This window comes from Leguminivora glycinivorella, chromosome 11 (assembly GCF_023078275.1).
Source record: "Leguminivora glycinivorella isolate SPB_JAAS2020 chromosome 11, LegGlyc_1.1, whole genome shotgun sequence".
NCBI classification, from domain to species: Eukaryota; Metazoa; Arthropoda; class Insecta; order Lepidoptera; family Tortricidae; genus Leguminivora; species Leguminivora glycinivorella.
Window position 1 is genome coordinate 996,042 of NC_062981.1, and position 144,179 is coordinate 1,140,220.

At 39.3% G+C, this 144,179-nt stretch overlaps 8 protein-coding genes and 1 long non-coding RNA gene across 13 annotated transcripts; 4 read left to right on the forward strand and 5 right to left on the reverse strand.

Annotated features, from left to right (window-relative positions):
* Positions 1–12,598: 12,598 nt before the first annotated feature.
* LOC125231241 lies at positions 12,599–27,712 on the reverse strand. The gene is made up of 7 exons (XM_048136631.1): positions 27,587–27,712; positions 20,700–20,931; positions 20,140–20,209; positions 19,631–19,723; positions 18,865–19,022; positions 14,593–14,688; positions 12,599–12,677 (listed from the first exon to the last, which is right to left on the reverse strand). Exons 2-7 carry the CDS (start codon positions 20,840–20,842, stop codon positions 12,605–12,607), a joined length of 633 nt encoding a protein of 210 aa, XP_047992588.1. The 5' UTR covers positions 20,843–20,931; positions 27,587–27,712; the 3' UTR covers positions 12,599–12,604.
* Positions 27,713–28,596: 884 nt separating this feature from the next.
* Positions 28,597–32,757, forward strand: LOC125231260. Of its 2 annotated transcripts, none has more exons than XM_048136652.1 (4): positions 28,597–28,803; positions 29,025–29,657; positions 30,640–30,828; positions 32,450–32,757. In XM_048136652.1, the coding sequence occupies exons 1-4, from the start codon at positions 28,770–28,772 to the stop codon at positions 32,608–32,610; spliced, it is 1,017 nt and encodes a 338-aa protein (XP_047992609.1). In that variant the 5' UTR covers positions 28,597–28,769; the 3' UTR covers positions 32,611–32,757. The 2 variants fall into 2 exon arrangements, with proteins under 2 accessions (XP_047992609.1, XP_047992610.1); XM_048136653.1 differs by having other exon boundaries at positions 29,043–29,657.
* Positions 32,758–38,133: 5,376 nt separating this feature from the next.
* Positions 38,134–41,084, reverse strand: LOC125231062 (nucleoside diphosphate kinase 6-like). Its single transcript, XM_048136404.1, has 3 exons — positions 40,796–41,084; positions 40,082–40,242; positions 38,134–38,352 (listed from the first exon to the last, which is right to left on the reverse strand). The coding sequence occupies exons 1-3, from the start codon at positions 41,002–41,004 to the stop codon at positions 38,207–38,209; spliced, it is 516 nt and encodes a 171-aa protein (XP_047992361.1). The 5' UTR covers positions 41,005–41,084; the 3' UTR covers positions 38,134–38,206.
* Positions 41,085–41,251: 167 nt separating this feature from the next.
* On the forward strand, positions 41,252–52,569 carry LOC125231009 (U5 small nuclear ribonucleoprotein 40 kDa protein). Its single transcript, XM_048136340.1, has 6 exons — positions 41,252–41,433; positions 41,589–41,715; positions 44,033–44,236; positions 46,311–46,553; positions 46,996–47,174; positions 51,621–52,569. Exons 1-6 carry the CDS (start codon positions 41,320–41,322, stop codon positions 51,798–51,800), a joined length of 1,047 nt encoding a protein of 348 aa, XP_047992297.1. The 5' UTR covers positions 41,252–41,319; the 3' UTR covers positions 51,801–52,569.
* A 1,571-nt stretch (positions 52,570–54,140) lies between these two features.
* On the reverse strand, positions 54,141–56,234 carry LOC125231163 (nucleoporin NUP42-like). The gene is made up of 3 exons (XM_048136524.1): positions 56,016–56,234; positions 55,514–55,749; positions 54,141–55,156 (listed from the first exon to the last, which is right to left on the reverse strand). The coding sequence occupies exons 1-3, from the start codon at positions 56,107–56,109 to the stop codon at positions 54,347–54,349; spliced, it is 1,140 nt and encodes a 379-aa protein (XP_047992481.1). The 5' UTR covers positions 56,110–56,234; the 3' UTR covers positions 54,141–54,346.
* Positions 56,235–57,049: 815 nt separating this feature from the next.
* Positions 57,050–86,765, forward strand: LOC125230996 (stimulator of interferon genes protein-like). 2 transcript variants are annotated; one of them, XM_048136320.1, is made up of 9 exons: positions 57,050–57,222; positions 59,425–59,475; positions 60,093–60,328; positions 68,908–69,002; positions 70,024–70,189; positions 71,252–71,320; positions 73,334–73,439; positions 79,670–79,783; positions 85,090–86,765. In XM_048136320.1, exons 1-9 carry the CDS (start codon positions 57,159–57,161, stop codon positions 85,179–85,181), a joined length of 993 nt encoding a protein of 330 aa, XP_047992277.1. In that variant the 5' UTR covers positions 57,050–57,158; the 3' UTR covers positions 85,182–86,765. The 2 variants fall into 2 exon arrangements, with proteins under 2 accessions (XP_047992277.1, XP_047992276.1); XM_048136319.1 differs by lacking the exon at positions 57,050–57,222 and adding an exon at positions 57,299–57,452.
* A 5,172-nt stretch (positions 86,766–91,937) lies between these two features.
* Positions 91,938–101,006, reverse strand: LOC125230921. 2 transcript variants are annotated; one of them, XM_048136202.1, is made up of 3 exons: positions 100,672–101,006; positions 100,360–100,533; positions 91,938–92,204 (listed from the first exon to the last, which is right to left on the reverse strand). In XM_048136202.1, the coding sequence occupies exons 1-3, from the start codon at positions 100,850–100,852 to the stop codon at positions 92,014–92,016; spliced, it is 546 nt and encodes a 181-aa protein (XP_047992159.1). In that variant the 5' UTR covers positions 100,853–101,006; the 3' UTR covers positions 91,938–92,013. The 2 variants fall into 2 exon arrangements, with proteins under 2 accessions (XP_047992159.1, XP_047992158.1); XM_048136201.1 differs by having other exon boundaries at positions 100,360–101,006.
* An 18,485-nt stretch (positions 101,007–119,491) lies between these two features.
* On the reverse strand, positions 119,492–126,114 carry LOC125230814 (trypsin alpha-3-like). Its single transcript, XM_048136041.1, has 5 exons — positions 125,886–126,114; positions 125,096–125,363; positions 122,507–122,596; positions 121,781–121,971; positions 119,492–119,739 (listed from the first exon to the last, which is right to left on the reverse strand). The coding sequence occupies exons 1-5, from the start codon at positions 126,093–126,095 to the stop codon at positions 119,635–119,637; spliced, it is 864 nt and encodes a 287-aa protein (XP_047991998.1). The 5' UTR covers positions 126,096–126,114; the 3' UTR covers positions 119,492–119,634.
* Positions 126,115–135,246: 9,132 nt separating this feature from the next.
* LOC125230815 lies at positions 135,247–138,923 on the forward strand. Of its 2 annotated transcripts, XR_007177558.1 has the most exons (6): positions 135,277–135,337; positions 135,620–135,736; positions 136,080–136,201; positions 136,447–136,516; positions 136,980–137,054; positions 138,743–138,923. It is a non-coding gene; the product is annotated as an uncharacterized LOC125230815 (long non-coding RNA). The 2 variants fall into 2 exon arrangements; XR_007177557.1 differs by having other exon boundaries at positions 135,247–135,736.
* Positions 138,924–144,179: the final 5,256 nt, after the last annotated feature.

The following is a 144,179-nucleotide window of genomic DNA, read 5'->3' on the forward strand; positions in this document are numbered from 1 at the left end:
TTTTAAGTTTTATTTTTTTATGACGAATCTTCTACGAGTGCCCGCAAATGACCTGTGTATCTTGATTTAGCAACGTCTTGTGAAGGTATTCACAAAGTGGCATCGTAAGGACCCGATCCCAAGTATTTTTTTCGGCCTTCGACATAGGACCATAAGTAGAATTTTTAAAATTTTCATGTTTTATTTTTTTTCGGTGAATCTGTTTCGAGTGCCCGCAAATGGCTTAACTATCTGCAATCAGCAAGGTCTTGTGAAGGTATCCACGAAGTGGCATCGTTAGAACCCGATTCCAAGCAAAGTTTTCGGCCTTCGACGTAGGACCATAAGTTGAGTTTTTCAAATTTTAATTTTTTTTTTTTTCGGCGAATCTGTTTCGAATGCCCGCAAATGGCTTAACTATCTGCAATCAGCAAGGTCCTATGAAGGTATTCACAAAGTGGCATCGTTAGGACCCGATTCTAAGCAATTTTTTCGGCCTTCGACGTCGGACCATAAGTTGAGTTTTTAATATTTTCAAGTTTTTTTTTTTTTTTTTTTTTTTTTGGCGAATCGGTTTTGAGTGCCCGCAAATGGCTTAACTATCTGCAATTAGCAAGGTCTTATGAAGGTATCCACAAAGTGGCATCGTTAGGACCCGATTCCAAGCAATGTTTTCGGCCTTCGACGTAGGACCATAAGTTGAGTTTTTCAAATTTTCAATTTTTTTTTTCGGCGAATGTGGTTCGAGTACCCGCAAATGGCTTAACTATCTGCAATCAGCAAGGTCTTATGAAGGTATCCACGAAGTGGCATCGTTAGGACCCGATTCCAAGCAATGTTTTCGGCCTTCGACGTAGGACCATAAGTTGAGTTTTTCAAATTTTAAAATTTTATTTTTTTTCGGCGAATCTGTTGCGAGTGCCCGCAAATGGCTTAACTATCTGCAATCAGCAAGGTCTTATGAAGGTATCCACAAAGTGGCATCGTTAGGACCCGATTCCAAGCAATTTTTTCGGCCTTCGACGTAGGACCATAAGTTGAGTTTTTCAAATTTTCAAGTTTTATTTTTTATCGGCGAATCTAGTTCGAGTGCCCGCAAATGGCTTAACTGTCTGCAATCAGCAAGGTCTTATGAAGTTATGCACAAAGTGGCATCGTTAGGACCCGATTGTGTTATGAAGGTATGCATAAAATAGCATCATAAGGTCATCATGCAGGAGCGTAAGTTGAATTTTTCAAATTTTCATTTTTTTTTTTGGAAAATCTAAGGAGGTCCTAACGATTCTAATATGTGAACAAACGTCAACTTATGATTATCTGTCGATTGAGATCAAAAAAACTTGCAATAGGTGGTTTGGGGTGGCTAGCGTGAAGACAGCCACCCCACTTTAAAAAAAATAAAAAAATAAGGAATAGGGTCCTAACGATTCTAATATGTGAACAAACGTCAACTTATGAATATCTATCGATAGAGACCAAAAAACTCGCAAAAAGTGGTTTGGGGTGGTTAGCGTGAAGACAGCCACCCCACTTTGAAAAAAAAAATGAGGAATAGGGTCCTAACGATTTTAATATGTGAACAAACGTCAACTAATGAATATCTATCGATAGAAATCAAAAAAACTTGGAAAAAGTGGTTTGGGGTGGCTAGCGTGAAGACAGCCACCCCATTTTGATTTTTAAAAAAAATGATGTTAGGATCGGGTCCTAACGATTTTACCTACTGAACAAACGTGAACTAACGATGAACTAACGATTCCGATATGCCATTTGCGGGCAAAAAAAATGGGGTGGTCAACTTCACGAGCATTTGTATGGGACAATGATAGTCGAAGCTGACATCCCGGTGTTGATAAATTTCGTTTTGAAAACACGTTTGTCTTACAATGCAAAACTGCGGTTAACAGGTACCTATACCACAGTAGCGAGTTTAATTGCAGATATGAAACTTCATCTGCTAACTCGGAGGTCGGATACCGCTTTGCAGAAACAGTTGCAGACGGCTAGGCAGGCGGGAAAGAGTATAGAGCAGTTCGGTAGAGATTTGGAGGATATTTTTGTCAAGCTGACAATTTCACAAGCCAATGGTGATTCGAGTGCTTACAGTGTTCTAAAACCCCTTAATGAAAGGCAGGCTATTCACAGGTTTACCAGTGGTTTGCGAAATGACCGGTTAAGTACGGTAATATCGGCTCGCAATTACACGTCTCTTAAAGACGCAATACAGGGTGCTAAGGATGAAGAGATTGCGATGACACCAACACCCTCAGAGCAGGTGTTCGCGGTGCGCGGTAGGGGTGCAAGAGCCCAAATAGCTTCGGGTCGTGGAAATGTATATTTCAACAGTAGGGTAGGTGCAGCGAGACACCCGCAGTACGAGTACAGGAAAACCGAAGGACGCGCTTCCTACTTGCCCAGAGGCAGAGGCGGTGGCGCTTTCAGGGGTGGTTTACGCGGCCATGGATATCGTAAGAGCTACGGGCATAATGGTAACGGTTTCGGACCCCGTAAGCCCCATAATAAGCAGTACGTAAACACGGCTCGTGAGTGCAATGACACGAACGAGTCACCAGCCAGATCGTCTGATCTTCAGTTTTTTCGTAACTAACACCTTACCTTATATTATGGCCTTCGGTAACGTGAATTCAGTTCAGCTTCACGTAAATGGAAAGTCGTTGACATGGCTATTGGACACCGGAGCGTCATTGAGTGCAGTCAAATATGGTTCGATAAGACCAACAGCTCCGATGATTCACCCACACACAACAAACGTAAATGGGCTAGGCGGTGTAATTACATCTGTTGGTTACAGCTATCTCGATTTATTTTATGAGACAAATGAATCATTTAGTCACAAATTTCATGTTTTTGAAAATTTACCGGTTGACGCGGACGGGATCCTGGGTCAGGATTTCTTAAAAAAATATAGAGGCAATATAGATTTTGAAACGGACGTTTTGAAATTGAAAAACGGTAACCGCACATCCTTTATACCGGTACGCGTTTACTCTACACATAGCAGTAACGAACAATCATTCATTGAGTTACCTTCGCGAAGTGAAATTTTTGTAAAAGTTCCCATTAATGTCGCGGGAGATTTTGTTGTTTATGCCAGCGAAGTATGCGAGGGTATTTTCATAGCAAATTCTTTGTCTAGAAGTACGGATGGTAATTTGACTGTTAAACTATTGAACACGCGAGAGCAGGTTGTGAGGATTAAGTGTGTTACTCCCGAAATTAGGCGACTGGAGGAATTTGACGTTCTTAATTTTGATGAATGTCCAAATAACGCCGAAAGAGTGAAACTGTTGCTTTCTTTGTTAAAATTGAATTATTTAAATTCGGAAGAAAACGCCAGCATCTCAAGTATTTGCGCTAAGTTTGCCGATATTTTTCACCTACCAGGTGATAAGCTGAATACCATGAACCTCTACGAACAAAAAATCCATTTAAAGCCTAATGAATCTCCAGTTTACAGTAAGCCATACAGATTGCCTCACTCTCAAAAAGCGGAAATTAAAAAACAAATCGATCAAATGTTACGAGATGACATAATCGAAGAGTCCTATTCGGAATGGGCTAGTCCTTTGTTAATAGTACCTAAAAAAGCAGATTCCAGCGGGGAAAAGAAATGGAGGGTCGTAATTGACTACAGAAAAGTTAACGAGCGTATAGAGAATGACAAATTTCCATTACCGAATATTACCGAGATATTGGATTCACTGTCTGGTGCAATTTATTTCAGCACCTTGGACCTTAATCAAGGATACTATCAAGTAAAACTCGACCCTAAGAGTAGGCAATACACGGCATTTTTGGCTGATAAGCACTACCAAATGAAGCGCCTCCCAATGGGTCTAAAAACGAGTGCTAGTGCGTTTAGCAGAGCGATGACAGTTGCAATGACGGGTTTGAATTACTTACAATGTATCGTTTACCTTGACGATATTATCGTCATGGGACGAAATCTTCAGGAGCATAGCAAAAATTTAATAGACGTATTTTCGAGGCTGAGGAAAGTCAACTTTAAACTTAACCCACTAAAATGTACGTTTCTAAAAAAGGAAATTTTATATTTAGGCCATTTAGTTACGTCAGATGGAATCAAACCAGATCCAAGCAAAATTTTAGCGATTAAAAATTATCCAACTCCAAAAAATGAAGATGAAGCTAGAAGGTTCGTAGCGTTTGCGAACTATTACAGAAAATTTATTCCGAAGTTTGCCGAAATAGCTCAGCCAATAAATAATTTATTTAAAAAAAACGTAGACTTTGTATGGACTAATGAATGTTCAGATGCATTTAATACCCTAAAAACAGCAATGAGTAACCCACCATTGCTACAATATCCTAACTTTTCAGAAGATAACGAGTTTAGAATACACACCGATGCGTCAGGGATAGCGATAGGCTGCGTTTTATCAAACGGAGATGGTTTACCTGTTGCTTACGCCAGTAGACCCCTGAACAAAGCGGAGAAAAATTATCCCACCATTGAGAAAGAGCTTTTAGCTATTTTGTGGGGAATAAAATATTTCAGACCTTATTTATTTGGACGACGTTTCAGAGTAATTACGGATCATAGGCCGTTAGTCTATTTATTTAACATGAAGGATCCCTCCAGCCGCCTAACCAAGTTCAAATTGTATTTACAGGAGTACGATTTTGTGGTAGAGTATTTGAAAGGTAAAGATAATGTGGCTGCAGACGCATTATCAAGGGTTGAGATAACTAGTGAACAGCTGAAAGACATGAGTGAAAGAGTTATGTTCGTAACAACACGTGGGCAAAAGAAGCGAATGGAAGAGAAAGAAAGGCAAAAAAATGCCGGCACTACGGATTTCCAAAACGGTTGGATTGATCACCCAAACGTGGCCGAAATTCTAAAAAAACCTAACAATTCAACACAATTAAGTTTTAATTCAGAAGAGTATCGCAAGTGTGCGAAAATGAATGATTGTATTTATAGCAGAAACAATACGTTTGTATATACACCCTCATTGTCACTTATTAGCGTTGCACCAGTATCCCTATCATGTATGAAACGAGCTTTCTTCATGAGGGAATTGGAAGCTTTCTGCAATATTATAAACATTAACGAAATATGCGTTATTAAAAACAAAGACAATGAAAAGATTATCAAAGAGCTAGCTCAACATATAAAAAATATAAGTAAGTGGTCCGGGCCACGACTATGTATTATAAAGGGTGCAAAAGAAGTAAAGAATAAAGATGACAGGCGAGTCATCATGAATGATTTTCATATCTTACCCACTAGCGGACACGCGGGTATGCGTAGGATGACGAATAATATAAAACGTCACTACTACTGGCCAAGCATGGAAAATGACATAAAAGCTTTTGTAAAAAAATGCGATAAATGCCAAAAGCAAAAATTCCATAAACACATAAAAGAACCGATGTCTATTACTACCACAGCCACATCGGCATGTGAAAAAGTGTATCTAGATCTAGTTGGCCCTTTAACTAAAGATAACAACGGGTATAGTTACATATTGACGATACAGTGCGAGCTCACTAAGTACGTATGGGCTTACCCATTACCCAATAAAGAGACCGAAACGGTCGCGCGAGCATTCGTTGAAGGTTTTATTTTACATTACGGCATCCCGCGCGAGATAGCAACAGACCGAGGTTCTGAATTTATTTCTTCAACTATGCGAAATACGTGTAAATTGTTAAAAATAAATCAGATACAATCCACGGCATATCACCATGAGAGTCTCGGTTCTTTGGAGAACTCTCATAAGGCCCTGGGAGCTTTCCTCAGAATCCAGACGGATAACCAGGCTCACGAATGGAGCAACTGGCTTCAATTCTGGTGCTTCAGTTATAACACGACTATGCATTCTGAAACTAAGTATACTCCTTCGAATTAGTATTCGGAAAACTTTGTAATTTACCAACTAATATAACTAATAATAATATAGATCCTGTGTATAACTTCGATGATTATCCGATAGCTTTAAGGTATAGATTGCAAAAGGCTCAGGAAGACGCCAGAAATAATTTAATTATGTCAAAGCAGTTAAGAAAAGAAAGATATGATAAAACATGTAATCCAATTAAGTATAAAATAGGCGATTTATTATTAGTGAAAAAAGAAGGACGTGAAAAAATGGACCCAGTGTATTTAGGTCCATACTCTGTTATTGAAGACATGGATGTTAATGTAAAAGTTTCTATAGGAAATAAACAAAATGTAATCCATAAAAATAGAACTATTCCTTATTTTATGTAACGAGTTATGCTAGTAATAAGTTAGTCATAATCATTGACTCATCGGTGCACCAGGTGTGCGTCACATTTCATTATATTATTGTTATCGTAACCTAAGAGAGTAATCACCTCACCATAATTATGAGCGTGTCGTATTATACAATAACACATAAAAGTGATTGACCTGTATTTTTATTGTAGGTTAATTTGAAAGTTTGTTAAACATGATTTTTTTTGTGTAATATTTTTTTCTTTTCTAAAAAAAAAAAAAAAAAAATAGGGGGAAGGTGTGATGTGTAAGCATACCTAATTAGATTAAGTAGGCTAGATGCTTTATATATGGAAACTGTATTACTCATAATGATCAGCTTATTCTATCTGTATTCTAATCGACATTACATATTGATGCCTTGGAGAGTCAACATGTGTTTCATTTATTAAACTCTACTACATCCCTACCGAATAGAACATGCACCAATAGCTTCGACCAATACAATTTGACTATTACTATATTGCTTTCCTATTTTTTATTTTCATACAAAAATACAATACAATCCTTTATTATGCCTTTGTTGATAAAATAAAATATTACACGTCTGGTATAATACATTATACATAGGTCATAGTGTGGGCATAGTATTAGTAAAGTATTGCATTTACTGAGCTGGTTGACCTATGTTATTGTTGTGTGAATGTTTCTCTTCAACAACTAAATGGTTATATACAAGAATATGGGTAGCTTTTGCACATTGTAATTTTTCCTCAGTCACCCGTTGACCACGAACGCTGTAAAGTGTTTGAAACATTGGGATGAATTTTAAACTCATTATACGCGATTTAATCCGTTTTCATAGTTTTTATTTCATGAGTAACTATCGCGGTAACTGAAGACAATATTAACTAAATGGTTACAAATAATAATTATCATCAATATAATCTGGTCCAGGCAGGCAATTATGGTCGCGCGATAAATGATAAAACATCTGGCCGTCCCTATAATCGCACTTACTAATAGTGCGACAGGGACGGCCTGATATTTTATCGTCTATCGCGCGACCATGCTATCCGTGCTGTACTAGCTTTTGCCCGCGGCTTCGCTTGCGTTAGAAAGAGACAAAAGTAGCATATGTCACTCTCCATCCCTTCAACTATCTCCACTTAAAAAACATGTCAATCCGTCGCTCCGTTTGGCCGTGAAAGACGGACAAACAAACAAACACACATTATCTTTGGTGAAACAACGAATTCTTCCACTTCAGATTATAGAGTAACCAGCTTTATACCGCTTTATACAGCTTTATACCGCTTTTGATAAACTAGCTTTTGACCGCGGCTTCGCTCACGTAAGAAAGAGACAAAAAGTAGCCTATGTCACTCTCCATCCCTTCAACTAAATCCCCTTAAATAATCACGTCAATTCGTCGCTCCGGTTTTGCCGTGAAAGACGGACAAACAAACAGACACACACCATTTCCCATTTGTAATATTAGTATGGATTTGACATTATTATTTATATTTAATTAATTATATATGTATAGCCCAATTTCGTCGGGAACAGCGTGTTATGTAATGGCGTCGTTGGTGTACAGTCGTCTGTCACGCCGTGAAGGTGCGTTCGATTCCCAGGATTCTATTAACTTTTTGTATTTTTTGGATATAAATTTCGTATTTTTTATTGACCGAGCAAGAATGGAGAGCCGAAGGTATCAATTTTATCTTAGAGAACCTATTGATATTTTTAATGTCATTTTGATTTTCTATTTATTAAGTTGAGATATAAAACACAACTTTTAATACCCTCGCTAAATATAATATTTTATCGAAATTACTCCTTAGATAAAAAAAGTCCACTTGAGTTTTTAAAGCATTACGTTACTCAGTTAACTATTGCATTTTCATTTACTAATTTAAGATTTCAAAAGCGATTTGAATACCCTTGCTCCATCGAAAATAAACATATAGAAAAAAAAAAATCATTCGAATCGTAGTTTAGAAACTAAAATTTATCTATACTTTTTTGGAATTTTTAAATATATCAGATTAGGATAATTATGTTAGAAATTCTGAGTTCGACGAACCCAAAAATTATTACCATGTAAGAGAATAGGTTTTTAATTTTTTTGTGGTTAACGCTCAGTAACTACTGTACGAGTACATATACATTTATGTATAATAATAAAACAAAAAATAGTGTCTCATAGTGTTGTGTTCCTGCCGGTGAGTAAGGCTGCCAGAGCTCAACGAGGGTGTGGGGTGCTGACGACGGGAGGACTTACGGAACTAATTTGTTCCGTCTATTGTCCTTTGAGTCGTCGACAACCCAAACCCTCCTTTGAACTTGTACACTCCTTTTTGCTGTGCACACGCAGCAAAGGGGAGTGTACAAGTTTCTAATGGGGCGGCAACGCGCATGCGACACTCTTTGAGTTGCAGGCGTCCATAGGTTACGGTGACCGCTTTCCATTAGGCGGACCGTATGCTTATTTGCCACCGACGTAGTATTAAAAAAAAAAAGAGAAAAAGTCCTGGATTCGAACCCAGTACTTCCATGCAAATCATGCGATGGCACGTATTTACCGCAAGGCTATTTAAACAAGCTGTCGCCGCGTGAAATTATCGACTAGAAGGAATACAAAAACACTGTTTGTATGTGTGAGTGGTACTTAGAAATAGTGTAAAATAGTAAATTTATCTACATTAAGGGGATTAATGTTACAATGAGAAGTTGAATGTTTGTTGTAATACGTCAATTTTAATATTAAATGTTCGCGAAGCATAATTGAAAGTATATAAATGCCTGTACGACTCCACAAAAAAAATAAGACTGGTAATTTGAAGATTAACGCCATCTAACGCAGCCTGAGCTTCGGGTAACCTAAGCGAGCCACCTTAAGGGAGAAAACTTACATAAATCGAGTTAATCTGACGTAGATAAGAGGTGACATCTGATAAATTTAATTTTTCATAACATTTTTTTTTTTATACTACGTCGGTGGCAAACAAGCATACGGCCCGCCTGATGTAAAGCGGTCACCGTAACCTATGGACGCCTGCAAGTCAAACAGTGTCACAAGCGCGTTGCCACCCTATTAGAAACTTGTACACTCCCTTTTGCTGTGTTAAGTACACAGCAAAAAGGAATGTACAAGTTCTAAGGAGGGTTCGGGTTGCCGACGACTTAAAGGACAATAGACGGAACAAGTTAGTTCCGTAAGTCCTCCCGTCATCAGCACACCGCACCCTCGTTGAGCTCTGGCAGCCTTACTCACCGGCAGGAACACAACATTCACGATATCGAGTAATGTAGGTACTAAAAGTGATGAAGTAGCGACATTAATTAGGTTACAATTTGGTACATAAATATATCGATGAGTACTCGTTGTCTATAACTAACCTAACCACAAAATTAAAATTTTGAAAAACCCCCGACCGCGACATAGTGGACCGATTTTCATGAAACATGGCTAATAAGAACACTCCCGACTAACTCAGCTTTCAGACAAAAAAAAACACAGACAGACACACACACAGACAGAGAGACAAACAGACAGACAGACAGACAGACGGACGGACAGACAGACACACAGGACAGACAGACCAACAAACTGTTATACAGTTTGGCGATTATTTGTAACTTTAGACTTTAAGGTTTTTCTTTTTTCAACAAATTAAAAAAAAAAAGAACACCCCGTCGTTTTTGCGTCGGGAGTTGTTAAAAAAGAATAGTAGTAGAACATCACGGATCTTTTGATTAAAAAAAATCATGAATCTTTATTGGATATAACCATAAATTAAATATAACAAGATCATACCATCCCATACATTAAAATGCGACCGCCTAAGACCGCGCTTACACTCCACCACACATAGATGGCGCCACAAAAAAAATGTCTTGTAGGTTTCGATTATACTTGTAGATGGCGTTAAGTGTCACTTTTGACATAGATTCACGGCTCGGAATTGACACTTAATGCCAATCTACAAATAATCGGTGGCAACAAGGCACTTTTTGTGGCGCCATCTATGTGTGGTGGAGTGTAAGCGCGTTCGTAGGCGGTCGCATTTTAATGTATGGGATGGTATGATCTTGTTATATTTAATTTATGATATAACCTAAAAACAAAAAAACTCCCGCGTCCATTACAATTTTTTAACCTCTCCGCGAAACTAAACTCGAGTGCGTTTAATATTTAAGCAGGCGAAGATTCCGGGCCATCGGGTTCGATTCCGGACATCGCTCAAAACATTCCCTAATGGCCGACCCCTGTCAGTAACGCTGTATCTGGAGCAGAGGGTAGTCAATAAAAAGACTGACAACCTTTCCACTCCCCAACCAATGGGTAACGGCCCGGTCATTAAATTGGTCTAAGGTACACGTATTTTTCCCCGTGTACCATATGCGAGATTGTATCGAATTTCGGGAACACGATACGTAGCCAAATAGCACAAATGCTCACGAGACGAAACGCTCGTAGATATCTATCTCTATCGCTCTTGCGTATTGGCGCGACAGAGCCAGACTACCTTTCGCGGCGTTTCGTTTTCGATAGCGATAGATATCTACGAGCGTTTCGTTTCGTGAGCGTTTGTGCCATTCGGCTACGTACCCTGATATCGATATGTTTGGAGAACCCTTAGACCAATGGCGTAGCCAGCTGCCTGGCATGGTACCACGTTGGTCACAAAGTAGCACTTATGGTTTACCTAGCCTCGTAGCCGAATGGCATTTCTGCGACGCGAAACGAAAACGAAACGCCGCGAAAGGTAGTCTGGCTCTGTCGCGCCAATACGCAAGAGCGATAGAGATATATTATCGTGAGCGTTTGTGCATTCGGCTACGCACACGGATGTTAATCAGTCAACATCGTAAAGTATGGTCGCCAGAAACACAAGAGTATACGCCCCGCTTTGCCATCCATTTAAAAAGTCTGAGTCTGATAAAATCTGGATGCCCAAATGCCTTACAGGACCCTATTTCTTTCTAGGCAAATAAAATGGGGTTTTAGTCTCATTTGCGAGATAAAGCAAAAAAAAGCTCATAAAAAAATTAGGTTTAAAATAAAATTGCTTCTCTTTCGAAGTCCATCAAATGCTGACGATTTTCATGGAGTTTTTTATACAACACAGTCTTTTGCCCGTGGCTTCGCTCGCGTTAGAAAGGTAGCCTATGTCACTCTCCATCTCCGCGTATCTCCACTTAAAAAGGTCGATAATTTTGCAGTGCAAAGTGACACACACTTTCCCATTTGTAATTTTAGTACGGATACAGGTTGTCAGTCTTAGTTATTGACTAGCCTTTGATCCGGAGGTTGTCGGATGAGCGTTAAAAATGAATGCGCGTAAATAAAGTATCAGTAGTAATGTTTTATTTCGGTCCCTAAGCCCCGGAGGTTGACTGAAATACGCTGTTTTTTTCCTTCCGTCCAAAAGTGGAGCATTTCAATTTAAAGCCAAAAAATACGTGTAATTCTCTCGCTCTCACTTAAGCTCAGTGAGAGTGAGAGAATTTGTACTCTGATATCATGTAAATAATAGTTACTTATTTGTTGTACAATGGTGGAAAGTTGTATTTTAACGCCGAGTGTGGAATTGAAAAACGAGCAAGCAAAAGGATTTTATAGTTGAACCACGAGCGAAGCGAGTCCTGAGCTTGATGAGTTTTTCAACACACGAGAAGTAAAATACATTTGCACCCTTCTATAACACAAAACTTTAACCCTCACTATAGCGAGAAAATTACAACGCAAAAAACGCGTTTATCACTGCTTCCAGCAGCTTTACAGGTGGTAAATCATCTTAATCACTAGATTCACCCACTTTTATCAATTTTTAAACAGAAAATTTGACTATATTCAAGGGTAAATTAGTTTACCCACTAGTGGATAAAGTGCGTTTTTACCCGCTGGTATTAAAGGATAAAACAAGTGTATCCTAGCTAGTCAGGGAAAATAAATGATCATTTAAGCGTACCTAACATTTAAATCAGTACCGACATAAATAACGGACAATATTTTTTTTGTACAATTTTATTTTAAATTGAAACAAAACTCAATCTCGTAACTCTTACTTTTTTATGAGATAGGAGGCAAATGAGCAGACAGGTAGACGGATTGTAACTATTGTAAGCGATCACTGCCGCCCATGGTTATCCCCGTGTTTTGAACGTGAATTTAAAAGTCAAAAAGCGGGTAAGTAGTATTGTAGAATAATATATTACTTGATTTGACGGGGACACTTCCGTTCCGTGTCCCCAGATACTAGTTTGATAACATAAATATATCATTATTCATTAATTTATTTGGATTTAGATAAAATATCACAGATATACCTAAATAGGTATTATATTATAAGTATAAATAAGATATGAACCATACCCAACGGGTTTTCACTTTCTTTTGACGTTGACCTTCGGCGCCGAATCTATTTTCTCTGAAGATAACTCGTACTGAGTGTCCAATCTAAAACAAACGTAAGTCACTTATAATTCACTAGCTTTTGCCCGCGGCTTCACTCGCGCTAGAAAGAGACAAAAAGTTGCCTATGTCACTCTCCATAAAAATCACGTCAATTCGTCGCTCCGTTTTGCCGTGAAAGATGGACAAACAAATAGAAACACACACTTTCCCATTTATAATATTCAGGGAGCGTACTTTTCATGCCGATGACATTAATCTGACGTCACGCTCCGTATGGGGTGATCTCAAATAGTGTTATTGTAAATTATTAATCATTAGTCGTCAATCATTTTAATCGTATACCTACAAATTACTTCAAATACAGTAGTCCATTTACATGTGGCATAAATAATACCTACTTGAAATGTGAAACGTGAATAAAATTATTTGATTTGTTTTTATAAATAAATTTAATTAAATAGTATTGTTAACAACACCTTACAATAAATACGTAGAAAAGAGCATTTCTCTCTAACGTAAAGCACACCATCCTTCTTGCATTCATTACCATGCAAAGAAATTCATAACTTAAAATGATTGATGACTAATGATTAATAATTAACAATAAAACAATTTGTGATCACCCTATATGGAGCGTGACATCAAATTGATGTCATCGGCACGAAAAGTACGCTCCCTGATAATATTAGTATGGATTATCACAAGAATTATTAATTGCAACAAAGAATGTACAGTCACCGCCGTCACCGGCAATAACATCGCACAAAAATAAGGCCGCACAAATATTTGACATATGAAATCCTTTTGTGCGATGTTATTGCCGGCGACTGTAACTAGTACAATATGTGGGAGTCTCTAGTTTTTCAAGATTTAGATCTTATTTTGTAACTCGAAAATGCGTCTTAAAAAAACTGTGTCCGGTATGTTTAGGGTCCCCCCACATCTAGCGTCTCGCGAACGTCGTCGCCTCTCCAACGCCCGCGCGGCGTCGACGCCGCGCTTCCGCAGCGCCAACGCGACGTTACGGCGCCTCTCGAACGTCGACGTCGCAGTGACGTCCGCGCGGCGTCGACGCCGCGTTAGCGCCGCGCCTCCTCGACGTCAGTGGCAGTAAATCAAAAGTAGCTTATACGTTAGTTCGTATGCCTTAACCGATTTTTTGAAAAGTTATTTCTATAATGTAGGTGCATCAACTTGTTTACAGAGGGTCTGTGGCCTGTGTTGTATCAACTACGTTTGACGTATTGCTTCCTCTTCATCGGAAAAACTGTCATTTCATAGAAATATTGTAAAAACACTAAACAGAGAATGTGTCGAAGAAACGAGAGCAAAAAGCAATATTTACGCGTCTAGCGACCGTCATGATTCATGATGCAGAAATTTAAGGTTTTTGATTAGTAGTTTACGTTTATTTGCCATAATTTGTTAGTTACTAAAAATACCGGAATTCCGATTACAAAATTAAATATCGGTTTTGAAATCTACCCCAAAAATCCCGAGATACTGGGATCCCGGTATTGGAAGCCCTAGCTGGACGTTGGTAGCCGCTGGCATCGCGGCGGCGCTGCGCGGGCGCGGCGTTGGCGCGGCGTTGGCGCGGCGTCGACGCCGCGCGGACGCCACTGCGACGTCGACGTTCGAGAGGCGCCGCAACGTCGCGTCGGCGCTGCGGGAGCGCGGCGTCGTCGCCGCGCGGGCGTTGGAGAGGCGACGACGTTCCCGAGACGCTAGATGTGGGGGGACCCTTACCAGCAGCGGCTAGTCCATACAAGCCAATTCCCACCGGCTTGCCTAAATTGCCTAGCAGAAATTTTCACCAGCCGCCACTGATGTCTACCCATGATTCTTAGCCCAAAACGTTTCGAAAAACCGAAAACTTAAGAAAGAGATGCTTTGGATGCTGTGGAGAAAATGCCCATAACCTTAATTTTTAAACAAGTGGCTTTTAAAACATTACCTGAGGCTTCTCAGCCGACAGTCTGAGATGACAGATCCTTTGGATCGCGAGTCCGAATGGAGAGGAGGCAGAGAGTTTCTCGATCTGCCTAGCATGCTGAAACATAGGAAGAAAGTTAGCATAGGCAGAGAAAAGAGACTAACAAAGAATGGGAACTCCGTAGTCCAATTTATATGTTTGACTCGTAAAACAATAGATGGCATTACTATACTCTCGCGACAAATGGTATTGTTCAATTCACGAAATAATTTCATTTAAATGACCCAAGTCGTAATATTTAAAAATTTGGAACTTGATCATACAACATTATCATTATAGGGTCGTTCTATCTTTTCGTGCCGATTTGGCGTTTTTTGTGATATTTTTTTTTTTAAGGTATGGTCGTTATTTTGATATTGCGAATGTATATACACATAGTAACTATGTTTTAGTGAAAGGCACCTTTATACTAGTTTTACTTTCTAAGAAAAAGTAAGGATTGTAATGAAGGCGAAGATGGAAATGAAAATCCATGGGAAGGTAATGTCCACGTAAGGATGGAAATGAAATTGATTATATTTTAAAAGATGGAGGCTCAAAATAAAACGATTTAATACCTGTTTTATAATATAATAATCAACTGTTTGATATTTTCCAAATTTTCGTGAGTCAAGTTTAGGTACATACTGGACTTGTCCTCGGCTTTCACGAGATTCTCATCATGGGGGATGGTGATGTCAACGAGCACGGCCCGGCGTTGTGGTCGATCTATTACCACAATGTCAGGCTTATTGGCTACATATACAATAGTCCTGTCAGTGATAATAGATCGATCCCAATAGAGCGAGCGTGGCATAACCGATTTCGATAACTGGCGCAGTTACTAAGGACGGCAGTGTAGTATGGTACTTCGCGGTCCACAAGACCGTATTGAAGAGCAAACTGCTGGTGAATAATCCTGGCTACAAGATTATGACTGTACAAGTACTCACCGTTAGCAAGATGAGAACAACCCGAGATGATAGATGATATGCCTGAGTGACTCTCCGCTCCGGGACGGCAGCATGCCCGACAAATGTCGACCGTACCGTCCTTCAGGATATATTTCCGGTAGTCGTTCGTCATCATAACTTCATCCGCAATTGCACAGGCAAAACCCTCGGTTTCTCCATAGAGGTCCCCGAATCTTAACTAGTTCAATGATGCGAGCAGGTCTACATCTGGTCCCGTGAGGGCCTTGTAGAACCACCCTTGTAGCGGCTTGCTCTCCTATACCGCCTTGCGGTCCGCAGTACTTAGTACCACAGGTTTGCGCCAGTTTTCTTTCGCCAAGGAGAGCGGCGTGAGGTTTCTGTCTACTGCCACCACATCACGCTGCATCCCACACTCGTTGTTAAGTAAGTAATTCCTGGCGTTTAGGAAGCCTCAACTTCCGCACTTCCATGGGATGTACAATCTCATGAGTGTAACATACGATGTGTGGTGAGCAGTAGGCGGACCCTTCGATCCAGGGCGTCCAGCTCGGTCTGGGTCCACTTTAGTATGCCAAAAGAGTATAATTATGAGTAGGGGCATTACCCAGGCATTAAAGACGCGCACTTTGTTGCCTCCTGACAAAATACTGTTAAGGACTTTTGTGAGCCGACTGAAAAAGCGCTCCTTCACCGACCATTTAATGTCATCATCCTCAATACCCAACGACTGTGGCATACCAAGGTAGGTACTTATAGGTTTCTGATTTAGAGATAGATCTGAACGACACATTGTCTCAGAAAAGAGTAAATTTTCTGAATTTACTACCTTCCCCCGCTATACATGCATATCCGCACACTTATCGACACCAAATTCCATTTGGATGGCGGTGCTGAAAACTTCTGTGGTTTTCAATAGCACCATCAGATCTTGGGTGTGCGGTGAAAATAGTTTGAGATCCTCCAAGTACAGAAGGTGAGAAATTACTTCACCCTCTCTCTGAAGCTGGCAACCTAGCCCAGAATCCTTCAGCAGAGTGCCGAGAGGATTCAGAGCTTGGCAGAACCACTATGGACTCAAATGTCACCCTGGAATCCGGCGGCATTATGAAGTCCGGCGGGCCAAGAGGGTCATCCCTGTCTCCTGTCTGACGAAGGGCTGTGGTCCACTCCCTCATACCTACATGCGGCCAGGACGGATATTAAAACTGCATCAAGTTTATACAGCTCCAATATCCGTCTCAGCCATAAGTGAGGCACCGAATCTGTGCCTTCTTATAGTCAATCCAAGCGGCCGAGATGGCCTTTTGTTCCGCTGAACTTGTTGGCAGATGGTCATGTCTAATAGGAGCTCTTTAGTACCGAGGGACCCAACCCTACCAAAGACATTTTGAGCGGAAGCCAAAATATTGTTAGAGGTAATGTTCGCGTTAACGTTTGCTCTCAAAATAGATGGAAAGAGCTTGTATAGTGCAGGCATTAGGCAAGCACGTAATGGGTCTATAGTTTTTTGCTTCCGTGTTACTACCGGACTTATACAGCAGGAAAGTAACACCAGTTGGATCCAAGATCTTGCGCTTGGCTTGTTGAAATTGCGTTGCCAGCCAGAAGTTCCGCGGAGAAGGAGAAGCGGAGTCCGCGCGAGCAGCGAGAGCCACCTAGCGAAGCCAATCAAGTGTGGCGTCATCCAGCCGCTTTGACTGCTGAATGACGCGCACCTGATCCGATAACCGTTGGTCCGACACGGTGGTGGATGGCTCAAGTGCCTGAAACAGACGTAGCATCTGAAACGGTACGCGGATAGCCAGGTCCCGCCCTCTGCAGCACCATTATTATCATTTCCTTCCAAACTGATTCATTCCCTTCCACGCCAAAATTGGAAGGAAATGGACGGAAATGAATTGGAGCGGAATGAAGTTTTAACGTTTATTTCAAATATCTTCGCCGTCTCTCGGACTTCAAGGCCACCAAGCAAGCCAAATGAAGACATACCTAAATGATAATAAATTAACTTGACAAGCAATTTCTTTAACTACATAATGTCAAAATAATAACCAGATGGTAATGAGTACTTACCCAGGACGAAACTGGATTTTGATGAGGAGAATCGAAATTGTTGGTAAACCATTAACGTGCGTCCTTCCCCATTGACAAATCGTGGCAGGCTGAGGCGGCAGAGACACGCGGGGATCACGGGTGTTTGTAAATAAATGCGCGTTCAAACTGGACAAGTCTGACAATTTTTTCGACTGGAAATGAAATTGCGCGCGTGACAAAATTAAAAAGTGCGTTCTCTCTATCAAAGATGCACGCTAGCTAAGCTGAATATGCACTTATATAGTATTAGTTATATACTTACTTATAATCAATAAAGAAAACTGGGATTTGTCTGTAAATTATGGGAGTTTTGTAATTTTGAACTTCGTGGTACGCCATTTTTGGTAAGAGGGAAATGAAGATTTCGCATGTTTTTTATTTTTATAAAAAAAACTATAAGAGCTAGCAAATTTCCAACATGCTCGCCTTATGTTTAAAACTTAAAATACAACTTTTAAAAATAACCACTTGTACATGAGAGTCATCTTAACGCTTGATCCGAGCTCAAACACCAAATCGGCACGAAAAGATAGAACGACCCTTATACGTCTCAAATATTTATTTACGAACAGTAGGTAGTAGACTCGATACAGTCACCGGCATAAATCAGTGATGATTTCTGTACCTTGTCATATTAACGTTTAGTTTGAAATTTCATACGAAATTGTCAAACTATTAAAAGCGACAAGGTACAGAAATCATCACATTTATGCCGGTGACTGTACACCAGTGGCGTAGCGTCGATACAACTCGATTCCTCTAGAGTTCCCTAATATTGTCCAGTTTCTTTAGAAGTCTATACAAAATAGTTCCCGAAAACCCCTCCGGCTTTACCTACGAAAATGTTCACGCCGCGCCACTGCTGTACACGTCACTAATCTAAGCATTTTGGAAGGCCTTAAGTGGGCCCATTTAGTGCTAAAAGTCGGCGTATGGATATGTATGGTATGGTTTGGCCTTGGCTGAATCCCCCATCCTTCCCCCTCCGTGCAGAGAGCTTAAGACGTCGGTGGTACCTGTTGATCTATGTCGAGTGGGACTGTATATTGCTGCGTGGCTGAACCACCAAGAGGGAGCGTTGATGCCTCTGTGTTGTCTATAGTTAACCGAGTACCTTGATCGGTTGAAGATCTTGCTCTTAGTGGAGTGGGACCGTATCTTGGATTGCTGGATCGCTGAATCATCAAGAGAGGCATATGGGGTGTCTGTGTATGTTTGTATGTACCTTGATCGATTGAAGATCTTGCTCTTAGTCGAGTGGGACCGTATCCTGGATTGCTGGGTGGCTGAATCACCCCCTCCGTGGAGGGAGCTTAGGTTTATGTCTGTTGTGTTCGTGGCAGTGCCCTTTTGGGAGCCGAATGTCATCATGGTCATTGATTCCTACAAGAAAATGAGTATTAGGTAATGAGAAAACTTTTATGGATCCCATTGGCGATCCGAAAGATTAAAATGAAGCATTTTTTACAGCTGAATGCTGAATACCTTGTCTAAATAACCTTGATATCTCATAAGAACAAAATTAGTCCAACCATGCGAAATAACATGACAGTAAATATATTGGAAATAATAAGGTTCCTTATTTTCATCAGGTCCACCTATCCGAATATGTATAATCAATGGAACAGAACAGCTGTTTTTCTTAGGTACGGGTATGTCTTTGATTTTAAAACCAAACTTCAACTCTTTTACTTCTAGATTTTGAATGTTTCTTGTACGGTGGGTCGCTAAAGGATTATTTTTTACTTTTCAAAATAGGTAGGTATTCATCTAATACATCTACCACAATAAGATGTAGGGAGAACAAGGAAGTCAAGCAAGTTGAGGTTAATCTGAAGAAAAGGAGAACCAGGCAAACAGGGGCTTTATCAGCTTTTATTAAGTTTCTCTGTTTATTCGTGACCAGTACCGAAGACAAAACATAAAATTATGAATCGCATTATGAATTTACAATACATTCCGACGTCTTTAGAGAAACATTTTGAGCAAACCTTGTCCTTGATGGAAGTCTCAGCTGGAGTGTAGTTGGTGACCTTCTGCAGCAGCTCACTCTCCGTCGCCATGTCTGAAGACATGCTCTCGTCCTGTGGAGAAAACTGGGACACATCAACTTGGAGACGGGACAAGAGTAACGTAATGCTAGGATAAGGCTGGTAGCACACTATCATAAATATAATTATGGTCTGTATGCCTCCCTTTTTCTTCAGCGTAAAGAATAAGGACGGCATATTGTCTATAATCAAACTTCTATGATACTGTAATATTGGCCTAAGGTTTAAGAAAAGAGCGTACTCCCATTTTAAAGGCTGTCAACGCACATTTCCAACAACTCGGGTGTCTGGCGACGATGATGATTGATCACTTATTACCGGTGCTGATTTTTATTTTGATGTCGAAATCTTTATACTTCTTCCACTTCGAATCATGAGCTCTTTCGATCCTAATAAGAAAAATGCACATACTATAGACATTTTATTTGCTGTGTTTAAGTATTACTTACGAAAGTAATGGAGTCATAATCGTAACTTTCATCGTCCATGTATCCCGGCAGCATCACTTTACCCGGAAACCTGGTGAGACATAAAAATACTACCTTAAGTAAGTTTACACAGTGTGGCAGTACCATTTTAGAAGGACGAAGTGAGTTAGTATCATTTTAGAACAACGAAGTGTGGCAGTACCATTTTAGAATGGTGGAAAAAGAATTAATGGGAGAGGAAAACCGAGGATTTGAAAGCTGTGTGTCCAAAACGCGATTCTTACGAATGGATAAGAGCACTCGTTTCGTCCAACAAGCTTTGCGTCTAACACGCTGTCCAACACGCTTTTCGTCAGAGTCGCTTTTCACCAACACGATTTTTGTCCAAAACGTTTTTCGTCCAGCACGCTTTTATCTCAAACTTGAAAGAAACGAAAGCAAGTTAACGACCAGACGACGGGTGATAGAGATGTATGGAAGATGAAGACATTATGCGCCGATCACAAGTGACTGAAGGGCAAGACAAGAGAATGATGAAGAGTGACAGTGAAAAAGTACAACGACATCATTTCGAGTCATACCGACACTCCGGCGGAATTTCCTCCACTACAGGCAAGTCTATAGACTGTGAGCTCGGCCATTTAGTCAACGTCTCTTCTACGACCTCTTCAACCACGTTCAGGTTCTGCCGGCCCCACGCGTCCTTGGGCGAGGGGGAGGGCATCTCGTCGGGCGTCCAGGATTCCAAGCGTTTGGGGATGAAGCAGGGGGTGGGCGGAGGGGTCTTCACCTGGGTCGTGCTTGTAGAAATGCCTGGGAAGATTTTGTTATTAATTTTAATGGCTTATATCGTGTGGCTTTACGCCTAACGCGTCTCAGAGAGACGTTACGAGTCAGTCTAAGGGAGATAGACGATTGCCAAATAGGACCAACAGAGGTAGACCCCCGGCTCGCTTCCTAATAACGGACTAAGCCGCGGGTCAACCTTAGCTGGCTACCGTGTATAACTTATTTTGTCAAATCACGTAGCGGCTGGCAGCGCTGCGCATTTGTAGAGACAGTGGCCGGTACTTTACTAGAGAACGCACGCCTTTGCGCATGTCAGACCCTACGACCCTTTGTCTCTTTAATTGTATTTAAACTGTTACGTTTTAACTAATACAGCTTGGATTCGTTTGTGTAGTAACCAAACCTTGTGTACTATGTTGATATATATGTTCGATACAAAATAAACTTTGTTCTAACGTCAGTGCCGATGTTGTTATTCCAAATCGTCCCGCTATAATTAAGATTTAAATTGTGGAAAAGAAAATTCTGCCTGAAACCGACATTAATAGGATTAAATTATGGACACATTGCAGTAGTTCAAAGTCGTTATTATCAGTATTATCATTGTGTTACTAGCTGTAATGTGTAATGTATATGGGTCGTTCTATCTTTTCGTGCCGATTTGGTGTTTGAGCTCGGATCAAGCGTTAAGATGACTCTCATGTACAAGTGGTTATTTTTAAAAGTTGTATTTTAAGTTTTAAACATAAGGCGAGCATGTTGGAAATTTGCTAGCTCTTATAGTTTTTTTTATAAAAATAAAAAACATGCGAAATCTTCATTTCCCTCTTACCAAAAATGGCGTACCACGAAGTTCAAAATTACAAAACTCCCATAATTTACAGACAAATCCCAGTTTTCTTTATTGATTATAAGTAAGTATATAACTAATACTATATAAGTGCATATTCAGCTTAGCTAGCGTGCATCTTTGATAGAGAGAACGCACTTTTTAATTTTGTCACGCGCGCAATTTCATTTCCAGTCGAAAAAATTGTCAGACTTGTCCAGTTTGAACGCGCATTTATTTACAAACACCCGTGATCCCCGCGTGTCTCTGCCGCCTCAGCCTGCCACGATTTGTCAATGGGGAAGGACGCACGTTAATGGTTTACCAACAATTTCGATTCTCCTCATCAAAATCCAGTTTCGTCCTGGGTAAGTACTCATTACCATCTGGTTATTATTTTGACATTATGTAGTTAAAGAAATTGCTTGTCAAGTTAATTTATTATCATTTAGGTATGTCTTCATTTGGCTTGCTTGGTGGCCTTGAAGTCCGAGAGACGGCGAAGATATTTGAAATAAACGTTAAAACTTCATTCCGCTCCAATTCATTTCCGTCCATTTCCTTCCAATTTTGGCGTGGAAGGGAATGAATCAGTTTGGAAGGAAATGATAATAATGGTGCTGCAGAGGGCGGGACCTGGCTATCCGCGTACCGTTTCAGATGCTACGTCTGTTTCAGGCACTTGAGCCATCCACCACCGTGTCGGACCAACGGTTATCGGATCAGGTGCGCGTCATTCAGCAGTCAAAGCGGCTGGATGACGCCACACTTGATTGGCTTCGCTAGGTGGCTCTCGCTGCTCGCGCGGACTCCGCTTCTCCTTCTCCGCGGAACTTCTGGCTGGCAACGCAATTTCAACAAGCCAAGCGCAAGATCTTGGATCTAGGGTTGCCAACTTTTTTTTAGGGAAATATAGTATTTTAGAAATTTCCATCTAAAAAATATAGTACACCGAAATAAAATATAGTACGGTACACATAATCGATAACCAAGTCGTAGAGATCGTTCTTTCTGTCCACTCTAAGGGGCTCCATCGGTTTTCATCGATTTTTGACAAGTTTTGTGTTGCATTGGTTCTCTTATTTAAGTATCGTCGAAAGGTGTATGGCCGAATATCACTTCCCAACTCACGTTTCGCGCAATTTTATTCCGCCGAATGCTCATTTCCCAACTTATTGTTTTATTTGCCAAGCTCACATTTACCAACTTAACATTTGGCCTTTTTTAAAAAAGCAAACTTTCATGTCGTCGAATGTTTTACTTAGCGTAATATATAACTAGTTGTTTATTGTATGTAATGTACCAAATGTTTTATTGAACACCAACAATATATATGGCGTATTTCGAAAAATATGCAACATTGAGTCTTCTATCACTTTCTAAATTTATTTACCGGTATGAAATTTTTACTTACGTACCTATTCATATTCTTTTAATTTCAATAGTTACCTACTTACTTTTTTTACAAGACCCATATTTAAAAAAAAATACCCATATTATAAGTACTTATATTTTTTATGAAATTTGACATTATTTTAAAAACATTTTTACTTCAATGAAATCTAGACTTTTAAAAAAATGCAAAAGCGATTTTAAGTTTAAAATAATTAAGGCAAAAATTTTGACCAAAGAACCAGTTTCGGTCCTAAAATAGTTCAACTTTGATGCTAAATATCACAGAATCAATAAGCTGTGAAGTAGGTACCTAATTATGGGATGCTAGTTTGCTTAAAGACGATTCTGTTAATATGATATTCTTTAGAAACTGTCGTAATATTCATAATACCAATGGATTCAAATCGAAGCTCATCGGAGTAGAGAATCCCCTTAAGAAATGTCGTTATTTAATATATCATGGAAAAAATACAAATTAAAACCGAAATAAATTACACATATGAAAGAAAAAGTGACCAAGTCCTCTGGTGCCTGAGGCTGGAAACGAACCAGCGTACTTTCCAATCGCGGGAAATGCCTCTTTATTGGTCACTTTTTCTTTCATATGTGTAATTTATTTCGGTTTTAATTTAAATACATAGTAGTGTGACTACTTTAAGACAGCACAAGTTGAAATATTTTCAATAGATTATAATTTAACTTGTGTTCATTAGAAAAAATACAAATGTTTGCAAACAACTGTGGCTTTATACGTAACTGCAATATTTGCAGGTCAGAACGAAGTAATGAAATGCACAGTGAAGGATAAATATGAATAAAAGCGAATTTTTTTTCATTATCAAAACGCCGCTCCTGGCGGTTTGACCCTAGTGTAAATTCGCCACTGGCATGGACCCCAAAAATATAGTACTTTTGCGTACTATATATGCTTCATATAGAATATAGTACGCTGGGCCAAAATATAGTACAGTACTATATTATATAGTACGGTTGGCAACCCTACTTGGATCCAACTGGTGTTACTTTCCTGCTGTATAAGTCCGGTAGTAACACGGAAGCAAAAAACTATAGACCCATTACGTGCTTGCCTAATGCCTGCACTATACAAGCTCTTTCCATCTATTTTGAGAGCAAACGTTAACGCGAACATTACCTCTAACAATATTTTGGCTTCCGCTCAAAATGTCTTTGGTAGGGTTGGGTCCCTCGGTACTAAAGAGCTCCTATTAGACATGACCATCTGCCAACAAGTTCAGCGGAACAAAAGGCCATCTCGGCCGCTTGGATTGACTATAAGAAGGCACAGATTCGGTGCCTCACTTATGGCTGAGACGGATATTGGAGCTGTATAAACTTGATGCAGTTTTAATATCCGTCCTGGCCGCATGTAGGTATGAGGGAGTGGACCACAGCCCTTCGTCAGACAGGAGACAGGGATGACCCTCTTGGCCCGCCGGACTTCATAATGCCGCCGGATTCCAGGGTGACATTTGAGTCCATAGTGGTTCTGCCAAGCTCTGAATCCTCTCGGCACTCTGCTGAAGGATTCTGGGCTAGGTTGCCAGCTTCAGAGAGAGGGTGAAGTAATTTCTCACCTTCTGTACTTGGAGGATCTCAAACTATTTTCACCGCACACCCAAGATCTGATGGTGCTATTGAAAACCACAGAAGTTTTCAGCACCGCCATCCAAATGGAATTTGGTGTCGATAAGTGTGCGGATATGCATGTATAGCGGGGAAGGTAGTAAATTCAGAAAATTTACTCTTTTCTGAGACAATGTGTCGTTCAGATCTATCTCTAAATCAGAAACCTATAAGTACCTACCTTGGTATGCCACAGTCGTTGGGTATTGAGGATGATGACATTAAATGGTCGGTGAAGGAGCGCTTTTTCAGTCGGCTCACAAAAGTCCTTAACAGTATTTTGTCAGGAGGCAACAAAGTGCGCGTCTTTAATGCCTGGGTAATGCCCCTACTCATAATTATACTCTTTTGGCATACTAAAGTGGACCCAGACCGAGCTGGACGCCCTGGATCGAAGGGTCCGCCTACTGCTCACCACACATCGTATGTTACACTCATGAGATTGTACATCCCATGGAAGTGCGGAAGTTGAGGCTTCCTAAACGCCAGGAATTACTTACTTAACAACGAGTGTGGGATGCAGCGTGATGTGGTGGCAGTAGACAGAAACCTCACGCCGCTCTCCTTGGCGAAAGAAAACTGGCGCAAACCTGTGGTACTAAGTACTGCGGACCGCAAGGCGGTATAGGAGAGCAAGCCGCTACAAGGGTGGTTCTACAAGGCCCTCACGGGACCAGATGTAGACCTGCTCGCATCATTGAACTAGTTAAGATTCGGGGACCTCTATGGAGAAACCGAGGGTTTTGCCTGTGCAATTGCGGATGAAGTTATGATGACGAACGACTACCGGAAATATATCCTGAAGGACGGTACGGTCGACATTTGTCGGGCATGCTGCCGTCCCGGAGCGGAGAGTCACTCAGGCATATCATCTATCATCTCGGGTTGTTCTCATCTTGCTAACGGTGAGTACTTGTACAGTCATAATCTTGTAGCCAGGATTATTCACCAGCAGTTTGCTCTTCAATACGGTCTTGTGGACCGCGAAGTACCATACTACACTGCCGTCCTTAGTAACTGCGCCAGTTATCGAAATCGGTTATGCCACGCTCGCTCTATTGGGATCGATCTATTATCACTGACAGGACTATTGTATATGTAGCCAATAAGCCTGACATTGTGGTAATAGATCGACCACAACGCCGGGCCGTGCTCGTTGACATCACCATCCCCCATGATGAGAATCTCGTGAAAGCCGAGGACAAGTCCAGTATGTACCTAAACTTGACTCACGAAAATTTGGAAAATATCAAACAGTTGATTATTATATTATAAAACAGGTATTAAATCGTTTTATTTTGAGCCTCCATCTTTTAAAATATAATCAATTTCATTTCCATCCTTACGTGGACATTACCTTCCCATGGATTTTCATTTCCATCTTCGCCTTCATTACAATCCTTACTTTTTCTTAGAAAGTAAAACTAGTATAAAGGTGCCTTTCACTAAAACATAGTTACTATGTGTATATACATTCGCAATATCAAAATAACGACCATACCTTAAAAAAAAAAAATATCACAAAAAACGCCAAATCGGCACGAAAAGATAGAACGACCCATATTGCTTTATCAATCTATCTTAACGTCTAGCACCTATTTTGCGTGAGAGCGTGGGACATCTTTTTGTATACCTAACTTTTGCAAGTAGACCCATATTTTTACACTTGCTGCTTGAAGGTGCCTAAGCATTGTGTGATACCCCAACTCCATATTTCAAGAAAGGACTTACCTACGCAGGTAAAAGTCAAAACAAACTTTTTGAGACGAACTTCAAATCGCAAATAACGGGTAGCTAATACCTTTCCTAGGTCGTAGTTTACCTATGGCACATCTCGGACACTGGCGATCAAATATATGAAAGAGGCGCGTTCCTAGCACACATTCTAAGCTCGTGTAGGTGAACGCGTACCATGCTTGTATGAGTGAGATAATTATGACAAGTCGACTGTTCGCGTTTTTGACAGGCGGTAACTGTCAGGTAACCTAGAGGGGGTGGGTGGCACTTTCAGCGGGGAGCGGGAGTGGCCATACTGTATGATAGTACTCTTTATTATACCTACTGTGCCTAATGTCAAATGTGCCTATGGACAAAATTAGTAGGTCTGCTAATGCGAGGTGACCACTACTCGTGGCTCCAAAGTTTAAAAATATAGGTACCGTCAATTTAAAAAAAAGTTGCAGCTATATAAGTATACGTAATCAATCTACAAGTCCTTCAAATCTTTTATACAAAGTAGATTGACATTTTGTGAAAACAGCGATCGGTACCTACTCGCCATAAAATCAATTAATTTGGCAGGTATTCGTCGGCACGGAGCATGAATAGGCACGACCTCTCGACTGAGTCGCTTTAGGCGACTATTCAGATGTAAAACAGGCCCTTGGCCCTTTTAAAGGGACTAAATTTGTAGCAATGTTGGCGTTTTTGGAAATAAATTTGTTGGAAAATAAAGGTAGCTTACTCTAGGGAACTTTTAATAATGCAATATGCATATCCTCGACAATATTACCGGCAACATTATATTGGGGTGAAACCTACCTGAAAATCAATGCTTGGTGTTTGCTTCAGAGCTCTAAATACCTTAACACAATACGCATGCGATATCGCTGTTATCAAAGGAGCCCTAGTCGGCAAATATCTATAATCGCTTTTGGGGAGATGTGAGGGGCTGCAGAAAAGATAATCGCTGAAGCTCCGTGTCGTATCGTTGTATCTCTCTCTATCGCTCTTCCCTATTAGTGCGACAGAGCCAGTTGCGCATCATTCAGCGTCAATGATTGGCAACAAGCCCTGGTTTGTGGTACCTACCAGTCTATAAGTTTAAGCCAGGCTTGCGCAGCGCAGTGGGCGGTGAACGGCGCTATCTGGCGCTCCATATATCTCTCGTAACAAATCTTTATTGCTTCTTCCACTATCTCCTCTCGCATTTCGAGCACCACCAGTTCTGTGTCCTCTTTCTGTAGGACTTCGGCCCTGGATAATGTAACAACTTTTTTAATCCGGCATGTAAATTGATATCATCGAGTCCATTGAAACTTATATATCAAGGGTGGAACTGGAACGCCTAACAAAAAAATTTTTAAGTAAGAATTACTAGACCGCAACATTGCTCAGACATTTTATTCAGGCACTCCCCAATGAGCAGTTGCTGCAGTAGGTATTACACTGTTTTAAAATATGACTATTATATTTAACCCATAAACAGTTTTTTATTAGTATAAAATAAATAAACAGCAAACATTAGTAGGTACCAAGTCCGTTCAGGGATAAGATCTCTTGGCAGTGCAACGAGCAGTTTCTGGTCATCAACATTCACCTTCCGGCCGAGACGAGACACGGTGTAGTTGTTGAACATAAGAGGCATGGCTCCGCTGAATGGCATTTTGGAAATAAACAATTATCGAGTAGTATTTAAAATATTTCACGTTATTTAACGAATTTTTGAAGCCAACTCGAAACTTGACACTTAATATTGACAAATAAATAAAAACTTTTATTTGGCAAACTAACGAAAAGTTTTTTAAGTGACCCTTATACATGACCTTATTTTTATTTGAAAGGCTGGTTCAAGGTTAAATAACTAGAACTGATAACTTTATTTAGGTAGGCTTATTCACCTAGGCGATATTATTATCTCAATAACTAAGCACTTCAACTGATAATAATTATAAACCATGAATATTCGCAATGCGCATCGTGTGAAGCGCCTTTAAACCATAAAGTAAAATTAAAAATTTAAAAACCTCAAAAACAGCGCAGGTGGCCAGACACTCTTGGAGTCATAAACAAACGGCTGACAGCTGTTTGAATAAGTTTGAAGGTGACAAAAACCAAGCGTAAAATTTTCACAAAACCCATTGAATATTCATAAAATAATATCGGAAAGTGTAGAATATGGACGTTTACAATCATTAGAAAGTGTACTCAGTACAGTGTACGTTAAATAATGAGTGTGTATTTTGTTTCTGAGCGTTTGTTGTAATTGTTCAAAATGTATACTCTCAAGGGTATATTTCCAGAACCAAGTAAGTATAATTTATAATACATGTCTTATTTCGTTTTCACCTGTTTTACACAAAAGGAAAAATACATAATATATCGTATCTATTTGTTAAATATCAGTAACACGTACTAGGCATGTCTTCACTGCCATAGACTTTAATCAACTGTATTTTTTTTAACATTTACATGTCGTCTGACTCTAAATAGTGTGATGTTTCAACTGTTTTTTCACTCTTTCACAAAGCAGAACTACCACTTTCAGAAAAGGAGCAGAAAAAAAACTTCATAAGGGAAAACATGAAACAGCTTAAATATATTCAAGGCAAGTCGCCCAAAGAGTCACAACAGGGTCTGACGAGCGTCCCCCCGCGGGTCTCTAGACAGCCAGCCGTCGCCCTCAACAAGGTAAAGTCCTCGCCCTCCAGCAAGAGTGGTAAAGCTACCCTCTCTATCGGGAAATCCATAGGCAACTCACGGAAGAAACTCACCGATGTTCGGTTAAAGAAAGGTGATATGGCTGAGTTCTTAGAAAGGAAAGAGAGACGTGCCAAGCAAGTTAAGGAAGAAGAGACGGAGGAAGAGGATGTTAAATCTACAGATTCATCTGGATGCTTGAAAGATATAGGCTGTCAGACTATTGAGTCAAATCTAGCACAACAACTAACTGAATGCACTAAACTTACAATGATATACCCTAAAAAAGAGGATGAGGAAGCTAAGTTGAGAGCGAGCGGGGACTCCGGCCTTCAAAATCAAGTGACAACTTCTAAGGGACGTAAGGGAAGTGATGAAATTGAGTCGGAGAGGAATCGCAGTCGGCTAAATGCTATCTTGGAACGGAAAGACAGAGACAATAAAGATCCTTATTTACCATCAGGTAACTATTTTAAGTTAAATCTATAGAAAGTTAGTTACTAAAATAACTGTTTAGTTGACAAAGCACTTGGCTTGAAAAATGTTTGAAACTAGTTTATGTCGCTTTGATATCTAGTTTATTAACCGACTTCAAAAAAGGAGGAGGTTCTCAATTCGACTGAATGTTTTTTTATGTTTTAAATGTAAATTAAAACATATCAAACATAAAGTTTAACCATCTTCTTCTTCTTCTTCTCAGCATATTTGCGTCCACTGCTGAACATATGCCTCTTTCATGGATTTCTATTCTACCAAGTTTAACCATACTTAATCCTTACTCACCAATACATCCAAACGAACCACAGTCGACTCATGTGTGATCACGTCTACCTATTCAAATGAAATAAAAATGGATATTCACAGAATCAGTTTAGCTTTTTGTACAATTGATAGAAGTGTAAGAAGTAAATGAAATAAAATTAGCCTTTATTATTTTGAAATTTTAGTTTCTAAGGATATAATTTATTAATTACATTGACAACTCCAACTCATCCCTTGTCTTAGGCCTCTTTTAAGTCTTCCATTCTTGCCTGTCGCTGCACTCATCTATGCCTTTCCTCTGCTTTCTTAGATCATTGGACCGTCTGCACTTTTGTGGGCCCGCTTTCGGTGTTTTGTTGACGAGTACATAAAAAAATGCATGGCATTCTGTTTAGTCCGTCAGTTAGATCATCAAAAATACTGAACACATATTTTTCGCTTTTTCTAATGAATGAAAAAATACAAAGATATGGAGCATCAAAATTCCCGAGTGGGGCTTGTGATGTCACTTCTAAGTAAAAATTGTACGTAGACGTGACGTCACGCGAAACTTCAACGCACTGTACCGTCGTAATTTTTCGTTTACGAGAAAAAGAATTACGTGTCTAAAATTCTTTGATAATCTGACGGACTAATTAGTATTTTTTAATCGTCTCGCCTATTGACCGACCCTTTTCCTGTAGGCTACCAGCGCGGCGTGGTGCCCGCGTACCTGCGCGCGCGCCGGGACGGCGGCGGGGCGGGCGCGGGCGCGGGGGCGCGGGCGCGGGCGCGGGCGCGGCGGGCGCCGAGCCGGGCGACGAGTGCCCGCCGGGGCAACGTGGCGCTGCCCGACCAGGAGCGCAAGGAGACGCTGAGGATGCTTAGGAATAGTGAGTACATAGCATAGTTATCATTGCATTAGCAGTAACAGTGTAGTGTCAGTATACTAGCGCGAGTCAGGAAATTGGAGAGCCGGGCCTCGAGTGCCCGTCTGGACACGTGGCGCTCCCCGACCAGTAGGCCTAACACATGATTGCCGCGGGAGTATGTCGCCGCGAGATAGATCACACGTCTTCTTCTAACTGTATTAATGACATAAGAACGGGTAGTCTATCTCGCGGCGACATACTCTCGCGGCGATCATGTGCTTACCCTGCAGGAGCGCAAGGAGATGCTGAGGATGCTTAGGAATAGTGAGTACATGCAACACGCATGTCACCAGCTACCCGGCTACTAGCGTCGTGCCGATCTACTAGCAATTAGCAAAAGGCAATACAACGGTGGAACTTCCGGATCGACTGGGCGGATGTAACTTAGTGATGTGCAAGTTGCGGAAACTTTCCAAAAAAATCTTAAATTTAAAAATCGAAATAAGATGTCATATATTAAAGAAAAAATGACGAGCACCACCAGTGGTGAAGGCCAGATTCGAACCGGCGTCTTTTAGCAATCCGGGCCAAACGCCATCACTCCTAGGCCACCTCGCCACAATAATTATTTTAATTTATATATAGTAGTGTGACTACATAAAAAACACAATTCAGAATATTTGTTAAAATAATTTGATTTGTTCCCATAGTTGCGTATAGAGGGCAGCACCAGTCTCTCTAGCTATATCGCAAACCTGTAAAGGTTTCGTATAGGAGGTGCAAGCACCTACTGCTTGCCCTTAGAGTTGGTCAAAGACGCCTAGTCTTACAAAGATGACATATAGAAGAGAAATTTCGACGGCTTCCGCTGTGGCGAGGTGGCCTAGGGGTGATGGCGTTTGGCCCAGATTGCTAAAAGACGCCGGTTCGAATCCGGCCTTCACCACTGGTGGTGCTCGTCATTTTTTCTTTAATATATGACATCTTATTTCGATTTTTAATTTATATATAGTAGTGTGACTACATAAAAAACACAAATCAGAATATTTGTTAAAATAATTTGATTTGTTCCCATAGTTGCGTAAATCTTAAATTTCTTGAAAAATAAAGTGAATTTAAATTTATTAAATGGAAAGTTTCCATCCATGCAAAGTATGGAAAGTTTCTGAAGTTTTCCTGTGAAAATTTCTGAATTTTGGAAACTTTCCGTCGGCACATGAGTAGATGTAACACTACAAAAGTACAAACCTTTACTAAAGAAGCCCTACAACCCAGCAGAGGGTAACAGGATGTAAAAAAGAAGAAGAAGTATCTCTGAGGATTAAACCGTGACCACGCTCATGCATGCACGTTTCCCTCGTCCGAGCAAGATTTGCTTGGTAAGTTGGTGGCCCTCGGTCAGCTGTTCAAAAACTGGCGTGCGACCCGGCTTTTGTTGAAAAGACAGATAATAAAGCTACTGAAGACCTCTCAAATGGTTGTAATTAGAAATATTTATTGACTTAAAAAACATATACCTACAGTAGGTAAACATGACTTTGGGTTCTGAGCTAAGATAATCCTGTGTTACAGAATCAAATTATTGCCTTCTAAATTATTGAAATTTTATCAACCGTCATTGAATTCACAATTTATATTCCAGGTTTTGCGGAACTAGTAAGCGAACTGAACAAGATGCCCGTGAAGACCGACACGCTGCGCATGCGCAACCGCAAGATGGAGCTCGAGAAGCAACTGGCCAAGCTCGAGGAGGGCATCAAAGTCTTCTCGAGGCCCAAGGTCTTTGTTAAGATCGGCGAATAGTTACAGTGCTTGCCTGCGTAGGGGTTTCCGTTCGTGGTGCCCTAAAACTCATGAGCGGAGTTTATCAAGTTTAAATTTGGAACTCTATGGTCAAGTGTCCACTTTTTTTTAATCTATGGGAGCGGGATTGAGTACCGTAAAATGGGGTAAATATAGCCTGTCAACCAAATTTTGGCAGTAGCAATGTACATCAAACTAAAGTATGGTATCCCTATGAAACGAACAAAAAACAGCAATGTACGTCGAACAGCCACAGATATTTTTTTTTTCAAGGGGCTCGCTCCTTCCTTACGAATTAGATAATGTATTAAAAAGGGACGGATATGTGCTAGTTATTTCTCTTTTTGGTAGGACGGAGATTTCCACAGATAAGATACAAATGATCCACGCGAACTTCCACCGATTTTCAAAACTAGTGTTGCTAGCCCGCGATTTTTCAAATTTGCCGCCTTTTTCTAGTGACAAGATTTGGTTGACGGTCTATAGGCAGGAAACTTAAAATGTGATTTTACACCAAATTTCTTTACAAAATGGTACATAAATTCTATCGCCTGATTGAAACGGTACCTTTGTTATGGTACACATTTTGTTATTAGATATTCAGTAAATGAAGAGTGTTTTTTCAAAGGGGCTTATTTCCACTTTGAACTTTTTTTGGGAAATTGAGAAAAACATAATTCCATGGTATTGATTTTGAAATTAATATTTAATTTGCAAAATTGTAATATTGTAAGTTGACGTTAATGCTATGATTACATCAAACACACAGACCAACCCCTATAGACATCTATTACAAGACGACTCGCCGTGGCCAGCCTTCCTAGTATTTGCACTGATATAAGCGCGGGCGCTCGCCGTGCCCGATCAGTAGCGACCAAGTAACAGACCCGAAAGCAGCGCGTGTTTTTCGCAGTAAAAAATTGAAAAAGGGTATTTTGATGTCTTGAAGATGTCCACCTGTAGTGTGAAGTGGTGTGGAAAGGTAACAAGAAGCTCAAATTTAAAAACAGACGTCATTACATTCCACATAAAAGTCATATTTATAATTTATTCAGAGCCGGCATAGGTCAACTTACATTGGCCACTTACGCGTCAGTAGAGGGACAGTCATACTTCTGTCCCTTTTCATCTGGCGCGACTGCCCGCCGTCCTTGAAACGGCCAATCACAGCGCGCTTAACACATTCCCCGCCCGCTCCTCGCACCACTGGCACTGGTGACTTGTATCGCGAACATAATTTCCTAGAATGCTACTCTATAGGAGGTTCTCTGTGATCAAACATAACATGTGTACCTAAATAAATATTTAATTACCATATTTTTTTGAGAATTAAGCACTTTTGATGCGAACTTTTGGGAATTAAGCCTTTTTGTTGTGGCCTTGTAGCGTAAATGTTATTATTTTAAAATAGTTTTATTTTGTTTTTGGATTTTTTTTTAACGTTAGTTGATTTGAATGTTGTAATACATGACATTGGTTTATCCACATGAATAATCATTATACATTTTTCAAAATGTGTTCTAAACTTTGATGTTCATCTTTTTTTTAAAGATCAAGGCGAAACTTTTTGAACTTTTATCTCAAAACAACGCGTAATTTTCTATACTAAGAAAAACTGCATTGATAGTTTAAAAAAAAGAAAAAATGGAAATAAGCCCTTTTGAAAAGACACTCCTCAAATGTAAGGTAAATCACGTTTTAAATTTCGTGCCTACTCCCGTTGTGTTTACCCTTCTTACCCCATTTTACGGTAGTTTATTTTCAAAAGAGCTAGTTTTCCTAAGTACTTAGAAAAATAAGGTCTTTTGAAAAGATACTTCAACTGAGGATCTAAGTACCCTAAAAGTAGGGTAAACTGCTAGTTAGTAATAACTGGTTATATAATAACTGGCCAAGCTATATTAAAAATCCGGTTGGGACGCCATCATAGCGGTTTCGTGTCGTGAATAATTTATTTTTCTTTTACTCATTAATGTTGTTTAAAGTGTAATATTGATAGCGTATTATGCAGTAAACTAATGGTGTAGTGAGAAGCTGATGAAGAATTGTTCTCGAAACGCGTTTAGCCTCTTTTTTGTCGTAAACGGCCGGTAGTCCACGTGCTCTTGTAAAATCTAGCTATCAATTTACAAGTGCTAAGTCACCGTACAATGTCGTACTTACCGTACAAAAATTACTAATATTAACTCATATCACCTTGACACTGGCGAAATAGTCCCAATGGACTGAAGCCATTTAATTTTAAAAACTGAACTATATTAAAAATAAATTCTACTTGTTAACGGAGTTCATTTTTACATAAAAGTCCTATTACTGGCCACCTCTCAGTAACTGGCCACGTTATGCTAAAATGAATTCAGATTACCATTTTACTGGGTTAATTTTTAGTACAGGGTATCCAGTTATTGGAAGGGCGGCAGCTACTGGCAATTTACCCTACAAGAGTTATCTACCGTGTGGTCCATTGATATATTCTGCTCATGTGTGTAATCAAGTCCGTCCTAATGCGTCTTCGAACTGCATATATGATACTGAGTTAAGTATTCCGAAATAGAACTGCGAGCGAAACGAGGGGTTGAAAAATTGGAATAACTCAGTGTCATAAGACGCTAAATAACTTTAGCCAAGATAAACTTACCTACATGTAAAATAGTATATAAATACAATACATTTGAAGATATAGGAAGAAACATCATATTTCCAAATACATCATATATTATAAACATTTTTTATATTTTCCTTGGGAATGCCCAGGGGCACTTTTTCCTAGCTACGCCACTGAACAGCAAAATTAGCTCAGCTCACCTTCTAACGAATGTCATATAAATTAAAAGAACCCGGTTTAGTTTCTGTTTTAAATTCTTGTAACTAAGTTACTTGATGTATGTATGCTTGTATGTGTTGTTACGTTATATTGTTTCTTGTAATTAATATAAATGAGGTTTGTTTCTATGTTTTACAGTGTTTCTATAACAGTTTTGGTTTAAATACATTATACATACTTTGTTTTGTGTTTCCTTATATATTTGTTTACACAGCTAAACTGTGGAATGAATTGTCGCCAGCGGTATTTCCGGACCGATACGACCTTCAAACCTTTAAGAAAAGAGCGTACACCCATCTTAAAGGCCGGCAACGCACTTCCAACACTTCTGGTGTTTCGGGTGTCCATGGGCGGCAGCGATCGCTTACCATCAGGCGACCTGTCTGCTCGTTTGACTCCTATCCCATTAAAAAAAAAACTATTTCAGTACCAGACCAACTGGCCCTAAGGCCGATAGTCCACTATCATATGTTTGTAATAGAAATATGATCATACAAAAGGGAGGCATACAGATCTATGATCATATTTCTATGATAAACATATGATAGTGGACTATCGACCTAAGTCAGAAAGTGGTCGTAATTTGTAACCGCTCGCTTGTATTGGCGAGAACCCGCACAGCGGGTTTTCCGGCATCTGAGCAAAGTTCACGAGTGCCCACCAGGCGGGTACTTCGTTGCCAAAGTTGCATAGACACATCTGTGTATAGGTTGCTTTAACCCATAAATGCATGACCTCGACAAAGATTTATTCCATACTAGCTTTTACCCTTCGCACGCGTTAGAAAGAGACAAAAAGTAGCCTATGTCACTCTCCATCCCTTCAACTATCTCCACTTAAAAAATGACGTCAATTCGTCGCTCCGTTTGGCCGTGAGACGGACAAACAAACAGACACACACACTTTCCCATTTATAATATTAGTATGGATTTATTCAAATTTGAATTTTGACATGCTGTCAATACAGTCAAAAATGCATGATGCATCACTATGCATTTGTGTCGCTCAACTTCAAACCTTAGTAAATCAATTCTGCTTTAAGGTTGAAACTTGAATATATAAAAAATATAATATGATCTGAAAGATAATCAACTTTATAGCAGAATGGATTTACCCAGTTTTTATTAAGCGACACATTGGGTTAAACGCCATCATTGAAGCCCTCTTACAGAGAGGAAAAGCACTTCCCTGCAAGGAGGGAGAAAATTAGCACATAATATATCTGTTCTAGACCGTGATTATCTATTTTTAGATGCAATTTTTATAAAGAGATCAAAAACAATTTGTGTGACCTGAAAATCAATACCGCATGGTACCCTCGCTACGCTCAGGATTCAAAATGCACTTTCCGCAAATATACCTACAATTTTGCTTCCGTGTGACGCTATTTTATTTAAACTTTATTGCACAGTAAAAAAATGTACAAAAGGCGAACTTAATGCCAGACGGCATTCTCTACCAGCTAACCTTTGGGCCAAACAGAGATCTATAAGAGCTTAATAGGTGCAGGATATATCGCAATGACGAGAAATGGAATACCTACTAAATAACCATAAATGATTATACAGGGTGTCCCAAGACTATGGGACATGAACGGAAAGTACTTTAAATATCGTGGATAGGGTATTTTGCTAAAAGAAGACTTTATTTTATTTTTAAAACTAAGTAAAACTGCATTCATAGATTTTTAAATAATTACATGGTTAAACCGGGAATCAAACCCGCTACACGAGAAAAAAAAATCATTCTGTAATTTTGTCATACCGATCGATACGTTTCATCATAAGGATTATTTTTTTCTAAATAACATAGTGTCGGACATAAAAGGAAGACCATGAATTTTAACATTTTACATAGCATACTCCTTAGCCTTAAATTTTGTCCATGCAATTTTTCAAAAAAAAAAAAAATCTTTAAATGCAGTTTTACTAAGTTTTAAAAATAAAATAAAGTCTTCTTTCAGCAATATATCCTATCTGTGATATTTTAGGTACTTTCCCTTCATGTCCCATATTCTTGGGACACCCTGTATATATTATACAGCATTTTATAAAATAAGTAAGTAGTTTTTTAATATAAGTAAGTACACTTTTTTGCAACATAATTTATTGAATCTGTTGACTAGCTTACTGAAATAGAGCGTGTAAGCGTAATACGGGCGATAAATTAAACCAGAGATAGAATTCATTAGTGATATCATTACCTGAGAGAGGTGTTTCTGAGTTACTCTTAATTTTCTATATGCACCTCATTTTTGAAAATGTTCTCAGCGGCAATGTACTGTATTAAAAAAAGAAGTAAACATGGTTACAATGACAGGCAATGACAAACTTTCAACGAGCGTTAAACGCGAGTGAAATTGCGGGCCGAATTATTTTGTATGCATATATTTTTTAATTAAATTTTAAGTAAAAGTTATCTAATTACATTTCTGTCCTATACTCACCACCGTTAAGAGATTCACCCGTATTAGCTTTACACGCTATATAATTATATTTATAATCATGAACACTAAACAGGTACTTTGGTATAGCAGCTGTTTATGACAAAAATAAAACAGATATTACATTTTGTACTATAGGATTATTCCCTACAAAATAGCATACTTTACCAGTTAGTGGTATCGTTTTTGATAACCTAATTATGCCTAAGGGTTACGGTGTCATCGTATTCGCTCCACAAGAAGTAGTCACTCTCACTCATCATTATTTTAGTATTATTGGCATATCATTTCCTAGAGCTCATGCGATTGGCATCTTGGCTAAACACCCGTTACAGTTTTCTGACATGTTCGAACAGATGATCGTTGAAGATGATGGGTCCTTTTCTGTACAGCATCTCGTGGCCGTTGTGCCATTGGTAGAACGAGAACTCCGGGAAGAAGAACTTGATCTCTCGCTCTGCTGATGGTGGCGAATCTGGAAATACATATTGCGCATTTTGTAATTTTTATGGCACAATAATTTTAGATGCAAAAGTGTTGACGACCGGTTTGGCTCAGTCGGTAGTGACCCTGCCTGCTGAGCCGCGGTCCTGGGTTTGAATCCCGGTTAGGGCATTTATTTGTGATGAGCACAGATATTTGTTCCTGAGTCATGGACATTTTCTATGTATTTTATGTATATTTGTATATTATGTATATTATGTATATCGCTGTCTGAGCACACCATACAAGCGTTCTTGAGCTTACCATGTGGCTCAGTCAATCTGTGTAAGAATGTCCTATAATAATATTTAATATATAATAGTTATTTGTTGCCTTGCCTTACCTATGGCTGTCAAACTTGGACCCTAAACCAGTCAACCAAAAATAAAATACAGACCACGCAAAGAGCAATGGAAAGAAGCTGTTTAGGCATCAAGTTAAAGGACAGAATAAGATGCTCAGATATTAGACAGAAGACGCAAGTAACTGATGCCTTACGCTTTGCTCAAAGCATGAAATGGAGATGGGCGGGTCACGTGGCAAGGCTAAACGATGACAGGTGGAAAGGTTACAAAGTGGAAAGGACCACAGGGATCAATAAAGAGAGGACATCCACTATCCAGGTGGCAGGATGACATTGTGGCTACTGCAGGCAAGGAATGGCAAAGCATGGCAAAAGATAAAATAAAATGGAAACAGCTGGAGGAGGCTTTTACCCAGAAGGGGTCTACAGAATACAATCAATAATAAAAACTAAATTGAAAGAAAAGAAAATCTTTCTGTAGAATAATAAAGCTTAAATAAATAAATAAAATAAATAGTTATTTGTTATACAAACGAGCAAGTGAAAGGATTATATAGTTGAACCACGAGCGAAGCGAGTGGTTCGAGAATAGAATCCTGAACTTGTGAGTTTTTTAATACACGAGAAGTAAAATACATTTGCACCCGAGTGTAACACAAAACTTTTCCCCTCACTATAGCGAGGAAACTACAACGCAAAAAATGCGTTTATCACTGCTTCCAGTAGTTCCACAGGTGGTAAATCATCTTTATTACTAGATTCACCTACTTTTATCAACTTTTAAGCAGTTAATTTGACTTTATTCAAGGTCAAATTACTTTACCCACTAGTGGATAAAATGCGTTTTTACCCGCTGGTATTAAAGGCCAAAACACGTGTTTCCGAGCTAGTGAGGGGAAAAGTATTGTGTTTTGGATATATAAAAATTCTCTTACCAAAGGATTGGATATTTATAAAGCATAAGTTCTTGGTAGTACTTACAGCCTGTCCCATTCAGTTTACCATCGTCCTGCCCATGCCCAATGTGATTACTACTACTTTCTTGATATTTTACCTAAATCGTGATACAAAGGAAATTCTGCCCTATTAATTCATTTATTTGGTTTAAATTTCAATGGCTCAGACTGTATATGGTGGGTAGGCCGAGGTTGCACAGAAAATTTTACTAATTATTAAAAATTATAAATAGTACAACAATAATCAGTTTTATTGCTAAAAAGCTCTTATTTCTTTCAGGCAACCAGTGGGTAGCTCTATAAAGAGAACATCTACATGTTCCATCAATACCTACATATTGCAGCATAAATGACACTGTCAAGTCTATATTTATTAATTAGACTTCTTATCTCCAACCAGACATATGTATTAGAAAAAATGTCTGATGATAGAAACATGTTAATCAGATGTAAAATCTTACCAGAGCCATGAGCAACATTCCTCGTGTCGGAGATACCGAACATGCCCCGGAGACAGTAGGGCTGCTGGTACTGACCCTTGTACACGCTGGTGGGGCCCAGCATGCGACGCCACAGCTCTATGGCATTGGAGTGCCCCATTATATGAAGGTCTACGCTGCCACTGGAATAATAAGAATAAAAATATGTTTATTATCAAGATAGAACACAACAGGATATAACAGGAATTTCCACACTAGGCGACACTGTATCACGGGGATCCAGTTACAGTTAAGGTTATGGAGCTAGTTACACAATCCAGTCTAAATATTAATATTACAAATATTTAAGTTACTAAAAACAAGGCATGGCACATTCTTTTTAGTTGTGTGTGTCATTCATTAAATGTAGAATAGATCTTATGTATTTGTTATACAAGTTCAAAAATATGCAGGGGTAGGACAAATAAGGAATATAAATAGGTATTCCAATATGTTTAGTTTATTGCATTTTATGGTGAAATAGGAACCTCATTTAATGGTCAACATGTTCACAAACATTTTAGATATTTATCACTCATTGGGGGAAAAGACGATCATTCCATCATTACGTTAAAATATTGTCCTGGCATCTACTCAAGTAAATGTGCCAATTTTTAAAGCCCAAATAGGTGTTAGAGGTCAGATGAGATGGGTGTAAAGGTTATATCATATTTACACTATTTTTTAGATTCCTACCTCGTCATGAACGTCACCAGCCTATTGTAGAAGAATTTGCCGACATGTTCGCTATAGAATTTACCAGCAGCTTCTTTATCCAAAGATACCCGTTTAGTTTTTATGACTACAAACTTATTTTTTATAACGTTCCTAATGAATGATAGAGCCACGGGATTCTTCACAGCGTGTGGCTTGATTATGGCCAGGGTTAGTTGTAGTTTCTGCATGGTGGAATGTTATCTGGGTTTGATCTTCTTCATTTTCCTCTTTATTTTGAAAATAAAGAAATTTGAAAACTTGGTATGGATTGGCAGATGTCAAAAAATATTACGTCAAAACTACTGGGTTGCCGATTCAAAAAAAAGTAAGGAACGGAATCGATTATGATTTTATTCGATTATTTTAAAACGATTTCGCGTTTATAACCATGACTGAAATGGCTTTGTCTGTCAACTGTCAAGTCACTAAACAAAAACGACGCTCGCTAGGTTAGGTTTTGCGTTGGCGAAATTATTTTATTTTAAATTGCATAGTTCATAAAAATGCCTGAATTGGAGAAACGTAAAGCAGACGACTATTCTGTCGTCCCATCCAAAAAGACCCGACATGAAATATCAGTGGTTGGAACTAGAGAAAAAGCCGTGGTTACTTCTTCGGTATGTTTCACTTCAATTTATGAAGCTACAATTGTGTACATTCATGTTTTATCTTACATATAAGCCATACAGTGCCAAAAACAATTTATATTTCTTAAGATTAGTCAGTTTTTGGACTTATTTTTAAGGATTTATTATGTTTACTCTCTCACTAGGTACCACGCACATCAAACCTCTATGCGCCTATTATGCTGCTGGAAGGCCACCAGGGAGAGATATTTACAACCAGATTCCATCCTGAGGGAAAACATTTAGCATCTGCTGGCTTTGACAGACAAATTTGTAAGTAACTTTTATTATAAACTTGTCTTTTGTATTACTTAGCTGGTTTATTGTTATAACCTCCTGAGGCGATAATTTTGCTTAATATTTATAGGGTCCTCAGATAAACCCTATGAATATTCGCATTTGTATGTTATCTGGGTAAAGGGACTTTATTGTCAATGGCGCTTACGGCGTTATGAGCGATGTCCGTATACGAGTGCAAGTGCTAGTCCTAGTGCAAGATAAACATGATATAGTGTTATTTGCTGACGACACTTCTCTTATATTCAAAGTTGACAGAAAGGAAAGCAGCTTCGATAACATCAACGATGCACTGTCTAGCATAACAGACTGGTTTACGGCGAATAACTTACTTCTAAACGCCAAGAAAACCAAGTGCATCAGATTTGCGCTTCCGAACGTTAAGCAGGTAAATAACAGTAAGATCCAAATGAAAGGTGAAACGCTGGAATTTGAAGATCGAACGGTTTTCCTTGGAGTCACTTTGGATTCAAAACTGCAATGGCATGCACATATAGCCACTTTAGCTGGCAAACTTAGTTCTGCAGCTTACGCAGTAAGGCGAATCAGACAACTAACAAACGTAGAGACGGCCAGGCTGGTATACTTTAGCTACTTCCACAGTGTTATGTCATATGGGATCCTGTTATGGGGAAAAGCTGCAGACATTCAGGCTATTTTTGTGCTGCAAAAACGAGCAGTCCGTTCAATCTACGGATTGGGCGGTCGAGCATCTTTAAGAGAAAAATTCAAAGAGGTGAACATACTTACCGTTGCCTCTCAATACATATACGAAAATATTATGTATGTTCGGAAAAATATCCACGAATTCAAGCTTAACAGTGACATCCATAACTATAACACAAGGAACAAACATAAACTTGCTGTGACCGCCCACCGTCTCCGTAAGGTTGGTACGTCTTTCGTCGGGAACTGTACACGTTTTTATAACAAAGTACCAACCGATATAGTGGATTTGCCATTTGACAAATTTAAGGCACGCATTAAGCGTTTGTTGTTATGTAAGGCGTACTACACTGTGAAGGATTTTATAGATGATAGGGATGCCTTTAAGGTGGTTGCTTGTCAATAGATGAATGAAGTCGTATATATTTTTTCATTTTCTCGACTGCATTGTGTAATTAAGCATACTAGTGTTCAATTGACGTATGAGAACATATTCTCGTCTGATTATATTGTTTTTATTTAAGTTTAGTTGTGGACACTTGGAGACCTTATACATCTCCAAGATTATGTGTTTAATGTTTAATGTTTATCTTACTTTAATTTTATTGTATAAATCTATATTTCCTTCCTTTGTAACATACGAGCACAGAATATAGTGTCTTACAGCTATGTTTTATTATTTGAATATTTAATTTAGCCTGGCAGCTTGAACATGTCATGCACACTTAAAAGTCTTTGCTGCGGTGGCGTCGTTGATCGGGTCGCCACCTTCCCGAATAAAGGTTGAGGGAGGCGATGGCTGAGATACGCGTCATACTCGTGAACGGGTGCCGTCTGTGAAGACTGGTCTGTTTAAGCTTACTGGGGCTGTTATAACTTAGTAACTTTAATTCTAATTTTTATTAAATTAGGACACTTTGTTCGGTTGTCGTTTGTTTCCTTTCTTTTAGTGAATATTTTAAATATATGATTTTGACTCATGGAGACCATATACATCTCTAAGGAGAATTAGATTAAGTAGATATACATTTTATTTTTAGTTGTGACATTTAGAGTCATTTGCACCTCTAAAGTAATTTTAGACTTTTTTTTTTTGTATTTGTACTTTTTATATTAAAATTTAGTGTAGTTCTTGGTTGTAATTCGACATTTAGAGACCTTCTACATCTCTAATTAATTGTATAGAGTTAACTTTAGTTAGAACTTAGAATTAGTATATAATAGTATCAATTGTAATTTCAACTCAATTTTAAATATTTTTTTAAATACCTATGTACATGTGACGTGTAAAAGTGCCCCTGTGGCCTATTTGCTGAATAAATTATTTTGATTTTGATTTGAATACGACACCGCGGGACGTAAGCGCCATCAACAATAAGGTACCTTTATTACCCAGATAACGTCGCATTTTCTCTACTCTAAACTCCTTACATCATTTTCTACCTTAAAAAGGGTTTTTCTTTTAGTAACATTGAGAGTTCTTTATTTATGATAATCTAGTATAGTTATATCCTACTATTTTGAATTAAATCAGTACCATATAATCTACATATTCCATATAATTTATTTTTGATAACTTTACAGCTATTTTATAGCAAAAATCATAAAATAAACTTCACTCTTTCAGTTGTATGGAACGTCTACGGACAATGTGAGAACATAATGGTGATGAAAGGCCACACGGGTGCCATTATGGAGATAAATTTCTCCCCAGATGGCTCCCACTTATACTCGTGTGCTACGGACAACACGGTGGCTGTGTGGGACGTCCCAACTGGGACTAGGATTAAGAAGCTGAAGGGACATGCTAATTTTGTAAACTCTTGTTCAGGTGAGTAGTTTTTGTAATGTTGATATTGGATTGTTATTTATTTAAAAGGTGACAAATTGATGGATAGATTTTCTATTCTGTAAAATATAGGTGCAATTTCACCATTATCTTTTTTTTATATATATATATTTTTTTTTTTTGTTATTGGGGAAAAAACAGATACAGACCAATAATATTTACAGACAAGTTATAAAATCTTACTTATAGCCTACATCCTTACACAATTCCCACTAGGAGATCTTCCATAAAGTTACTCATAAATAGTTCATAACTTCATATTTTTTTAATCTCACAAATAAGTGAAACAAAATTTGTACCTATTCATATTCAAACTCTTCAAATTAGCTCTTCAAATATAAAAAAGAAATTAAACTAAAAAAAACCCATTTTGCATACAAATATTATGTGCAGACCCTGATATCTGGTTAACCTTATTTCCTGACCCACACAGCTTATATTAAGCACTCTACTCTGATCTTGGCCAATAATCCATTGGTGCTCAATCAATCGCGTGCGTTCGCACTTACGAAAATAAGGGTCTCCCCAAACCAATTGACGCGGAATGGGCTTTCGCCAACCAAGAATCGCTCGTTAGCATCGCTGCATTCAGCTTTCATACTAACGTGCGATTTTTGGTCGGCGAGAGCCGATTTCTCGTCGATAGGTTTGTGGAAACCCTTACCCATACCTTGCGCCTTCTGCTTTACCTTTAAAGCTGGACTTCGAGCAAAGCTGCTCCGGCGTCACTGACGCGGCGACAGAGTGATAGTACTATGCAGTATGGAAATGTATGAACTTACTTCCGAGCGCAGCGTCACTAACGCAGCGACCGTGACGCGGCGTCAGCATCGCCCGGTGATAGCGGCCGTAGTATGCCTGGCATAGCACTGTCGCTCTGTCGCAGCAATAGCACGTAGTTTCTTGATGTTTTTGGCGCAAGATTTTCAAATAATAAAATAATATCAAACTGTTTTTCTAATTAACCAGCACAAGTTTCTGAAATATCCATGCATCGTTCACGTCAAAATGTTTCATTTTTCAAGATTTTAATTATTGTTAAGAGTCTAAATATTATATCCGTAAATACGTAAAGGAGCAAAAGTTCATCATCCTAGATTACTTCATGGCTATATGCCTGGACCTGAATTCTATGGAAAAACAATGGCGTACTGTCGCCAGAGTCGCGCCGCTCGGAAGCGAACCTGCGTCTGTTACCGCTGCGACACTGAAGCAGCGGCTCTAACGCTGCGGCCATTGCGATAGAGCCGCTTGCTCGGAAGTCCACCTTAAGAGGGCTTTCGTGTGAAAAACAGTGAAATCGCAACCGAGCGCTTGATCATACCGTGTGTGGTATCAAATCAAGGGCTTTGCGAGTAATTTACAAATATATATCACATTATAGGACTTTTTCTACTTGGTCTAACAAAATACGAGAAAATGTCCAAAAGTGGTAATAAATAATGGTACCGCCGAAGGCTCGTTTTAAAAAAATTGCCAAAAATGAACAATAGCAATTTATAATCACTAAGGCATAACAGCAATTTAAGTAAAGGTTGCAGATTAATTAAGTACAAAAATTACTTCAATGTGATGTAGATTTTCAAAGAAATTGTCACTTAATTTTGGGTAATTTCTGAAAAAAACTGAATTCGTCTTAACCTCGTTTACTCTTTTTCAAAACCTTATAATAAAAATGTAGTCTGAGAAGATTGTAGTACAGGATATACGAATTATAAATTAACCTATTTCAGTACACAAAATTGTCCAAATTTTAAAAATAAGATCGACTAATTCAGAACACTGTACGTGAGTTTTTCTAAACATGCATTAGACAAAAATTCATAATTAATTTAATGAGTTAGTTTTCAAAAATCCAGTCTTATAAAAATCAAGATAATAAGATGCTCTAACCGAAACTTGAATTAAATAAATCTATTGGATAGCGGAAAGTGTAGTATTTCACCGACTAAAACTTCAATTTTACATTCTTTTGACGTTTTTTTTAAAGCACCCTTAAGAATAATTTTAATTTAAAAGCAGACATCTTATTGTGCATTCTCCGTTTAAATTACAGGAGCCCGTCGCGGCCCCGAGCTCCTAGTCTCAGCCTCAGACGACAACACCATCAAACTGTGGGACGCCAGAAAAAGGAACCCCATTGCCTCCTTCGACAGCGAGTACCCGGTCACAGCGGTCCTCTTCAATGATACTGCGGAGAAGATCATATCGGGAGGCATAGACAATGTGGTTAAAGTCTGGGATATTAGGACTAACAAGATCTCGTATAAGATTAAAGGACATACTGATACAATTACAGGTGTGTATGACATTACGAACACCACGAATTCAGACTTTCATAAGGCGTAAGGCATACACAGAAGGGACGCACGTCGTAATACACGGAACGGGCGCCGCGCCGCCGAGTGTAATTTAAAGAACGTAAGACGCCCGCGTCGCGTCACTTGAGGCAATTGTAACAGGCCTCATAATATTATGTGTCGTTGAACTTCAAACTAACTCGGGTAAATATGATTATGTATAAAGAAATATATAATCTGAAAAATAATCAACCTATATAGCAGAATGGATTTTCCCGAGTTTGAAGTTAAGTGTCACATCATATGTATTTTGCTCCAGTAATAAAATGTATACTCTATCATTTTGAATCGTTTAATCAATCTTAGACTTTATAGTTTAAATGTTTGTTAGTTGTTCATTGCCAATGCCAGTCTGTTCAAGCATTTTTTTTTCTTATTCAGGTCTAGCGCTCTCCTACGACGGTTCCTACCTCCTATCGAACGCGATGGACAGTACGCTCCGCATCTGGGACGTGCGCGCCTTCGCGCCCACCGAACGCTGCGTCAAGCTGCTGGCCGGACACCATCACAACTTCGAGAGGAACCTGCTGCGGTGCGCGTGGTCTCCTGACGGCTCCAAGGTAACTGTTCTAAATGTCCCGCTAGATGGCGCTGCGTCAAGCTGCTGGCCGGACACCATCACAACTTCGAGAGGAACCTGCTGCGGTGCGCGTGGTCTCCTGACGGCTCCAAGGTAACTGTTCTAAATGTCCCGCTAGATGGCGCTGCGTCAAGCTGCTGGCCGGACACCATCACAACTTCGAGAGGAACCTGCTGCGGTGCGCGTGGTCTCCTGACGGCTCCAAGGTAACTGTTCTAAATGTCCCGCTAGATGGCGCTGCGTCAAGCTGCTGGCCGGACACCATCACAACTTCGAGAGGAACCTGCTGCGGTGCGCGTGGTCTCCTGACGGCTCCAAGGTAACTGTTCTAAATGTCCCGCTAGATGGCGCTGCGTCAAGCTGCTGGCCGGACACCATCACAACTTCGAGAGGAACCTGCTGCGGTGCGCGTGGTCTCCTGACGGCTCCAAGGTAACTGTTCTAAATGTCCCGCTAGATGGCGCTGCGTCAAGCTGCTGGCCGGACACCATCACAACTTCGAGAGGAACCTGCTGCGGTGCGCGTGGTCTCCTGACGGCTCCAAGGTAACTGTTCTAAATGTCCCGCTAGATGGCGCTGCGTCAAGCTGCTGGCCGGACACCATCACAACTTCGAGAGGAACCTGCTGCGGTGCGCGTGGTCTCCTGACGGCTCCAAGGTAACTGTTCTAAATGTCCCGCTAGATGGCGCTGCGTCAAGCTGCTGGCCGGACACCATCACAACTTCGAGAGGAACCTGCTGCGGTGCGCGTGGTCTCCTGACGGCTCCAAGGTAACTGTTCTAAATGTCCCGCTAGATGGCGCTGCGTCAAGCTGCTGGCCGGACACCATCACAACTTCGAGAGGAACCTGCTGCGGTGCGCGTGGTCTCCTGACGGCTCCAAGGTAACTGTTCTAAATGTCCCGCTAGATGGCGCTGCGTCAAGCTGCTGGCCGGACACCATCACAACTTCGAGAGGAACCTGCTGCGGTGCGCGTGGTCTCCTGACGGCTCCAAGGTAACTGTTCTAAATGTCCCGCTAGATGGCGCTGCGTCAAGCTGCTGGCCGGACACCATCACAACTTCGAGAGGAACCTGCTGCGGTGCGCGTGGTCTCCTGACGGCTCCAAGGTAACTGTTCTAAATGTCCCGCTAGATGGCGCTGCGTCAAGCTGCTGGCCGGACACCATCACAACTTCGAGAGGAACCTGCTGCGGTGCGCGTGGTCTCCTGACGGCTCCAAGGTAACTGTTCTAAATGTCCCGCTAGATGGCGCTGCGTCAAGCTGCTGGCCGGACACCATCACAACTTCGAGAGGAACCTGCTGCGGTGCGCGTGGTCTCCTGACGGCTCCAAGGTAACTGTTCTAAATGTCCCGCTAGATGGCGCTGCGTCAAGCTGCTGGCCGGACACCATCACAACTTCGAGAGGAACCTGCTGCGGTGCGCGTGGTCTCCTGACGGCTCCAAGGTAACTGTTCTAAATGTCCCGCTAGATGGCGCTGCGTCAAGCTGCTGGCCGGACACCATCACAACTTCGAGAGGAACCTGCTGCGGTGCGCGTGGTCTCCTGACGGCTCCAAGGTAACTGTTCTAAATGTCCCGCTAGATGGCGCTGCGTCAAGCTGCTGGCCGGACACCATCACAACTTCGAGAGGAACCTGCTGCGGTGCGCGTGGTCTCCTGACGGCTCCAAGGTAACTGTTCTAAATGTCCCGCTAGATGGCGCTGCACCGAGCGCTGCGTCAAGCTGCTGGCCGGTCACCATCACAACTTCGAGAGGAACCTGCTGCGGTGCGCGTGGTCTCCTGATGGCTCCAAGGTATACTTATGTCATATAGTTTAGTAATTGTTACGCTAGATGGCGCTGACATTCCTTTAGTGCATTACTAAATATCACTATAGAGTGCGCTGACATTCCTTCGTCAAGCTGTTGGCCGGACACAATCACAACTTCGAGAGGAACCTGCTGCCACACCACGGACACTGGCGATCAAATATGTATATGAAAGAGGCGCGTTCCTATCACACATTCTAAGCTCGTGTAGGTGAACGCATACTATGCTTGTATGAGTGAAATATGGCAGGTCGACTGTTCGCGTTTTAGACAGGCGGTAACTGTGAGGTAACCGAGAGGGGGTGGGCGGCACATTCAGCGGGGAGTGGGAGTGGCCATACTGTACGATAGTACTCTTTATTATACTGTGGCAGAGTATAGTATCATCCAGTTGTGACCCGCAATTTTCAGAATGTTGTCCACACAACTGACTGACATCATAAATTAAATATAACAAGATCATACCATCCCATACATTAAAATGCGACCGCCTACGAACGCGCTTACACTACACCACACATAGATGGCGCCACAAAAAATGCCTTGTTGCCACCGATTATTTGTAGATTGGCATTAAGTGTCAATTCCGAGCCGTAAATCTATGTCAAAAGTGACACTTAACGCCATCTACAAGTATAATCGAAAGCTACAAGACATTTGTTTTGTGGCGCCATCTATGTGTGGTGGAGTGTAAGCGCGGTCTTAGGCGGTCGCATTTTAATGTATGGGATGGTATGATCTTGTTATATTTAATCTATGACCATACAGAAAAAGGTACGGTGGCCTAGATGGCATTAAATAAATTGAATTAAATTTATTTGTGTGACTAGCACAGATATTTGTTCCTGATATTTTATTAAACCTTTGGGGTACGCTCAGCTAGATGGCGCTAATATTAATATTTGACATTTTACATTTTTATTTGACATTTTAAAACATATACTGAGGTTCAAAAGTTTTAAGCCTGTGTCGAGAGATGGCAGTCTATGTCTATGCACTGCAACGAAGTAAGATAAACATGGAAGCCGCTTTTAAGAACATTACCGTTCAAATTCTCGGCACCGTTTAGCACACATACACAATTACGCCTACATTTACACAAGACAATACGTTTACAGGCCCTGTAATCAAAACTGATAAACAAAATAATAGTCATCTCTTTTATACTAATGCACACAGATAAGTGTAGCTGAAATGCATATAATGTCACTAACTACCAATCAGCGATTTTATTCGGCTAATAACCTTCTTGCTGTACGTACTGGCAGCTAAGAATTCGCGGTTAATATTTGACTAAACTTTGACACGAAAAGGGATGGGTTTATGTCATACATTAAAGAACCAAGCAGAAATAATTTTAATTTTATGCATATTAAAAAATAACTACATAATTAATTTGTTGTTATGAAGTAACAACCTGCATATGAAAATAATAATTATGTCGTACACGTATGCCGCTATAATAAGTATTTTTATTGCTAGATAAATTCAATTTATATCTGTATATCAATGTACAGTCACGTTCAGGTTGTTGTTAGTTGCCATCTATTGTTAACAGGTGTAAAACGTTGGCTTTCATTTTATAAATTTTACCCTTTCAGGGCTGGTCAGGTTTTTCAATCGCCAGATAAATAATATCTGTCAGATAAATGTCAGCTGTCACTGTAATTTATACGTGTGATGAAAAGGATAGTGATAACTTTATCTGGTAGATATATTTATCTGGCGACTGAAAAACCGGCCCTTAAATATGTAATTACTTAGATGTCGCCACCGAAAGATAATAACATAGAACACTACTTTAAAACAAAATGCCAGCCGAAAAGTGGTTCCAAGATCATAATACGCCGTACTGACAGCGGACGTCACGTCTATTTCTATTCTACAACTTTCTAAATTAACTCGTTTAGGGACGCTTAGTGACGTCATCTGTCATAGACCAAAGGAAACAAATGACTATGCGTATGCTATACCATACGTCTCCACGAATGTGTTCAGATTGGCCATTTAAACCACTATGCCGGTGACACAAGGTCTGTGATAAAATAATCGAACTCCTATGCCACTGGCACGTACGTGTGTTTAAACATGTTTACTGGCCTATGTTATGTCGGCCGCACAGCAGGCAGCCAAACATGGTCGCGCGATATTAATAAAATTATACAAAAATGAAAGTTTTTAAATATCAATGGATATTAAAAATATTGCATAACATCATCCCCATACAAAAGTAGCTCGTACAAAATAAATCGAAATAATTATGATCCTCGCCAAATTACACATGAAACTTAATCCCATATTTTTCTCCGTATTTGTTGGAACGACTAGCACATGATATTACAAAACAGTACGGCATATTCTTTTTGTAAACATATATTCTAAATATGCCGTACTACGACTGTTCCGACTGGCCGCCATTAGCGCACTGACAAGCTCCGTGGCACAATTTTTAGGCCCCGCCTACCGTGGCACAATATTCGTGGGGTCATTTTTGAGAGCTCTTTAGACATCTAGGTATATTAACAATCGCTGATGCACTGTGATTACACATTTTACTTCGACAGTAACTCTCTATAATACTCATATAATACTCGATCCTCTTTGATTACAGGTGACAGCGGGTTCATCGGATCGCTTCGTGCACGTGTGGGACACGACCTCTCGCCGCGTGCTCTACAAGTTGCCGGGACACCGCGGCGCTGTTACTGACGCTCACTTCCATCCTAAAGAACCTATTGTACTGTCCGCTAGTAGCGATAAACTGCTCTACCTCGGGGAGATAGAGCCATAGATATAGAGTCTGACCAAAATGCCCGGGAACGTGAAGGAACCATACTAAAGAATCCATCCGTGCTGTCAGCCAAGTAGTGATATACAGCTATCTAGGGGAGATAGAGCCATAGAGACCATAGACTCTACTAAAACTTGGTGCAGTTACTGACGCCCGGTTGCATCCTAAAGAACCCATTGTACTGATACTTGAACCCATTGTACGCCGGCAGTGATAAACTGCTCTACCTTGAGGAGATAGAGGCATAGAGTTAGACTAAGCTGCCCAGACACCTGGGGCCCATTTCTCGAACGATATTAGACTAATATTATTAGTCCACGAACTGTCAAATCGACGGGTTAATGGGTTGCCATGACAACACACTAATATTATTAGACTAATAACTAACTTTCGAGAAATGGGCCCCTGAAGGAACCACACTGTCCGCTTCCATACTGAGGAACCTATCGACTAGTCAGTACATCCGTACTCTAGTGCTTTATTTTTATATCGGATTTGGCTCAAGGGTTGATCATAAAATTAAAAACAAAATGCTGGTACCATCTGTAACATACTTGTCCAGCCAACTTTATGGTACTGTCTGCAAGTATAAGATTAAATGTGAGTGTGTTTAGTAAAACGTCCCACTTTGTCGGTTACCATTAAAGCGAGATTTACTTGTATCTTTATATGAATAAACCGACAAAGCGACTTTTTAGCAATCAACAAACGGACGTTTTCCCTTGCACACTCATAAATGGTTTTGATTCACTGACTTAATTTAGTTTATATTGTACTAGCTTTTACCCGCGGCTTCGCCCGCGTAATAAAAGTATTCATTAAGATTTTCATTTGGATCCGTAGGGACCGTAGGTTTCTCTGTAGGTATATTTATCTGCGATTATTTCGATTGCACATAATACTTTTGCTTGCAATGATTGTAGAAATATTACACATCGACCACAGCGTAGGTAATTCTATATACGCTGGGGAAACCTTTATAAACATCCCACATAGCCCGTATTTCGACACTATGATCGGTGGGTAAAAAGTACTTTTTTCTATTATCCCTTACAATTTTTTACATTTTGCTTATACTTATCGCAAACGTAATCTTCAAGCAAGCAAACAACGATCGTCTTAGAGCACATTGATTGTAAGAGACCGCCGACCGATTATCCGTATCCCGCTAACGATACCCATATTATCCGTGTCCGTATCCGTATCCGTATCGCTATCGCTATCGCTATCCCTATCGCTATCCCTATCGCTTTCCCTATCGCTATCCCTATCGCTTTCCCTATCGCTATCCCTATCGCTATCCCTATCCCTATCCCTATCCCTTATCAAGATGTTTAATGATATAACACTTTAAGTTCTCGCGCTTTGTACACATATTTAAAGTCACATACAGGTCGAACGCGATTAATTAACATTATTTTTACCTTTTTTCCCAACGTTTCGGCCAGGTTGCACTGGCCGTGGTCGCGGAAGACTGACGTCCCAGCAAAATGTCACCGGAGATGTAAACATCACAAAACTACCCGATATTAATTTATATAAATGTTCGGGGTAGACAAATAAATATAATCTACCCGCTTTTAGTTAATGTTTATTTCCCACCATGTTTATTTTAAAGGTATAAATAATGTTAATTAATCGCGTTCGACCTGTATGTGACTTTAAATATATGTTTAATGATAATAATGATTTCTTATCAAGTGCTAAAATATAAAGTTTCATGGTTTTATCATTTAAAATTAAGAAATCCCATACAAACTTTCAACCTCTTTTTCAACCCCTTCATCCCTTTTTTTCGAAATAAAAAGTAGCCTATGTTCTGTCTCAGGGTCTAAAGATTGTCTGTTCCAAATTTCATCAAAATCGGTTGCGTGGTTTAAGCGGGAAAGCGTAACAGACCGACAGACAGACAGACAGAGTTACTTTCGCATTTATAATATTAGTATGGAGTATGGATAGTATGGATATAAGTTTAAGGAAATTAAATAAGTGATTTAAATAAGGAAGTTTTGTTTTATTACTTAAAAGACGAAGTATTACAAAGAAAGATATCACAGTGCATGTTTAACCCTCGACGCAAAAAAAGGTATGTTTAACGTGAATGTCAGTGGTATTGTAGCTCTCAAACCAGGTGGACCGATTACGATTCGGATTGAAAATTTGATAAAATAAAATTTAAAAAAGTAAACAGTTTAGAAGAGCGTTATTTCTTTTCCATAATAGGCTAGTTTCCTATACTTAAAATATTTTAAGCAGTGCACGAAATAAAGCACCACATAATTAGGGAAAAAATATGGACTGTAGTTATGTTTAAACATAATTTCTATTTAATAAGTCAAAGAAGAAGATATAAAGTAAATGAATTGACCGTGACGTCACCTCAGTATTTCATAGTAATTCCCACGGTAATTCCATATTAGAAAATCGTTTTGACAGTTCTTAAAAAGCTGATTTGACTAGTAGGACTAGCATATTATGTTCATTATTTTTTGCGTAGGGGGCTTTAACATTTATAATTTAATAATTATTAAAACATATTTTTTAACTCAAACACATAAAGAATGTGGTGGAGGTATCTCCGGGATGAAACCTAATTTAAAACTATCCGCCTTAAACATCTCTAAATCTTCAGGAGTCACATCATTTATGTTACTATACACCGCAGGATCATCTACAGGGGTCTGTTGAAACACATTTGCTTGCCCAAATATGCTCGTAGGAGCATTAGATTGAAAAGTACTCGAACTTTGAGCGAAAGGAGATGGCTGTTCGAACGGGCTTTTAAATGTTGAGGCGGGGGCAGATCCGAACGGACTCTGGGTGGTGGCAGCTTGAGCGAATAGGGAATTTGGGTCTGAGGGAGTATTAGCTTGAGCAAACACAGATTTTGCAGGGTCTACGGAATTGTTCGCTTGTGCAAAGATGGACTGGGCTGTATTTGGACTGCCAAAGGCATTCTGTGCTCCAAAAGGGCTCTGACTCTGTGGTTGAGCACCAAATGGACTTCGATTTTGTGTTTGAGCACCAAACGGACTTTGACTTTGTGTTTGACCACCGAATGGACTTTGACTTTGTGCAGGCCCTCCAAAAATGCTCTGAGTTTGAGCTTGTGGTGACCCAAAGACATTCTGAGTAGCTTGAGAAAATACAGATTTTGCTGTATCTTGTACAGCACTTCGGAACACTGATGATGCATTGTTAGCTTGACCAAAGACACTTTGAGGTGTTTGGGCGGTTGCGAACGGAGGTGATATGGTTTCACCGTTGTAGAGGCTGCGTAGTATGTGCGGTGGAGTGGTGAGTAGTTGCTCATATTTGCTTCTCGCTTCTTTGCTTAAGTTGTTCATATATGCCACCTGCAGAAATTGAAAAGTCAGATTATCTTAAATGCTTAACTCTGTAAGGGCCACTTGCACCAAGGAAAATGGAGGGTTAACCCACCATTTTATATGGAATTAGAGAGATGACACCCCACTAACCCTGAGTTAAATGTTTGGTGCAAGTGGGCCTAATTGTTTGAATGATAAAACAACTAGGTTTTATATTAAAAATAAAAATTATCCATGAATGTTTACTGAATGTAATAAAGCAACTAATAATCACTTATTCCTTTTGACTATGGTAATGAAGAACAAACAATTTGCTTGCAAGCTTGTCAACTTTAGTAAATATTTGTGAACAAGAGGGTAAAACTATATGTTTACATTACTTACAGCCTGGTCCACAGTATTGTTAGCTTTAGCCTCATAGATGAACAGCCTGGCTTCGTCTGCAGACAGGTCCGCCAACCCCGGAAAGTTCGGCTTCTTGAACGGAGCATAGCAGGAGAGTAGCCACTGTCCTCCTTTTAATGCTGATTGGACGTCATTCTGAACTTGTTGGACCAGCTGCTCGTCGGTAACCCCACCGGGTGCTTGTTTTGGTTGATTCTGATTGGTTGGTGCATTTGCTGAGGATGAAAGTTTTTTTTTCAAATGACAAGGAAATTCATATCTGATAATCAATACAATATAAAATGGAAGGTGATTGAAAACTAAAAACAGAAAAAGTTTCGATAAGAATAAATTATAAGTAGATACAAATCTATCCCGGTGTTACCTTATAGCTTAAGAGTTAGTTAAATACTACAAAAATGTGGTTACACTGTTAGACTTTTCGACGAACTGTGTAAATGTACGGAAATACAGTAGTAATATAGTGTAAAACGATACGTACCATGGTAGCTGTATTTTGAACCATAAACATGCTCAAATCGGCAGTTTTGACCGTAGCGGCAATATCCTTCTTGAAAGAATTTGCACACTACCATTGTGTTAAATTTACCACAGCAGTGTAAGCTTATAAAATGCGGCTCTGAGATTAAAAAGGTAACTTTGCTTTAAAATAAAATCTTAGCCACAAAGTGGAAACAGTGTTTCATTTATATTACAATACTCTTTGAAACAGTGTCCACAGTGGAACTCACAAACTCAGTGCAGTCAAATGTCAAGTCAACGTCAATGCATCGACCATCGACTTACAATAGGGACTGAGCTCACACTTTTTTTGCCATACTAAATTGAACCTTATCACCGGCGCATAAAGGCGTTCTTGACAGACTAGCAAAAGTGTGTCCACATGAGAGGGTCAAAGTTGGGGCTGGTGTCCCTCTCGCACGTGTGACCAGTGTTAAAAAATTACTATAGTAGTAGTATTTTTACCTGTATGATAACTAAGTTTATAAACTTCTTAAATTATTTTCGTATTATATCGAGGCAAGGGTATTAATACCTTGTAACGAATTGGTAAGTCATTATTATGAAGCCATAAAACCAAAAAATTGCGCAATTATTAAAAACCTTTAATTGGGCATTAGTAGATTTGGTAGTAACTTTGAATATTGACTGGTATCCCCAAATTATGACAGTGATGACGTCATTCAAATGATTTTGATAGTGGTAATAAGTGCGAGAGGGACACCAGCCCCAACTTTAACCTCTCATGTGGACACACTTTTTGGCCTAACTACTCATTCTGGTTTAATTATAATTCTGTGCGTCAATGTTGAATTTACCACAGATTATACAAAAATAAGTTGAGTTTATTAAGCCGACGCTTTTCTCTGTGTCTTGAATAACATTTCCTCTAATTTTTAAAATATTTTAATCGATTTACGGAATCGATTCAAATTTGCCCTGAAATAGTAATAGTGCATGCAACACTGCCATGACACTGTCACCTGTCACCTGCACTGCACTTTCAAAATTTTTTGCAGGGTGTTGTGTGTTCGGTGTTGTTTATCAATATAATTTACTTGAATTGCTGTTTTTATTAGTTCTTACATTTTCGATCTTATTCCAATGAAAAAGCTGTCACAAGATGGAATTAGAACATATCCTAGGCATCCAGGTTTTATTTCTAGGCGGTATCACTGCCGGACATCGTAAGTTTTGCTCGTTACAAAGTAATCTCTACTTTTTAAAAAATATTTTGTGTGTGTGTTATTTTGTTGTGTGTTCGGTGTTGTTTATCAATATAATTTACTTGAATTGCTGTTTTTATTAGTTCTTATATTTTCGATATTATTCCAATGAAAAAGTTGTCACAAGATGGAATTAGAACATATCCTAGGCATCCAGGTTTTATTTCTAGGCGGTATCACTGCCGGACATCGTAAGTTTTGATCGTTACAAAGTAATCTCTACTTTTTAAAAAATATTTTAAGCGGGTTACTCACGTATTAAGTCGATATAGCGTTCGACATGCTTCGGTCCAATTTTTAAATATTATTATTTTTATTTTTAATTTTTTTTAAATATGTAAGTCTCACGGGAGTTTTATAGTTAAAATCTCTACTATCACTACTTTGTATATTTCTACGGAAATAATAGATACAGAATGTTCCTTGTGCACGTTGAAACATACATATTTTATTATTTTACCGTAATAACTACAAAATAAATAATAATAAATAAATATTATAGGACATTCTTACACAGATTGACTGAGGCCCACGGTAAGCTCAAGAAGGCTTGTGTTGTGGGTACTCAGACAACGATATATATAATATATAAATACTTATATACATAGAAAACATCCATGACTCAGGAACAAATATCTGTGCTCATCACACAAATAAATGCCCTTACCGGGATTCGAACCCGGGACAGGCAGGGTCACTACCGACTGCGACAGACCGGTCGTCAAAAATTGAGTTAATACTAAAAAATACATAAAAAAGCTACACCACTATCTTATCTTATAGGTGAATTATATTTTTATGATATCAAATTCTAGTTAAAAGTGTCTGTGATTAAATTCTTAGAAGTTAAAAGCAGAAATTGTTATCACAGCTTGTTCTCATAACTCACTCCACTTATCTCAAAGTTTTGTAACATAACCCTAACATAACAACAATGTAGACTTGTGCCTGCTCGTTCACTGAAAAGAGCTCCCAACTAGTACGATCTCCGAAGTGTACTAGTTCATTCTTTTAGGACATTTAGTACATTAGTACTAGGGATGTTACGAATGTCGCATGTGTCACATTCGCGAATGCGAATGCGAATATTCAGAATGCGAATGCGAATATCGCTGAATTTCATAAAAAACCAAAATAAAAACCAAGCAATCACCAACAACCCGCTAGGTAAAAAATTTGAAATGCTTACTATTGGTCAAAATGCCGAGTACGAACTTCACGCCGTACGAATTTGACCTATCTGCGCATGCGCGAGTCGACAGTCGACAAGTAGCAATTGGAGCGGCCGGCGCGGGCGAGGAACAAGCTGCGACTTGCACACATTCGCATTCGCAAAACATTCGCATCGTTTGAAGCGAATGCGAATGTCAATGCAAATGTTTAAAAGAATGCGAATCATTCGCATATGCGAATGCGAATGCAAATATTCGTAACATCCCTAATTAGTACACCGAGAGAGCGAGAGACAAATTGTGCATATGGCGTACAGTAACGCTTGCGCATACTAGCCGAGAGGTGATTGGCCGTTTTCGAGCGCTCTCGGTCTGAGTCAGTTGGTTCTAGTTCGGTTGAGATCAGATCACATGGATCGCTTTGCTCTCATTGTCACTTCTCGGCTCTTCGCTCCCATTCTGTTGCGCATGTGTGAGTGTACAAAATGTACTAGAGGGAGTAGAGAGCAGAATCATTTGGAAGTATTTTAACTTCTGATTAGCAGCAACGTCTGCAATCGATGCCACTAGGCTTAGAATAAATTTAAAAGTGGAAAATGTTTGGAAGTAGTTCAGTCTAGTACATTGCAGGGAATCCTGTCTCTTGTATTATTAGTACATGTACTACACAAGCCTACAACAGTGTGAAATATGCTAACAAAGAGGTCATAGTGCCTATTATTTTGAACTGTCGGCCATATATGGATCTTTAAACTTTCAACTGTGTTTTGAATGTGACAAGGTTCATTGTTTGAAATTGAATGTATAAATAATGTATTTTACTTCTGTTTTCAAACAAGGAAGGTATTGTTTAGTTTATTTTAAACAGGACTCCATTGTTCAGGGTTGTAGTTCTCACTGCCTCAGTATTTTGTGGGAAGCCAAGAGGCGCGAAACTTGTCAGAAAAGTATTTGATTATTGTTTGTAAATTAAAAGTTTCTCTTGTTACAGATTCTTTAAACATGGACATTGCTACAATTATGAAATATGTGGTCTTGTTGGGTGAGTATTATTTTAGTTTATTGCTAGTTAAGACAAACTTACATTATGTACTGAGTGTTGTAGAAGTCAACTCTGGGATTTGGGTTCAATTGTGATGTGGGCCTAGCAACCCGTCACAGTATTATCACAATTTTGTTTCTTTCAACCTGTTAATTGCAAAGATTGGCACTGAAACTTTAGTACTTTAACCTCTGCCTACCCGCTTTGGAAAGACTGAATACTGTGAATTTATGTATAAATAAAATATAAATATAAATAAATATTGGGGGACATGTTACGCAAATCAACCTAGCCCCAAACAAAGCAAAGCTTGTACTATGGGTGCTAGGCGACGATATACATATTTATATAGATAAATACATACTTATATACTTAAAAAAACATCCATGAGTCAGGAACAAATTTGTGTTCGTCACACAAATAAATGCCCTTATACCGGGATTTGAACCTAGGACCGCGGCTTAGCAGGCAGGGTTACTACCAACTAAGCCAGTCCGGTCGTCAAATGTATGTAAGTACGTATGTGTTCTACTAAAGGTAGATTTTAAGTCATTTTGATGTTTACTATTATGTAAAATATGTCTTCTGAAGTTTTGATATATAAAACATTTTTCCAGCCCGCTACACGGCTTACCTACTCTCCAGCCAGTTCCTCGAGCTCGGCATCCACACAATCTACACCGCCTTCCAAACTAGACAGTTTCCGGAGCTCCACTGGAAAGACAAATACAAGAACGCTGTCTATGCCTTCGGAGTGTCCACAGCTGTGCTAGCGGTGAACAGTCAGTTGGTGCTCAACATGGACTTGGTTTTGATACTGATAGCTTGCTCAATCAGCAGATATATTGAAGCAGTAAGTTTATTTATTTCTTTTAAGGTAATTTCAAATGATCGAATTTTTCCCTGTTTTCACTTTTAACATAAGTTCCATATATATTATAATTAGAGATGGGCCGAATACGAATATTCGGCCGAAGATTCGGTTAAGTTGTTACCGAACCGAACATTCGGCCGAATATTCGGTTCAGCCATATTTTAAATCCTGGCTTAGAGTTTAAAACTTTTCAATGATTGGTAATGGGTACTAAGGCTCTTAATGTTCCTATAATTTAGTGCACAAGAAAATTTTGGGTTTTGTTTCTTAAGCTACGTTATTTTTACTTTTTTACATAATTATTGTAGGTACTTATATTTTATCGCATTTTATCTCCCTTTCGTGTTCCCTTAGAATGCTGAAATAGAATGTCATTATCCGATGAAAAATGAAATAACTTACGCTATTTATTTACTTTGTTTATTCGGTAAATATTCGGCAATATAACCGAACTATTCGGCCGAATACGAACATTGAAAAACTTGCCGAATATGCCGAATACCGAATATTTACCGAATATTCAGATAATGGACCATAGACTAAACTAAATAAATACCGACGTGTAACTCAGTACATCGTTTTATATGTTTGACTCGTAAAACAATAGATGGCATTACTATACTCTTTCGCGACAAATGGTATTGTTCAATTCACGAAATAATTTCATTTAAATGACCTAAGTCGTATTATTTCAAAATTTGGAACATGATCGTACAACATTATCACTATATAACACCGAAATTAACAAAAACAATTAAGTCATTTTTTACCAATCGGGTACTTGAATCAGATTCAATTCATGGGAAGTGTTTTGTACGTTTGATGACTAATAGCAAACATTATAATCCGGTAGATGGCGCGTATGCAAGATGCACAACACTGCATGCTAAACAAAGTTGGCATATTGAAGATAAGTTTTAAATTCAATTTATTTATTGTTCGAATGTGAGTAGTTAAAATCGCTGTCAATAGAAATTGCCAACAATGTAAACAAACCATTATACAAAATATCAATATTTTAGCACAATTTTATTATTTCAAAGGTTGGATTTAGCCAGTATCTGATGAGTTAGAATGAAAATTAAAGACATTTTGACAACGTACAAGGTTTGTTTACATTGTTCACAAATTCTATTGACGGCGACTTTATAAATGATGAATTGATGATACGGTTAGTATTTTGTAACATCACAATCTGCCAGAATTTGGCGTACAATACTCTTGACTCTCAATATGCACATTCATTATCATTAGTATTTGTTTTTTTTTTTTTGCACAAGTTTTAACGATTATTCTAAATTATCTTGGACGTACATCCCAGAATAGGCAAAATATGCTACGTAAAATATTACAACCCTAAGTGCGGATGTCAGGAAGGATTTCAAAGGCGAAAATCAAAAATGGCGGCTTAAATATATGGGATATCGGTCCTGCATCCGATATCGGATCGTATAATGTGAAAACGCACTAAGACGGAAGTATTACTTTCAGATTATTTTATTTTTATTACTATAAAAATGTTTTACCACAAACAGCTACATATATCAGCACGACAGAGTCAGATGGCACTATTATCAGAATAAGACAGAAGTTGTACGATTTGCGGCTAATTTATGATCAACATTCATCATTTCATCATCGATTTTTTTAAATATATGAATGTGGAATAAAACAATATATTTATAAGTCAATTTTATTAATTAAATTCTTTGAAAAGTTTCTTAATTATCATGCTAAGTGTTGAAATGCATTGAAATATTTATTTTCAGTACAGATGGTGTTTTTTTTTACGCACTAGTGCGAGAAGTGGTTCATTACGAGTATATGTCAGGTCTAAACTTCGGAGGGCCATCTGTACTGAAAAACGTCGTACGATACACGTGCGAAAAGGAAATTCGTAACTCGTGTCGATTTTTACGCACTTGTATCGTAATGCACTATTTCCAAGTAGGCATATTACAATGATATGAACGTCAAATAAAGCTACGCCGGCTTTAACCCTACGCCTCAGCCACTTTTTTTCAAAATACACATGCAAAAGTATTCATAAAGAAAATATTAACAGACTGCTCTATGGAAATTAATTTCAATAAATTATACAAAGTACAAAGCTACTATGCTTAATAAGAGATGTTAGAGATACTGTATAGAGTCTCTAAGTGTCAAGGTATATCTAAAAAAATAAAAAAATATACATGATGAAGAAAAAAAAAACGAACTGATACAAATAAAAAATAACTAAAATAACTTTAGAGTTTTAAAAGACTCTTGATGTCTCAACTAAAGAAAAAATATATATAATGCCGCCGCGGGCGGAGCGGCGGCGGGGGCCGGCGGCCGAGGCTCAGGCTCGGCGATCAGCCACGACAGCGCCAGCTGCAGAAGGCTCGGCGGTCAGCCGCGACAGCGCCAGCTGCAGGAGGCTCGGCGGCCAGCCGCGACAGCGCCAGCTGCAGAAGGCTCGACGGCGACGGAGCCGGCGCGACGGCGCACGGGCGCGGGCTTGTGGGAGCGGGGCTAAGCCGGCTCGGGCGCGGCTCGAACAAGCGGGCGCAGGCGAGTCCATGCACACAGGGTACACGCTCGATGGATCTAGAACGTTATTCACAAAAGATGTACTCGTGTAATGCTTTACTTGTCAGTTCATACCTATTATTCAGGTCTTTTAGTTTCAATTCTAATTTGTGAAATTCATCAGAGCGATGGTTCAACTCCTGTGCTGTCAGGTCAAGTTGGTATTGACAGTTTAGAAGCTCATCGCTTAAGGCAGCTGTTACATTTTGATGTATTTTGAATTTGCTTAGCTTTAGATATTTTTTAATTTTATTTGACCCTTTCAACGTCACTCTGGGATCACTGCCGCCCTCTATGTGCACAGACTGTTTTAAATCTACAGGGTCTTTCATTGGGGAGCATGATGCACTGTCATGAACCACATCTAAATCAAATATATTATATTCAGCAAATATACTTAAATTGTTTTCAGCCGGAGCAGAGTTCCCGGAGCAATACTTGCAATACCATTTTGAATCCGACTCCTGCAGTTGCTGCTCGAGGTCCCGGATGCTTTGTAATGCCTGCTCATATATCTCTTGGCATTGCTGGAACCGATCAATGACTGCCTAGAGGTCATCCCGTTGTCCTTGCAGGTCTTCATACTTGACATCTTGGTTGGCTGATTGCTGATTTTTGAGGCTTGTGTTTGTTTCATTCTAGCCACCATCACATCCCGGTGTGTTGTAACCTTGGTAGTTTGTTCTGTAACATTATTCATCATGTGAGATATTGAAGCCTAAATGTATTGTTAAAATATATTAATTAGGGCTTATAACAGGATATAATGTGATTAAGATACAAGAATATGGAACCACAGCCTTGATTTTGTTAACAAGATTTCATATAACAAACTTTGTAATTCACTTTGTTGCAAGTTACACGGGATAGCAGTGAGTAAGGTTTTATTATTTCGAGTTGGTTTAACAAAGAAAATGTAAATATGGAAGTTAAAATACTATTATGTACTTCAAATGTTTACAAACAGAAAACACAAAAATAACCTATGACAGTTACTAGTTCTAGACAAATAATCTGAAAAACTACACTTAAATATTAAGTAAGCTATACTCATCTGTAAAAAACGCTAACTATAATTTTAAATCTTGAACGCTACTCCGTTGACGGTTGGCGTAGTTTTTTCGTCAATATTTGGCTTCTTAGGCTGCATGAAAACTTATGATAACACTTTCTCATTTTAATTAAAATACGATACATCACTGTAATTCCTTATATTTTACATTTTTAATATTTATAACACATTATTGAAATGATATACGCACGAAGCTTGAATTTGACGTTTAACCCGGTCGGTGTTGCCAGTCCAGGCGTTGGTATCTCCTGCGAATTGCAAAGTATGCGTTAGGGCCCGCACAGACGGGCGACTCAACTTTTTTGTCTGCGGAGATCGGTCTATGGGCTAGTATGAAAGTGCGCACACGTTGCAACGCAACCTTTTTGTCTGCGGGTTCGACGAGTGACGACAAGCCTGCGACGTAACTGTCTCATTCTCTATATGTTTCAATGCAAGTGCGCACACGGTGACAAAATAGTCGCCGGTCGGTTGTCATTTTGACAGTTATCACTCAACCGCCTGGGCGAACGTATGTTATTATTCGAAAAAAATATAATTTTAAATGCCGATTGTTGAAGTCGACATTGATACCTGTCGTTTAATTTCAATTCTTCAGAAGTAGAGGTAAGACCGACTTTATATGACAAGAATTTAAAAGAATAGTCCTACAATATTGAGGAAAACGATGCCAGGTTGTAAAATTCTAACGAGTTCATCAAAACTTTTAAACACTTATTCTGAAGTACCAAAAATGTTTTTTGGATAGGCTCTTAATTTCATGAAAAAAGAAAAAGTTGCGTCCGTAGTATCTTCATAGTAGTCTGTGGTTGCATCGCTGTCGTTCCCGTGTGCGCACCTTTGAAATTGTCGCAAGGAGTTACGACAGAGACAAAAAAGTCGTCGAGTGACTTTGTCGCCCGTCTGCGCGGGCCCTTATAACAAATAGTTTAATGTTTTGTGAAGATTAAAGAAATATTGTTTGTTGATAACAATGATAACTATGACGGGAACTATTCCTCTCACTTCTTGTCACAGACAAAATTATCACTGGATTTAGTTTTACGCGCCTTGGCTAGCTATCAATAGTGAAACAAAAACGAAAAGAGATATAAGGCTTACGGCGAAATTGTGGTCAAAAAAGCTGCACTTTATGCAAAAAGCAAGCCACTTTGTACAGTGATACTAGGGACCAATATAAATGATTTCTTCCGAGGAAACACAAAAAACCATAAGATCTAGCTAGATGAAGACGTTGCTTTGATGATGCATAAAACATGAGCAACGCTACTAAATTAGAAACACGTGTTAAGTTTAGTTTCGGACGATACGCCTATAAGCAACCTACATAATTTGGTCGAGTTAATTTGAAATGTCAAAAACAGTGCTAAGTAATTTGACATTTCAATACTAGGTAAGTATAACCAAAGATATATGGAATAAAATAAAATACTATATACGTATTTCTAACAACGATTCTATTAAATGGGCAGGGAATCAAATTCCTTGACTGTATAGCTGTAGGTGCCTAAATAAAGATTTTTAATACTTATGGGTACCGATAAATTTATATAAATACAGTAAAGGGCGATAAAACTTGCACATCGGTCTTTGGAATGAGACAACGTCACATAAGTGATTGGAGAGTAGAGTAGGTAGATAAGTACCTCCCTATGGGCCTATGGGTTTTATAAACACACAACAAGTAGGCGCGAACAATTCATACTTACTTTTGTATGATTCAACTTCACATCATACTTATTTTTCTAATATTCAACTAGAAAAATAAAAAAAGCGAAAAACAACAACATAATTCTTTTTAAACACATTAAAAAAAAAACCGGAGCTGGGTCTCGAACCTGAGATCTCAAAAATGCAAGTCAGATACTCTAACCCCTAAGCCAAAAAACGAGGTGCCGCCGGCTCAAAATATTGAAACATATTCAGATGTGGTTACTCGGCAATGTAATTAATTATTATCTCACTAGGTGGCACTTTTCAACATTGAAAACAGCGCCATCTGTAAATAACTCGAAAACTAAGAGGTACCAGCGACGATAACTCGCGTTAAGTAGGTCGCTACACGATGTACTGAGTTACCAATCTTTGTTTATTTAATTAATCTATGAATATACGCAGATAAATTGTTTTTTGTCTTTTTTTTTTGTTTTTGTATTTGACTTTTTGTTTATCTAAAGACGTGATTTATTAAAATAGAACCGAGCGAAGCTCGGTCGCCCAGATATTTTTATAGATTAATCCAAGTATAAGTATTTTTTGTGTTTTCTGACTGATATAATGTGGTATTATAATACTAATACTTATAGTTAATAGTATTAAATAACAACATCACACACACCACTTTGGATGATAACAATAACTTTGGATTGGACGATGACAAGCAACATTCAAATATAGTAATTTTGTTCAACCACGCGCTTTCAAACGCAGAAGGTACCTTTCGCGTCGCCGCTGCCGGAGAGTAACTAGTGAGTCGTCCTTATACTGTGGTTCTCTCTCTCTTTAGCCTGATTCTACCCTTCGGGTGTAGGCCTCCTTCAACATGCGCCACTCGTCACGGTGTTGAGCGATCTGGAGCCACTTTTTCCCAGCTGTCCTTTTGATATCGTCCGCCCAGCGCATCTGCGGTCTTTTTTGACGGCGTTCTTCTCCCCATGGTCGCCATTCAAGTAGTCTTTTATTCCAGGAGTCGTTTTTACGTGCTATATGGCCAGCCCATTCCCACTTCAATGTTGCTACGCGTTTTATCACATCAGTGACTTTGCTCTGTTGTCTCAGCCATCTGTTCGTTTTCGTAAAAAATCGTAAAAAATACTGTGGTTATGGGCTCCTATTTCTACACTTAGCCTCATAGAGAGAGGGCCATTGTGCGTGTTACAAAGCTCTTATTATAACTATTCGGTTCTTTCAACCGTGGGGCTCTAGAAATTTTTTATTTTGTGTTAATCCTGTGACGGTCGTAAAAACATGAACAACTCTTTGTCTCTATACCTACGTAAGTAAAATTTAGGGGTCTATTTCAGCACGGGAAGCATGGTCGCGCGATAGACGATAAAATATCAGCCCGTCCCTATCGCACTTACAAATAGTGCGATAGGGACGGCCTGCTATTTTATCGTCTATCGCGCGACCATGCTTCCCGTGCAGGTAGGCAAACATGGTCGCGCGATAAATGATATAACCTAACCACAAAATTAAAATTTTGAAAAACCCCCGACCGCGACCTAGTGGACCGATTTTCATGAAACATGGCTAAGAACACTCCCGAAAGCTGTCTGTGGCATCGTAGCTCCCGAACGGATGGACCTATTTAGATTTAGTTTTTTTTGTCTGAAAGTTGAGTTAGTCGGGAGTGTTCTTAGCCATGTTTCATGAAAATCGGTCCACTATGTCGCGGTCGGGGGTTTTTTCAAAATTTTAATTTTGTGGTTAGATTAGGCGAGTCCGCAGTCCGCACACGCAGTATAACCAAACAACAAAATTAAAATTTTGAAAAAAAACCCCGACCGCACTTTCATGAAACATGGCTAAGAACACTCCCGACTAACTCAGCTTTCAAACCAAAAAAAAAACTAAATCAAAATGGGTTCATCTGTTCGGGAGCTACGGTGCCACAGACAGACAGACAGACACGTCAAACTTATAACACCCGTCGTTTTTGCGTCGGGGGCTAAAAAGGAGCATTCCATGTAATAGTCTACCGTTGTCCCGTAAAAACGACAGTTTTTGAAAATTGTCTGGTGTGAGTGGATCTTTATCTAAAGCATATGCCGAATTATGTACAGTAAAACGTTCGCTTGCTTTAAAGGCCGAAAAAATGCGCAACTCACGAAATATATCGCGTTCATACGGGTTATTCCGAGGCAATTCCGTCGCGCGCCAATGTAGACGTGCCTCGGTCGAGGCGTAAATACTAATAAAAGGTATTTTATACACCGTGTTTCACTCAACACTAAAAACCTGAAAACCGTTTGTTCAGAATCGAGAGTAGAATCGATTGAGCTATATCTTGATGGGGGTAATATTTTTTGTTTTAATTTGTATAATTAGTTATTGTTTACGTGCCCATTCTACAAATTCGTAATACAACATTGTGCATATCATATTGCTAGAGGTTGTATACCTTTTTCAGTATTTAGGGGTATTAATACTGGCTGGTTACTTGGACGATTATTTTTTCCGCTACGAGTTTGACGTTGTGCGTCACTTTAATTTTAAAGTTTATCATAAGTCATAACAAATTGAACTCTTACCTAATTACAACCTTGTTAGTTTGAATTTTAGGTTTAAATTTGCTTACTGCGTCACCTGTCCAATTTGAAGTTTAGGTACTGTGACACAGTTTAACGTGCTTTACAGTGACATAGCTGTCTATTGGTAAACCTTATGTCGTTGCAGTAACGTACACAATTAATCAGTTTTAAGGTTTACAATGGTAGCTAGCAATTATTTTATTGAGTGTAGAGTTAAAAGTCGAGTAGAGCTGCACAGAAAATTAAATATTCAATTTAAAAAAATAATAATCATCAAATTAAAAAATGAATATTCTAGATACGTCTAAAAAAATAAAAATCAGTTGGGGTGTCTGAGGTTTTGAGTGATACCGGAAACACGGTGTATATTTGTAAGTACATTGAAAATAAGCCTGTGTGGTGACGGGTTAAGAATTTCACCACCCCCTTTCTTCCCGTCGGTGTCGTAGAAGGCGACTATGGGATATGGGTTAAATTGTGGCGTAGGCGAGAGGCTGGCAACCTGTCACTGCAATGTCACAGTTTCGTTTTCTTTCAACCCGTTATTTGCCAAGAGTGGCACTGAAGCTTTAGTAGTTTCATGTGTTCTGCCTACCCCTTTATGGGATACAGGCGTGATTGTATGTATGTATGTATGTATTGAAAATAAATAATTTCAGAAACGTCGCTCAGCAACGATATCGTACGGAGAAGGGATGGCGTGCAGCTTCGCCGAGGGCTACCTGTACCAGGTGATCCCTAGCGATGGAGCCAGGTTAGTATTTAGTTTAATATGTAGTATTTTTAACCCCCGACGCAAAAACGAAGGGGTGTTATAAGTTTGACGTGTCTGTCTGTGTGTATGTCTGTCTGTCTGTCTGTTTGTCTGTCTGTTTATGTGTGTGTCTGTCTGTGGCATCGTAGCGCTCGAACGGATGAACTGTGGGATGAACCGATTTTGATTTAGTTTTTTTTATCTGAAAGCTGAGTTAGTCGGGAGTGTTCTTAGCCATGTTTCATGAAAATCGGTCCACTAGGTCGCGGTCGGGGGTTTTTTCAAAATTTTAATTTTGTGGTTAGGTTAGGTTATTCATATTTTTTTTTTATACTACGTCGGTGGCAAACAAGCGTACGGCCCGCCTGATGGAAAGCAGTCACCGTAACCTATGGATGGCTGCAACTCAAAGAGTGTCACATGCGCGTTGCCACACCCTTAGAAATTGTATAGCAGATGTTGATTACCATGAAAAAATCAATAGTTAATAATTCTCTATAGCCAATTCTGGCTTTTTTTAAATATACTATGTCGGTAGCAAACAAGCACACGGTCCGCCTGATGGATAGCGGTCAACGTAACCTATGGACGTCTGCAACTCAAGGGGTGTCACATGCGCGTTGCCGACCCATTAGAAACTTGTACACTCCTTCCTTCTTGTATCAAGTATTTGGGCCATTTTTTTTCAAAGTTGTCCACCCCACTTTTTTTTTAGATTTGGAAATTTTTGTGTGTTTTCCACTCAGAATCGCGAGCTCTTTCAATCCTAATAGGAGAAAAAAGTGTCCCAAGGTTTTTTTCTCATTCCGTTACCACTTTTTCATACATTTTGTATGGCGGTAACGGAATGGAAGGTTCGAAAAAATGTATGGAAATCTTGGGACATTTTTTTTCTCCTATCAGGATCGAAAGAGCTCTAAAATACCCATGTTACAAAAAAGTGGGGTGGACAACTTTGAAAAAAAATGGCCCATTTAGGCAATTTTTAGGTAAAAACCATAGAAATTCTTCTTATTTTTAGATTCTACGGGCTAAACGAACAAATCCGCGAAGCCGAGGCTGACCAACGGGTTATCTTCCCGGTCCGGAGGCTCTTCATAGTGATCACCAAGTCTCTGTTCTGCCCGCCCAACCTGGAGCACTTTAACAAGAACGACCCAATGCAACCGAGCATGGAAGCCTGCAGAGTAAGCTTAAAAAAATGAGTCCTGGAATAGTAAAATCCCGTCTAGCATAGACTCCATCCTAGCAGACAAGAAAAGTCCTCAATCCGAATGGGTGATGTGAAAAATCCTTGGTTGATCTACGGCTCACTTTATATAGTTTCAGTCTAAATAAATATATAAACAATACACAGCTAGATTTTCTAGCAAGGCTACTGTCTACTCGTGAGGCAGTTGCCTCGCGAGGCAAGTGTGTAGACTTGCCTCGCTCTCCGGAGGTTTCTCATAGTGATCGCCAAGTCTCTGTTCTGTCCGCCCAACCTGGAGCACTTTAACAAGAACGTCCCGATGCAACCGAGCATGGAAGCTTGCAGAGTAAGCTTAATAAGCGTTTGTCCTTTTCTATCACACCAATACGTCCGAAAGGGACAAACGAACTTTATCGGCTTGATAACTTTAGTTACGTTTTTGAATAAAGGGGTAAATAAATATATAAACAATACACAGCTGTACTTGGTAGTAACCAAGGGAACGGTCTAGAGTTGCCTCGCGAGGCAAGTAATATACACAGTTGCCTCGTTGCTCTCCGGAGGCTCTTTATGGTGATCATCACCAAGTATATGTTCTGCCCGCCCAACCTGCAGCACTAAAGTGCTGCAGGTTGGGCGGGCAGAACAGATACTTGGTAACAAGTACGCCCCGATGCAAGCGAACATTGAAGCCTGCAGAGTAAGCTTAAAAAAGTGTATCCAAAATCAATCGAAAATAACAGAAAAGTGCACTTTTCGCCAATTTCGCCCTCATAGCAGGAAAGGAAAGTGGCAAAGTGGCACTCATTCCTAACGGTATATTCCCCGTTTGGAATGCGAAAAAAGATTGCTTGAGCTACGGTTTAAAATAGCGAACATTACTCACGAGGTACACGACCAAAAAGTCAAAGCAACATGCCTCGTCCGAGGCGAGGTAGATCAGTTGAGGAAAAGACGCCTGCTGCCTCGTTCGAGGCATGTTTACAGCCGTTTGCGAAGACATTGCCTCGTGACGCTGCTTGCTATGAACTCTATTCATTCATTGTTATCTTTTCAGAGTCTGTCTGACGTGCAAAAAGATGTCGCGGGAGTACGAGATCGTGTGTACAGGAATACTACATACAAGGTAAGGATTTATCATAATAGTACCACATCTCGGACACTGGCGATCAAATACATGAAAGAGGCGCGTTCCTAGCACACATTCTAAGCTGGTGTAGGTGAACGCGTACCATTCTTGTATTAGTGAGATATGACAGGTCGACTGTTCGCGTTTTTGACAGGCGGTAACTGTGAGGTAACCGAGAGGGGGTGGACGGCACTTTCAGCGGGGAGCGGGAGTGGCCGTACCGTACGATACTACTGTTTATTATACTGTGATAGTACGATGCCAGATGTCAGAGCCAGATGGTCGGCCGACATCAAAAAGACGGCAGGGCCGACCTGGCACAGAACCGCCTCATATAGAACGGAAATCCAAAGAAAGAAGAAAGAAAGAAAGTTTATTATCAGAGTTAGGTTTCTGCATTTCCAGGGGTCTCCGCACTAGGCTGTGCCTGTGTCGCGGGGAACCATTTAAATTGTGTTACTGAATTAGTTACAATTTTAAAGAAAACTACTTAAAAGTTAAATGTATACAACTAAGGCTCTAGTTGAAACTAGAGGGTTGAAGCTACGAAATCTTCTGTCTCAGCATATTTCTGTGAATGCAAAAAAATCCAGAGTAATACTTTTGCTTCCTTTAGACTACAGACTACATAATTACATAATTTACTTAATTTTTTTTAATTTATTTAATTTTAATTTATTTATTTATTTACGGTTACATAATTTATTAATTGCATTATATGAAAGAGGCATATGTTCAGCAGTGGAAGCAAATATGCTGAGAAGAAGAAGAATAGTACGATGAGACCGTCACCGTAAGTGTGTTTTCATTATTCGATCCGATATCCGATGTAGGATCGACATCCTATACATTAAAGACGCCATTTTTGATTTTTACAGAATACAGAATACAGAATCATTTATTTGTCCAACATAGGTGTACATAAGTTGTTACATTACATTTCCCTTTAAAATCCTTCCAACATATGTGAAAACGCACTAAGGCTGTATGTCAGCGGAAAACGTAAACGTGCCGGCAGGCAGGTTGCTCGACCGAGCAAAACGCGCACTGCCTCGGCCGAGGCAAGTGTACATAGCACATTTGCCTCGCGAGCAAATTGCCTCGTTCCTCGCTCTGTGTAGACACTGTAGACCCGGCTACTGACTTTTTTTGTATACCACATCAATGGCAAACAGGCATACGGTCCGCCTGATGGAACCTTTAATTTTTGAAAGCCATTTAGGCTTTATATTTGATATTTGAGCATTTATTTTTTTGCCATTTATTTTTTTAGGGAGTTTTAGGTCAATTGTACTCAGAATCACGAGTACTTTCAATCTCACAGGGAGACAAAAAGTGTCCCAGAATTTCCATACATTTTTGTTACTTTCCTCTTTTGTTACCCCACGCAAAATGTACGGAAAATGGTAACAAAATAAAAAATCGTATGGGACAATTTTTTTAACTACTAGGATTAAAAAAGCTAGTGATTCTGAGTAGAAATAGCATTTTTTTTTTTCTAAAATATCGCATTTCATAAAAGTGGCGAAAAAAAAAGAAACGCTTATTTCATGTCGTTAGTAATTGTCAAACCAAGAATGTCCTATAATATTATATTAAGGGGATATTCATTTGCATAAATAGCGCACCTCATTCTGACTTCTGATATATATTGTATAAATCCTAGACATCCTATAAACACATGTTGCCAACCAGTTTTGTGGTCCCCCTTCCTCCATCCTGGCAATTAAAGATGCCATACAAAGAAAAAAAAATGTTCATCAAACCAAGCCGTGGATGTCAAGAGTGAACAGGCATCTTCTGGGCGAGCTCACTCCATCGTAGGCCACGTCTTTGCCTTTGGCTAGTCTGTGGCCAAGAGTAAGCCCATTTGTAATAAAAAAAAAATGAAAGGGCACAAATAAATTTAATGCTATAGTATTTGCAGCTATAAATATAGCCGATAATACTAACAATTCTATATTTACAAGTGGCAATGAATGAGTTATATTAAAATGATATTTGTCATAGATTCGCCGGCACCCCGACGACCATAAGCCAGTGTACGTGGTGGCAGAATGCGCGACGCCTCTCCACACTCTTTGGAAAGTGCTACAACGACGCACAGTCTATCAGCGTAAGTATTTCTGGTATAATATATTAGTAGTAGATCCTACTTCCTAGGGCCACACTTTTTGGAAAGTGCTGCAGCCAGGCAAGTATTTATAAATAAATAAATATTATAGGACATTCTTACACAGATTGACTGAGTCTCACGGTAAGCTCAAGAAGGCTTGTGTTGTGGTTACTCAGACAACGACATATATAATATACAAATACTTGATATTGTTGATATGAAATCGAATTGAGTGACGTCACGGTCAACTCAGTTACTTTATATATTTCTATCTGACTTATTAAATAGAAATGGGATTTTAAAAATACTTATATACATACGAAAACATCCATGACTCAGGAACAATCTGTGCTCATCACACAAATAAATGCCCTTAGCGGGATTCGAACCCGGGCTTAGCAGGCAGGGTCACTACCCACTAGGCCAGACCAGTCGTCAAACAGTAAGGTCAGTGCGGGCAAGACCGGCATAGTTTATTTGAAATAAAGTTTGAGTGGATAAAACTCTATAATTAATGCAGTCTGGCGTAATGCGCATGGTCCTACGGGATAGCAAATATTATATTTTACAAAGCTTTTACAGTATTTTGGTGAAGTAAGGTACTTTTAAGTGATAAAAATCACTTTTTTTTAGGCTCGGCGGGTTGACCGTCCTCCCGCGATGAGCACAGAAAGACCGTCTAGTGCTTGTTGTCGCGTAATTTCATATGAGACTATGTTCCAAAATCATGATCATTGTTATTTTACGTAATAACGGGGCAGAATGTGCTAGATAACTATTAAAATAACGTTGAAATTTTCAACATATAAGCATTTTTCTATTTATAAGGCAAGACCGGCATATGTCCCGTAGATGGGGTTCATAACCTTTTCTTTTCATGTCCAGATATTGCACAATACTGTTTTTCCAACGAACACCTGCGAATACAATTTAGTCACGATATTACAGGCTCATATAAATCCAACTACTTATCTGTTTTTGAAACTATGTTAATTAAGAAAACGTAATAGGATATTAAGATACGTGAATTAGTTTGGTAACATTTCTTAGCAATGCTTGGTTTTGCTATAGTCACTACAGTATGAATGAATGCGTAATTTTTTTTCATCACACTCTCACACTAAATGTGATTTTACACGCAGGCGGAGCGTGAGTTATAGAAAAATCGTTCTCCCAAGGGAGTTATGAAATTTCTAGTACCGTATTCAATTTTTTTATCTTTCTACATATTTTTATGTTGCAAGTGTCATGAAAAACATTGTGTGTAACTCGGAGAGTATGAATATTACAAACTCGAGTCTTGGAGGAGCTAAATGGTTCTTTTCTGTTCAAGGATTTTATGTTGCCAGTATAACATATTAATTCAATGAAAAGAGTTTTGACATTATATTTCATGATCGTTTATAAATTGTTGTAGATTAAGTTCGTACTACTGATTTGCAGTAGGTATATTCATTATTAATATTTTGGTAATTTCCTCATAGGTGATGTGAAAAATTGTATATGTCACATGGTAGCAAAATTATTTCCACCTTGAGCGTTAATACTTGAATCCCTCACTACGCTCAGGATTCTAATTTTGAATCCCGAGCGTAGCGAGATTAGTGATTCCTTTACTTCGTTCAGGATTCAATAAACACCCTTTGCCCCATTTTGCTCGATTACGACTTCAAAAACTCAGTAGAGATTCAGATGTCATTAATACATAAATATTTACATAAATATTTGTATACTTAATACATAAATATTTGTTTCAGTTATTAAAAATAGCAAACAATATACAAGTCATGTCTATACATCTTCCGAAGAATGTATTGATAGAATCTTTTTTGATGCACTTCCTAACGCCAGCGTATATATCGACGAGGAAGACGAAATGCTTGAGAAGTGCACAGTTTGTGCCACTAGTCATAGTTTCGATATGACCCTCTGTGCCTCCAGGGTTCAGTTTCTGCCGTCTGACGAACAACCTTTATCAAATATGTTTTTTCAAGGGTGCGCAAATATTATGTTTTCTGTTTGAATAAATAATTGGATTCAAAATGCTTACTTTTATTTTTAAAAATACATAACTCTCTTTTGAAATATTTGTCGCCGCATGTTGCACAATTTATACAAATACATATATACCATCTTAAATATGATGATGAGTAATGCAGTGTAAGTAGGCTTAGTTCTGTTCACCACATATAATTCTTCACAACTATGTAATTTTTATTTAATACTTTCGAATGATATTAGTAACACCATACGAATCATTACCAAAACTGTATTTCGAAGTTAAAATCAAAAACGGTACAACTATCATAAGCAAAAAACGTACTTATATATTGATATTGTTTACACTCGACTTATTTCCAGTAAAGCCTAAAAAAGGTTGGCCACTCCTTGTTTATGATATGCCGGTCTTGCCTTTCTCTTTTATGCCGGACTTTCTGAGTAGGCACAATTTCTAAGTTACATATTTCTGAACATAAAACAAGAAATTGAACGCGTTTTGAGTAGATTAATAGTACTAGTCAGAAAGAACGGTTATTAAATGACTCCGTTACATATATGATATACAAATATTCCGACTGCTTCTATTTTATTTTAATTTTTTGCGGAACCATGTTTAACTCGATGCTCGAGTTCGAAACACGAATCAAGTTTATTGTTAACTAGTGTTCGTCCTAGGGATATGTATTCAAGACCAATGACTTAAGGGTGAAAAACTGGTATACCTTCGGAGGTGTGAGAGGCGTAGATATATAAACACAAAAGTTATTGTCAATAGACGGTCTTTCCGGGTAGACGGTCTTCCCCACACTGACCTTAATCAGTAGTAGATCCTACAATTTATTTTCCCGTGGGAGTTGCCAAATTTCTTGTAATAAAATTAACTTTCTCCAAAATTATATATTTGCATATTTATTTTTTATTGCAAGTGTAATGAAAAACTTTGTAACTCGGGTTGTAATAATACTGCAAACTTAGTCCTTAAATCGTTCGGGCTAGGCGTCGCGATTGAACTGTACTCAAGTTTGTAATATTTTTAACTTACGACCCATGTTGCATGAAGCTGCTGAGCCGCGGTCCTGGGTTCGAATCCCGGAAAGGGCATCTATTTGTGTGATGAGCACAGATATTTGTTCCTGAGTCACGGATGTTTTCTATGTACACATATTTAAAGTCACACACAGGTCGAACGCGATTAATTAACATTATTTTTTTTTTTTTTTTTTTGCTGGGACGTCAGTCTTCCGCGACCACGGCCAGTGCAACCTGGCCGAAACGTTGGGAAAAAAGGTAAAAATAATGTTAATTAATCGCGTTCGACCTGTGTGTGACTTTAAATATGTGTACAAAGCGCGAGAACTTAAAGTGTTTTCTATGTATACACCGTGTTTCACTTAACACTAAAAACCTGAAAACAGTTTGTTCAGAATCGAGAGTAGAATCGATTGAGCTATATCTTGATGGGGGTAATATTTTTATTTAAATTAGTATTATTAGTTATTTTTTACGTGCCCATTCTATTGTACTCGTAATACAACATTGTGTATATCGCATTGCTAGAGGTTGTTTACCTTTTTTCAGTATTTAGGGGTATTAATACTGGCCGGTTACTTGGACGATTATTTTTTCCGCTACTAGTTTGACGTTGTTTGTCAGTTCAATCTTAATGTTTATCATAAGTCATAACAAATTGAACTCGTACCTAATTACAACCTTGTCATTTTGAATATTGAGTTTATTTGATTACTGCGATTACCTGTCCAATTTGAAGTTTACTGTGACAAAGCTTTAAAGTGTTTTACAGTGACATCTTAGCTGTCTATTGGTAAACCTTATGTCGTTGCAGTAACGTACACAAATAAATAGTCTTATGGTTTATGATGGTAGTTAGCAATTATTTTATTGAGTGTAGAGCTAAAAGTCAAGTAGAGCTGTACAGAAAATTAAAAATTCAATTAAAAAAAAAGTAACGATCAGATTAAAAGATGAATACTCTAGATGAGTTTAAAAAAATAAAAATCAGTTGGGGTGTCTGAGGTTTTGAGTGATACCGGAAACACCGTGTATAAGTATGTATTTATCTATTTAAGTATATATTTTGAAAGGATGTGCAGAGAGTCTTAAGATTCCTTTGCATTTTATTTTCAACTTGGCTCTCGGTTCTGGGTGTTACCCGCATCAGTGGAAAGTTTCTAGAGTAAGGCCGATTCCTAAGGGGAGTGATCTTACTGTGGTGGAGAATTACAGGCCAATAGCTGTTCTTCCTACGCTGGCCAAATTGTTTGAGTCCATACTCCATAAAACTCTGTCAGTACAGACTAGACCTTTTCTGTGTGATGCGCAGCACGGTTTTAGGCCGAATCGCTCTGTAAACACGAATCTTCTGATTTTAGTCGATAGCATTTCGGAACACCTTGATAGAGGTATACAGGTTGATGTGCTGTATCTTGATTTTAGAAAGGCTTTCGATCGCGTAGATAATGATGTATTGCTGGAAAAGTTAAGCCGTATTGGTTTTTCTACTGGATTGCTAAAATTATTTGCAAGTTATCTACGTGATCGACAGCAATTTATCCGACATGGTTGCTTTGTATCGGCTCCATACCATACGCGATCGGGCGTCAGCCAGGGCTCCATACTGGGACCATTCCTGTTCGGAATCATGATTAATGATCTCCAGTCAGTTCTGAAGTCATCTCAATGTCTCCTTTACGCCGACGATTTAAAGTTAGTTTACGGGGTGGAGCAAGGAACTGACTGTGAATCGTTGCAAGCGGACATCAACCTGGTGTATCAGTGGAGTATGGAAAACAGGCTTCTTTTCAATTCTGCCAAATGTTGTGTCTGTACTTTCAGCCGCTCACAGGCTCCAATACTTGCGCAGTACTTTCTGGGATCAGAGACTATAAATAGAGTATTTTCAGTTAAAGATCTAGGCGTGGTCTTCGATACGCATCTCACGTTCCACGAGCACATAGTGTCTCTTGTGGCCGACTGCTATCGAAGACTAGGGTTTGTAGTCCGTAACATGCGGGAGTTTAACGATCCACTGGCCATCAAGCTCGTGTATAACGCTTTGGTTAGAAGCAAATTAGAGGCTTCGTCGATTGTATGGCTACCGTATGAATCCACATACTCGTTAATGCTCGAGAAAGTGCAAAAAGCTTTCCTAAGGTTTTTGTACAAAAAAATGTATGGGTACTACCCGCTTTTGTATCCAACCAAGTACCTCTTGGGAACCCTTGGATACAATTCATTGGAAGTCAGAATGACCTTTAGTTTGTTAGGTACTGCGTGTCGAGTGCTGCGCGGAGAGTCAGATTGCCCGGAACTAGTTAGCCGCCTCGTGCGACTGTATGTTCCGGGAGTCTCCAGAATAGATCTCAGGCCTCGGCGACGCGTTCTTTTAGCGGTGCCGGCTGCGCGAACTGTGTCGCGAAGGAACTCTCCACTACTGCGTGCTCTCTCACTACTGAATGCGCTCTTGGCGTCAACACCCGAGTGCGATCTGATTGCATGGCGATGGGCGGCTGTGAGAAAGGAATGCTTGAGGTTTTGTGAGGAAATGGATGCTAGAGGCCATCGAGTGTAATGTGAGGTACTTAGTGTTATATTGATTGTACCTTTCTAATTTTATACGTTGTTATATGTTATTTAAGTTTCATGGCGTATTAGCTCACTGTAATGTCATGTTAACGTATCGACAAAATAAAATAAAAAAATAAAAATAAAAATAAAAATATCGTCGCTTAGCACCCATAGTACAAGCTTTGCTTAGTTTGGGGCTAAGTTGATCTGTGTAAGGTGTCGCCAATATGTATTTATTTATAACTATTATAGTGTGGCGAACGGGGATTACAAAGAATCAGCTAAAAGAATAATTGGACAACACCAGTTTACGAATAGACTTGCTGTTCCTTTCTTGCACAAAGTGTTTTAACGACTATTTATTTATTTATTTAAAGTTTATTGCACAAAAGAACAACTTAATGTACAAAAGGCGAACTTAATGCCATGACTGCCATGAGGCATTCTCTACCAGTCAACCTTTGGGCAAAGCAGAGAAGATTGTAGGCGGTGCATTAAGAGACCAATTTTGAAATCTTAGATATATAATATATTAACGTACATACGATTACATACTATTTTTACATAAATAACGATAGGTTATATAATACATAGGTACTCATATATACTATAAATTATATATATATACTATGGTATTATTTCAGGTCTAGCGGACGCAGATGGCGCCGAGATAACCGAAGAGTTCTGCGCCACTCTGCCCACCATAGTAGCCAATAGCCCGGAACTGCGAGGCAGGGTCGAGATGATCTACTTCGACGGTCAGTGAACAAAACTAACTATTGCTCAATGATTTAAGGCTGCTTTCAAAAAAAACGTCAAAAGAATGTAAAATTGATAGTTTTAGTCGGTGAAATACTACACTTTCCGTTATCCAATAGATTTATTTAAATCAAGTTCCAGTTAGAGCATCTTATGATCTTGATTTTTATAAGACTGGATTTTTGAAAACTAACTCACTAAATTAATTATGAATTTTTCTCTAATGCACGTTTAGAAAAACGCACGTATAGAGCTGAATCAGTCGATCTTATTTGTAAAATTTGGACAATTTTGAATATTAAAACGGGTAAATTTATAATTCGTATATCCTGTACCACAATCATTTCAGACTAGATTTTTATTTTAAGTTTTTGAAAAAGAGTAAACTAGCCTAAGGCGAATTCAATTTTTTTCAGAAATTACCTAAAATTAAGTGACAATTTCTTTGAAAATCTACATCACATCGAAGTAAGTTTTGTACTAAATTAATCTGCAACGTTTACTTAAATTGCTGTTATGCCTTAGTGATTATAAATTTCTATTATTGATTTTTGCCAATTTTTTGAAAACGAGCCTTCACCGGTACAATTATTACCACTTTTGGACATTTTCTCATATTTTGTTAGACCAAGTAGAAAAAGTCCTATAATGTGATATATATTTATAAACTACTCGCAAAGCCCTTTAATTTGATACCACACACGGTATGATCGAGCGTTCGGTTGCGATTTCACTATTTTTAACACGAAAGCCCTCTTAAAGTGAATTTCGGCCACCAAAGGAATATGCATGTTTTTTTTTAATCATCATGATCATCATATCAGCCCTTTATCGCCCACTGCTGAGCATAGGCCTCTCTTCTAGTACGCCACTTGTCCCGGTCCTGGGCTAGTCTTATCCAGTTTTTATACGATTCTACTAGTTATTACATTACTGAAAATAAATGTAACACATCCAAATTATAAACTAAGAAACTAAAAAAAAAAAAAGAACTACTATCATTTACGGGCAATTTAAGCGCGGCCATTTTGGCTCGCTCGATCGAGCGAAATGTGACGTCACACGTCTGGCCGTACACACGAGTGGGAGCGAGAAAAGAATAACTCTTTCTCGCTCCCACTTACAGACGTCAAGTGTATCATGACGTCACGTTGCGTTTTGAGAATTTGTGTGGGAATTTTAATAAGCTACTTTCTGAAAATTAAATTTCACTATTAAAATAAATTTCCAAAGTGTTTTGTAAACGTATGTTTTTTTAGCAATAAAGATTACAAATTAAATTATTTTGGATATTTTGGAGTTATGTGCATATTCCCTATTGAAAGGCCACCTGTCCCGATCTGCCTCCTGCCAGTCACTGACGACGCTGACGCAGATCCGCCGCCATACTCCCAACTCAGCGATACCTGGCTCGATCCGATCTCTTCATACTAACCTTTTATTTTTTTTATTTTATTTTATTTATTGAACATAGTGCAAGCTTACAGTCTGAACCAATACACCTACACATTAACAATACATGCAATATAATAAAAATAAAACATGCTTAGGTAAAATGTCGTATAAATGTCGAACAAGTCAAACTAATCAAATAAACAATTAAGAGGAAAAATAAAATGAGAAAATTTAAAACAATGTCAAAACAGATTACAGGTCAGTCAAATAAAAATTCATAAATTGTCTAGCAGTTTTGCATAAGTATGCTAAACGATCGGCAAACATGTCAACGTCAACGTGCTGAGTGAGCATCGCCTGGAGAAGCGTTAAAGCACGCGTGGTGGGCGCGTGCCTCGCGTAACACGTGCGAGCGGTCGGCCGCTGCAGCAGACACGGCCGGCGACGCGGTGCCACCGCCCCCTCCAAGTCGCGCGGCACACGCTTGGGAACTAATAACCCTATCTTTCCTAACACATCTGGGCTATCAACATGGTGGTGGATGATGGAGAGATAGTGTATCAGGAGCAGCAACTTCCTCCTCAAACCGAGGGTGTCTAGCCCAACCATCCCCGAGACAAAGATGGAAGGGTAGAGGTACGGGTAGTATCCATAAGCTTTCTTGTACAACCAGCGTGCAAATTTCCGTTGTGTTTTCTCAAGCATTAAGGAATACTTGGCTTCATACGGATCCCAGACAACCGCACCATACTCCAACTTACTGCGTACGTAAGCATTATAGAGAACCTTGGCCACTCCGACGTGAAATTGCTTGGATATTCTCATTACAAATCCTAAGGTTTTACTGGCCTGCCTGCTAATGCTAGTGATATGCGAATGGAAGTCAAATTTGCTATCCAACATTAAACCCAGGTCACGAATATCAGTGACTTTCTCCAAAGACGAGCCCGCTAGACTGTACTCAGTTTGGAGTGCGGAACGTTTACGTGTGAAAGTTATCGCCTTACACTTTTTGGCATTAAAGGGAAGTCTATTTCTCACGCTCCACCCAGCAGCAGCATCAATATCAGCTTGCAACGCCGCACTGTCACTACTATCACCAATGCCTAGGAGCAGCTTCAGGTCATCGGCGAAAAGAAGACATTTAGCTGCCCTAATTGTATCAGGCAAGTCATTTATCATAATAAGAAAAAGAGTGGGGCCAAGGGTACTGCCCTGACTTACACCAGACAGCGTACAGTAATCGCTAGACTCGAAGCCGCTCACCCTAACGTACTGTTGCCTACCGCACATATAACTAGCTAAGAAATCTAATAGCTTCGGCGTGAAGCCCACTAGCGCCAACTTGCCCAGCAATATGTCATTGTCGACCAGGTCGAAAGCTTTTCTAAAGTCGAAATAAGCTGCATCGACCTGGCGACCAACATCCATCTCCTTGCAGACATAGTCAGCAAGAGCAACAAGATTCGTGACAGTGGATCGCGACTTACGGAAGCCGTGCTGACTGGGGTGCAAGCGATCTGCCACCTGTACACTTATGTGGCGATTGAGCATGATTTCAAATATCTTGCCAAACACAGGCAGCACGGCTATAGGCCTAAAAGAGGTAATATCCGTATTGTTACCTTCCTTGGGAACTGGCGTCACCCTAGAAGTTTTCCAGCGATTTGGATAGACGGAACATCCGAGCGAAAGGTTAAATATATGCATTAGAGGCGTAACCAATGTGTCAGCACAATCTTTGGCTAGAAATACTGGGATACCGTCCGGCCCGCTAGATGAGCGGGGTTTAATTTTACGTATAGCCGCCCTTAAATCAGACTCAGAAACGAAGGGAATGGAGACAGTTCTCGAGTCACCGGAGACGTGTGCCACGCGCGCCGCGGCCGCCGCGTCCAGGTTCGGCCTATCTTGCTGGAACACGGAGCTGAAATAATTGGCGAAGGCATCCGCAGCATCCTGACCACTCACTTCTCTTCCATTAAAATAAAAAGACTCGTCACTGTGCTGTCGTTCCCTTTTTTTGTCTTTGACATAATCCCAGAACTTCCCCGGGCAACTAATAATATTACGTTGTACCTACATTATGAAGGTAAAGTTTATACGCATCATCAATCAAATACTTTACTTGTGTTCTGTAATATTTGAACATATGCCAATTGAAATCCTTGCCCTCTTGTCTGAAACGTTTCAAGTGAAAATATTTTAATTTAATATTGCGTATAATACTACTACTACTAATTTTACTACTACTACTACTAGATATACTATAATATCTGATCGTAATATATGTTATATCGTGGCCAACACGTTGGCCTTATTCGAATTAGTCCAGGTTTCTCGCGATGTTTTCCTTCGCCGAAAAGCGACTGGCAAATATCTGACATTTCGCACATAAGTTCCGAAAAACTCATTGGTACGAGCCGGGGTTCGAACCCAAGACTTCCGGATTAAAAGTCGCACGCTCTTACCGCTGGGCCATAGGTAAATATGTATTAAATTCAGGGATCGTTTTAGTGTTGTGTTCCTGCCGGTGAGTAAGGCTGCCAGAGCTCAACGAGGGTGCGGTGTGCTGATGACGGGAGGACTTACGGGACTAACTTGTTCCGTCTATTGTCCTTTGAGTCGTCGGCAACCCGAACCCTCCTTGGAACTTGTACACTCCTTTTTGCTGTGTACTTACTTAACACAGCAAAAGGGAATGTACAAGTTTCTAATGGGTGGCAACGCGCATGTGACACTGTTTGAGTTGCAGGCGTCCATAGGTTACGGTGACCGCTTTCCATCAGGCGGACCGTATACTTGTTTGCCACCGACGTAGTATAAAAAAAAATAGTATATAAAAAAAAAGAGTGGCGCGGACGGGTTCCCGCGGACGACAATACAAATTCATACAAATTGGCCGCGCGGTCGGTCCGTGTGACGATAGCCTTAATCACAGTATAATAAAAAGTACTCTCGTACAGTATGGCCACTCCCGATCCCCGCTGAAAACGCCGCCCACCCCCTCTCGGTTACCTCACAGTTACCGCCTGTCAAAAACGCGAACAGTCAACCTGTCATATCTCACTCATACAAGCATGGTACGCGTTCACCTACACGAGCTTAGTATGTGTGCTAGGAACGCGCCTCTTTCATATATTTGGCCGCCAGTGCCCGAGATGTGCCTTAATATTACTGTGATAATTCAATTTCAATTCAAAATATTTTTATTCATGTAGGCCTAGTTACAAGCTCTTATGAATAGTTCATTACATATATATTATGATCTTAATCTAACCTAATTATCAGAGCAATTTATTGTTGTAAATTATTGTTCATAATAATATTGAGTCTATAATATACAATTTCATATAAAAATAATCGTTAAACACATATATAGTAATATAGTAATGCCCGAGTGGTGACGGGTTAACAATGTCACCACTCTCTTTCTCCCCGCGGGTTGTAAGTCCACTGTGCTATATGGGATAATCTGTGGCTTAGAAAAGAGACCGGTAACCTGTCACTGCAATGTCACAATTTCGTTAATTGCTAACTGTGGCACTGAACTCGAGCAATTTCATGTGCTCTGTTTACACCTTATGGCGTGAGTATATTTATGTAGTTAAGAGATATAAATAAAGCATGTTTCAACATAGGCAAATGGGCGTGTCCAAACGAAAATCTCAGGTCAAGGTTGGTGACATGCCTCGTTCGAGGCAAGTTTACTAAGATTAACGACTTCGCACTGTATTTCCGTGCAAAATAATATCATGTATTAATCATTAATCTATACCGTCTAATAAGCCCAAAATTGCAATTTGATTCATGTAATTTGTAACGTTGTTCGTAGAGAATTTAAGGGTCCATTTCACTGAGATGTTGTATGTTATTAATTATAATGTGAGCAATTATTTTCTTATTTCAGATACGAATCCTGATGAAAACTTAGCCGAAGTTCTGCTGGCGAAGATTCGTGAAATTGAACCCGATTTCGAAAACATTACCAGGAACGAGTAACTGTATTATAAAAAAATTAAAAGTGGCCACATCTTAGTTTCGTCTCGTTTCCTCACACAAATTGATTTGAAAGAGGCATCACTGCAATGTTCCACTTTTGAATTTCCAGTCTTTTTTTGCTAGACTATAATTACTACATTTGTAAGGGCAACGACAACAATGACTGGTTTTTAAGACTGACAAGTGTTAGCCTAAGAAACATCATAACATATTGTGCCAAATGAAGATCAGTCAATAGATATGTGAAAAATATCAATTAGTTGTTAAGAATCGTCCTGAAAAAATCCGTGCCAATGATAATTATACGTTTAGTACGTACACGTAACAGGCAGACGGAATAAAAAAAAACATTTTAAGTTGTTGAAATATTTTTATTGATTTAGTATTTCATTGTGAAATTTTGGTTTGAAAATTTATTTTTTTTAAACAGATTTTGATATCCATGTAAAAGTTGAACGCTTTAATTTTTTGACATTAATTATGAAAAAATGTTTCGTTAATGAATGACAAATGATTGATTAGTGTTTAAGTATAAGTCATTGTACCAATTTTTTTGTACTTTTACATAGTGAACTGAGAAGAATCACGGTTTTTAAGTACAATATTTTTGAAGTAATTTATATTTGATAGGTTTTTGGAAAAGTGAATTTGAAATATTGTTATTAAGGTAAATCAGTAATTGTGATCACTTCGGCAAATTAGGAGGCCTACTTATTATTGTGTTAATCGCATGAGGCTCGTTGAACCATCTTTGACGTCACAAAGTTTGGCAGTGCCTTATAGTTATAGCAATTATTTTTATAAAAGGCTCAATAACATCTCATCGAAATACTTCAATCAATCAATCAATCAATCAATATTTATTTGCAAAAATGTAGTGTTACAGTGAGTTCTTAAGTGTAAGTATACAAAAAGTGCGTACATTCTACTTGAAGAAGCATGCAAATTTTACTTATAAGCTACTTAATTAAGCTATTCTAATAGCGTATGCTAAAAGTTATTTAACAGACCAAAAATTATAAGGATTTAAGTAACTGCTGCAAAATAATAAATTAATAATTAATACTCATTACATTAGACATTAAAAAAAATTACAAATTATTTACACATTGCATATTCTCACTTAGCTACAGAACGGGCTGCCTCGCGAGGCAACACTGTCGGAGATATGCCTCCCCCGAGGCAATATGTCAAAAATCACAAATGTTTTCAGCGCGAGGCTTGTAGAACACGGTATCGACATCGATTACGAAGTGGCGGTGTAAACACCCCCTTATAGTAGTCATGTTACCATCATGTTACTTTTATGGATAAGTCAGTTTTTCAAAGAATATTATGTAAGATTGGAAGTTTTAATAATTTCGGATTAAATCCGGCTAGTCTTTAAGATTGAAGTGGATTCGTCGAATTGAATTTGTTTTTTTTTCTTAAAACCTGACCAGGAATATACAGGGTGCTCGGTAATTAATGGACAACCTTTTAACCACCAAGAGGGCACCTTATCCTGATCCAGAAAATCGAAATTAAGGTTTAGTAAAAGTCGCCTGGTTTTCGAGATTTTCACACTTTAAAATTTTAATACTACCTAAAATTTTAAAAAGTGTGAAAATCTCGAAAACCAGGCGACTTTTACTAAACCTTAATGTCGATTTTCTGGACCAGTATAAGGTACCCTCTTGGTGGTTTAAAGGTTGTCCACTAATTACCGGGCACCCGGTATGACTATTGTCAGGAGGGCGCTGTTATTCTGCGGTATGAGGTGACAGTTCAGTTTAGTATGAAGAAAATAGTTCTAATGAAATTCCGCAAGATGGCGCGTAGTCATATATTTCTGGCCGGGCTTTACATACTAAGTTAAGATTCTATGCTCTCAGCTTAACTGACAATTACCTACATAAATAGAAATATCGCTATATTTGTATTTTTTTGGTGTAATCACAGAGAACCTCCTATACAGTACCAATATTGTAAATTTTGTGCGCGCTACAAATCACCAGTGCTTGGGGCGCGAGGAGCGGGAGGGGAATGTGTTTAGCGCGCTGCGATTGGTCGTTTCAAGGACGGCGGGCAGTCGCGCCAGATGAAAAGGGACAGAGGTATGACTGTCCCTCTATTGTCGCGTAAGTAGCCAGTGTAAGTTGACCTATGCCGGCTCTGAATAAATTATAAATATGACTTATTTGTGGAATGTAATGCCGTCTGTTTTTAAATTTGAGCTTCTTGTTACCTTTCCACACCATTTCACACTACAGGTGGACATCTTTAAGGCATCAAAATACCCTTTTACAATTTTTTTATTGCGAAAAACACGCGCTGCTTGCCGGTCGGTTACTTGGTCGCTACTGATCGGGCACGGCGAGCGCCCGCGCTTATATCATTGCAAATACTTGTAAGGCTGGTGACCGCGAGTCGTCTTGTAATGGATGTCTATAGGGGTTGGTCTGTGGGTGTAATTGGTAATGATAAGGGATCATCCATAAATTACGTCACACTAAAAATCGTGATTTTTGACCCCTCCCCCCTCCTTGTCACAGCTGGTCACATTTTTTAGACTCCCCCCTCCCTAGTGTGACGTCACATATTCGCTCATTTTTTTTTTTATGTTATTCAATTTTCAAATTGCTGTAGTTTAATTTTCTTTAGACACAGATATGTCTAATTTATTTTATGATATACGATAGACATTTTACAATACGAAATAAAACCAAAACAACTATCTACAGTAACAAGAGTATGTTTATAGAGTTAGTCTGAAATTTTGGAGTTTTCACAGAGTAGTTTAAAAAAACCTAAAAACGACGAATCAAATTTTGTCCAAGACATAAGAATGTTCTAAATGGCCTAGACTATCGCCTACTTTTGGATTTTCATCCGGTTACCGAACATTCTGTATTTGTACTCGTATATATATATGTTTATGAGGTTTTCATAAAGAAAGTTTATGGTTCGTGTTTATGATAGATTTTGAAATGTGACGTCACGAAATTTAGGACCCCTCCCTCCCCCTTGTCACACATTGTCACACTTCGTCGACCCCCTCCCTCCCCCTTAACGTGTGACGTAATTTATGGATGATCCCTAATAGGTAGGTATATTATTTCGGGTGCTAAAAAAATTACCAATTGTTATGTCAGTTGAGTTTCTTGAAATTTTGATGATGTTTTCCAAATATATTTTTTGTATAGTACCTTGGTGAGTGTACTTAGAGTACTAAAAGCATTTATTGATTAAATATGATTCATAGTTTACTTTAAAATACGTTTTCTATTTACCCTACCCACCCTATCCCTGAGCCGAGGAAGTTGTCAACAATTCACTAACTCTCAGTTGCTCTCAGAGACTAACACAAAAAACCAAAGATTTGTATAGCCTATACACCGTGTTTCACTTAACACTAAAAACCTGAAAACCGTTTGTTCAGAATCGAGAGTAGAATCGATTGAGCTATATCTTAATGGGGGTAATATTTTTGTTTGAATTAGTATTATTAGTTTCTTTTTATGTGCCTATTCTATTGTATTCGTAATACAACATTGTGTATATCGCATTGATAGAGGTTGTTTACCTTCTTCAGTATTTGGGGGTATTAATACTGGCTGGTTACTTGGACGATTATTTTTTCCGCTACGAGTTTGACGTTGTTTGTCAGTTTAATCTTAATGTTTATCATAAGTCATAACAAATTGAATTCGTACCTAATGACAACCTTGTCATTTTGAAAATTGGGTTTAAATTTGCTTACTGCGATTACCTGTCCAATTTGAAGTTTACTGTGACAAAGCTTTAAAGTGTTTTACAGTGACATCTTAGCTGTCTATTGGTAAACCTTATGTCGTTGCAGTAACGTACACAAATAAATAGTTTTATGGTTTATAATGGTAGTTCTAATCCAGTTACAGTGGACGGGCAGCCCAAACACTACGTTGACGAGTACATCTACCTGGGCCAGTTAGTCTCTTTCAGCAACAGGCAAGACAAAGAAATTGAGCGCCGTGTCGAAAATGCCTGGAAGAGCTACTGGTCCATGAAAGAACTAATGAAGGGTAACCTTCCATTGTCACTGAAGCGAAAACTCGTCGACACGTGTATCCTGCCCGTCCTGACTTACGGTGCTCAAACGTGGTCACTTACAGAGAGTCAGAAGTCCAAATTGAAGGTTTGCCAACGGGCTATTGAGCGTAGTATTCTAGGTGTGAAGAGGACCGATCGTATCCGGAACACCACGTTGCGTTCAAAAACCCGTATTGCCGACGTCGGCGAGAGGACTGCCAGGCTCAAATGGGACTGGGCTGGTCACGTCTGCCGCATGCATCCTGACAGATGGGCTAGTGTAGCCACCAAGTGGATGCCACAAATAGACCGCGGACGTGGCAGGCCCAGAAGAAGATGGAGGGATGACCTAGACACCTTCCTCACCAACTGGCCGGAAGAGGCACTAAACCGGGAGTCATGGAGGTTAAGGGGAGAGGCCTTTGCCCAGCAGTGGGACACCATTATAGGCTACAAAAAAAAAGGTAGTTAGCAATTATTTTATTGAGTGTAGAGCTAATAAGTCAAGTAGATCTGTACAGAAAATTAAAAAAATAATTTAAAAAAAGTAACCATCAGATTAAAAGATGAATACTCTAGATGAGTTTAAAAAAATAAAAATCAGTTGGGGTGTCTGAGGTTTTGAGTGATACCGGAAACACGTTGTATAAGCAAGAGCGAACCACTAAGCTACTAACTAAAGTACTTGTAGAATAGCTCAGCCTGTGAAAATGTTCAGTATAAACCTCGTAATTTCATAGAAGTTTATAACATAACAACACCGACTCAGCTTGTGCTATAAAAATCGTTACGAATTTTTATTTTGCTTCTGCCGACATATTACCAAATACTATATAAACTCTTAGAGTTAATACATGCAGCTTCTGACGTTTCCCATACAATGGGCCGGCAACGATTTTAGCAGCGCCATCTAGCGGTACGAGTTGTTCAAAGTAATTTGTCAGACTTTTATTTTAGTAAATTAAAATAGAAAATGCGATTACTTGATCTACTTTAACATTTTTGGACGGAATAAAACAAAAAATAAGAATGTGTGACTTTTTTAATTTTATACTGTATGAAGTATGAACTATGAACTAAACTATTTTGATCAACTCATGCCGATAGTATCGCGTGTTGCCAACTTTGGCACCAAGCTGCACGTATTAACTTGTAGAGTTTACATAGTAACAAACAAACAAACAAACAATAATTTATTTGCAAAAAAGGGTATAGTTTACAGATCTTATACGAAGTAAACAGTCGTTGGTTTCACCTTTTTTAGCCGTGTACAAACAGCATGCAAATATGTGAAAACTGTGAAAGTGTCTTAAAATAGTAATTACACAAAGTTTATGACTAAAATGGACAACTTATCATTATATTATAATGAGACATTATACATTATATTTACAGTCGTTATCAATAAATACAACATTATATATACATTTCTACTCTGTATTATTTAAAAATTCTTTATTACTATAGAAGCACCGTTCAAGAAGCCAATTTCTTAAGGTTTTTCTGAATTCATTGCCTTCTAGTACTTTAATTTGAACTGGCAACTTGTTAAATATTACAATACTCATATTAAAAGCATTTATTTTATATATGTTTGACATACAACAATAGTACAAATATTTGATATTACTTTCTATTGATTTGCTGTCACTTGCTCTAGCTACGTGTAAAACAACCTTAATAATAATCATTAAATTGATCTGAAATATACATTGATTATTTTGAATCGATTGTAACTGAGTAGTGTATTAATCAGCGCTATTAAAAGTGTCTCAAATAACCTCCGGCCGAGTTGTCAAATGCCATTATTAAACTGTCAGTGTCACAAACGTCACTGTCAGTGGTTGAAAACAACACCGATCTCACGTGTTTTGGCTAAAACATGTTCTTAAATAGAGATTAATTACTGAAAAGTTACTGAAAATGGGTAAACGTAAATATAATGCGGATAGTGTAGAGGCGACTAAGAAAATTAAAACTTCGGAAGATGTTCCCGAAGAAGAGAATGTTAATGAAACTGCGGAACAACCTCAAAACGATTCTGAACACAAGAAAGCTGGTAATAAACAGCATGGGTTCGATGTGAAGCACTTTAGAAAGGAGCTGGCGTCAAAGACGGGACAAACTATGGGTAAGTAACTGAGAATTACTATTGAGTAACTTTATAGTATTATAGATTCAGATCACACCATTTGGAGCATCATGGATAGGTTATATTTGGGTCTTACTCTAACATTTAATAAAGGGTTCGTTTAGAATATAAAAAACAATTGCTTTTTATTAAGTCTTTACACACTTTCCAATTATAAAAAATGTGTGCGAAATATACATTGCACTAAATTAATAGAATATAATAATCCAAATTTGGGACCCACCTCTGTCCTAAAAAGGAGCCATAACTAGGGCTTCCAATACCGGGATCCCGGTATCTCGGGATCCCGGGATCCCGCCTTTTTTTGGGCACATTTCAATACCGGTATTTAATTTAGCAATACCGGGATCCCGGTATTTTTAGAAACTAACAAATTATGCCAAATGAACGTAAATTACTCATCAAAAACGTTAAATTTCTGCATCACGATGGCCACTACACGCGTAAATCTTGCTTCTTGCTCGCGTTTTTCGATTTGACACATTCTCTGTTCGGTGTTTTTGCAATATTTGAATGAAAATGATAGTTTTTTCGATGAAATTACCTTGTATTGTATTGTATTGTAGAACGGGCGATTTTCCGCAACTCGACGTCTAGCGCCTATTTTGCGTGATAAGAGGGAGGGGTTGGCTAGTCCTGCCATCCCAACTCCTCGAGAAATCCTACCAGACCCTTGATGTTGAGTAGGACCTCGGGGAGGTCTCTCGGAGATCCGAGATATTTTGCCCTGTATGGAGCCACCCCGATGCACTCCAGCACCACGTGAGCAGCTGTTTCCTCTGTCTCCATGCACCCTCGGCACAGGGGACTGTCCGTAGCACCTGTTATGAAAAGATGTTTGTTAAATAGTCCATGACCTGTTATGACACTGGTTACCATTCTCAGACGGACCTTCCCTAGTTGAAGGAGCGTTCTTGTGAGTTTTTCACTGATGCTGGGCATGGCCATTTTCGCTTGCCTGCATCCAGTCTGGTTTAGCCAGTGTGCTGTGTGTAGTTTCCCTGTATATGATAGTAGCATTGAGCGTACCTTGCTGAATGGTATCGGGAGAATTGGTTCTGGGCCAATGGCCCCCGCACTCGACCCCTGTCTGGCTAGCTCGTCTGCAGCATCATTACCTCGGGATCCGCTGTGTCCCTTGATCCATTGTAGGATGATCTCGTTTTTATGACTTACCTCCATTAGTCGTTTATGGCATTCGTGTATGAGTTTGGATGTAATTAAATGGCTCCTTAAAGCCATAAGGACTGCTCTACTGTCAGAGAGTATGCGGATGGAGGATCCTACTACCTTCCTTGCAGTTATAGCAGCTGCCGCGTTAATGATGCCCATGCACTCAGCTTGGAAGACCGAGTTGTGAGCTCCTAGCGGAGTGGTAATCGACATGTTCAGGTCTTCTGAGAAGGTCCCAGAGCCCGACCCGTTGTCCGTTTTCGACCCATCTGTGAAGATTCTAAGCTCCTTGGGATTGAGCCCCTCGTAGTTGTCGTCCTCGTATAATTGTATCTTGTACCTTTTATCGAAGATGACATGTTTTTGAATTCGATCCGTACCTGACCTGAGGATTGGGAATTCGTCGTATACTTTTTCCAGGCATTTTGTGTGAAGAACTCCTGTGTTAGACCAGATGTTGAGTGTATTTAACCTTACCGCTGATAAGCTTGCTTCCTGCTGTATGTGCAGGTATAGCGGTGGAAGGCCCAACATGACCTCCATGGCTGCCGTCGGAGTAGACTTCGTGCAGCCAGTGGTAGCCGCACATGCGAGCCTTTGGAGTCTTTGTAGTTTGTCTCGCACGTTGCCTAGGTTTGTTCTTGGCCACCAGACCAGAGCACCGTAGCAGAGCATTGGCCGGACTATCGTCTTGTAGAGCCAGAGCAGGGACCGGCCCGCTATCCCTTATACGGGGTTTTGTATGGGTATTTCGTTAGGCTTAACTTACCCTACCCTTTTGACGCGATACCCTTTCATTTTGCTTTTAAAGCCCTAACGAAAGCGCTTACCTAAAATAGCCCAATACCCTTTCAAAACCCTTATCATCGGCTCAGCCTAACGCCATAAGGGTGAGCCTTATATTGGGTTTTATTTGCTTTCCCTTATAGATCATATCGTGCGAGTTTAAATCCTGTACCTCGCTCATAAAGCACACATTACTCCGAACGAAATAACATACGATCGTTACGTATGGCGTCACTGTGTGTGATATTTGCGCGTTTCTGTTTAATGGAAACGGCTGTAGATAAAATAAGGTTCAATTTTCAATACCAAATACTTATAGTTATGATAGGCTCCTGCTTTGCTCGGGTGTAACACAGGCAAACGCTGCTTTTTAGGGTTCCGTAGTCAACTAGGAACCCTTATAGTTTCGCCATGTCTGTCTGTCCGTCCGTCCGTCAGCGGATAATCTCAGTAACCGTTAGCACTAGAAAGCTGAAATTTGGTCCCAATATCTATATCAAATCAATTACGCCAACAAAGTTCAAAAATAAAAAATGGCAAAAATGTTTTATTAGGGTACCCCCCCCCATGTAAAGTGGGGGCTGATTTTTTTTTCATTCCAACCACAACGTGTGATATATTGTTGGATAGGTATTTAAAAATGAATAAGGGTTTACTAAGATTGTTTTTTGATAATATTGATATTTTCGGAAATAATCGCTCCTAAAGGAAAAAAAAGTGCGTCCCCCCCTCTAACTTTTGAACCATAAGTTTAAAAAATATGAAAAAAATCACAAAACTAGAACTTTATAACGACTTTCTAGGAAAATTGTTTTGAACTTGATAGGTTCTGACCGTAGCCCGACACGCTCTTGGCCGGTTTTTTTTATCGGACTTGTCTTGATGAGTACCTGAAGTCTAGCTGATGCTGAACCCTGGCTGCACCTAGGAGAACTCGGGTTTAGTGTAACACAGGCAAACGCTGTTTTCGTCATCGGACTTGTCTTGATGAGTACTCGAGTGAGCAGTACCCGAAGTGCAGTTGATGCTGAACCCTGGCTGCACCTAGGGGAACTCGGGTTTAGTGTTACACAGGCAAACGCTGTTTTCGTCATCGGACTTGTCTTGATGAGTACTCGAGTGAGCAGTACCCAAAGCCCAGCTGATGCTGAACCCAGGCTGCACCTAGGGGAACTCTGGTTTAGTGTAACCCAGGCAAACGCTGTTTTCGTCATCGGACTTGTCTTGATGAGTACTCGAGCGAGCAGTACCCAAAGTCCAGCTGATGCTGAACTCTGGCTGCACCTATGGGAACTCGGGTTTAGTGTAACACAGGCAAACGCTGTTTTCGTCATCGGACTTGTCTTGATGAGTACTCGAGTAAGCAGTACCCGAAGTCCAGCTGATGCTGAACCCTGGCTGCATCTAGGAGAACTCGGGTTTAGTGTAACACAGGCAAACGCTGTTTTCGTCATCGGACTTGTCTTGATGAGTACTCGAGTGAGCAGTACCCAAAGTCCAGCTGATGCAGAACCCTGGCTGCACCTATGGGAACTCGGGTTTAGTGTAACACAGGCAAAAGCTGTTTTCGTCATCGGACTTGTCTTGATGAGTACTCGAGTGAGCAGTACCCGAAGTGCAGTTGATGCTGAACCCTGGCTGTACCTAGGGGAACTCGGGTTTAGTGTTACACAGGCAAACGCTGTTTTCGTCATCGGACTTGTCTTGATGAGTACTCGAGTGAGCAGTACCCGAAATCCAGCTGATGCTAAACCCTGGCTGCAGCTAGGGGAACTCGGGTTTAGTGTAACCCAGGCAAACGCTGTTTTCGTCATCGGACTTGTCTTGATGAGTACTCGAGCAAGCAGTACCCAAAGTCCAGCTGATGCTGAACTCTGGCTGCACCTAGTTGAACTCGGGTTTAGTGTAACACAACACAGGCAAACGCTGTTTTCGTCATCGGACTTGTCTTGATGAGTACTCGAGCAAGCAGTACCCAAAGTCCAGCTGATGCTGAACTCTGGCTGCACCTAAGGGAACTCGGGTTTAGTGTAACACAGGCAAACGCTGTTTTCGTTATCGGACTTTTCTTGATGAGTACTCAAGTGAGCAGTACCTGAAGTCCAGCTGATGCTGAACCCTGACTGCATCTAGAGGAACTCGGGTTTAGTGTAACACAGGCAAACGCTGTTTTCGTCATCGGACTTGTCTTGATGAGTACTCGAGTGAGCAGTACCCAAAGTCCAGCTGATGCTGAACTCTGGCTGCACCTAGTTGAACTCGGGTTTAGTGTAACACAACACAGGCAAACGCTGTTTTCGTCATCGGACTTGTCTTGAGTACTCGAGTGAGCAGTACCCAGTACCCAAAGTCCAGCCGATGCTGAACTCTGTTTGCACCTAGGGGAACTCGGGCTTAGTGTAACACAGGCAAACGCTGTTTTCGTCATCGGACTTGTCTTAATGAGTATTTGGGTGAGCTGTACCCAAGATAGAGCTGATGCTGAAACCTAGCTGTACCTAGGGGAACTCGGGTTTGGTGTAACATAGGCAAACGCTGTTTGCGTCATCGGACATGTCTTGACGAGGACTTGGGTGCGCAGTAGCGCAAGACAGCGCTGTAGCTGAGCCCTGGCGGTATCTAGGGCAACTCTGGTTTCGGTACATTATAATATAGAAATATTTCATGCAATCTCAAGTTAGGCATAAAAACATAATATTAATTGAACAAAAATCTTACCAGAAGTGAATATTAACATCAAGTAGTTAGAACACATTTATTAATTTGCCATACATGAAACACTTTATTTGTGTCTAAAAAAATACGTATGTATATCCATTTGAATATCAAAATTAAGTACAGTCGATTTCACTAATAGTAACACAGGGAATAAAGAGAATACTGGAGTTCCAAGCGTCCATAGACTACGGTAACTACTTACTATCAGACGCGCTGTATGCTTGATTTCCACCAGAAAAGTATTTCTGTTTCAAACGATCTTCATAGAATTCACAACAATCAACAGAAATAGTTTGACAGATTCTATGGTACTACTCAACTCAACCAAGTACCAGGCATAAAGACGAGTCTCAGATATTTCACGATGACGAAAACAGCGTTTGCCTTTGTTACACCAAACCCGCGTTCCCTTAGGAATAGCCAGGGTTCAGCATCAGCTCTACCTTGGTTACTGCTCACACAAGTACTCATCAAGACAAGTCCGATGACGAAAACAGCGCTTGCCTATGTTACTCCAAACCCGCGTTCCCCTGGGAAAAGCCAGGGTTCAGCATCAGCTCTCTACTTTGGTTACTGCTCACTCAAGTACTCATCAAGACAAGTCCGATGACGAAAACAGCGCTTGCCTATGTTACTCCAAACCCGCGTTCCCCTGGGAAAAGCCAGGGTTCAGCATCAGCTCTACCTTGGTTACTGCTCACTCAAGTACTCATCAAGACAAGTCCGATGACGAAAACAGCGTTTGCCTATGTTGCACGAAACCCGAGTTCCCTTAGGAATAGCCAGGGTTCAGCATCAGCTCTACCTTGGTTACTGCTCACTCAAGTACTCATCAATACAAATACGATGACGAAAACAGCGTTTGCCTATGTTGCACGAAACCCGAGTTCCCCTAGGAATAGCCAGGGTTCAGCATCAGCTCTGCCCTGGTTACTCCTCACTCAAGTACTCACCAAAACAAGTCCGATGACGAAAACAGCGCTTGCCTATGTTACTCCAAACCCGCGTTCCCCTAGGAATAGCCAGGGTTCAGGATCAGCTCTACCTTGGTTACTGCTCACACAAGTACTCATCAAGACAAGTCCGATGACGAAAACAGCGCTTGCCTATGTTACTCCAAACAGTCCAAACCCGCGTTCCCCTGGGAAAAGCCAGGGTTCAGCATTAGCTCTACCTTGGTTACTGCTCACTCAAGTACTCATCAATACAAGTCCGATGACGAAAACAGCGTTTGCCTATGTTGCACGAAACCCGAGTTCCCTTAGGAATAGCCAGGGTTCAGCATCAGCTCTACCTTGGTTACTGCTCACACAAGTACTCATCAAGACAAGTCCGATGACGAAAACAGCGCTTGCCTATGTTACTCCAAACCCGCGTTCCCCTGGGAAAAGCCAGGGTTCAGCATCAGCTCTACCTTGGTTACTGCTCACTCAAGTACTCATCAATACAAGTCCGATGACGAAAACAGCGTTTGCCTATGTTGCACGAAACCCGAGTTCCCCTAGAAATAGCCAGGGTTCAGCATCAGCTCTACCTTGGTTACTGCTCACTCAAGTACTCATCAAAACAAGTCCGATGACGAAAACAGCGCTTGCCTATGTTAAACCAAACCCGCGTTCCCCTGGGAAAAGCCAGGGTTCAGCATCAGCTCTATCTTAGGAACTGCTCACCCAATTAACTCATCAAGGCGAGTTGGATGACGAAAACGGCTTATTTTTATGTTGGCAATTAACGTTTTCAATGTGTAATGATAATGGTTAATTGTATTGATTTTCGGCCAACACTGTATGCATGTAAATATACATGTATATTTACATGCATACATACATATTTACATATTTATATATTTATATTCATACATACATACCTACATACATTCATACATACCTACATACATTCATACGTACGAACATACATACTGATCTATGGGCGACGATGATCATTTACCATCAGGCGATCCATCAGTCCCTTGTCTCCCAGTTCATTAAAAATAATTTCTTCTATCCAACGAAAACATGTTTCGTTGCAAAATTAAAAATGGGGCGCATAGTGCGGAGTGGCAACAGCGCAATTTCCTTCCGCCTCTTACACTAGCTTAGATTCATAATCCTGTCTCTTTCACGCAAGGCTCGACTACGCTTCAACAAAAGGGAAAGCCTTATAAATAGCGCTTAAAATAAGGGTAACCCTTATTAAAGGCTTGCAAGCCGTATCGGATAGCGGTAAGCCAATGCACAGGGCTAGCTTTATTGTTTTGCTAAGTTTTTTGTAAGGGCTAGTCAAATGAATGGGCTTGCAGTTCGAAAGGGAGAGTCTCTCGATTGGGTCGTCCTTACGTTAGGGATTCCCAATGAAAGGCTTGTAGCGCGGAAGGGGTTGTCCGGTCCCTGAGCCAGAGGGTGATTTTCGGGTTGAGTCCCCATCTCTTACCGATCATCCTTCTGCATTGCCAGAAGACGACTGCCGCCTTGTCTATTCGTTTGTTGATGTGGTTGTTCCAGCTGAGTTTGCTGTCGAGGGTTAGACCTAAGTACTTTACCTCTTCTGTTAGATTTAGCTCAGCTTGGAAGAGTTTTGGTTTGGTAAAGTTGCCAAGAGACCTTTTGTTAGTAAACATTACCATTTCTGTTTTAGTGGGGTTGACTGATAGGTCGAATTCTCGGCACCAGCGTTCCACAATTCGAAGCGCTGACTGAGTGAGATCGCAGACTGTACTGGCAAATTTACCTGATATTAAGATCGTCAGATCGTCTGCGTAACCTATTGTATAGAAGCGTTCCTCGTTCAGTTTGGTTATGAGGTTGTTGACCACTAGGTTCCATAGCAGCGGTGACAGGACTCCCCCTTGAGGGCATCCCCTGACCGCCTTTACTGCCTGTGGCTCCCCAGCATACCTTATAGTCCTTTTGTTTAGCATGTTCATGATCCACTGAATTAGTCCAGGTTCCACGCCGTGGCTTGCCAGGGCGTTCCCTATACTGTTGAAGTGGGTCTTGTCAAAGGCGCCCTCGATATCGATAAATGTGCCGAGACACATTTCCTTGTCATGGATCGCCCTTTCAATGCGGCTTACTACCATGTGTAACGCCGATTCTGTTGATTTACCTGAGCTGTATGCATGCTGATTGATGTGCATCGGTATGTTTTTAAGCGCTCTGTCCCTTAGGTCTCTGTCACACAGTTTCTCCAGGGCCTTTAACAGGAATGATGTGAGACTGATGGGTCTAAAGGATTTGGAAGCTGTGTAGTCATTCTTACCTGGTTTGGGTATGAATATTACCTTAACATCCCTCCATTTCTTGGGAACGTAACCCCAGGCTAGGCACGCCACCATAATGTTCTTCAGCTTGTCCTGGATGATTCCTAAACCCCACTGTAGGAGGGCTGGGAAGATGCCATCCGGACCGGCTGCTTTGAAGGGATGAAAGCTGTCAATGGCCCACCTTAGTTTTTCAGCGGTGACGATCCTATGAGCCATTTGCCAGTTGTTCTCTGATGTGATATGTTCTTCCTCCTCCTGCTGATCTTCGTCCGGTAGACTTACGCATCCCGGAAAATGGGTCTCCAGGAGTAGGCGTTTAGTCTCCGTAGGAGAGGATGTATATGTACCGTCGGGTTTCCGCAGTGAGCCTAGCTGAGTCGTGGATTTGCATGCTAAGGTTTTCCTTACCCGATTGGCGTGGTCTAGTGTTTCGATGCTGCTGCAGAAGTTCCTCCACGACAGGGATCTCCAGTACCGCAGTCTTTGTTTGTACCTGGCCTTGGTTTCGTAGTAGTTGTCCCAGTCCACCTCGGCCGTCGTGTTCATTGCCCTGTTGAAGAGCTTCCTGGTCTTTCGACGGAGTCTCTCTAGTTCGGGGCCCCACCAGTTGTTTCCGACTATAGCAGTTCTGGCTGGCGGGTTTAATGGGCATGCTTTTTGGTAGCTGTCTATAAGGGCGTCAGTCAAGACGTTTACCTGGTGTTCTATTTGGGCCGGTTCCCGAGGTTCGGCCGATAGACGGGACTTGTCCAGGTTTTCACTCAGGGTTGTCCTAAATGCTAACCTGTCCGTCTTTTTGGGGTTTCTGCGAGTTGCTGGAATGTCATCTGATACTTGTAGGTTGAAACGAATCCATCTGTGGTCTGAGCAAGAGGCCTCCGGAGAGACATGCCATTCCGTGATGAGTTCGCCTACCTCCTCTGAGGCGAGAGTCAAGTCAATGATTGTCCTGCATCGTCTGTTTACAAATGTTGGTTCAGCACCTATATTTTGAATGTTTAGATTGGTAGTCACGAGATATTCCACAAGTGTCTTACCTCTGTTGTTACTGGTCTCCATACCCCACAAAGGGTGATGCGCGTTAGAGTCGGCCCCGATGATGATTGCGAGGCCTGTTCTCTCGCAGTGGCTGACCAGTCGTTGTAGTTCGAGTGGCGGTGGCTCGTCCTCTCCGGGCATGTAAGCCGAGACGAGGACTAGGTCGCGACAGCCTGTTGGCATTGGAACTTGTAGTTTAATCGCGCACAGATCTCTGGAACAAAATTCAGTGAGCTGTTGTGCACAAATATTGTTTGTAGTTAGAATGCATGCCCTAGGGATGGCATGCATCGTGGAGTAATAGAGCTTACCTTTGGTGTTGGAGAGCCCTCGTATGTGTCCGCTGCCCGTCCAAGGTTCTTGCAGGAGGGCAACGGCTGTTGGCAAACCTTCCAGACAGCGTCTCAGTTGGGCCGTAGCGGCCACGCTGTGCTGGAGGTTTGCTTGGAGCACCTTAGTCGGTGTCCATGTTGACGGTGGTAGGGGCTTCATCCTGCATCTCCCCTCCCTCCTTCAACATGTCGGCCAACCCCGTCTCTATCCATGCCGTCAAGTCCTCGCCCTCGGGTGGTGCCTCGGCAGGTCCCTCACCAATGCCGAGGAGTTCATCCTCCGAGAGTTCGGTCGTCGTCAGCTTGGATGTCGACGGGGGCGTCCTTCTCCCCGGAGGCAGATGCAAACTGCACGGGGGTGGTGCCCATGGCCTGTTGGTCCGGGACCACTACGCTCGCGGTCCCTAGGGTAGTACCCTGCGGGGCGGGCGGTTGGTCCACATATTTACCCCCAGGACCCCTGAACTTGAGATAGATCGTGCCCATCCCACAGCTCAGGGCTCTGCCCCTTTCCATGAAGGCAGGGACGAGTTCCTCGGGGATTGTGAATGCGACAAACCACCCTTGGTCTTGTCGCAGTATCTCGATAATGGACCAAGAGGTAACCTTGGCCCACCCGTTCTGGTACTTAAGTCCAATAGCTGCCTCTTGGACGTTTTCCCAGGACGAGTTATCGATGTTAGGGATGAGGAGTCCGCACCTAACTCTCCTTGCCAACTCCGACTGGCGAACAGCCGTTAGGGTGAGATTTGGCAAGGTAAGGGACTTGATGTTGCGCTGTGCCCAGGCAGCCGAGTATTCGTCTCGCGCAAAGACCCTCAGCTGTCCTTCGGCGTAAGCGGGTTTGCCCTTAAAGCTAGGTGCCGCACCTTCATCCGTGTTTATCTTGGCATCCTCCACGATTGCCTTGTGAAAGGCGCGGAGGATGGCGTTTGATTGGTCGGCGGTGATCCTACCCGACTTAGCATCAGTTACGACGATCGTCAGGTCTGAAGCCGCCGCCTGTGCGTAGGATACGCCTGGCTGGTTGGGATTCACAAGCCGCTGCTTCTTGGGATCTCCTTGCGGGGAGAAGGACTCGTCCCGTGCCCTCTTAGCAGCAGCTCGTGAATGCTTGCCTGGCTTCTTTTTGTTTTTCCCTGTTGCCGGACCTGCTGGGGTGCTGGTTGACGTACCAGCCTTGGGGGGTTGGGAAGGTCCCTTCCCCTTAGGCGGATGTCTTCCAGAGGGCCCTTGCTGGTTCGGACCCGGTTTGGGTGCTGGCTTCTGAGAAGCCGATGCTCCCTCTCCGGGCGCAGGGTTGGGTGTGTTGGCCGGCTGTTGCTCTCGCGCTAGGCGCTCGGCAATCCGCTGGCGTTTGCTCTTCTTCTTCTTCTTAGTCACCTCACCTTGACGTTGAACAGGGGGAGGTGGCTTCGAAGAGGAAGAACTTCCGGGACCGGCTTGGCGAGGCTTCCCAGTATTGGGTCGCTTCTTGGACCTACGGTCCACAATCTGCCAGTCTTGGAAGATGTTTTGGCCGGTCTGCTCGCCAGATGAACTGGCTTGCGGACTGGCCAAGTTTGTGGCTTGGCCTACTGTCGCTGGGACAGACGGCTTCGCCTGTGTGGCCGTTCCATTAGCGATGAACGCCGCTGGACCAGCTTGGGGGTTTTTATTAATTGACCTGTTCTCCATGGTTCGAATTAATGTATCTTCATCCTCATCGGCTCCCACCCTACAAGGGCCCGCACCTCTGGGAACGCTTACTCACACATATAAAAGGTGCTTTCAGTCGCTAGGCTACCGATGAAGATATAGAAGTGTGAGGTTGGCTAGTTGCGCGACATCGGGAGTTTGTAAAGGTGTGACGAAAGGTCGTCCAGGTCAGACGCCCTCCCTCAGACTCACCCAAACGCTCCCTCAGCATGGCCTTTCACCACCACATCGGCAACCGAAGTCACCTCTGTGGCCCCCCCACTTCTAGCCGTGAGCCCACTTACGGTACCTCACATGACCATTTCCCGAACTATGGCTAGTAGTCCGGGCTACCGTTTCGCCCGAAATTAGGGCCGAAGCAGACGTGTTACCACGCGGGTTGGCAATGGCTCAATCCCCAGGATCCCGTCATCCTTGCTTACGGCGCTCGACTGTGCAGGTCCTAGCACAGGTGGGTGTGTATAGGTCGTCAGCAGTTAACCCACTCCTACTGACGACGCCCGCGTGGATGTTAGCCATCACTAGAAAGAAGCACGCATGCTAGTCGCTAGTGATGTTGCCCAGGGTGGACCAGGAGAGACTGACGGACCCTTGGGCAGGCCGGAGCCCACCCAAGCTTCCCCCAATCCCCCGCTCGAGGAGGTCATCACACTACCCCACCCCCAATTTCAATACCGGTATTTAATTTAGCAATACCGGGATCCCGGTATTTTTAGAAACTAACAAATTATGCCAAATGAACGTAAATTACTCATCAAAAACGTTAAATTTCTGCATCACGATGGCCACTACACGCGTAAATCTTGCTTCTTGCTCGCGTTTTTCGATTTGACACATTCTCTGTTCGGTGTTTTTGCAATATTTGAATGAAAATGATAGTTTTTTCGATGAAATTACCTTGATAAAGAATTAAAAATACGTGTCAAAAGCATTCATTGAGGAGGGTTTGCCGCGAACATTTTTTGACACATTTGTTGCACTTGTGAATTCGCACGTAAGTGTGACAGAGAAGCAACACGTCAAACTTGGTTGCAAGTGTTGCAACAGGCCACTGATCCTCTGTACACAAATCGCCTTGATGCATCTATATCATAGATATAACTTTTCAAAAAATTGGTTAATGCACACGAACTAACGTATACCGTAGCTACTCTATTTTTACTGTACAGTCAACCAATTTGAATACCAGGCCACTCTAGAACCCTGTCTCATTTACACCGTGTTCTATTTGCCATAGAAGTCACATTGACGTTTACTGTGCAAAGGTTCTACAGTGGCCTAGGATTCAAATTGGTTGATTGTACGTGTGCGTTAGTGTGTTGAACTCTAGCTCAAAAATTTGCCGTAACATTCCCTATAGTAACGAAATTGGGAACTCAGTACTCAACTATCAAAATGAAGAAAATTACTTTTCTTATCCGTAAATTAAGTGTTCCTGTTCCGTGAAGTAATCTTTTTGATTTTGATTATCATTTCCGCAATGTAATTTTTAATAATCTATGTCGGACAATTTAGCGCTCTTGGCTAATTGTTCAATGATTTGGCGGATTTATTTTATTAGTGCTTTAGCGCCTCTAGCGCTACGAATAACAAAAATACCACTAAATTGTACCGTAGATATTGATTACAATGTGTTTCCAAAAAAAAATCATCTCATGTTCTAATTTCAAAAGTCAATGATGAAACTATAGTGTGTGTAATCGAGAAATGTTCTTAATGCTTGTTATTTAAGAAAGTGATACTATAGTTAAATCTACAGTACAATTACACCATTAACACTGACTATAAATTCATCACAAATGCACACACACCATGAATGAGATACAGCTTCCTAGTATCATAGCCATACTAAAGAAAAAGTGACTGAGGTGGCTCGGGCATGTGTATCGAATGGAGCGGACTCGTTTGCCACGCTGCGCTGGTAGAGGTTGCAGATGCAAAGAGACCGGTCAGACGGCCAATGCTGCGCTTTAAAGATTGCGTGAAGCGTGACATTGTCATATTTGATATTCCATGCAACCAGTGGCAACGACTGGCCGAAGACCGAACCACGTGGCGCCGTGTTGTCCATGACGGTCAATCCAAGCACACCAATGCCTGGTTCTCCTCCTTGAATGATAAACGCATGAGGCGTCACAAGCAGGCCTCTAACCCCAGCCCATTTGGGGAGCATACACCTGCCGTGTGTGCGGACGAGGGATCCTCTCTCGAATTGGGCTATACAGCCACGAACGTAAGTGTCGCAAGGATGCTACTTGAATCGTCTGTTATAGATGCAAAGGCCTGTTATTATTAAAATGTAAAAGGTTCTATTCCGCACGACCTTAAAGAGATCGATTTGGCTGATTTGGCAGAAAACATGGTTTGCCATGACCGCGTCTTCTTGCAAAATGTCCGATCTGGCGGCGATATCTAACTTACAGAATCATCTGAGTAGAGATCTGGCGCTCTTTCCCGCTTGCTTTTATACTGCGTCCTCGGTCCCACTCATAACAAGAATAAAGAGCACAGGGCGTAGCCCTTTGAACTAATGTATACTTAAAAACAATAAAAGTTGAACCGACTTGGCCACATAAGTTTGCGAACCGTTTTGGGTTGAAATCGAAACTTTTGAAGTTGGAAATGTAATCGATTTGACCCATCAGTAAGTCGGATTGGCAAGATTCCGCTGTAGTATAACACGCAAGAAAAGTAACAAGCGAAATTTTGAATAAAATTTGTTATTTTAAGCAAATTACTTGGTTTTTAAATTTTTACGATTCAATACCGGGATCCCGGGATCCCGGTATTGAAATCGCCAATACCGGAATGAATACCGGTATTGGATAAGGTCCGGTATTTGGAAGCCCTAGCCATAACATAACATATTGCTTCTGCTCAGTTTTCATGGTATATTTCAAAAAGCACAATCTGAATTACAGAATTCCATGCAAGCATAACAGAGAGTAACTTACCAGTAATATAGTAATTTCTTGTGAAACATTTTTTTTGTGCCTGTTAATACAATCTCCGAAACTTTCTGCTATCCTATCTGCTCTCCCTTTTTTTAAAAGTTCAACCATTATCCACTCTTAGGGCCGGTTGCAACAAACCGTCTGTCACTGTTAAAGCATTTGTTAAATTTCATTGTACGGTTTCACAGACGTCTGGTGCGTGACGATGATGTGTCTGTCAAAATGTGGTTGTTGCAACTGGCCCTTAGTAAACAATGATTATCTTTTTTCAGTACTGACCCAGTTTCTCCAAGTATGCCTAAACCCTGACAGTGAAGCGGACTACATGGCCGAATACCTGAACGCCGGAGGCAACTCCCACGAAATCCTCCGCCAGATCAACCAGGACAGCAAGACAAACCTCACCCTCGCCACGCCGGCTTTCCATCTCTTCCACCTTATCATCATGAAGGTCCAGTCCACACACCCTCAAATGCTCACCATCACTGAGGAAGCCAGTAGATATTTCCTAAACACATTCATGCCAACTGTCGAAATTATGATCAGTGAAAATTCGGGCCCGCGTCACAGGAAAATTGTTCTCAAACTTCTGACTTCAATAGTCACTCTAAATCCAGATTTGGGCGTCGAAGTTATCAACCAAGCTCCTTTAACTCCAAAGCATCTGCAGTATATTCTTGAAAAGCCGAATTATAAAGAGAAGGATAACGTTCGGACGTCATTTGTGCATTTCATGACTTCTTTTCTTGTTGACGGACATCTGCCTTTGATTAAAGCTTTGTTAGAAAAACAGGGGTTGTTACCTTTAGTGATTCCAGGCTTGATTCACGATGAGCCTGAGGCTGTCTTGATGTTCTTAAACATTTTGAAAAAGAACGTAATTGAGAATGGTTTCATATCAAAAAGTTTGAAACTAAAGACCTTCAGCCACCAAGTATTATTTAATCTCTTTAAACTGTACTCTTGGAAAGGACCACCAGAATTTAGTCAGGAGGCAAGAAATAAGTTACGTCCTGATATAATGGCACTATTATCGGAAATTGTACTGACACTATTCACTTCTCATAAGCTTGGGTTATATTTTACTGATAACTCTTTAGGTATGGTGGACGCTAATAAAAATCAGAACCTGTACAAGGCTCTGCTGACGCTAAAAAGACCTTGGGAGACAGAAGAAGCGTGTGAAGTTTTACTGAAAATTGTTCACAAATGTCCTGACTTACACAGAGCTATAATAAATGTTGTGGAGCAAAGTTTCGAGCCTCAGCATTCCCCTGTTTGGGAGAAAACTTTGCAGTTTAGTATTAAATTGTTGGATGTTCTGAAACCAGAGGATATGGTTCCTAGAATGGGTAACCTATCATCAATTCAAATGGTTAATTTTGCCAGATATGTAACTTTGCCTATTCCTTTACTAAAATTCATGCAGTCACATTTGGGAAAAGATCAAACTATATCATTGTATTGTGTGAAGGTTTTGGTAAAAATGCTGGAGAGTTTAAAAAGGTATATAAGGATTTTAGAGATGGAAGACAGTCATGTAGATATTTCTGATTTGAAGAGCAAAATGGAGTACTTCTTTCCAAAACATATGCCTGTGCCTACGATTATCGCAATGTTGATACAAGATGTTATTAGCGGCAAAGAGGCTACGGAAACTACTAAAGACTACAGGTTACCGAAAATATCTGAAACAGACAGTCTAATTTATCTAATGGACCTATTGTTGTTGTATAACGACATCCATCCCACATTCTTCGAAATGCTGGAAGGGAGCTTAGACATGAGAAAGATTCTAGACTTCTCCATGACCCTGACTGCTGGTAGAGTTTCATTGTTAAAATTTAAAGTTGTGTCTTTGTGGTTGACTTTAGATAGCTCCGCAATTTCACTAAGCAATCCGATGTTCAAAGATCTCTTCAACATTATGCTAGAAGTTTACACAAACACTGATGATAACACTTGGATCGAGGCAAAAGATACGATTTGCAAGTTCTTCCAAAACACTGGTATCTTTGAAGGAGATGAAGACGAAATACACCTCATGCTTTACACTTTGCGGAACTCTCGTGCAACCCCTACTGTCTTGATCGGAGACTTAGTGCAATATGTCCTAGAAAACAGTAAAGATCTAACTGAAAAAATCAGAAATCAAATAGTCAATTTTGAGATTTCTGATCAAACCAGTGAAGCAAACTTAGACAAACTATTTAACGATCTTATGAAGAACAAGAATACGGAGAACACGACATTTTTGGAGAACAAAGTGCCTTCTCCTTTCATCGTAGGATGCATGCAGTACATACAAGGGAATAAAGAAGCAAGAAAATCTCTAAAGCAATTCCTATCTATTTACGTAGCAAACTTATTGCACGCGAACTATTCTCCAGAATTGACAGAAATAGTGATTGGGGACTCCAAGGTAGATGCGAGGAGTTATGTTGCCAGCTGGACTTCGAAACCTGAGGCTCTCTCAGATAATTTATCAGGTCGAGATGATACAATTAAAAATATTTCTGCATCTATCATTGATAACAGTGAAATTCTCTTAAAAGACATATTCCAATGTCTTGAAGAGGTTTCATCAGGCGAAAGTGACATTATCATAGACGATGTTCCTTATAAAGTTAATACAGCGCAGATTGTGGATAGCTCTGAGCTTCTGATTTGGGCTAAATATTTAATATTCTGTACCGTCAGGCTAACAAATATGAACTCTTTAACGGAAATCCAGCAAAACAAGATACATCAATACTTTGACTGCTTGATTCTTATTGGGAAGAAATGCCACATGAGAGATGTTTGTCGGACGATAGCGCTGTCCCTTTTCAAAAACCCGCACTACCTTAATATTTACACGCCTTTAGACCTAAGCAAGAACCCTTGCAACACTTTAGCAACTAAATTCCTCTTGGAAGTGATGACTCGGCACTCAGATATCATGACATCGTTAAACAAAACACAGAAGGTTATTAAACCTTATCACCAGAAAAACCGTAGTGAAATCGTGAAGGCGTTTATTAAAATAAATAAGAGGAAGAATGTTAACAGTGATCACACGATAAAAGTGCTCGAAATAATCGGTCTTTCGGAAGCGGATGACGTTACAGTACTACAACACATTTTTACTGCTGATACAACTGCTTGCGTTAAAGACGATAAAGAACCAAGCCTCATGTTAGAAGTACTTCGAGTACTTGTGTCTAAGTACTCCAAAACTGTGACCATCGAATTACCAAATGAAGTTTTCAAGGGCATTATAAAGGTGTACACGAATTTACTGACTAACAAAGAAGTGATTCCGAACTTGACAAATATAGAAACATCTTTGATAGAATATTTCGAGAATAAACCTCATCAAGTGAAAAATTTTAGTGAGGCTCAGTTCAAAAATTTTTTCCAAGCCAACTCTATCCGCAAAACAACGTCCCACCTCGCTTCCACTTTACTCAAACTCAGTCAGAAGTTCTGCAAAATATTTAAAGAGGAAATTGACAAACCAGAAATATTGAGCCAAAGGGAGCTCACCTTACCACTCGGAAATGCTATTATCCATCACGAGACTTTCCTAGTCACAAATAAAGATTTCTTGCCTAAAGTCTACGAAGAATACAAGTCAAATATATTGAAAGTATTAGAAAAACCACATAAAGCTGGACAAGTCTATATCTCCTCCTGGAAATTCATAAGAAAACTGATTCTGGAGTGTATGTCTCAAGAAGAGTGTGAAAAAATATTCAACAAGATTCATAAGTTTGAAACTGCTGAAATAAGCCACATACATTTATTCCAGGCTTGTTTCTTAAAAATGTGTCTGTCCGAAAAAGGTCATAAGAAAGACTACCTGATGAATTACTTGTCATCGTCTCTGAATTTGGTAACGATTGCGTTACAAGGATTGCAGAATCCCGAAGTTTTGAAAAATCTTTCGCAAAATATTAACGAAGTTCTTAGACTTGTTGGTTCTTTCAAAGGTTTTGACACTGATAACAAGGAATCTTTCGTAAAGATGACTGAGAGTTCCATTTGGCAGAACTTCTGCAAAGCGGTTTTGAAAAACTGTCTGAAAGTGAGATCTGGTGATCAGGAGAATGTTTCAGGTCCGCTATTGCTTGAGACATTAACAAATCTAGTAAAACTATTCTACCCCAAGGACCACTCTGATATTGAGACTCTTTTCGACATGGTAACTTCCCATTCTGAGTTCCTAAATGTGATGCTGAGTTACCACAGTTTAGAAATAAAATCAAGATTGATCGAACTTCTATACGTCCTAATTTCTCGCAAACAATCGGTGATGAAAACTCAACAAATACCAGTGTTCTTAAGCGCTTACCACGCCACTAGAAGTCCTTGCGACCGCTTGATACTAAAGATCGTAAACTTTTACGAGACTCACGGTCTCCCAGTCAACGAATACAAGCCTTATTTGTGGGGAGATTCCGCCGCTAACTTCTACGCTGTCCGCAAGAACAGGTCAGCGTCTCTTTGGAGTCATCCCACTCCAAATCAGGTCATGAACCTCCTGGACAAGGAAATTATCGACAGGACTGTACGAAACTTCCCTGTGACTGAAAAATTGAGTTACGATTATGAGTTGCCTACATCCAACTCTTGCAAGGGCATTAAACAAGCTGTAAGCTTCATGTCAGAGGAGTTAAAGACTTTAAAAGATTACGAAGGTGATGTAACTCGGATGATATTAAAGCAAAGATACGATGCTATAATATCAGAATTGAAGGACGTGGATATAGTGAATGCCTCACACGTCGATCCAGATGAAGGTATCTACGACCCAGCGTTCATATTTCCTTTGTTGAGCCACCTGTTGGCTCCGGGGTCCATGGCGTCGTGTTTCAAGATGTTGCGCAGCGGGTTGCTGTCTCTGCCCGTGGTTGCGTTGAGCTCGCACTGTCCTGACATGCGCGCGGCTGCTTATCACGTGCTGCATCGCTTCCATATGCTTCTGGAGACTGAAACGTGAGTACAATTTTTGTTATTACAGCTATATTTTCCAGTAAATCATTCTTAAAAAATATACAGGGTGCCCGGTAATTAATGGACAACCTTTTAACCACCAAGAGGGCACATTATACTGGTCCAGAAAATCGACATTAAGGTTTAGTAAAAGTCGCCTGGTGTTCGAGATTTTCACACTTTTTAAAATTTTAGGTAGTATTAAAATTTTAAAGTGTGAAAATCTCGAAAACCAGGCGACTTTTACTAAACCTTAAAGTCGATTTTCTGGACCAGTATAAGGTACCCTTTTGGTGGTTAAAAGGTTGTCCATTAATTACCGGGCACCCTGTATATTCCTCATTAGAAAAGAATTTATTTCCGTTTCTTTGTTATAGAGTGATTAAATTTAAATAGATATCATACACGAAAGAAAAAACGACAAGGCCCACTGGTGGCCGAGCCGGGAATCGAACCCGGGTCTTCAGCTTACGCGGCTAACGTCTTCACCACTAGACCACCCGCCCGCCGTGGTACCCGACGAAATTTCTCTAGTGTATGTTATCTCTGATAAGGCTAGGCGCCTTTTTGACCAACTCTAAGGGCGAGCAATTAGAATCCTTTGCAGAAAGAACAACTCAAAAAATATTCAATAAAATAATTTGATTTGTTCCCAAGTTGTATAGAGTGATTAAGTTAAGGGTAAAAGCTTCCTCCATTTTTTTCTACGTTTCTCTTCTTTGCCAGTATTTTGTATGAGTAATTGAGTATTATATCAGCAACCCATATTTTTTCTGTCTCACTCATTTTTTGCATTCGCCAGTTACCTACTTAATAGATTCATCTCTTAACTTTGTAAATTATTGGTATTTGAGAGATGCTTGTGATTGGTCCAAAGAAAAAAATTGAAATCTCCTTGATTAGAAACGCTATGACTCTAATAATTTTTCACGTTTAGCTAGCTTAATCTTTTTATTCCAGGAGACACAAGAACGACAAGCTCCTCCTCACGGACTTTATCGAGACCCTCCGCCACAGCCTCTCCACGGCCATCAGCAGCCACTGCGACACCGGCCTCAAAAACCCCCGCCTCCCCTCTCTCGACGCCATCTACCTCGCCAAATCTCTCATGGTCTGCACCGCCCCGTTTGACCCTCTTTACAAACCTGTCAATAACTTCTTAATAGCCAAACAGTTTGTAGATTTAACTGTCGTCCCAGATTTCCTAAGCCTTTTCCATGACAGTGACGTTGAATCCACTGACAGAAGACTTTGGATCTTAGACATAATCAAACATGGAACTAAAACTATGACGGATATCAGTGTAATTTTTAAGACTATGTGCTTGAAAATGATCATGGACTTCTACTCTTCAGTTTTGAGTGATAGGAAAACTAAAGAGAAGATTTTAGGAGCGATAGGTGCCGTTGTAGCGATACCTAGAGCTTTGCAGATTTTGGTGGAAGGTTACGGACTTGTGTCGTGGCTGCATTTCGTGGTGAGGCAATTGAGGAAGGAGGACAAAACATTGATAAAAGGAGTGTTGAATATTATAAAGAATATTCTTCATAGCATGTATATAAATTCGTTGTCCCGTCACATCTCTGCACCTAAATTAGATGCCGAAGGCAAAGCGTTAGATAAAGTTGTGGAGATAAGAGTTAATAGAGAAATTGAAGGAGAAATACTTGTACTTTTGTATGATCTGTTATATATTACTGCGGATTTAGAAATTGAGGACTTGATTTCGTATGTTAAAACTTACAGTTTGTTATCGAAAAATTCCATTAAGTTGCTAACTAAAGAAAAAGTTTTAGGGTTAGTTGAAGAATGTTGTAGCACTGTTAAAGATAGTGAAAAAGTTATATTGTTAAGAAAATCGGCGGTTAGGAATAATACGGATATGTTGAAGAGTAAAAATCTGAATGTTGCCAGTGTAGGATATAATGCTGAATCAAACGAACAATTACTGAGAGAGATAACATCACTGGTACAGAATTACATAAGTGTAGTGTAGACTAAATATATTTGTGGATGTATTTTATTACGTTATTACAGACATTGTGTTAATAATAATAACAAAATCTTTCATTTCATTTACCTGTAGTCCTCCAGTACAGTCAGCGTCAACAGTAGAGCATTTCTTTTTTTTTGCATTTTTTTTATTTTGATTTTTTTAGGGAATTTTAGGTCAGTTGTATTCAGAATCACGGGTACTTTCAATCTTACTGGGAGGCAAAGTGTCCCAGAATTTCCATACATTTTTGTTACTTTCCCCTTTTGTTGCCCCACACAACATTAGACTTATATTGACCGGGATATAGACCGTGATTACCTTTTTGATTTTTGTCGAGCTCCCGATATTTCGACGCAGTTGCATGCATCATGATCACGGAAAACCGTTCCATGATCCGTGTTGTGGTGTTTGTTGTGTTGTGTGTTGTGATGTTTCCGTGATCATGATGCATGCAACTGCGTCGAAATATCGGGAGCTCGACAAAAATCAAAAAGGTAATCACGGTCTATATCCCGGTCAATATAAGTCTAATGAAAATAACCGTGAATCATTCAAAACTCCCACACAACATGTACGGAAAAATGGTAACAAAATAAGAAAAAATCGTATGGGACCATGTTTTTAACTACTACTTAGGATTGAAAAAGCTAGTGATTCTGAGTAGAAATACCATAATTTTTTTTAAAAGTATCACGTTTCATAAAAGTGGCGAAAAAAAGAAATGCTCAGTAGCGAATGAAACAATGCACCAAAAATATGGTACTTAGATATTTCATGCCTAATGAGTGCTTGTTTCATCTACAATTCTAATACAATCTGGGTGTATTCAAGTCGAGAGTGAATCAGGCTGTTATTGAACCAGTGAGCTACAACTTCGGCCTTGTCGTCACTTTACATCAGGTGCGACGAGTATCTTCTTAGTAGTCTGTGGGTGCGACTAAGGTATCACAGGCCAGTTTATAATAATAAGAAAAAAACACAATGGGGATAGAATTTCAAATAAAAACGTACATTTAAATAGAACACTGAACTGTTAATTATGAACTAACTATCCCTATTAAAAATTCGTTTGAATACTTTGAATGTATTACGTCTTCATTAAAAGCTTCATTTAATTAGGTACGTATGCCTGAGTCGTAGTTTGTGTTGTACAAGTGGTTTTGAGAGTAAACGTAACTTGGATTTCCGAACTCAGCTGCATTAGGCACTGCGTCAGTATCGTAGCGCGATATTATACCTAATGACTGCCGACTACATTCGGTACCAAGAGCAGATACAGCCAGGGCCGTTTTTCACCTATAACCCTGCCCTGAGAACATTGTGGTAATGGGGCCCCTATGCCCAATATGACCATAGAAATAAGCCCCCTATTACTATGGTCATAGGGGGGGCTAATATTACTAATGGTCAATTGGTCACTTTTTGCAGACTATGTTCAGTCGACTGCAGTAGCCAAATTGCAACACAACTGCCGAATTAGGGTTGCAAAAAAACGGTTTTTTTCTGGCTTGAAAAAAAAACATGAAAAAAGACCGTGAAAAAAAACAGTTTTTTTTCTGGAGTAGGTATGTTTTTTTTTCTAAAGTACGAAATCTCAAAATTAGCAAAGTAGTTAATACTTTTATACGGTTTTTAGACTTAATGTTAACTATTAAACGAATTTAATCAAATAACATTAAATTCTGGTCTTATAAAAGTAACATATTATTTACGAAATCTGTAGTTGGTATAGTTATCACTATTTACTGTTGGCAACACCACCGCCTCTCCACCCTACACGCAGCATCGGGGATTCCCCAATAAACGTTTGTATACTGAATGTTAATTGTATTAAAATGGACGTTATTGTTATTGAAACACGTTACAACTCACGAAAAACCGTTATTGTCGTATTATTTGTTCATCTAAAAAAAAAACATATTTAGAAAAAAACCATGGTGCTCGGTTTTTTTTTCATGTTTTTTTTCATAATTCTGAATAAAAACATTTGTTTTTTTCTATTTACAACCCTATGCCGAATTCATATTTAATCCTGCTGTCAGAGTTTTTGTGCAGCAATGCCGTCGGCAGCAGTGACGCGCTGCAACACTGCCGCAATATCGCTGCAGTCCAAATTCGAACACAAAGAAATGAAACAATCCAATCCGATGTTGCGCGCACCGCCAAAGGACCTGTTTTTTTGCAAGAGATGTACACGATAGTGCGCAGGCGACGACGTTAACGTGGCCGTGCCATGGAGTACTGACGCGGCGGAGAAATTAATTGTACCTTTTCACATTAAAATTATTCATAAATTTAAATAAATGCCATAAACTGATCAGCCTCCCCTACCGGCCATATATGGGTCAACAATAGCATACCGAAGATCCCCGGCCTAAGGGTAGATATTTGTTCCTAAGTGTTGTTGCCTGGGTGTTTTCTATAGGTGTATACCTAAGGTAACGGACCCAATCATGGACAGTTTAAGGAAAATTTTCGCCTGTTTTTGATATTTCACTCATAAATGTAAAAATTCTACCGCTAAGCGTGTTAAATCTTGAATGTCCTATCCTTCTTTTACATTTCAAGCGTATTATATAAGCACAATTATTCCAATAAAAATAGAATTATAATTATATATATTATATTATTTACACAATTAGGGATAAATTTTAACAACATGCAATGTATTAAATTAAAAATATAACTGGATTATAGAATAAATAATTAGGCAATAGAAATATAATCAAATCAAGCTATATATTATTATTAATAATCATAATTTACAAGACTGGAGTGCAGACCGATCCATCTTCGCATCATTGGTGAATCCCACCTCCAGGCAAACACTCTCAGGATACTGCTCGGGCTCCCTTTTAACCTATTGAGCAGAGAGGCACAGCGTTTTCTTATAATCGCATGGAAGCCGTCCACGCTTGCCTCCGCAAACATTCCTGATGCACTGCACCAACGTGGAAGACCGAGCAACATCCTAAAGGCGTTGTTATATTGCACTCGAAGAGCGCTGTACGTCCTCTGCGTATAATTGACCCATAGGTTACATGTATAGAAGCACTGGCAGTATGCCCTAAAAAGAGTAACCTTGACTCCCTTCGTGCATCCTGAAAACCTACGTGCCAACATATTGCAACGGACGGACAACGCTCGTCTCTCCCTCTCGATGTCCATATTGTCAGAGAGATCCTCAGTGACCCAATGACCCAGATACTTAAAATGCGTGACTCTGTTCAGGTTAGTGCCACATAGAGTAATTGGTGGCAGGGTCTCATACGTTTTTGTACCAGCCTTGAAAATCAGAAATTCACTTTTGCTGGCATTGTATCTGAGTCCATGGCTCTCTGCGTATCTCTCACAGACACCGATTAGGGTTTGCAAAGCACCCAGAGATGGTGCAAGCAGCACCATGTCGTCTGCATAGCTGAAGTTGTTCATGCAAACACCATCAACCGAACATCCGACATTGGCGCTACTTAACTCCTCAATCAATCCGTTGACGTACAGGTTGAACAGCCTTGGAGACGTTATCCCCCCCTGCCTGACCCCACACTCCAGCCCGTACTCCTCGGAATCCCTACCAGCCCATCTCACGCAATTCTTCTGTTGATGGTACCAATATTTAAGCAGGGAGATCACCTCACCAGGAAGACCGACGCTGCTCTGCATCTTCTGCCAAAGAATTTTGTATGACACTAGGTCAAAGGCCTTGGAGAGATCCAGAAAGCATGCAAACACCGGCGTCCTCCTGGAGGTATAGTACTGTACGGTCTGCTTGAGGCAGTAGACAGCACTCTCAGTGGAGAGGCCCGGCCTAAAGCCAAATTGCGCGTCATGTAATTGAATGTGCTTGTCCAGCTGCCTATCAAGCAGAGCATCCAGCACCTTGGCAATGGTGGTTGCTAGTGAGATAGGCCGGTAGTTGGTCACATCTGATGCATCTCCAGTTTTATTTTTAATTATTGGAACCACATGTATTGCAGAATGGATATTCCTAATAGTTTCTTCATACTTAACAAATTAAAACTAGGTGTTTTTTCTCCAATTATGGACGGCAGTTCTCCAGTAATGGATCCCCCATTATGGACAGTGAAATAAGTTTAAAATTTTACTTTTAAAGCCAACTGATACTCAATGAGTCAATTTTATATACCATAAATACAATTAGTTTGAGTTATTTTAACATAGGATTGTTTCTTGTAAATTTTGGTTTTGTAAATTGTTCCTTGTCCATCATAGGAGGTAGGCAGTTTTTCGGTTCCAGTAATGGACACTCGCAAAATAACGCCATTTCTTTATATCTTTGGAGCAACAAACTAGTATGTTTTATACCTTATCTCATGCTTAATGCAGTAAGTAAAACGCATTCAAGTTTACACCGAGTATTATTTTTTTATTATTTTATACATGAACTCAACTCTCTTAGCAAGTTTAGCAACATTACTAAGAATTCGTCTTGATATTTTTTTCAGTAAACTGATGAATTTTATCTTGTCGCCAAATCCTTCAGAAATAACCGAATTAATTGAAACTTCAAAATGAAACAGCTCTACAACTCTAGTTTATGGTACATAGCCGTCAGTTTTTAGAAACTAATTTTAGATACTTATTTTTAAGGATTTGTGTTTTTTTGTCCATAATGGCATCACCGTCCATTATGGGCTATTTCACCTTATATTTGAATTTTTACTATATTTGTATATTCGTATTCTCTCTATCTTATTTTAACTGTGGGACAGAGTAAGGCACTGGTCCCACCACTAGCTAGTAAAGCGATGAGCCATCGGCTATTTATGCGACAAAAGATAGTCATTGCCGTGTAAACAAAAGAAAGAGATGTATTATAGTTATAGCTGAGCGATGAACTATAAAATAGTCAATAGCTCAGCTATAATACATCTGTCACTTTTATTTACACGGGAGCGACTATCTTTTGTCGCACAAATAGCCGATAGCTCATAGTTTGCTAGCTCGCCGTGGGACCAAGTGCCTTAGGCACGCCGCAGACAGTCTTAAAAATTCATAATCTTTAAAAAAATTGTAGGTATTCAACCTGTCACTTCTATCTGAAAATTCTGTCAGTTTGAACTGACAGGTTGCATACAAATCTTTTTTTTAAGATTATGAATTTTTAAGACTGTCTGTGGCATGTCTTAATCTATAGGTACTATAAGTTTTCACATTATTCGATCCGTTATCGGAAGTAGGACGGATATCCCATACAGGCGCCATCTTGGATTTTTTCCATTGAAATCCTTCCGACATCCGATATCGGATCGGATAATGTGAAAACGGACTAAGAATGTCCTATATTTTTAATGTAAAACGAACTTTTAAACCTCGAAAAAGTTTATTTTAAAAATTCCCATCATATTCAAATATTCTTCTCCACCGTTTAGTTCCTTCCTCCGCGGCAAGATGTCGGGAAGTAAAAGCGGCCATTTTGAGAAATGGCGCAAGCGCACAATGGCATTAACGAGGCCGATGCAGATGAGATGCGCGCAGATATACGCAGCTGCGTTCCAACTTTACTCACAGGCTCTTCGCCAAAAATGTACTTAAACATATGAAAGAGGCTTTTCAAAAATGATGTAATAACTAGTGGCTCTGTGATGATTATGCTAAGAAAAGGCAAAAGTAAAAAATCAGTTCTATAGCGGGACGTTTTAAAGTAACAACAACGGTTTAATGAATCCAAGCTATATTTTAGTTAAAGTAACACAACAGTTTAACTTTAAACATTCTAACACAATAAAAATTAGACAAAGGGTCGTGCGGATACGCGTGCGTTCTCGAGTGAAAGCTAACGGCCACTGTCTCACTGTCAAACGCCGCGCTGCCAGCCGCTACGTGTTTTGAACGAAGCTAGTTGCACACAATAACCAGCTAAGGTTGACCCGCGGCTTAGTCCGTCAGGAAGCGAGCCGGGGGTCTACCTCGGTTGGTTATTGTGTGCAACTAGCTTCGTTCAAAACACGTAGCGGCTGGCAGCGCGGCGTTTGACAGTGAGACAGTGGCCGTTAGCTTTCACTCGAGAACGCACGCGTATCCGCACGACCCTTTGTCTAATTTTTATTGTGTTAGAATGTTTAAAGTTAAACTGTTGTGTTACTTTAACTAAAATATAGCTTGGATTCATTAAACCGTTGTTGTTACTTTAAAACGTCCCGCTATATTCTGGCGCCCAACGTGGGGCCAGAATATAGCGGGACGTTTTAGAGTAACAACAACGGTTTAATGAATCCAAGCTATATTTTAGTTAAAGTAACATAACAGTTTAACTTTAAACATTTTAACACAATAAACATAAGACAAAAAGGGTCGTGCGGATACGCGTGCGTTCTCGAGTGAAAGCTAACGGCCACTGTCTGACGAAAACGCCGCGCTGCCAGCCGCTACGTGATTGGACAAAACAAGTTACACACAATAACCAGCTAAGGTTGACCCGCGGCTTAGTCCGTCAGGAAGCGAGCCGGGGGTCTACCTCGATTGGTTCTCATAGGGAGTCGTCTATCTCTCTCTTGACTCGTGCCGCCTCTCTGAGACGCGTTAGGCGTAAAGCCAGTGTCACACGCTATAGTTCTTTAAATGTCTCACAGTTATATCACGATGGTACTTAATTAAGTCCTTTAAAGCAATCAGCAATTTCCAAAAACAAATCGACCGAAATAATTTAGTCATAGAATCTGGTAAGTAACAACATTGCACGAAAATCAGGTTAAAATTGAGATTTTTGGACCTAGCATGGTATTTAGTCTTATCGCGTCGGTCCATCCTTTTTGCTAAATTTTAATTTTACAATACAAATACTCTTACACCTCGATACAGGAAACAACATAGTAAGTACTATAAACAATAACTTAAGAGGTAACTCTTCCAGACAACCTAGGTAGTGGAGAATAATAAATTTAACCTTGTAAGTAGGTGTACTAAATGTAGACTAAGAGGAAATCTAGCGCAAGCTATACTACGCAAAAAAATATACCTACATATACATAAAAATAAAATACAATATCTACATATATATAACAAATACAGTTTTAGTGCTTTTCTGTAAGCAAAAAGCAAATGGAGTCCTTATGTACCTATACGCTGCGGTGCCTGTGGTCAATCAGTGTTTTGACCGAATTATTTACAAAAGGATAACGTATACCAAAGAGTCAAAAATAAAATATAATCATTTTTCTATGAATAAATATTTATTCTGAATTCCACCCGCGATTACAGCTGACGAGAACTTTTAACATCGCCGGTGGAGTCGCTTGATGGTAAGCGGTATAGCCTAGTCTGGAGCCTGATGGTAAGCGGTAGCCTGTGGTCAGTTTACAGGCGAGCCTGGAGCCAGGAAGCGAAGGCAGTGACGCGGGCGAAGCCGGCGGGGTGACCGACCTGGCAACCGTCGCGGTGTCCGAAGGAGGTCACACCGATCTGCAGACATATATATAGGTCACTAAATGTAGCGCTAGCAATATAGTTATAAATACAAATTGACCGTATAAACTTATAAACGATCACTGTCGCCCGGGTGCGTAGCCGAATGGCACTAACGCTCACGAAACGAAACGTTAGTAGATATCTATCTCTATTGCTCGTGCGTATTGGCGCGACAGAGCCGGACTAACTGGCGGCGTTTCGTTTTCGTTTGGCGTCGGAGAAATGCCATTCGGCTACGCACGCTGGGGGCCGATTTTTGAGTCTCACTGTCACTAAAATACCGGTTGAAAACGGTGAATTGCCTATTATTTTCAGTGACAATTTTCTGAATTCGAACGCCGTGAGACTCAAAAATCGGCCCCCTGGTCAGAAACACCAGAAAGGTTGGAGGAGCGTTAAGAGTCTTTAAGATGGGTGTACGCCGCTCTTTTATTGAAGGCTTAGGTTAGGTGATATTGGTTCGGAAATACCGGAGACGACACTTCATTTCAACAGTACCGTACCAAAAGGTACAAAAAGAACCCTTATGGTGCGACTCTGTCCGTCTGTCCGTCTCGTCTGTCACATTACTAAACATCTCGAGAATTACTTATGCTATCGATTTGACTTTGGAATAGATATTTAATATTAGGTGCGATACCTCTTAGATCCGACACAGATACAATACAATTGACGAAAAAGTTCTTTAAAATCTTTAATTTAAGGTGACAAATTTTGACAATTATAGCTATTACAAGTCATCTACCTACATAATTATATAATTGGTCAATATCCATATAAATTGATAAAGCATACCTACGCAACATATTGTTATCTTTTTTACAATAATCCACGTTTTAAAATCTTACTTTGATAAGTACTTTGATTGATTAAAGCTAATCCTATACTTAATTAAATTTAATCTGCTAAATTAAATTAAAATTATTTCATTATCAGCAGGCCTAGCACATGATGGCCGCGGGAGTATGTCGCCGCGAGATAGACTACCTGTCCTTATGTCATTAATACAATTAGACAAAGACGTGTCATCTATCTCGCGGCGACATACTCCCGCGGCCATCATGTGCTAGGCCTACTAGCCCCGTAGCCGAATGGCATTTCTCCGACGCCAAACGAAAGCGATACGCCGCTGGCTCTGTCGCGCCAATACGCAAGCGCGATAGAGATAGATATCTACTAGCGCTTCGTTTCGTGAGCGTTTCGTGAGCGATTGTGCCATTCGGCTAGCCACCCTGGTGATGTTAATTAAACTTATCAAAATGTCAATGGAAATCAAAATTAGGTAGGTATTTGGCTCATTGACGTCGATCGAAATGTTTTCTTTTACTTAGTTTTCATTACATTATTTAGTTTATTTTGGTGTAATGAATATACATTTTCCAAGGCTGTCAAGTCGCTGAAGTGCTAAGAGATCAGGCAAACAACCAATGTCCTATACCTTCCTAAATAGGTAACTAGCTAAATACCAACTAATACCTATTACCTACCTAGATAAGTACGAGAGAGAACAACTACTAGTACTAGATATTAAAGAAGAACAGATACTGTGTCGGATTTTGAGCCGTGTTAGCCAAATCTTTATTTATCTCCCAGACTCTATGCGGCAACCGCTGGTGGAGACACAGGAGATACAGACTACAGTGGAAGTCCCGAACCCCGTAGTCCCTAGAATCCTCACTGCAGGTAACGTCCACAGGTTGTAGACACATCGAGTGAAGGCTGTGTCACTCTGCCGGCGTATCATGCTGCCAATTTTATCACTTATCCACGTGGATAAAGCATCCGTCACGCTTTAGCAAGTATGTCAGTGTGAGAGTGACAGATGTCTTATCCACGTGGATAAGTGATAAAATTGGCAGCATGATACGCCGGCTGGTCGGACACAAACAAACAACACTGGGGGCCGCCAGAGTCTCCGCTGCAGGTTTCACGACCGCCGGCGGTGTCGATAGATGGTGATGAATTAGCAATGTTATCCACGGATGGTAAAGACTCAGAGAGTGAAAGCTAGACTGCGGTTGAACATAATACTGACCAGTTGGTTGTTAGCGGCGTTAGCCAGGGGGCCACCAGAGTCCCCACTGCAGGTACCACGACCACCGGTGGTGGCGATACAGATGGTGGTGGACTGCACGGTGCCAGTGCCGTAGGTGGCCGCGCACACGGAATTGGAGACCACCTGCACGTTCACGTGCGACAGGAACTGGCTGGTGGTGATGGAGCCACCTGGAAGGGAAGGAAAGATTGGAAACGCTCGCTGTAATAACAATTGAACTGCCGTGAATCCAAGTTTTGTCTGAGTCTTACAAGAGGACTCACGCTAGATCAATCAGGGACGGAACGATGTGTCAGTTTCTATTCGAGTCATCCGTAGCAGTGGCACGTTATGTAGATACTTACATCGTCCCGTCTTGTATCAAAAGCGAATAAGCAGTGAATAAGTCTCGGTCATTCTCAAGACGTAAGCAAATCTAATTACCGCGACTCGTTTGTTTCCAGTGGAAATTCATTCATCAGAATTCAAATTCCACTGTAAATAGAAGCGTCGCGGCAATTAGAATATGGACTAGACGAGAGAGAATTACCGATCTATGATCGTATTATCATGATTAACTCGCCTTTAAATCTAATAAAATTTAATCATACATCAATTTCATTTTATGTATGGTTGCGTAACTTTAAGAACCTTAAAATATAACTGAAATATACAAATTATCAAGGCATATGGCCAGTTAAAAGTTATATAAATAAAAAGTCTAACCATCACGGGTATGACCCCAGCCGGAGGCCCAGGCCCAGGTGCCAACGAAGTCCGAGCTGCCGGTGGCGAGGGCGATGGGCTGGACGGTGTCTGAAACACAATATCTAGTTAATACATCGTTCAAAGGCTTCTGGTGTAGGTATCCTAGCATGAAGGCCTCTCTCCAAAAGACCACATAGATCTTCAATAAGCTAAGAGGATATCAAAAAAATTGCAAGGCGCTCTCTTAGGTAAGAGGCAGCCAATCGGGCCACTGGGAGAAAATTGGGAAGCTTTCACCAACGTAAGTGCGTTTTCACATTATCTGATCCGATATCGGATGAAGGACCGATAACCCATACATTTAAGCCGCCATCTTTGATTTTTGCCTTTGAAATCCTTCCGACATTCGATATCGGATCGGATAATGTGAAAACGCGCTAAGGATAAAGTGGCTGGCGTCGGAACACTCGAGACGTGAAATAAGGAACCCAGGCTCTACTATGAGAGAGCTCGTAGAATATCGGGTTTCCATTTAACTTAAACGTTTTGGAAGAATAGACTTGATGGATGCAAAATCTGTTTTGCATCATTGCTAAGAATATAGTTACACTTCTAATAGACTTTTTGACTACCTCGTATGGGAACATGCCTCCTGGACCCTGGTGCCCTCGTACGAGTATATTATTATAAGGTTTGAACTTTTACAAGAATAAAAGAAAGTTGGGTGGACGACATTCGAAAAACTGCAGGGCACTTCTGGATGAGATTAGCCCAGGACCGGGATAAGTGGCGTACACGAAGGGAGGCCTAATATGCTCAGCAGTGGGCGATTAATGGCTGAAATGATGATGATGATGAAAAGAAAGTTCTAAATTCAAAAGCACAAATATCCCAACTAGCAAAAGTCGCGCTTACAACGATCTCAAGACTAAATTTTTTTGAGTTTTGAATGATTCACGGTTATTTTCATTAGACTTATATTGACCGGGATATAGACCGTGATTACCTTTCCGTGATCATGATGCATGCAACTGCGTCGAAATATCGGGACCTCGACAAAAAACAAAAAGGTAATCACGGTCTATATCCCGGTCAATATAAGTCTAATAAATTTTTTTGGTTTTATATTGATTCTATATCATCGTAGAAGCCTGGATTTGGGCACAATTATAAGCGTATTTATTTTAATATCGTTCTAACATCACTTTTATTGCATACTGTTCGCTTTTACAGTAATCTTGCCAAAACTAATTTAAGCTTTCTTAGGCTAATATCGCTTTCACGTAAGTATTTTATAAGCCTGCATAGGCTTATTTTGGTCCAACATTAGACTCTTGTGAGCCTAAACAAGCTTATTTTGATTTTTGTACGACAACACGATATTTGAAACATTCTACGGCTACGTTGTGACATAATAAACACTAAAGGTAATTACGTATTACCATTTAGTAATATTTATAAACTTATAATAACGTGTTTCTTATCCTTGGTGCTTCTTTATATTGCGCGGTAAGTATTTGGAAAATATTATTTACTGTAAAATAGACCCTTATTTACACTTCAAATTTCATGCGCCCACTCAAATAATAGTATTTTGTATCCTCGTTAATTATTTTATTTCTTTATTTGCAGTAAAAAGACGCCATTGTTATAGTTGCATTTTCTCAGTGCGCTATTAGACTATTATAAGATAATTTACTATAATATTAGCGTTCTTGAATACCAATGATACGGCCATGTTTAATTAATTTAGGATTCCTTGCTTTAACTATATAAAACCTCATTTTCTTAATCTTGACCTGATTTTATATCACTTGACCATATAAATACAAGTATACTTATTGTTTTTACTTTTTATTTAAATGACAAAGTTGGTGATGTGAAATGGTTGTATACTTACAACTGTGTTCCCAAAATTGATTTAAGGTCAAACCACTTTATATTGATATCATCTATTGTTTATTTAAGTATGTTTATCCTATATCACTCTAATATCGAACTAAATTACTGCTATTAATCTCATAATAGCTTTAAATAAGGTCACAAAAAGATGCACTATTGTATTTTTATGTTATGCTGATATTAGTCTGAAATTCTTACAAAAGCATTTATTAAGACCATTATAACATCAAATGATCCAATATCACTCTAATATCTTACTTAACTACTGCTATTGACCTTATAATAGTTTTAAATAAGATGAAAAAAGTATGTACTTATAGTGTTTTTATGTTATGCTGATATTAGTCTGACATTCTTACAAGAGCATTTATCAGGACCATTATAAAATCAAATAAACTTAGAGAAGAGGACTATAAGAACAGTTACTCTCAAGAACAATGAATCTACGTAAATGTTATTGTAGGAGTAAGAGGCTTATAATAGTATTATAAAATGCACTTATATACATATTATGAGACTAAGTAATGAGACAGAGTGTTCTAGAGTCCGTACTAGCTTGTCTAAGGCTAATATAAGAGCAGTAACATGTTCCAAAACAATTATAAGAGTGATATAAGCCCACCACTCTTATAAAGTGCGCAATCCAAGACTTTTTTGCTAGTTGGGATTTGCCAGGGATCCAGGAGGCTAAAGGGATATACTTACTGCTGTAGGTGACCCACGGAAGCCTGATGATAGCGATGTCATTGACCAAAGTGATCATGTTGTAGTTGGCGTGCATCTCAACATCGGTGGTGTAGACCCTGGTGCCGCCAGAGAAGAGCAGAGTGGAGCCATAGACGACCGTGAAGGAGCGAGCGGAAGAGAAGAGAGTGCGCCAGCAGTGGGCGGCGGTTACACCGCGGGTGTGGGTCAGGAGGGAGGAACCGCAGACGGATGTGCCACCGGTGGTGAGCTCGATCAGGAGACCTCCCTGAAACGGTTACTGGTGTAAGCGGCCATTTTTTTTTCATAGTTGTCTACCCTACTTTTTTTTTAATTAGGAAATTTTTATGTGGTTTCCACTCAGAATCGCGCTGTAACATGCGAGAAATAGGAGAAAAAAAGTGTCCCAAGGTCTTTTCCCATTCTGTTACCATTTTTTCATACATTTTCTATAACAAATTTTGATATTTGCAATTTGTTTATTTGTCAGTTTAGTTTAATTTTATGCATGTAAATGTGTTAAAGCATAAGTATTTTTTATATCGTATGCCGAAAAGCACACCATGGACGGACTTATAATGTAAACTGACACCTATTGTAATGTAACCCATGATGACGAAATAAATGAATTGAATTGAATTAAATTGACAAAACCGAGTAGGATCGGAGGAATCTTTGATTCACTCAATTAAAATGTCCAAGGACTAGAAAGGTAATAAGCAGCACTAGCTAAGAAAACAGCAAAAAACATGCTGAATTTGACAAAGTCTTGAATAAATAAGCTACTCACGGTATAGGGGTACTGTCCTTGAGAGGCAGAGCCCCCGCCCACAATCCTGGATCCATCGAAGTCCAGAGCCTCCTCAGCAGCCTTCAAGCGCTCGGCCAGCGGGATTCCGATCTTGTTGTGGTAGTCGAGCTCAATCACCGAGTCGGCGGGGGCGTCTATGACTCCACCAGCAACAAAACCCACCAGGGCCAACGCAATAAGGAGCTTCATATTGAGACTTGAACTCGATTATACGCCACATTCTGCTCCAAATCCTTTTATAGTATGTCAACAAGATTCTAATGTCTGTTATCTCGGATTACTTATAATTAATAACTGATATTTCTTCAATTCTGATTAATGATAACGCTATGTAACTTTATCTATTAAAGACGAAATTAACTTTATTAGCAATTAATTAATTAAGTCGTGTTTGCCGTGACTGAAAATCTTGATGACGTACCCACCTACCGTTGTAAATCTTAATCCTTCTCGTTATTAATCTTAATTCTACTGATGTCATGATTCTTATACGTCATATTAGTATTAGAGGTACCCCACAGAACCGAAGTTTGGTTTTTTTAGTTCTTTGTGTGTGTCTTTTTGACATACTAAAAATATAGTAAAATATATTTGTGCAAAATGCGTTTTTTCGACCGCCAAAAGTTGTATGAAAAAGTACTATGGAAAAAATTATCCTAAAATTTAAAAATCGTCTCTGGTATCAACTTATGGGGAATTAAACGGCAAAAAAAATTAAAGCGTTGATGTTTAGCAAAAATGAAACAATTTTCCTCTAAATAAATATTTCATTTTCATTTTCATATTTCATTTTCATTTTGATAAAATAAAAACTGATAAAAATCATAAATTTGATGAAGGGAAGTGATTTAAACATAAATTTCAGCAATGTAATTTCTTTCATAGGTAAACACGGGTACACACCATGGTAAATACGGTGTAACTAAACCTCCGCTCACCTTACTTTTTTACTTACTTACTTGACTAACCAACATTATAGCTAACCCCCCTTTAAATATACCCCTTAAATTTGGCCTTGTGATCGTCTAGCGTGAATAAGTAGAACCCTTCGATGTGAACCGCGATAACCTAGATCCTTTAATGAGTATCAGCTGTATTTTTGACTAATTTTTAAAATTTTATTTATTTATATTTTAAAGAAGAATAAAGGTTATTGTAGCATAATAATATAGTGTTATAGAAGAGTATTTTATCAGATTTAGGCCTAGAAAGTTATGAGTGAGAAAATTAATGACGTGATGAAGGAATTTTAGAATAAAAGTTAGTGAGTGAAACATACATGAAATAAATATTAAAAAATATTTTGGTAATCATCGGCTACGCCTTATTAGTGGATTCGAGTTGCAGGACTGCCTTGCGTTGCCGTCTGAATCCCCTAACCTGATCAAACCACTTTATCAGGATCCTAAGCAAGTAAGCCTGAAGGGCTATCTATCTACAAACTAACCCCTTTTTTATTTTGTTTCTTTTCACTAGCTAAACCCCCGTTCCCCAATACTGCTAATAGACCATAACTTCTCGATCTTTCTAATGTTTTATCGAAACACCGAGCAGTTGCTAACTTTTATAAGAAATAAGTAAGTCAAACTTTTCTAAGCTTTAGACTTTCCATCAGTGGACGGCGCTCGCATGCCACTGGGCCCTATAACAAACCTATGCTTTTTATTCCAAAGAATAGTTTGTTTCCCTAACCATCTTGATAGAATTTACCTTTAAAACCAGTTAGCAACACTAAGTGTCCCGCAGCCACACCGAAAGATCAGAAATTGCTACCACAATTATTAATTTCACTCAAATAAATTAAGTAATAAGAGATTTTATAAATTACCAGTTCTACCACTTATTTTAAGATAGTAAACACCACATTTAAAGTCCATTTAAACCATATAAATAGTAGTAGTTAAATTATTTCTCCACAATACACGTTGACCAATTATAATTTAAGACCAATCATAAGAGAACTCTACTTTCATAGAAATAGTGTGTGACTCTACCCTACTCCTATCTATTTTCCCTACTCTAGCATATCTGAAACACAGACCGTCACTTACCATAGATCTTGTGTTCAAAATATGCACAAGTGTATCCCTACCATAAGCTGTACAGTTCAGCCAGCGAAGCTGAGATAGGCAACCTATAGGCTTGAGTTCTTATCCCCCCCTCTGCTCTTGCCCGCGGGCTAGGGTAGCAGAGAGTAGATCGCCCTATCCGTGTATATATCCAGTATTCTAGGACACACCAGTACCAGCCACATGAGAGACCCAGCTGCGATCAACTTTACTTAGATGTGGATCGATCACAACCGAAATCCCCAGCAACCAACACCAGCATGGACTAGAGCACCGAGTAAATAAATATATATATATATAGGACCCCAGCCTCAAATACTGCCGACTTCAGTGAGCAAGGATTACTCCTAATGTCTTTCGTCAATCGTGAAAGTCCTCACTTCCATCTAACAGTTGGACTCTTTGAGACCGGTGAGAAAGTACGCCTTTTGTAAGTAAATAAGGCGCCCAAGCCCTCCACTTGGAACAAAAAGACCCCTAAACGCCTCTTATTTGACACCGTAAGGGAAGAAGCGCCTAGCCGGACAACAGTCTGTCACAAACAATGATCTGGCTTATAACTTTCACAAAATAACCCCATAGAAAATTACTAAATTCTATTTTACTGACCAACTAAACAAACGAGTGAAGTTTCCTTTACGTGCTATAATCTAAGCTTAGTTTTGCAAGAATTACTCCCTACAAAACCAAACACAGACTTATCTCCAAGCACCAGCCATACATCGACCCAGTCTTTGTATTGCTTGACGGCACTCAAGAAACAAAGCACAAAAAACTTCACTATACACATTAATTTAAATGTAACACTACACTATAAATAGAACACTAAAATAACCCCACAACTGACAGTAAAGCAATTCCACCATAGGTCTAAGTTCAACTGTACGACGATATTGTCCCCGCACAACCAAACAGGGACACAATTTCAAAGTTTACAATCACTTAGAATAATTTCCAAGTAAAAACAAACAGAGAAATAATAGCAGAACAACTTCACTCACCAGTATAACACACGAAAGCCAGAGACACTGTTAGTCTTGTAGATATTTTAAGAATGACACGCGTCGGCTCGCTCCGACCCTTTTATAGCCTTTAATCCAGACATAATACGGACTGCAGACGTTTTGCAGACAAACCGCAGACTGCAGACGTTTTGCAGACATAATGCAGATGTTTTACAGACATAATGCGGACTGCAGACGTTTTGCAGACACAATATCGACAGAAAGCCATTAACTTGCGCACATAAGAAAAAGATCATAACTGTTTTGTTTACTAAGCCGTATGCCTTAGGCATTATTGTCCAAGACAGCTCAGCACGTACGTTTTTGCTTCTCAATAGTAACATCTGCATGACTGCACGTGTTCCAAAGTGATATAGGAATAATTTTATTGATACCTAGTTAAGCGACGAAGAGTTATGTATTGCGGTTAGTATAGGTATGCAGATATTTTTTTGTTAAAAGGTTTTAATTAGACTTGTAGATCAAATACGCAGTAAAATATCATTTTTGTTTCTAAATGCTACATTAAACACATCCAGAAAGTATACTACTAATCATTATGAACTTTTATGACCTGTGATTGAAATCAAGACATAATATCGGAACGTTACGCAGCTGACAACTGTCAGTGTCAGTATTCCGTCCATGTGAACGTAGTTTGTTGATAAATACGTTTTTCCAACCTGTTTTGCATCAAATAATAGTGAATTTTATGAGTGAAGACGTGACTATACATGTGATTAACCATCAAAGATATTATTTGTTAAAATATTCAATGAAATCCCGAAGGAAATATGCACCAAAAAGTTGGTCAAGAAAAAGTTGATTCGCCGTAAGTTTTATATGTAATAACGAGTCCATTTCCTCGTCATAGACGCTTGTTCTGTTACAACTCGCCCCCAAGATTGACTATTTTTTACAAATTACAAAGTAGTTTTGTAAAAAATTGCAATCTGATCTAGCAAAAGAAGCAATAAAAGAATAAAAGAAAAATATTTCTAGATCAGTCGGAAATATCCCCCCATTTCTAATCGTGTGGTGTGTATTCCAATACTATGCAACTGCTAGCGACTCAGTTTTGAAATCAGCTCATCAGAATCTCGACAATGAACCATGATAACCCCTTTCTCAGAGTCCACGCATCGCCAGGGATACCAGGTTGTGAATCTGATAGGTCCTATTAACCCGTTCTTGCTAGCTCGTTCCCCGGTCGCGGCGAATATTCATTCCATCCACACTGTTGGACCGGAATAATTATCGTAATAATTTCAACGAGTTCACAATAACTTCCCACGCAATTACGAAGAAACCTTTAGAGCTCTCATTATAAGTCCAGAGCCTTCAATCTCCATTGTCGGAACTCAAACCAATTTCTCTACCTAATCACTCCAGCCACATGTCTTGGCGCTTGTCTCATACTTGAATAAAATATACTGACTTAAGATCTGTTTGGATGTGTTTTTTTTTTTATAAAACAAACCTTAAATGACATAAGCATGTACCTCAACTCGGTACCATATCATGATCAAATGAAGAAATGATTTGATGATACTAAACTTCACATATTTGAACACATAACAAGGAACCAAATATTTAAAAGAGCCTCGTTCTCACTAGACGATATCGGCCCTTAAATATGTCGATTGTCAAATACATCCCATTCAAGATGAGGTGTGTGGATTCAGTGTGGGTCTTATTACCTTGTAGAGTGAGTAGCCACAAAAAACTACCCTTGAAATGGGTCGAATCCAAATGGATTTTAACCTAACCGATAAGCTTTTTATGGCTAATGTGTTCCCAAAATCCCCCCCGCTGTTTATTCCCCACAAATTCCAACCAAACTAGTTTTGACCACTTTCCAGCGCTGTCTGTCCGTATCAATCCACTCATTCCATAAAAAAAATCATTCGAGACACACTTCATTCAGTCATTCATCCCATTCAAAACATTCTTACATCTATAAACATTCATCATCTCTAAATTATTCACACACACACACACAATGTAACCATTCTTACTTCCTCATTCGCTCTTTCACTCGATCTCAACAGAAAGCCAACGCTTTTAAAAGTAATCAAAATAAAGAATAAAAATGGAAATAAAATAACATAATAACTTCAAAATTCACGTTTCCCATTTTACTCCACTCTACCCTGACTCGAAGGCAAAGAAAATTTCAATTTATTTATAATAGGTTTCATTTTATACATCTATATTTCATTTTTACAAAGTATTTATTAACCGCAAGAAATTTGACAATGTGTGAAAATTGTTTGATGCACATACTAAAAATAAAATGTTCGTACGAAACAAAATATTATATTTTATGTTCACATTTTAACTAGAGTCGATTACTGTAAGTTCACTACCCTACTTTCAATTTTCCTGTCTTTGTTTTTTTTTTCCTGCAGTTCATAATGCAAAATTGATAGCATAAAATGCAAAAATTTAATAAAAGTAAGTACAGTCAGCTAAAAAATTAGTGGCCCTCCCTACTCCGATCTTTGTAGGATAAAGTACTGACCGTGTTATGCTTAGAAACGAGGATTTGCACTGGTGCCTACCGACATCGTACAGTGGAACGGTGAGAGTCTTAAATAATGACTTTAGGGTGTCACCACCCCATATCATGTAAAACGATAACGCAAAATAAATATCACTGCTATCTGTAATAACTAAAATGAAAATTTGTTTGTCAACCGCTCTGAATTTTCTAATGTCTACCCCAGGTAGACTAGATACTATATGTCCAATTATGATTATATTAAAAGAATCCAACCATACAATGAATGTTCAATACATTCTCTATACAAAAAAAAATTAAAAAAAATTGTTGTCCACATAATGAACCGACTTCTTTATCTAGATAATAAAAAAGATCCGTATTATAGATTTACATCCACCATACACCACTTTATAATCCTAGGAATGAAACTACTAAATGACAGTGAAACTTTACGATGGGCTAGCCAATAAGGCCCTTTATCACACAGATCACTATAGAAATAAAATTAATTTTAGTCAAAATTTTGACTTCTACCACCCTGATAATAATAACACTGCATCTCAATAAAATTTTGAAGAAATCATGACACGTTTAAAATAATGATAATGATGATGATGATAAGAAAGAAAAATAATAATGTTCCACATAAGTATGTCGCAATAAATAAACATTCTTTACTAAGAAGTCATTGACTTGTAACCAATGTACTCATAGAATTTACATTACATATCATGTAATGTTCATAATAAACGCATAATACAATTTTGCAAAAAAAAGTAATTGCAGTTTTGAAGTGGTTTTCATATTTTCAATTTTTTCCCGCAAAATATGATGTATCCTTAATTTTGATATGGTTTTGATATTTTTTGTAAAATATAATGTAACATCAAATTTGATGTGGTTTTGATAAAATATATTCCTTTTTTTTTTTCAACCTATCTGCAAAATTTTATTTTGGTTTTAATTGCCTTATGATAAAATACAAAATGGTGGCATAAGTAGGTTCAAAATACTTTTATTTGAATGAATAATAATATAACAAAATAATGATTTTTTTCTTGAAACGAGCTTAAAACTTGTATTGTCCTATTCTATGTCTTCAATATTGTATAACATGCCCCGAAAGTTTTGTAACCTCAGACAAATTATTCCTTCTTCATTACATTTGCAGCTGCAGCAAACTTTGCAAATTGTTAACAAACACGACAATGGGCTGAGGAACTTGGTTAAGGTGTCTCTCTTCCTTTTTTTCTTTTCATACTTGGCTAGTTCTATGATGAGTTCTTGAGTAGCTAATGATGATGATTAGATCCTGCTGGCCTCCTGGTAATATTTCAAAATTTTCCAAACTATTCTCTTCTCAGTCGGTGTCATAACCCAGGACACCATGAAACCTCTTCCGAAGACACGTTGCACACTTGATCACAATCAGCATAACCGCAAAAGATCCAGTTACTTATTTTTGAACACAGCAAGTAACTTGAAACCAATGAATATTTCTTCATCTCTAAAGTTGGCTAGTCCTTATTTGTCCAATCATTGGTCAAAAAATAAAATATTGCATAAATCGAATATCATAAACACTTGTTATTTCACTAGTGTTACTAAGCATGCACTTAAACACACACTGAAGTTTTCACCCCATGTCTCCACTGTCCTTGCTGATCCACTATGTTCAATGACAGAAACACTGCTGTGGTAAGAATCTATCTTAGGTTGAAACTAAAGCTAAATTAAAGACTTCCAATAAACAGAGGGAAAGATAAAATAAAAATCACAAGCGTTAAAATATTTTCCAAAAAAAAATATGCCAACTAAGGTTGCAGGACCATCTAGGTACTTTAACCATATGAGACGTACGTCTCATTTACGTTCACCTACAATTATTATTATTATTATTATTTTTTTCTCAAGTATGATGTCTGATCGCTAAGTGACTTTAATTTTTCTAACTCAAAAATTACTGCAGACTATAAAACTCCGTCTTGTTTGCTCAATAAAACTAGTATAGGGTAAATTAACTGGGGTTTTGAACACTTACATATATGTATTTTTCTTGATCGGCATTTTCTGTTCCATTCTTCTGTTTAGTGTGGCATAATATGGCACCACTAACAACATAATCATATTGAAAATCTTCAGTAACACATTGGTCCTATGAGCAGGTATGAGACCAGGCTCAAAAACTCTTACTCCTCCGTTAGTTGACATCAAAAGCCGGGTACTTCAACTCGAACGTCCCACGAAATATCTCAATGTTCACTTCATGTTTTTCGCGTCCAAACTGTTGCTAACTCTGTCTCCATGTACTCAAATCTTGCACTATTGCACTAACACCTTTTTTAACTAACTAATTATGGCCTAAAACTAATTGAAATTACTATGTTTTCACTAACAGAGCTCTTCGTTTCAAAACGTAGTTAACTCTCTTCGTCTGATAATAAGACGTCACTAAAAATCACACGTGCTTCTACACAATCAACTATACTAATTATTGGAAGCTACACAACACTGTAATTTCCGTGAAATCGTTTTCTTAAATAAAATTTAATAACTTCGCGCTCAGATTTTTTTCGTAAGGAACTGTCACTGTCAATATTGTCATCCTTAACCGTTTTTTTTTTCTTTTACAATTGTCCTCATGGGCGTATTTTCATTGTAAACACACTAATGTGTTTTTAGTAGTCACAAACATTAAATCAACAAAACAATTATTTGATATCATAAATTTAGCCTATCATAATGTTCAAATATTTGACTAGTTATTAGAAATATATAATTGTTTTTTTTTTCATAATTTAATGAAATCGAACGAAAACTATCGTGTAAATTTGTCAATGCGTAGGAAATCGCGTGTGCGCATCGGTTTACAAAAGTGTGACCACATTAAAAATATATTGTGAGATTCTTTAAGGATCTAACAGACGGTCGGACCGCACTTGTAAGGGGACATGTGTTAGGCCCTATTTACAAAATACCGTTCAAAATCTACACAACTTGAATAGTTTGATGTGATTTAAGCAATAGAAAATTAAATTAACAAAATCTTTTGTATTTAAATACATCTATTGTATTAATTTTACTATAATGAAGTAGAGAAAAATGAAGTAAAGTTTTGTAAATGACAACACCGGACAATAAATTACTGAATTACTGAATATCTTTTGTCGAAAATTGTATGACCGATCAAGCGTACCAACTTAAAAACAATGATAGTTTGTGTAATGTCACCGATAGAACACCTTTTGGCGAAGATATATGTTATCTGTGGTTAAATTATTTTCTCTAATCTATGTCATGCTTACCGCTAATCCGCTTGTTCGCGAAAAAATGGCAGATCCGTTTTTGTTTTCTTTAGCTCATTATTAATTACGTGATCTACAACTAGAATTATTTAAATATTCGCTTTATTTTAATCTGCTTAAACAATACGACAGGCAATTCTGCGCCGACGCCGGTCATGAACCGTCCATATTCGCCATTTTGTCATTTAGCAAACTAAGAAAATGCAAACAAAACATTATTTGCCCTAAACACGCGTTACTTCTAAATAATTTTGTCGACAAAGTGAGCCTGTTTTATCAAATTGAACTCTGAACTGCAATTGCAATGTAATTTTCCGTTAGCGAAAGTGAGGTTACGAAATTGACATGACATTATTGTTGGAAAAAAAAAACGTGAATGCAATGGACATGTGTTTTGTTGTGTTTCTCATCAAGATAATAGAAGAATTTAGTGCTCATACTCATGATCTAATGAGCAAACAGCCCATGCAAAGGATGTCTTATCGGGCTATGCCTCAATTGATAAAGTGAACTAATTGCCTACTTCAAAAGCAGTTTTGCATGAAAGGTAAGCTTTTGTTTTATTATTTGATGTGTTTTCAAACTAGTCGTCGTTTTCGAAACCCAGCAGAACATACTTGCGAACTACAACGACTAGACCGAATATATATGGTGAAATGTTGCTTATTTCATTGTTCTGTCGTCAGATAAGTTATTGATAGTAAATTTCCCACATTACTTTCTGACTTTCACATTCCCTAAGAGGATCTAAATGTACGTGAAATAGGCCTAACTAACAAAATATATTTGTTACTTTCAATGAGGTTTACATGGTTGTTCGATTTTTCAGTTTCAACATCTAATTGGAATTTCTCTGGAAAGTTTACAATGTCCGATATTTCTACACATCTGCCACAAATTTATGGAAATCAATATTTATAGAAACTGAACATACCTTGGTTAAACGGTAAGCATTAAAAATATGTTCGACTAATTTATTTGATCTAGGCTACCTAACTGTTCTTGGAAATTGTAACGTTGTTTCCGTACCAACATATAAACTTCTCAATTATTTTTCTGAAGCGCTGGCTTATGGGCTATGGAAAATAATATTTGTAGGACCTCAAATGAATGTCATGGCATTTAAAAATAGGCATTGAATCTTGTCCAAGCTTTAATTTTGTATTTTTTTTAAAGATAAAACTTGACGTCTGATACTTAAATAAAATTATGTAGACTAAAAATCCAGACTTAGCATAGATTTTATTTCTGCTACATTGAGTTTAAACAATGTATGTATTAATTTTCAGTATATGAAATGGGTAACCATCCTCGAAGAACATCAACCAGCTGTCGGCAATGTGCAGGTGGACTGAGGAATTTTCCGGTGTGTCTTTTTATGGACTGTACTCCGTCTTAGCACAATCCTTAAGTAAGTACAAAAAATCATTGCCACTAAACAGCTACTTTTTAACTTAATTAACTCTACTTAGTGAGTAAAACGACTCGGCAGGAAATTTTACATTACTTAGAAAAATGGATATGGTCGTTCTTCTTTTTTTTTTCTTAACCATGAATGGCCTAGATAGAAAATATGCGATCTTAGTGATACTTATAACTAAGTTTTCTAAAATTAATCCCCTATTTTAACTAACCCCTTCATATCTTCAATTTCAGTTTTACTCGGGAGTCACCGCTTCAGCCCGGTCCTTCTTTCATATATCTACTGTCTTCATATAGATGAAAGGTACTATGTTATATTATAATAACACATTCTAATTATTAAATTTTAAAAGTGAGCAGCTCATGGCCTTAATATTATATCTAGAAAATTTAAGCGAAGTATGCAAGACGGCGAGGCATGAGCTACCGGGTAAAAATCAAACTTAACTGACTCATCCTCATTTTATTGGCTAAGCAAACTTCTTACTAACTTATTTATGTACTAACTCATGTAGTTATGAACTGCAAGGCAGAGGTTCTCAAACTTTTTAATATATTTTTTTTTGTAAATTTTGTAGTATGCGTTGTTTTTTCTGACACAATATTTCTCACGGGCGTGTCTTAGTTCCAAAAATTAAGCGACGCGCCCCCGTGAGTAGATAAATGAAATAATATTGAACCCTATTTGGCAGAACCTAACTCTAAACAATATCCTTTTCTTACTCTATCTATATGAATATTTCTAATGTCTGACTATTTCTTTTCAGTGTACTAAGGACTCACTAATCTGCACTACTAGTAACAAAGTAATCCGACAATCAGACTGGACCCGGTCATGTTAGGTAAGTTTACATACTTAATGCGTACCACATACTACATACTTTTTCTGAACCTCAGTAAAATATGGTTTTATAATGATAATAGTGCTTATTATCTATGCCTACTTAACAGGAATATTACAAATTTCAATCAATTTTCATGAAATTATTTAAGCAATTGTGACAATGATCAAGCAGTGGTGGAGTTAGGGTATGGCGAGGTACGACCTCCCAGATGCTGGTAATGCTAATATTTCGTAGGATATGTTTGACATGGTTGTAATGAAGTACAGTATGTTGGCATACTCCTGACTTGTGAAATATTGTATAAAAGCTGTGTACCCAATCTACCGAACATAATAATTGTATGGTTTTACACTTACTATTTTAGACTAGCCTACAGCTTATTATGTAAGATAACGAACTCATGTCATATGAAGCTATTGAAAATCTTGTTTATACATACATACTTATTTGTGTTACTACAGTAAAAATATATGCGTATAGAAAGTTGAAATTCGTACAGTGGATTTAATTTATTGAAATAATTGGCAGATATAGGCTATGGTGACCTCTCACCATCAAGAGGGACATATGCTTGTTTACTACGGATGTAATATGAAAATGTGTGATGACTTATAAGCTAATGAACTTAAATTAGTCCTAATAGATTAATACCTATATCCTAACAGACAGAAACCTGTTCTTCTCACGGCTGCGCTACAGTGACAATATTTGGTACAAACCGTACAAACAATATGCCAAATTATTGTATGATGTATGAAATCCTGTGAGCCAATTTGTAGGTTATAGAGTTACGAAATGCAAACAAACCATCCATCGAAGGATGTACTTGTCATAGTACCACATGCGTGTAGCTATTCAGTATTCATAGAAAAATGGCGGGGTGCCCCATATAATATTGTACTTCAGCGCGACAATAAATAATCGCGCCCCCATAGCAATTAGACTAGAGCCTATCTTCTTGTATTACTAGGTCTTAAATCTAGGGCTTAGGTATCCTGGATTATTTTAGGAAAATAATCTTACATCTAGACTATGTTAGCGACCTACTTACTGACCTAACTAGTAGTTATCCTGCCAATAAATGAAATTCTGTATAACAGACGCCTGCCAGGAATATGTATATCATCAGAGAGTGTTCATAGACTATATAAGACAGCATCGAAGCTATCCAACGCAGCGATATATAAATGTGATGTAAAGCTTTCAAAATAGCCCTGAAGATGGCAGAGCCTGCTAAGAAAATATACTGGCCTATAGAGAACTATTTGTTTTAACATAAAATTCTATTGCTATTGTACATAGTGTACACACTTATGTTTTAAATTCCGGTCACTAGGTGGCAAACTCTTCTAAAGTGTTACAGTTCCGCGCCTCCTATTATTTTAGATACATGGGTATTTTTCTATAAGTACCTAGTATTTTACGTACTAGCCCCGCCTATCCCACAGCTAGAAAAACATACATTAAGGCACAGAATAAATAATAGTACTGCGCATAGGCGCAAAGGAACGTCAAGATGTGCCAATGCCAACAATTGCTACGTAGCAATGCAACCCGAATGGTGCTAAAATTGCCTAATCGGGACAATATTTAGTTCAACCACTGCGATTATGAGCTAATTTCCTAGAAATAAATTTTGTCTTAGTTTACTACGCTACTTTAATTTTATTATTTTTATTTTTCAGAATCCAGAGGAAGACAAAAATATAATTGATTCTGTACTGATGCATGACTTCGCTCGGAACGCGGCAAGAATTAACAATGGAAGAAAATACTACAGACGTGTTTATTAACGATAAAGTTATTTTTGTTTTTATGAAATAGCGATTGAATAAAAATATTAGGTATATGAGTTTTATTTAGAGATGAAATAAGTCAGAAATACAGCACACCCACTCGTATTCACAACAACAAATGTAGCCTGGTAAGGCTAATTCCTATTATTTATTTATAAACCTTGGTATCCAAGATGTGTTCTACAGAGCACATCTTAGATCCCTTGGGCACGGAACCAAATGTAACTAAACCTCCGCTCACCTTACTTTTTTACTTACTTACTTGACTAACCAACATTATAGCTAACCCCCCTTTAAATATACCCCTTAAATTTGGCCTTGTGATCGTCTAGCGTGAATAAGTAGAACCCTTCGATGTGAACCGCGATAACCTAGATCCTTTAATGAGTATCAGCTGTATTTTTGACTAATTTTTAAAATTTTATTTATTTATATTTTAAAGAAGAATAAAGGTTATTGTAGCATAATAATATAGTGTTATAGAAGAGTATTTTATCAGATTTAGGCCTAGAAAGTTATGAGTGAGAAAATTAATGACGTGATGAAGGAATTTTAGAATAAAAGTTAGTGAGTGAAACATACATGAAATAAATATTAAAAAATATTTTGGTAATCATCGGCTACGCCTTATTAGTGGATTCGAGTTGCAGGACTGCCTTGCGTTGCCGTCTGAATCCCCTAACCTGATCAAACCACTTTATCAGGATCCTAAGCAAGTAAGCCTGAAGGGCTATCTATCTACAAACTAACCCCTTTTTTATTTTGTTTCTTTTCACTAGCTAAACCCCCCGTTCCCCAATACTGCTAATAGACCATAACTTCTCGATCTTTCTAATGTTTTATCGAAACACCGAGCAGTTGCTAACTTTTATAAGAAATAAGTAAGTCAAACTTTTCTAAGCTTTAGACTTTCCATCAGTGGACGGCGCTCGCATGCCACTGGGCCCTATAACAAACCTATGCTTTTTATTCCAAAGAATAGTTTGTTTCCCTAACCATCTTGATAGAATTTACCTTTAAAACCAGTTAGCAACACTAAGTGTCCCGCAGCCACACCGAAAGATCAGAAATTGCTACCACAATTATTAATTTCACTCAAATAAATTAAGTAATAAGAGATTTTATAAATTACCAGTTCTACCACTTATTTTAAGATAGTAAACACCACATTTAAAGTCCATTTAAACCATATAAATAGTAGTAGTTAAATTATTTCTCCACAATACACGTTGACCAATTATAATTTAAGACCAATCATAAGAGAACTCTACTTTCATAGAAATAGTGTGTGACTCTACCCTACTCCTATCTATTTTCCCTACTCTAGCATATCTGAAACACAGACCGTCACTTACCATAGATCTTGTGTTCAAAATATGCACAAGTGTATCCCTACCATAAGCTGTACAGTTCAGCCAGCGAAGCTGAGATAGGCAACCTATAGGCTTGAGTTCTTATCCCCCCCTCTGCTCTTGCCCGCGGGCTAGGGTAGCAGAGAGTAGATCGCCCTATCCGTGTATATATCCAGTATTCTAGGACACACCAGTACCAGCCACATGAGAGACCCAGCTGCGATCAACTTTACTTAGATGTGGATCGATCACAACCGAAATCCCCAGCAACCAACACCAGCATGGACTAGAGCACCGAGTAAATAAATATATATATATATAGGACCCCAGCCTCAAATACTGCCGACTTCAGTGAGCAAGGATTACTCCTAATGTCTTTCGTCAATCGTGAAAGTCCTCACTTCCATCTAACAGTTGGACTCTTTGAGACCGGTGAGAAAGTACGCCTTTTGTAAGTAAATAAGGCGCCCAAGCCCTCCACTTGGAACAAAAAGACCCCTAAACGCCTCTTATTTGACACCGTAAGGGAAGAAGCGCCTAGCCGGACAACAGTCTGTCACAAACAATGATCTGGCTTATAACTTTCACAAAATAACCCCATAGAAAATTACTAAATTCTATTTTACTGACCAACTAAACAAACGAGTGAAGTTTCCTTTACGTGCTATAATCTAAGCTTAGTTTTGCAAGAATTACTCCCTACAAAACCAAACACAGACTTATCTCCAAGCACCAGCCATACATCGACCCAGTCTTTGTATTGCTTGACGGCACTCAAGAAACAAAGCACAAAAAACTTCACTATACACATTAATTTAAATGTAACACTACACTATAAATAGAACACTAAAATAACCCCACAACTGACAGTAAAGCAATTCCACCATAGGTCTAAGTTCAACTGTACGACGATATTGTCCCCGCACAACCAAACAGGGACACAATTTCAAAGTTTACAATCACTTAGAATAATTTCCAAGTAAAAACAAACAGAGAAATAATAGCAGAACAACTTCACTCACCAGTATAACACACGAAAGCCAGAGACACTGTTAGTCTTGTAGATATTTTAAGAATGACACGCGTCGGCTCGCTCCGACCCTTTTATAGCCTTTAATCCAGACATAATACGGACTGCAGACGTTTTGCAGACAAACCGCAGACTGCAGACGTTTTGCAGACATAATGCAGATGTTTTACAGACATAATGCGGACTGCAGACGTTTTGCAGACACAATATCGACAGAAAGCCATTAACTTGCGCACATAAGAAAAAGATCATAACTGTTTTGTTTACTAAGCCGTATGCCTTAGGCATTATTGTCCAAGACAGCTCAGCACGTACGTTTTTGCTTCTCAATAGTAACATCTGCATGACTGCACGTGTTCCAAAGTGATATAGGAATAATTTTATTGATACCTAGTTAAGCGACGAAGAGTTATGTATTGCGGTTAGTATAGGTATGCAGATATTTTTTTGTTAAAAGGTTTTAATTAGACTTGTAGATCAAATACGCAGTAAAATATCATTTTTGTTTCTAAATGCTACATTAAACACATCCAGAAAGTATACTACTAATCATTATGAACTTTTATGACCTGTGATTGAAATCAAGACATAATATCGGAACGTTACGCAGCTGACAACTGTCAGTGTCAGTATTCCGTCCATGTGAACGTAGTTTGTTGATAAATACGTTTTTCCAACCTGTTTTGCATCAAATAATAGTGAATTTTATGAGTGAAGACGTGACTATACATGTGATTAACCATCAAAGATATTATTTGTTAAAATATTCAATGAAATCCCGAAGGAAATATGCACCAAAAAGTTGGTCAAGAAAAAGTTGATTCGCCGTAAGTTTTATATGTAATAACGAGTCCATTTCCTCGTCATAGACGCTTGTTCTGTTACAACGGGTACGATCCGCCTGGTGATAAGCAGTCACGGTAGCATATGGCGCCTGCCACTCTTGAGCTTCCACATGCGCGCTACATAGGACATTTTGGGAAATCTAGAGGATCTTGCTCAGCATCATGGACTCTATCAGCCTACCAATTTTTATCAAAATCGGAGACGTGATCCAAATGTACAAAGTTAACGGGAATTGCTCAGTAATGATCGATTGTATTTATCTTGCTGATTTAGGTCGTACGAGGTTAAAAGTAATACATGTAAAATATACAGAGTGGGGCCTGTAACAAACGCGAAGAAATGAACTGTAGGCTATTCTCCTTATACTGATCAACATTTGTTCAGTGGCTTTTAAAAATTATGAAGTCTTTAAATTTTTAATTTTTCATACAAAATAAATATTAGCTTCAATGTACGCCATTATTGTTGTCATTGACGTTGTCTGTCACACTTTAGACTTAACAGAATTCGCAATACATTACCTCTTAGAAAAAACTTTCAAGGGTGATAAAAATTAAAATACAAGTTATTTTTAAAAGTCGCCGAACAAATGTTGATCAGTATAAGGAGAATAGCCTAGAGTTCAATTCTTCGCCTTTGTTACAGGCCTCACTCTGTATGTGTTACGTTAATTTTTATGTTGCACTAATTACCTATACAGTATAATGACTAGAAAAAACGAAAGTAAGCGTGTTTTAATTATTGAATGTAAAATTATGCTTTCTAAGTATATATTTTTAAAGGAGGAGGTATTTTTGATTTGTTTATACATTTTAATTCAGTTTTATTTAAATTATTTAAGGTACTTTAGTTTTAATTTTTATATTTTATTTGTTTAAGATTGTACATACTAGTATTTTTTATTTATTGAATATTTTTTTTATATTTTATTTGTTTAAGATTGTACATACTAGTATTTTTTATTTATTGAATATTTTTTTTATATTTTATTTGTTTAAGATTGTACATACTAGTATTTTTTTATTTATTGATTTTTTTTATATTAAAGCAAAAATTTAATAATTCACACCTCCAAAAAGTCGCAGGTGCGAGTCCTGCCGGATGTGAATGTAGTGTATTTTTCCTCTGTGTATGATGTGAAATAATTATCGAAATATTGGATGTATAAAAGTTAAATAAATGAATATGCATGGTCAACTTAACCATAAATAAATAAATATTATAGGACATTCTTACACAGATTGACCGAGTTCCACGGTAAGCTCAAGAAGCCTTTTGTATTGTGGGTACCCAGACAACGATATATATATATATATACAAATACTTACATACATAGAACATCCATGACTCTGGAACAAGCTCTGGAACAAATAAATGTCCTTACCGGGATTCGAACCCGGGACCGCGGCGTAGCAGGCAGGGTCACTACGCGCTAAGCTACGCGGTCGTCAAAACCATAAGATCTTACCTTACCATATTAGCAAATGTATATATATATTATGTATAATTACATACATACAACATACATACAATCACGCCTGTATCCCATAAAGGGGTAGGCAGAACACATGAAACTACTAAAGCTTCAGTGCCACTCTTTGCAAATAAGGGGTTGAAAGAAAACGAAACTGTGACATTGTGTGTACATATAACTAACTTTTAAATATATATTTAAAAAAATTGTGGTGACGGGTTGTTATAAATTTCACCACCCTTTTACTTTTTTGCAACTCTTTAATACCCAAGAGTGGCACTGAGACTTGAGCAGTTTCATGTACTGCGCCTACTCCATTTGGGAATGCAGACATGAGTTTATGTATGTATGATTACTATGATTAGAACCCTCGGTGCGCGAGTCCGACTCTCTCTTGACCAGTATTTTTCTATATCACTGTGACAGTCATTCAGATTGTATTTCGATAATAATGCCTGGGTTTTCCCAACAGGCTAAAATAACGTCATAAGCAATAATCATACCTACGCACGAAAACAAAAAATATGTAAGTACTTTTAGGTTATCTATGATACATGTTACGTATAAATAATAATACTACGTTTAATTAATAAAGCAAATATTTATTATTTATCATAGATAACT

Excerpts from the sequence above, each read along its gene's own strand:
- LOC125231163 (XM_048136524.1), bottom strand. The coding sequence starts at position 56,109 with ATGGTAGTGTGCAAATTCTTTCAAGAAGGATATTGCCGCTACGGTCAA. Across the intron at positions 55,750-56,015 it reads TTCAAAATACAGCTACCATG|CAAATGCACCAACCAATCAG; the intron begins GTACGTATCGTT and ends TTTCATCCTCAG. Across the intron at positions 55,157-55,513 it reads ACAATACTGTGGACCAGGCT|GTGGCATATATGAACAACTT; the intron begins GTAAGTAATGTA and ends CAATTTCTGCAG.
- LOC125231260 (XM_048136652.1), top strand. The coding sequence starts at position 28,770 with ATGTATACTCTCAAGGGTATATTTCCAGAACCAA. Across the intron at positions 28,804-29,024 it reads GGGTATATTTCCAGAACCAA|CAGAACTACCACTTTCAGAA; the intron begins GTAAGTATAATT and ends TCTTTCACAAAG. Across the intron at positions 30,829-32,449 it reads GCTGAGGATGCTTAGGAATA|GTTTTGCGGAACTAGTAAGC; the intron begins GTGAGTACATAG and ends TTTATATTCCAG.
- LOC125230814 (XM_048136041.1), bottom strand. The coding sequence starts at position 126,095 with ATGAAGCTCCTTATTGCGTTGGCCCTGGTGGGTTTTGTTGCTGGTGGA. Across the intron at positions 125,364-125,885 it reads AAGGACAGTACCCCTATACC|GGAGGTCTCCTGATCGAGCT; the intron begins GTGAGTAGCTTA and ends TAACCGTTTCAG. Across the intron at positions 122,597-125,095 it reads TCCGTGGGTCACCTACAGCA|ACACCGTCCAGCCCATCGCC; the intron begins GTAAGTATATCC and ends ATTGTGTTTCAG.
- LOC125230921 (XM_048136201.1), bottom strand. The coding sequence starts at position 100,852 with ATGAAGCCCCTACCACCGTCAACATGGACACCGACTAAGGTGCTCCAA. Across the intron at positions 92,205-100,359 it reads GGAGACCAGTAACAACAGAG|GTGCTACGGACAGTCCCCTG; the intron begins GTAAGACACTTG and ends TTTTCATAACAG.
- LOC125231009 (XM_048136340.1), top strand. The coding sequence starts at position 41,320 with ATGCCTGAATTGGAGAAACGTAAAGCAGACGACTATTCTGTCGTCCCA. Across the intron at positions 41,716-44,032 it reads TGGCTTTGACAGACAAATTT|TTGTATGGAACGTCTACGGA; the intron begins GTAAGTAACTTT and ends TCACTCTTTCAG. Across the intron at positions 46,554-46,995 it reads ACATACTGATACAATTACAG|GTCTAGCGCTCTCCTACGAC; the intron begins GTGTGTATGACA and ends TTTCTTATTCAG.
- LOC125230996 (XM_048136320.1), top strand. The coding sequence starts at position 57,159 with ATGGAATTAGAACATATCCTAGGCATCCAGGTTTTATTTCTAGGCGGT. Across the intron at positions 70,190-71,251 it reads CGAGCATGGAAGCCTGCAGA|AGTCTGTCTGACGTGCAAAA; the intron begins GTAAGCTTAAAA and ends TTATCTTTTCAG. Across the intron at positions 71,321-73,333 it reads ACAGGAATACTACATACAAG|ATTCGCCGGCACCCCGACGA; the intron begins GTAAGGATTTAT and ends TATTTGTCATAG.
- LOC125231062 (XM_048136404.1), bottom strand. The coding sequence starts at position 41,004 with ATGCAGAAACTACAACTAACCCTGGCCATAATCAAGCCACACGCTGTG. Across the intron at positions 40,243-40,795 it reads CTGGTGACGTTCATGACGAG|TGGCAGCGTAGACCTTCATA; the intron begins GTAGGAATCTAA and ends TTATTATTCCAG. Across the intron at positions 38,353-40,081 it reads GAATGTTGCTCATGGCTCTG|ATTCGCCACCATCAGCAGAG; the intron begins GTAAGATTTTAC and ends ATGTATTTCCAG.
- LOC125231241 (XM_048136631.1), bottom strand. The coding sequence starts at position 20,842 with ATGCCCTCCCCCTCGCCCAAGGACGCGTGGGGCCGGCAGAACCTGAAC. Across the intron at positions 14,689-18,864 it reads AAGATCTTCAATCGATCAAG|CATGCTAGGCAGATCGAGAA; the intron begins GTACATACAAAC and ends CCTATGTTTCAG. Across the intron at positions 12,678-14,592 it reads TGTCGGCTGAGAAGCCTCAG|ATTGGACACTCAGTACGAGT; the intron begins GTAATGTTTTAA and ends CGTTTGTTTTAG.